At 39.1% G+C, this 144179-nt stretch overlaps 1 long non-coding RNA gene across 1 annotated transcript; it reads left to right on the forward strand.

Annotated features, from left to right (window-relative positions):
* Positions 1–3941: 3941 nt before the first annotated feature.
* On the forward strand, positions 3942–105523 carry LOC118882715. The gene is made up of 3 exons (XR_005016836.1): positions 3942–4211; positions 9391–9456; positions 105441–105523. It is a non-coding gene; the product is annotated as an uncharacterized LOC118882715 (long non-coding RNA).
* The last annotated feature ends 38656 nt before the right edge of the window (positions 105524–144179 follow it).

Below are 144179 nucleotides of genomic sequence, written 5' to 3' on the forward strand. Positions count from 1 at the left end.
ACCCATAGAATGTACAACACCAAGAATGAATTGTATTGTAAACTATGGACTTTGGGTGATTATGATGTGTCAATATAGGTTCATCAACTGTAGCAAATGTACCACTCTGCTGGGGGATGTTGATAATGGGCCAAGCTTGTGCAGGGGCAGGTGCTATATGGGAAATCTCTGTACCTTCCATTCAATTTTGTGATGAACTTAAAACTGCTCTAAAAAATGTCTATTAAAATACTATAAAGAAAACTGAATTATTGAAATAACAAAAGTATAATTATATAAGGAACATCAGTAAAAAGATAGACTCAACTTGTTATGGTCACAAAGGGAGTAGTTAAAGTACAGTACGGACATGCTTGCTTTTGAATATAAAAATTAAGGATATATAAAAACAAATTATTTTCCATCTTCTCCCCCCCCACTGTATCATTGTCTGGTCCTGCTGGGTGTATAATCCCACTTTGTGAATGAATTTTATACAGAAGAAATACAGAGGGAATATCAGAGAAGCAGGGACAGTAGTGTGGAAGCTGCTAGGGTAGACATGGTAAGGAGAAAGAGTTGAGATATATTTTTCATGTTTAGAGTCTTCAGATTTCTTGTAGGAACCACCTATCTATACCCACTGCCTGGCTGCTGACATCAACTCCCCCTCCCCCTCCCCCACCCACTGGAGAGCTCATCCTTCTAGCATCCCATCAATGGGATCTGTTCAAAACTCTTAAGGGAAGGGTGGATTAGAAACCACTTGATTATATTAGTCCACTTCTCTACCTGATTAGGCTATTTCTTTGGTAGTTTTGTTAAAGGAGATGTATTTGGGGAATTTGTGGTGTTTTTTAACCACTTCCTGTTGACAGTGGGCAGAGGGGAGCAGAGATCTATGAATTAAAAGGTAGTGTAACAGTAGTAACCACACACGCACAAAAAAACCCCGAACAGACAACAAACCAACCTTGGAACTAATTTAATCTAGATCTTTCTGATTAAACCCTTCTTCAAATGGAAAACTAAAATTGGAGATGAAAAAAATGATGAAGCCTTAGTGAATTCCTCTCAAATGGATCTCAAACTTCCCCTTTCCAAGGAGCTTTTGGAGGAAGTTAGTTCAGGAAGAAAGGAGGTGTAACCTTTATGGGGAGAAAAATCAGCTGTATTTTCACCAAGTTTCTGCAGGAAGTACTTCAGGCTGGAAAAATAATTTAAGGCAGTAACAGTCCTAAGTTGAAACGTAAGCATATTAAGGCAAATAAGTATTGGCTCATAGCCTTCAAACATTCTGATTTCTTCTCTCCTACCCTCTTTATATATGCTTTTCCCAGTCCTATGTTTGACTAGGGATCTATCTGGGTTCTACTCTTTAATCTGCTTTTCCTCTCTTGGAGGAACTCCAGCATACTTACCCAGGTTGGAAAGGAGGTAAGCTGGGCATGAAGAGAAGGCATTAAGAAAATGATTCTGGGGCTTCCCTGGTGGCGCAGTGGTTAAGAATCTGCCTGCCAATGCAGGGGACGAGGGTTCAAGCCCTGGTCCGGGAGGTTCCCGCACGCCGCTGGGCAATGAAGCCCGTGCGCCACAACTACTGGGCCTGCGCTCTGGAGCCCGCGAGCCACAACTACGGAAGCCCGAGTGCCTAGAGCCCATGTTCCCTAACAAGAGAAGACACCGCAATGAGAAGCCAACGCACCGCAATGAAGAGTAGCCCCCGCTCTCCGCAACTGGAGAAAGCACGCACGCAGCAAGGAAGAGCCAACACAGCCAAAAATAAATAAATAAAATAAACTAATTAATTAAAAAAAAAAAGAAAATGATTCTGCAAAGCTTTCTGAGTAGAAGGGAATGGCTAGCCTGGAGTTCACAAAGAACACTTGTAATCTGGGGTGAGGGAGAATCTCCACTGTCCTGTCTCCTATCTAGAGGCCACAGCCCACCAGATGTCGTTATCTTTATGGAAGGGTACAGAGCGAGGCTCCAAGCTTGAGACATTAGTCAAGGGAAACAAAAGGGAAATTTGGAAGGTAATTCAATACTGTTTTAATGTTAGACACCCCTCCATTAAATATCAACACATTCAACCTCATTGGCTGAGAAGGCTGCTCTCCTTCTATTCCTACTTACCTTGGAGTGATCTTAAGAATTATGACTCAGGGAACTTTGTTATAATCCCGCCTTGGGAGAGTTTGTGCAAGAGAAGTTTTCTTGAACTCTATTGGAAACATCAATGAGGATCTATTCTTATGTTGTCTTCAAGGTAGGCCTGTCATAGACACAGAGGTCAAATTTTTAGTGATGTTACCATGAAAATAGCAATGGAAAACACACACACACACACACACAGGAATTATTATTATTATTTTTGTAATAGGCATTAATTGTCCTGAGAGTCATTAATTTAGTCATGGATATCTATTGTCTAATTCCTATGTACAAATAGCAGTGTTACAAAGTCTACGAGGACTTAGAAATTTGAAGACATTTTAGCCCTATTTTTTTTTTTTGAACATCTTTATTGGAGCGTAATTGCTTTACAATGTTGTGTTAATTTCTGCTGTATAACAAAGTGAATCAGCTGTATGTATACATATATCCTCATATCCCCTCCCTCTTGCATCGCCCTCCCACCCTCCCTATCCCTAGCCCTATTTTTTTTTTTTTTTAATTTATTTTTGGCCGCACTGGGTCTTCGTTGCTGCATGCGGGCTTTCTCTAGCTGCAGCGAGCAGAGGCTACTCTTCGTTGCAGTGCGAGGCCTTCTCATTGTGGTGGCTTCTCTTGTTGCGGAGCACAGGTTCTAGGCGCGCGGGCTTCAGTAGTTATGGCACGTGGGCTCTAGAGCTCAGGCTCAGTAGCTGTGGCCCACGGGCTTAGTTGCTCCGCGGCATGTGGGATCTTCCTGGACCAGGGCTTGAACCCCTGTCTCCTGCATTGGCAGGCAGATTCTTAACCACTGCGCCAGTAGGGAAGCCCCCATCCCTATTTTTTAAAAAGACTGGCTTTTAAATAAAAACTTAGTAATTTAAAACATATTTTTAAAATTCACCCACCAAAGATCTTCATCTGAACCTTTAAACAGCAGTTGAGATTCTGGGCTGATATGATCTTACAATTGAAAACTTTAGATACTGGAGGGGACTTTGCCGTCTACACAACCCCTTCATTTTAAGGCTCAGTTGGCTGAGAGGTGGCTTGAATAAGGATCATGTACAAACGAGCGGCAGAATATCCAGTACTGGAGCTGAAGTTGGCTAACTTCATTTAGGTTCATTCGGAGACACTAAAACGCACATATCACCACCTCTGGGCTCCGCCTAAAGGTGAAAACAAGACCAATGTTGTCTGGTACCTGTGGGGGATATCTGTGTCATCCTTGGCCTTCCGCATATTTCTAAGTAGGGCTGCAAAGGTGAGCAAAATCCAACACAGGGCTTTCTCTCCTGGAACTCGCGGTTTAGTCTTTCTGTCTTCAAGAAGTCTGCAGTATTTTGAGGAAGCCAAAACACACCCCCACAAACCTGCGGAACGTGGCCTGTGGGAAAGTGTTCTTTTAAATAGGATGAGGTGCACAATGAGAGAGGAGCACTTTCGGAAGTCGGGATCCGCAGCACACACAAGATCAGTGATTAACATCATTTTCTGTCCAGGCCAGGAAACACACTCTGTGCTCCAGGTCAGGTCAAGATGCCCCCAGAGAGAAGGAAGCCTCCACCTCACGATATAGTGCCAGCTTTGAGATTGTAAAGTCCGCGGGGTTAGAGCAGCCGGCCGGCGGTGCGCCAGCTAGTGGGTGGGGGTCTTGGCGGCGGCGGGGCACCCAGTGTGTCCACAGCCCATGCCGGCTCACTGTGGGGAGCCTGGCGCCGAGCTGGACCCCTCGCCGCTCCGGCTCTGCGCATGCGCTCTGCAGGCGGCCGCGTCCGGCTTGCCTCGCGAGACCGCAGCTCCAGCCCTCGTGGTGGCGCCTTGCTCCTCGCCGGTGGTCGCCACCTGCCCGCGAAGCCTCGGTCCGTCCCCACCGCTGCCCGACTTGGTTGGAGTTGGGGTTCTGAGTGACTGCCCCCTACAGCCGGCCAGCGGAGAGCCCCGCGCCGCCATCCCTGGTCCGGGATCCCTTCTCCGCTCCTCTCCGCTCCCACGATGGAAAAAGTTGGCGCCGGCGGCGGCTCCCAGCCGGGCTGAGCGCGCTCCTCGCCTGCATGGGGCTCTGGGTTCTCCAGGTACTGGGTGCCTGCGGCGGCGGCTCCTGCTGGGCCCCTCGGGCCTAGGGTCCCCACCCCCAGGGGACTTTCGTCCCTCACCAAGGCCAAGAGGCCGGGCTCCTGCCACTCCTTTGCCTCGCTCCGTGCGCTCCCTAATCTGAGGGGACCAAGGCGAGGTCGCGGACTGCGACCCCCGAGAGCCGGAGCGCAGGACCGGTACCCAGGCGAAGCCACCTGCCTGGAGCTGGAGAGCTAAGGCTAGTCAGTATCGAATTGGCTCTCGACAGGGAGACTCCAAACGCGTCTTAAGACTTGGTGCACTCTTGTGGCCACGAAAGCAGCCCGAGGAGAGGAGAGGTGAAGGGTGGAAAGGGTTAAAGGTGATCTCTTGGAGAATGTGAGTAGGTGGGGCTTCTAAACTCCGGAGTTGCTGCAAACTTAGAGCCTTTGAGACCATCTTCTACAGAAGTGATAGTTCCTTCTGCAAGAACTACCTCCATCCCACCCAATCCCCATGTTCCTTTCCAAAGCCCAACCCTGACAGAAACTTCACAGTGAGCGGACAGTGTGACCTGTCTCCCTGCTCACAGGGGTGTGAAGACCAGGCAAAGAATTGGGAGCAACAAAGTGTCAGGGCTATGGAGATGATAGAGTTAAATTTCAACAGGCTGTCATTCCTTCCAGGGACTTTACTTGCTAGGCTTTCTTGTGGGCTTAAGTTAGACCAAAAACTCTCCTGTTTGTAGGGTAATTTAGATGAGGATTCCCACCCCTTCTGCCTTCTTCCCTCAGAGGGGAGGAGAATGCCAGTGGACAGTCTGCCCTTAGAGATTCCCTTTTTGCGGGAACTCACCACAGGCGTTACAGGGAGGGAACTCTGTGGCATCTTCTCGTGGCATGGAGGGTGTGGTCAGACTGTCCAGCCTGAGCATAAGCCACTGTTTCCCGGTGTGATCGCTCCTAGGAAAAGATATCCCAGTGACAACAACCCCCTCTTGTCCCATTGCCTCACCTCCTGTAATGAAGAGAACAAAATCATAGCCTTCCTTCCAGCTTTAATGGAAGGAGGAAAGGGATTGTTGTATTCCTGCAGGCTGAAACTGGGGAGAGAGGCATGAGTAGGCTTGGGCTAGACACAGAGCAGGTGGAAGCCAGTAATCTTTGATCTTTTCCGGGGAGGTTTTATGTTTTTGAGAAAATTCTTCATCTTTTCAACCTGAAAGAACGGTTACAATTTAAGCTGATCCTAGAAATTTTAACTTCTTGAGAAAAAAAAAAATCTTGGATGCAATAGTTAAAGACTATTTTAAAGTGTTCTCCAGGCATTGAGAACATTAATACCAAATAAATGTATCCTTCATGGTGTTTTCAGTTGTCACATAATTGCCAGAAACATTCCCAGAGGGATGCCACTTTTAGTTGTGACTCATTGTCAGCTGGTAATGAAATTTGTGAACACTTTAGAAGTTTTTATGAATCCCTTTGGTGTCCAGGCACAGATTGCATGAACACAAATCATAATAGCAGTTCTTACACCATCAGTTAATTTTGCCTGCTTTTGAACTTCAAGTAAATATGTACTATTTTGGATCTGGCCTCTTTTGCTCAACATTATGTTTGTGAGATTCATATGCAGCTGTCCTTTTAGCAAGCAAGTATTGCTTGCTAAAGAGTAACATAATCCTATGAATATCTTAGTTTGGTTTTAACTTGGTTTTAACTTGTTGGTGTGGTACAACAGAAATAAAATGTCAAACATATTTTATCAGACTCCTACTGTGTACCCAGACTCTGTGCTGGGCACTAGGGAGACATAGATGACAAAGTTAGGGAAGCTGTTTCCCAAGGGTTATCAGTCTAATATGAGAGTCTTATTAACCCAAGACCATTACATTGTGACAAATGTTGCAGAACATATGTGTAAGAGTGATAGGAACACAGAGCTGACTGGGGGTCACATTCTCTAGGGCATTGTCATTGTCACAGAGGAGGCAAATATCTGCTAGTTCTTGAAGGATGAGTAACAGCTCAGCCAAGTAGAAATTTGAGATGGAAACTTGGAGGTTGTTATAGGAAGATCTGTCTCAGTTTGGCTCTGTCAGCCAGACTTGAGATGTGGTCTCTGAATCCAGATTCCTTCTCTGTCATAGTGAGATGTTCTGCGCTACTCAGCCTCACGGGCTTCTGGGTGAGATCTAAGGAGTTGTTGTTATGATACATTTCTCATGCTAAGAGTGCTGTTTATGTTACCAAACGCAGGTCCGTGTTCCCGACGCACAGTGAGGCCAAACGATACCAAGACATCGGAGTTTGGAAGAGAGACAGTTTTATTGCAGGGCCTTGCAAGGAGACAGGTGTCACATGCCTTAAAAACCCCGAACTCCCGGAAAGCTTTCAGCAAAGCCCTTTTATAAGAAAGGTGAGGGAGGGGTGTGGTTAAGTTGTTGCAAACTTCTTCGTGTCAGATCCTTTGTTCTTGAGGTCAGGTCGCGGTCAGGTCACGATGTTCCTGTAAATTTCCACCAAACAAATGTTATTCTCTGTTCTGACAAGAAAGGGCAAGGTCCCAAGGCACAACTTTCACCCTCCGAGGCCCTGGCTTTGGGGGGGCTGGTTACCCTGCCCAGGAGCATTCATCCAGCACCCAGTCTGCATCCTCCCGCCAGTGCCCAGGCCCAGCTGGGGAGGCAGATCTCAGCTGGTGGCATCCTCCTGGACAGGTCCCTAGACTCTACCCAGCCATCATCACTGAGGGAGCCAGGCCCCCAGGACCCAGCCTCCTCAGGCTGCCCAAACGGCAGGGGCCAGGTCCCAGGGACTGAGACCCATGCAGACTGCCGCTGCCATTAGGTTGCAGAGGCGGGGATGGGGGAGAGGTTCACTGCCACTTTAAGGCCTGAGCCTGGACTGTGGGCAGCCTTGGCGAGGGCTCAGGAGCCCTGAAGTACACAGCCCCAGCCTGTTCCCCAGGCCCCCCCAGCACACCCGCTGGCCTGAGGCTGGAAGGCCTGGAGGGCCCCGGGGAGAAGGCTGCGATGTACCTCTTACCTAACTGTCCCCTGCTGGAGGACAACCACCCACCCGACCTTTGGCCTAACCTGGGCCTTCCACCTGCAGCGCTAGTGGTCTCCTAGTAGCAGTTGCCTGGTAATGGTAGCGCCATCGGGCCTGCTAAGGGCTCTGTACCGCACCTCTTCTATCACACTGTCGTGGTTGCCCAGTAACAGTCACGCGGTAAAGGCTGCCTGCCAATAGCTGCACGCCCACCCCGTCCCTATTACATATAGAGATAGCAATCATCATTAACTATAAATAGATTCATCAATACTTATTGAACACAATCCATGTGCCAGGAACTCCTCTGATGATGGTATCAGGAATGGAAGACGTAGCTCTCCCACCATGGGAGAGCTATTTTTATGTTATGTTATGCATATGTTATGCTTTTTTTTTTAAATTGGGGTATAGTTGTTTTACAATGTTGTGTTAGTTTCTACTGTACAGCGAAGTGGAGTTCCCTACAATATACAGCAGGTTCTCATTAGTTATCTATTTTATGCATATTAGTGTACATATGTCAATCCCAAGCTCCCAATTCATCCCACCCCCTACCCTTTATGTTATGCTTTTTACAAGATGCCTTGAAAACTGGTAGTTTGTGTGAGGAGTAGCTGCAAAAGTGAGGAAACCACCGAGGAAGGGTGGTGAATATAGAACCTGTCAGCCTCAAAAATAAAATAGCCAGTTATTTTACCAGCAAAATAGGTTTACTTGGGAATAGCAGAGAATTGCAATTCGTGACAGGCAAGCTATGATGAATTATAGGCAAATCCAAATAGACAAAGGGAAGGTCAGCTTTTATGAGGGTTTAGGAGGAACTTGGGGAGCGTTGTTTTGGATAAAAGTTCATTGGAGAGGAACAAGAATTTGAGGTTGTGGCAGTTTCTTATTGGCTGCAAGTGGTGGCTAATGCATTGTTGCTGAGGCAGGGAGATGCTTAAAAGTAAGAGATGAAATTTCCATGTGAAAAATGTCCTTTGTACTAGAAGAAAAGTAGTATTCTTATCATCATGGATAAGAAGTTGAGACTGAGAGAATTTTACACAAAGAATTAATTCTATCCAAACAGACCTTGTTAAAATAATTTTTATTGTTCTTCTTCCTGCTGGTTATGCAGGCAGCCACGAGTGGTACATGCATGAGAGCTTTCCCTTCAGGGATTCCTGACTCCATTTTAAATGAAGTTTTCTTTTATTTATTTTCACATTTCCCTATTTTGGTCAAGATCTTTCCTCGAAAGCATGGCTGATCAAGAGTCAGGTTGTCCATATTTAGTGGTTTTTGTCACTTTGGTACCAGGAAGGACCTTTCGTGGTTGTCATGTTTCATGTCAGAGGGAAAGCGCATAGCAATTGGAAACCATTGAAGCCACATTTGAGTAACAAGGAGGGGCATGAGGAAGAACTCTCAGGGATTTCCCATCTAAAGTCTATATCCCATCTAGGTTGTAAGCATTAGAGATCATCTTGAAGCACTGAGCTAACGTCACCCTATTGGGTATGTCGTTTCTAAAGGTTTGACAGGCAACAGGTACAGAGCTTAAAAATAACTATGCAAAAACAGTAATTATGCAAAGCAGAGTTAAAAGTAATTTAAGTCCAGTTTGTATGATGTTAGCCAGCTAAACAGATCAAAAGACCATAGAGTATCAGGGGGAATTTGTTATGATCAGTGCACTTGTTCCCTGATCGTGTGTAATTGAATTTCTGCCTCTCCAGAAGTATTTATCCATGTGCAACAGGTGGTATTTTCTAGCATACAAATACCTCCTTGTTTAGCAAGTAGATAATTAAGGGCCATGCCATTGTCTAAAACTACTTTATCCAAAGAGTCACGTGATCATTGTTGGCCTGCTACTGCTTTGGCCGTGGAATTGTCTTGCTCTCCTAATGTTAGGGAGAAATTTTGGATCATGTGTTCATTGGCACTTATTCTGATCTTAAGGAGAAAGGCTCTTCCTGTGGAGGCAAACCTGGAGTCATGTATGCCCATGGGTAGTTCCTGTTAAAGGTGGCCATGGAGGCTTAATGGGGTGGACTGTGGGAGGCTTCAAAAGTCTTACTTTGTAGCTGATATCAAGGGGATACTGGGTGAAATTAGCAGTAACACTTGTGACAAGTGAAAAAATTTGTTACAGGATGGACTAAATGGTCACCATTGTCAAGAATTGATTGAAATTTCTGGTGGCAAGCCCAACAATTAGGTAAGTTTCCCCCTTTTGTAATAGATGGAGAAATGCAGATAAGGGTGTTTCTTTCCAAGAAAAAGAGGGAGAGGATTAGATAAGAAGTAACTGCGGGAAAAAGGTATACAGGTCTGGTCCTGACACCTTGAGAAAGCTGTCTCCTTCAGCTGTCTTCTGCTTCAATTCCTGCAGGTGAATTTGATTCGGAAGTCTCCAGTGCTTGTATAGGACTAGATGTCAGGTGGAGCCTTCTTTAGCTATAAGATGTGCACCTAAGGCTTGAGTCTCTGAAGTTTGGCTGCCATTTGGGTAAAGTGAGGAGGACCTGGTATAGTCCCTTCCAAGGAAATTTAAGGGCAGTCTTTGTTCTTACTGATTCCAAATCAAAAGGGTGGGAGAAAATTGGAAATAGTTTAGAGAGATTTCTAGTCTGATATTTGAGGAAACCAGAAGAGTTTAGTATCCATTCCAACTTACAGGTGTATAACAGAGCCTTAAAGACAATTAATAGGATAAGAACCTAATATCTACAAAGATGCAAAACTAATTTCTCTCTCCATAATTATCCCCCTTTTTATCAAAGATGATCATAGTAAAACTAATTTGTTTACATTGAAATGGCCTGATTATTTACATTAATGCGGCAAGAATAATGATTGACCATATAAGCTCTTTTTAAGGTTACTTTGCTGGAACTTTACAAGCAAGGTACTAGGCTGATTTTTCCCAGCACTTCCTTAAAATTGTTTGGTCATATCTGAGTCTTTGTATATCTCTCTCCAATATGACATTCTAGTCAAATTCTTGGTATTGTAGCCAGTGTTTCCGATTGTGTCCTGTTACAAGGAGAACAGGTTCTTATTGAACTCATGCAAATGACTATACTGCCATAAAAATAAGAATACTCAATGAGAGTTTCCAAATTCTGGAGAGATCAGGCAGAGAGAAAAAGTAAATGCTTCATTTTTGTTTACAAGGTACTTTTTATCAAATTGCTGTGAATCATAGATAGCCTAAGAGAAAATGTTTCCTTAAATATGGAAAACTAAAATGTTAAAAAATTCAGCAATGTTTCAAATAAAAAAGTCATATTATAATTATTCTCTTCAGTTCATTTAGTCCCATACAATTCTTGTTGGTTTTGATCTTTTTTTTTTTTAAGATTTATTTTTAATTAATTATTTATTTATTTTGGTTGCACTGGGTCTTAGTTGCAACATGCAGGATCTTCGTTGTGCCATGTGGGATCTTTTAGTTGCGGCATGCGGGATCTAGTTCCCGGGCCCCCTGCATTGGGAGCGCTGAGTCTTATCCACTGGACCACCAGGGAAGTCCCGGTCTTCATCTTTTGTTAGAAGTTTTGCGAAGCCATCAGTTTCTTCATTAGAGTTCTGTAAATTCTTACCTAGTTCAGTGGTATGATCTGAAAATTTATCAGAAACCTGTATTCTTCAGTACTTGTCAGAGTCCTTTCCATGAATCTCTTTGAAGATGACACAGTTTTGCAGGAACACTTTTGTAATGTTGTTTTAATATAAATTTGAGGGTGAAACTAACCAGCATGGATTCCTACTGCTTATCAGGAAAATTCTGGCTGGTTTTCCTGTTTTTCAATTTAGCATTGTATCATAAGCATACTCTGCAATGTTACAAATAAGTTGGTCATTTCAAAACAAACCTGCAATGGATATATTTGTGTCTATTACTTGTTTATTCCTTGCATTATCTTTTTAATGTGAAAATTACAAGAAATATGCACACTGGGTCAAAGAGTGTGAATTCTGTATGTCATTGTGCTTTCCTGAAAAGTAGTAACAATTTATGCTGCTGCTGGCAATGTATGAAAGTGCTAATTTTATTACATCTTTATTTACATGGTTGATATTATCAGTGACAAATATTTCTACTATCTTCCTGGGTGAAAAACAGTACTTTCATGTTTTAATTTTCACTTCTCTGATTACTAGTGAGAATAACATTGTTCCCTTATTTTGTTTAAGGGAAATCCCCTATTTAGTTGGGATTTCCAACTGATTTTTCTGTTCACAAGGCAGGAAGGTAAAATAGGCATATATAAACTGTAGAATGTGCTTCTTAACAGGGTTACGAATCCAAAATCGCTACACCTATTTGAGCAGAGTGGGAAAATTGATGAAGTTGTGATGTGGGGCAGGGGATTCAAGAGGTATAGATGCAATAAAGGTTTTCAATCCTGAGATTTTTTTTTTTTTTTTTTTTTTTATTCTTCTTGGGAGGAAGGAAATGTGGAAGCATGCTGTATCTGCAAGTGCTCAATTCAGAGTGGCAGAATTCCCAAGGAAAAATTCTTTCTCTTATAGGTTCTGCTTCAATGTTCTCATTTCTTTTCTTACATATTTTCTTTTTCCCATCCTAGGAAACTAATTCTTGGCAACATTCTAATGGTCACTTTCTGATTAGTACCTTTTAGAACTGACAAGTTTTAGCCTGACATTTTCTTTCCTTCATTTCAAGGGTCTTAAGATCCAGCCTTGTTACTCCAAGATGATTTCTTGCCAGGGGGTGGCAGCCTGTTGCTTTCAAGAGAAGCAGGAAGAAGCTTTTGCGTGTAGAGGGCGGGGTGGGGGTGGAAGGAGTATGGTGGGTAAGAGATAACTGGAATTTGGGGGCAGATAAAAGCTGTTGAATCTACTTGATAGTAGGATCGATTTGGCAGTTTGCTTGAACAATTTTTAATGATGACTGATTTATACAAACATATTGCATAAGCTTTAGGATTACTCTTGGGAAGTTTTGGGGGGCACCCTGCAGAGAAAAACGTTTATTTGATATATTTTTTTTTCTGCTTCCAAACTCTCACAAAGAGATTTGATTTCATCAGAAAATACAGGCACTTGGCCCTCCCCGCTACCTCCCCAGGAGTCCACCACCCTGAGTCAGAGGATAAGTAGCAGTGGGGTAATCTCAAACTCCTCTTGCTAAGGTTAAGGTTTGCATTATGCTTGTGACCATTTCATCCATGTTTGTTTTAAATAGTGGGCCTGAGAGAAAAAGGAGGGTTTTTCCTTAATTCCTGGAGGAGAAGTAATTATGATCATTCTATTAAAAGTTTGGGTGAATCGGGGAAGCAGAACCCCCAGAGCTATAATGGTCCATACACTGGTTAGTGAGGTCTCTCAGTTTGTCTTTGCACCTCCAAATAGCTTTGCCTAAGCCATTTTTCAGGGAGGTAAGGAGCCGGAGAGCATGGAAAGAGCAGCAAATGATGATTAACTAAGCTGGGGTTCTCTCTTTTTTCTTTTTAAAGATTTTTTTGATGTGGACAATTTTTAAAGTCTTTATTGAATTTGTTACAATATTGCTTCTTTTTTTTATGATTTGGTTTTTTGGCCGAGAGGCGTGTGGGATCTTAGCTCTCCGACCAGGGATCGAACCCACACCACCTGCATTGGAAGGCGAAGTCTTAACTACTGGACCACCGGGGAAGTCCCTAAACTGGGGTTCTTGATCACAGTCCACCACCAGTTGGCTGAGGGACTAGATGGGCACTTTCACGTCTCTCTGGCACCAGACTTTCAACTACAACAAGAGAGGACTGTGCTGGACAGTCTCCAGGGCCAACTCCTGCTCTAAAATTCTGTGAGGCTTCCATCTTTCCTGTCTTAAACTTCTTCAGGCAATCCAATCCCATCTTTTAAAATTAATATTTCCTTAAAATGGGCTCTGGATACATAATGGGTTGTATATTTTCTTTACATTTCCCTCACTGGGGACAGTAGCATATTTCTTACTTCTCTGTGAGTATTTTGCTCCACAGGAAGGTTCTCCTGGTGAGAAAGTTAGTGAGCTCAGAAGGTATTCTTGTCAACTTTTTGTGCTTCCTTTAGTTGGCTGAGAGAGCCCTCTGCATTGCCTGTTCAGGTCCATTAGATCGCTAAAGAGCAGTTCATTCATTCATTCAATCATGCATTATTCATATTCTCACAAATATTCAGTGAGATCTACTGAGTTGCAGGTACTCTGCCAGCTTCAGTAGTGCTTCCTAAGGACTGTTTGAGAGTCTACTACCTTTCTCTTGCCTAAAAACGAGTCTGTCTACATGGGTGGAAGATCCTCAGAGTCTCAGAACTTCTCTAGAGGCAGGAGTTGCAAGTGAGGGAATAGCCAGTCCCTCCATAGAACCTTCCCTACAGGCTCCCACCCTTATGATTTAAATCATAAGGCACGCTGCTCTGAAGGTGAGTGGGACAATCCTGGGCAAAGGGAGCCTTTTTCTAATTTGTACAAAAGCATCTTACGGAATGTGGTGGCTCTGCTTCCAGGGTCTAAACATCTGAGATTTTATTCCTTCCCTCCCCCTTCTTGGATTCTTTCTCATATTCATCTTTAGATCTCCACTCCCACAAATGAGAGATTTTGACCCATGATGGACCCTTCCTTTTTTTTTTTTAATAAATAAATAAATTTATTTATTTTTGGCTGCATTGGGTCTTCGTTGTTGCGTGTGGGCTTTCTCTAGTTGCAGCAAGTGGGGGCTACTCTTTGTTGTGGTGACTTCTCTTGTCGTGGAGCACTGGCTCTAGGTGTGCGAACTCAGTAGTTGTGGCGCACAGGCTCAGTAGTTGTGGCTCGTGGGCTCTAGGTGCACAGACTCAGTAGTTGTGGCGCACGGGCTTAGTTGCTCTGCAGCATGTGGGATCTTCCCGGACCAGGGCTCGAACTCGTGTCCCCTGCATTGGCAGGCGAATTCTTAACCACTGCACCACCAGGGAAGCCCCATGGACCCTTCCTCTTTTAACACTTTTCCTTGGTAAAAAATGCTCAAAAATGCATTTAAATTTTTATGAAGTACTTGGTTTATTATATTAATAAATCCTCTTTTGGTTTGTGAAAGATTTTTAGTAAACACAATGAGTTTATATAGAAATTAAGGTAGTTCTACATCTTTTAATTAGACAGACATATATGTAAAACGAAACAAATGTCTACTGGAATGGAAGAAGGATTGGGCTTGAAGGAGAGTTTCTCCTCAGTTATTTTCATAGGTTAATTTGCAGACTGTTGACTCACAGGGTCCTTTGTGGTAGCGCCTCCTCCTTAGAAAGAGGGAAGGTCTGTTTTTTTTTGCCTCCTTCTCCCCCTGATATTAGTGATGTCACAGGCAAGGAAAGCAGTGTGCATCTTTCTAGGGAGAATGGAAGAGGCCTGTCCATTTCCCTGATATAGTCTTTCTCAACCATGGCTGCACATTAGAATTGCCCGGGTGCTTCACAAAGATCTCATATTTGGACTCCACTGCAGAGTAATAAATGGCAATTATAATCTCTGCGAGTGGAGTTTGGGCATCAGTGTTTCTTTAAAAGCTCCCCAGAACCTGTGCAGATAGATTGAGAACCAGTGGCCTGTGTTTTCCAAGAGTTTGACAATAGCACAGAGTAATTAAGGAGCACTGATTGAAGTTGAACAATTTGAAGGCCAAATTGAAGTTGTTCAGTTCTGTCTTTTGTCACAGAGACACATGCTTGTGGCCCCTTTGGTAAGGGATATAGACAAGGAGTTTCACTGACAGACACAACACAGAGAGAACATAGATACGTATACAACCCTGATGGGAGACTCACACATCACAGACAGAGGCACATGCACACACACACCCATGGTTCATGGTTAGAGACTATGGCTCCTGACACACATATACACATGTATCCTGGCACAGAGGGACAATCCTAGAACTTCATAAAAAAGAACACAGGTGCAGACACATACCCACACACATTCATAACATAGACTCTGGATACATATCCAGAGAAACATGCACACAAGAAGAGGTAGACATAGAGTTTCATGGAGAGACTCACAGTTATACACAGAAAGAGACACATACACAAGAGTTCACGTGTATAGACGTAGCCAAGGATACACACAGAGACACAAAGAGACCTACATTCACAGAGATATGGAAGGCAACATAGAGGCCCATTTAGACACCCTGAAGTGAAGACACATGCTCATAAAAGCACTCTCAGGCAATGTTAGGACATTTTGTGTGTAAGATCTTGAAGCATAGAAGTGCCTTTGCCTAGATCTATTTCCAAGGGGGCGTGAAACATGCCAATTGTGTAGCCTCAGAGAAGTGAACACACTAGCTTTCAGTGGAAATAGATTCTGCTGAGAAGTTCTCCTTCGCAGGACCCTGCAATCTTAGGGAAGGAACAACAGCACAACAACAACGAGATGACCCCTGTGGGGTGCTGGCAGCTCTGGAGACTAGAACAAAAGATCCTGTAATAGTAATTCCTTACAGTGCACCAATTTCCCTCCCACCTTTGAACTCAAACTTATCACTTGTAGCAAACTTTACGGGTATAATGTCATTTGATCTTTAGAACAACTTAGTGGGCTAAGTTCTATTTTTTGCCTTCATTTTGTAGGTATGGAAACTCAGGCACAAAGAGGTTAGTTAAGTAACTTTCCCTGGGTCACTCAGCTAACAGGCTCAAATTCGTGTCTGACTTGAGGCTGTGCTCCTCACCACTCCTGACACTGCTACTTACTCCACTGAGAGGTAGTTGCAAGCTGACTGTTCTTACTCTTCCGCTGAGAAGACAGAGGGTCAGAGAGGCTAGGCACCTTAGCCAGGGCTCTTGAGGGATAAACTAAAGCTCTGAATCTGAGTGTCTGGTTCCTTGGTTTGAACTTGCCTTTACTACAGAGATGGACCTTTGGTTCATTCCTTGGGCTTTTTGTGAACTTGGTGGTGTGGAGTTGGTGATTCTGAGGGTAAGGACCCAGAACTATGAATGAACAACAATGGCCATGCCACAACTTTACTAAGAGTCAGGATTTTATTCTCCTAAAAGACAGAGGGGTTGGAAGCCTTTTCTGTTTCTCTCTACAACTCTGTTTGCCTCTCTGAGAACTGGGCATCTTCTCTTTGTACTACACAGACCACTGGAATTTAAAAGCTCTTGAATTTGAATTTGTCCTGGCAGAGTGTCCAGAATGTGACCTGGCATCCCATCCCTTGGGGACAGATGACGTTGACTTTGGGAGGATCTATTTTCTGTGCACGTGTGTCTCACTGGAATGACACTCACTGAATAGGCAGCATCTTGGTCATAGTGTCCCATTGTGGGATCCCCTCCAGACCTCTCCCTAGCACTCCGTCATGGAGAGGACTGTGCCTCAGGGTATGCATATGATGTCCCCTGTCCATCAACAGTCAATCAACGGTTTATCGAGCATTTATCATATGCTTTTCTGTCATGGTTACAAAGTGGGTGTTCCTGTATTCAAGGGGTTTATGATTTAATTGAAGAGAAAATTAAACTAATCAACTGATTAGTTGATCAGTTAACAATTAAACCAGAGGATAGAGATTGGAAGTGGGATGATTGAATCTGACCAGGAGCTAACTCCCCTCACCCCGCCGAACACACACATGTAATGCTTTAAAAATGTGTTTAAGTGAGTTGGCAATATTTAAAGGTCAAAATATTTCACATAAAAAATTTGGATTCCTAGGTTCTGTTGAAAAAAAAAAAATTAGATCTGGCAACTCTGAGCCTTGGTACCACATAGAAATCATTGGCTAGAGCTGAGTAGCAGCTGCCCTTGAGATAAGACATGTGCTATTCCATTCCCCACTCTCTTTATAGTCTTTAATTCTGGCCCTCTTTTATTCATTAAGATGATCTGCCTGAATCCTGCATCTACCTCATTCACTGTCATGCATAGGCATCAATTACTATCAAAGTTCAGTGATAAATACCTTAGAAAGTTGAGGAGGGAAAGTCATTGAGGGCTGGGGCAGTCAAGGAAGACTTCATGAAGGAAGTGGTAACTAAGCTGGACTAAAAAAAGTTAGAACTTAGGGAAGGGGATGGAGAACTGGAATGTACTTGTGTGTAAGATGCATGAAAAGAGGGACAAAAGGTGAATATAAAGTTAAATCCTGAATGGATGAAAAGCCTAAATAGGAAAAGCAAAATTTTTGGACGTTAGGAAGAAAATACAGGAGACTATTTTATCAGAACTGGGGAGAATTTATTTTAGTGACATAAAAAACTCAAGCCACAAAGGAAAACATTCAGAGGTTTGACTTCACTAAATTTTAAAAAAAGCAGAAAAAAACCTCTGTTTATCTAAAAATGCAGAAAACAAAGTCAAAAGGCAAGCTGAAGATAGGAAGAATATTTGCAATGCATAAAATAGAGGATAAATATCCAAAATTCATTAAACAAAAACTCCCACAAATCAACAAGACAAACAACTCAATGGAAAAATATGTATAAATCATATGAACATTCCATTGACAGAAAGGAAACACAATAGCCAATAGATAATGAAAAGATGCTCTACCTCAAACATTTTATCTGGGAAATGAAAACTAAAACAATCATGATATATCATTTCATAAATATCACATTGGCACAAATTTTTAAATGTGACAATTCCAACGGGTTGGTCAGGATGCTGAAAACTGGCACCTTTACGTACTGATTATAGAAGAGGGACTTGGTATAAAAGCTGTGGAGAATATGGCTTATGTTAAGTTGTTAAAATGTATAACAACAACAGCATGAAGGACTAAGGAAGAAATGGAGGCTTACTGTTCCAAGGTTCTTATGTTATACATGAAGGGGTATAATATTATTTGAAGATAGACTGTGATAAGTTAAAGGTGCATGTTTTAAGCCCAGAGCAACCACTAACAAAACAGAACAAGGATGTATAATTAAGGAGCCAAAGAATGAACTTATTTACAAAACAGAAGTAGAGTCACAGATTTAGAAAGCAAACTTATGGTTACCAGGGTATAAGGTGGGGGAGGGATAAATTGGGAGATTGGGATTGACATATACGCACTACTATATATAAAATAGATAACTAATAAGAACCTACTGTGTAGCACAGGGAACTCTACTAAATACTCTGTAATGGCCTATGTGGGAAAAGAATCTAAAAAAGGAGTGGATATACGTATATGTATAACTGATTCACTTTGTTCTATGCCTGAAGCTAACACAACACTGTAAATCAACTATACTCCAATAAAAGTTTAAAAAAAAAAGGAGCTAAAGTGGAGCTAGAATGAAATAATGTTCTTTTAATCCAGAATGAGGTAAGAAAAAGGAACTAAGGAAAGATGGGCTGCATAGAAAATAAAAAGCTAGATAGTAGATTTAAACATAACACTGTTGATAACCAAATGACCTAAAAACACAATTAAAAGTGAAGATTGTAAAACTGGATTTAAAAAGAAGATCCAGTTATAGTGACTTTATAAGAAACACATAAATAGAAAGACAGAGAGGTTTAATGAAAAGGACTAAAAATACATTTAAAGTATATTTAATACAATGAATAATCATGAGAGAGCTAGAGTAGCTGTGCAATATCAGAAAAAATAGTCTTCATAACAAGGAAGATTTGCAGGTGTAAAGAAGAAAATTTCATGATGAAAGGGTTAATTCATCAAAAAACATAACAATCCTAAATGTGTAAGCACAACAACATAGTTTCAAAATGCATAAAGCAAAATCTGGCATTACTGAAAGGAGAAATACATAAACCTATAATTATGATTGGATATTTCAAAACATTACTCTAAAATTTGATTTAATAATTGCCACGGAAAAACAGTAATGATGTAGAAGACTTGAATAGCACCATTAACCAGCTCGAGCTAATTGATGTTTATAGAGCACAGCACTCAATAAGAGCAGAAAACCATCCTTTCACATGGGACATTCAAGACGGACCACATACTGAGCCACAAAACAATTTTCAGTAAATTATGAAGATTGAACTCACACAGAGTATGTTCTGTGACCACAACAGAAGCAAATTAGAAACCAATAACAGGAAGATATCTTGGAAATCCATGAAACTTGGAATTAAATAACATACTTCTAAATAATTGACAGATCCAAGAGGAAATCACAAGGGAAAATAGTTCTAACTGAATGAAAATGAAACAAAACTTCAAAATTGTGGCATGCAGCTGAAGCAGTGATTGTGGGAAATATATATATATTTATATAAATATATATATTTATATAAATATATATATATTTATATATATATAAATAAATATATATATATATAATTTATAAGAATTATATCACAGTGTTAACCTTCAGGCCCAGGGGATTAGATTACAGGGCAATTACAATGTATGCCTTGAAACTTCCCATAGTTTTCAGTTTTCCACAAAGACCTTTCATTATCTTAACATTCAGAGAAAATGATATTAATAAAAAAACTGAGATTCAAAGATATTTTGTAACTTTCCCAGTCTCAAACAGCTGATCAAGGAGTGGGTCATTTCAGATTTGAATCCAACTGTGTCTCAGTTAGAAAACCCACGTCCTTATCACTATGTTGTGCTGTTTCCCTGTAATAATCTCTGGGCAAACCCTTGTCTTAGTTAAGCACACCCATAGTACACAGTTCTTTTTGTCTTGGAGCACTCCAATATGTTATCTCTTGTCCATCCACAATGAGTGGGGCAAGTGAAAGGAAACTGAGAGTAAAACTCTTCTGTCTTAGGACTAGTATTCATGTTCCACATCTTCTGGACGTTTGTGAACGTTTTAGTACTTCTGGATGTGTGAGCCTCAACTGATACTTATCAATAAAACCCATCCAAGTTAACATGCCTTTATTAGAAGAGTTCAGAGTGTGGATATATGAACTTCACTGAATCTTTCAGTAGAAACCACGTTGCTGTGATGGCAGAGACCAAGAGGAAAGATCTACCAAGTTTATTTGAGGAGGTCCTTGGAGTTGCCCTCGTTCTCACTCTTCCTATAACCTGGTTATTCAACTATTTACTGGATTTAGTAAGATACCCTGGTATCTTTTCCTATTTGCTTAAGTTGGTTTTTGTTACTCCAGATCAAAAGAACCCAATATTCCTAATTAAGCTCACTCAGATATTAAATAGCTATCGGGGATTTAAATACAGACTGGTTGAACTCCAGGACAAGCAACTGTTTGTATTCATGTTCAAATGGAGTAGATGATAACTGATGTCCAACAATAAATTGTAATCTATACACACTTGTTTTGAAGAATAAAATCGACATTTGTGTAACGTTTCCCTTATTCATGTTTGATTGATTTAAATGCTTTCTTTTTCCTAGATCACATTTAGCTTATTTTTAATGAAAAAAAAAAAAAAGAAACATGTTACTTATGCAGGAATGTTTCCTGCTCTCCTTCTCCACTCCCCAAATGCACATTTCCTGGTTCAAAAATCTTTCTGGAGTTTTCTTGACAAGATTTCCAGTTTTCAGAAGTTTTCTAGTAAGATCGAAGTACAGATAACAGGACAAGAAGGCAATGTGCTGTTTCCTCACTCCTCCCTCATAAGGAATGGAGTTGGTTCTCACGCCCAAATAGTTCTGCGGTGTGGTGTTCAGAGGTGACTGACAACAGTGGGCTTTTTTTATACATTCCAGAATCTCATGTTACTCTGGAAATTCAAACAGCAGATCCCAGCTCGCCTGCAAACATCTGCTGTTCATTGATAGCACTGCCAGTCTCTTATTTCAGCTCTTCACTCAGTTGTGAAAGCACCTGTGTAGCTGCCTTCCTGAAGTTGTTTATTCTGAAATGGCATGCTAGAGGCATAGGCCGAATAGAGTAAGTTTGCTGAAAGCTACAAGTTAATTTGATGGTTTTCCTGCTCTTGAATGAACTTTCTGATGCCTTCACTTTGTCACAGTCTGAAGCATGTCAGTTCATTACATTTGGGAAAATACATATTAATGTGTTCAGTAAGTAACTTGGGAAGAAATGTGTTTTATCTCATTCCACCAGAAGCTGATGGGCATGCATTTCCTAATCTGAATAATTTACTTAGAGGAGGGTGATTATGATCATACACCTTGGATTGCTGGATTGCATTTGTCACAGGTACTTTTGCAGTGCTTCCTGAAGAAGTGATTATTTTTAGTACATCCATACCCTTTGCCTTATTCAATTAGTAGCTCCTTGAATTATTGATTTCATAGTTTAATTTGCCGTGGCGTCATCAAGGCCAGCTTCATGGGCATGCCACCTGTGCAGTTACTTAGAAGGGCCCCATGCTGCTTTAGTACCCTGCAGTTGCTGTTTTGAAATTCCTAATACACTTTGAAATTCTTAATACACTTTGAACTCTGATTTTCATTTTGCATTGGGCCCCACAGATAGGTATCCTGTCCTGGGTGTCATCAAGCTGCAGGGACATGGGGGTGGGCTAGTCAGAGTCGAGTAATGAAGTGAGCACAGAGCTTGGTAACTGGGTAGCTGTATGACCTGCAGCAAGTTTGATCCTTGGTTTTCTCAATAGGAAAGAAAGAAAGAAAATAACTACCCCTACTTGCTCCCAAATTCTTGTGATACTTAAAATGAAATGATGCTTGTGAAGATACAGTGTAAGCTTTCGTGAATAATATGTATATATTAGTATTATCCATTCATTTACTTTTTCTTAGACCTGAAGTCAAGCTATGACTATGGAACAAGTTGATTAACATTTAAGTCCCAGGTGGCTGGGAAACACCTGTTATAGGGCACATTGTTTCTTCCCAGCATACCTGCTAGAAATTTTCCCTTACTAAAAGCTTTTCATATGTATATTCTTTAGCACTTGGGCCATGCAATGAATTATCGTTTTAGTTCAATTCTACTCCTTGGCCGTACAGTACACCACGTGACATCCTAAAAAAACTATTAAATGCCAGACTGCAACTGAATAAGAATCTTAAGAGGAACTCAGGATCTTGCATTTGTTTTGTTTTGCTTGGTTTTGTTTTAGGTGGAAAGAACATCAACTTTGGTATCAGATAGACTTGGCACTGCCCATTTTGCTGTGAAAATAAGTGAGAACTTTCAGAATTGTTGTGAGGCTGCAAAATCACTCTTTAAAGTGACTAGTTCCATAGATTCTCAAAATGTGGCAACTATTATTATTTATTTTTGTCTTTTATTGTGTACTCTTGTTTCATGAATGGTGTGTGTGTGTGTGTGTGTGTGTGTGTATCCACAACTGGATTGTAAAGTCTTTGAGGTCATAAACTGTGGTTTACGTTTCTTTTTAATCCCCTACAGCTTCTAGTATAGTGCTGAGCATTTAACAAATAAGTTCATAAAAACCATTTTTTGATTGATTTTTTTTGACAGAACTGAAATTAAAAATCAACTCAGCTTTGTCAAATGCATTTATAAACACCAAAATTGCATTCTGGCAGACTAACCACAGATTTCAATAAGATCCTAAGAGCATTTGCTCATCTGTGTCTAGGCTACAGAGACATTTTTTAATAATCAGTCTGTGAAGTCCATCAGTTTAGAAATTCCATTTGGAGAACTGATAAATTGTCCTGAGTCATTCCAGGCTATCCTGGACTTCAAGAAGCAAGTTGTGCGTAAGTTTTGAGGATGGTGCCTGTATATCATTTCTGAAAGGACTAACGCATATGCCATGTTTTACAAACTGGAGATACTGAGGGAGTATGGTAGAAAGTGTCAGGAGAGTGTGTCTGAGCACAGAGAACAGGACTGTGACACAGCTGGGGAACCAGAAGTCATTCAATAGTATCAGAATAACAAGGAATGTGGCTGGGGAGTGACGATGTCTAATGGTCAGCACTGAACCTTACCTTTCTGGAAATCCCAAAGAAGAATGCTTTGGCCTTAGTTCAGGTTCACTGGATTTGGGGAGGAGAGTAAGGGGAAAGGATGAAAATACACAAGTGTTTTGTGCTCTAAGCCTGGACTTATCTTAGGAGTAGAGCAGAACTGAACCTGTAGATGGGAGGCCAGTGGCCTCAATGGCAGTGCACGAGATGTGTTCTTCAAGAGATGAAGAACAAGGGAGGTCAGGCAGAGGGGCTGGACTCCTGTCCCCACTGAGCTTTCTGCACTACTGGATGAGCTCCCCTGCTGTTATCTCCACTGAGATGGAAAGCAGGCAGAAGTCAGGGCAGACTGGAGGCTCATAGGCATGTTTTATCTCATTTTTAAAATAGCACACACAGTGTTTGTGCCAGATAGATCCTAGGGTAGCCTCATGGTTTCTATCCCCTAATATTCATGTCCTGTGTACTCTCTTCCCCTTGAGCGTGAGCATGAATTGTAATTTGCTTCTAGCCAGTAGAACATGCCAAAGTGACAAGGGATTTTGCAGATGTATTTAAGGATCCAAATCAGTTGATTTTTATTTAAACAGAGTGATTTATTCTGATCTATCCTGGGTGGGTCTGGAGTGAAGGCCCTTAAAAGAGAAACTGGGTCCTTCCCTAGGTGAGAAGCTGTCCTCATGGGTTTGACAAAGTAAGTGATCATGTTGGAGAGCCCATGTGGCGAAGAGGTGGTCAGCCTTGAAGATCTGAGGCAAGCTTCCAGCCAAAGCCAGTAAAAAGCTGGCTTATACAGTTGCAAGGAAATGAATCTGAGTGAGCAGATTTTTCCCCAGTTAATCCTGCACATGAGAATTCAGCCTTGCTGATGTCTCTCCTGAAGCCTTATGAGACTCTGAGCAGACGACCCAAATAAGCCATGCTCAGACTCCTGACCCACCAACACTGTGACATAATATGTGTGTGTTGTTTTAAGATACTAAATTTGTGGTAGTTTGTTATGTAAAGACAGAATACTAAGGCAGTGTTTTAAATAGCAATACAATCAGGCAGGAATCACTCCAGGTCTTTGTTTTCATTTTATTTTACTTTATTTTTTTCTGGCTTTATTGAGGTATAATTGACCAAGTAAAATTGTACATATTTAAGGTGTACGACATGATGATTTGATATACATGTACATTGTGAAATGATTACCCCAATCAAGCTAATTATCAGCTTATCCATCAACTCTCATAGTTACCTTTGTGTGTGTGTGTGTGTGTGTGTGTGTGTGTGATTAGAACACTTAAGATTTACTCTCTTAGGACATTTCAAATATACAATACAGTACTATTAACTATAGTCATCGTACTGTATATTACATCCCCCAAACCTATTCATCTTAGAAGTGATAGTTTGTACCCTTTGGCCAACATCTCCCCATTTTCCCTGCTCTCTGCCCCCTGGAAACCACAGTTCTACTTTCAGTTTTACGAGTTCAACTATTTTAGATTCCACATATAAGTGAGATCATGTGTTATTTGTCTTTGTCTGGCTTATTTCACTTAGCACAATATCCTCCAGGTTCAACCATATTGTCACAAAGTGACATATATATCACATTTTCTATATCCATTCATCCATCATTAGACATTTATGTTGTTTCTATGTCTTGGCTATTGTAAATAATGATGCAATGAACATGGGGGTACAGATATATATACCCAGAAGTGGGACTGCTGGGTCATATGGTATTTCTAGTTTTAATTTTTTGAGGAACCTCCATACTGTTTTCCATAATGGGTGTACCAATTTACATTCCCACCAACAATGTACAAGGATTTTCTTTTCTCTATAAATTAGCCAATACTTGTCTCTTATATTTTTGATAATAGCCATACTAACAGGTGTGAAGTAATATCTCATTGTGGTTTTGATTTTTATTTCCCTGATTAGTGATATTGAGCACCTTTTCATATACAAATTGGCCATTTGTATGTCTTCTTTGGAAAAATGTCTATTCAGGTCTTTTGCTCATTTTTAAATTGAGGTTTTTTTTTTTTGTTTTTTTTTTTTTTGCTGGAGTTAATATGAGTTCCTTATGTACCTGGGATACTAATGCCTTATCAAATATATAGTTTGCAAATATTTTCTCACATTCTATAGATTATCTTTTCATTTTGTTCATTATTTTCTTTGTTGTGCATAAGCTTTTTAGTTTAATGTAGTTCTACTGTTTATTTTTATTTTGTTGCCTATGTTTTTGGTGTCATATCCAAAAAGTTGTGGCCAAGACCAATGTAAAGGTGCTTTTTCCCTATGTTTTCTTCTAGAAGTTTTATGGTTTTGGGTCTCATATGTAAGTCGTTAATCGATTTTCAAGTTAATTTTTGTGTATGGTGTGAAATAAAGGTCAAATTTCATTCTTTTGAATGTGGATATCTAGTTTTCCCAACACCATTTATTGATAAGACTATCCTTTCTCTATGTTATATTCTTGGTGCCCTTGCCAAATATTGGTTGACCATATATATAGGTGGATTAATTTCTGGCATCTCTATTCTGTTCCATTGGTTTTTGTGTATGTTTTTATGCCAGTACTATACTGTTTTGATTACTATAGTTTTGTAATATAGTTCGAAATCAGGCAGTATAATGCCACCCCCCTCAAGATTGCTTAGTCTATTCAGGGTCTTTTATGGTTCCATATGAATTTTAGAATGTTTTTTTTCTATTTTTGTTAAAAGTACCATTGGAATTTTGATAGGGATTGTATTGAATCTGTAGATTGCTTTCGGTAGTATGGACATTTTAGCAATATTAATTATTCCAATTTATATACACAAGATATTGCATTTATTTGTATTTTTTTCAATTTATTTCATCAAAGTCTTATAGTTTTCAGTGTACAGATTGTTTATCAACTTGGTTAAATTTATTCCTATTTTATTCTTTTTGAAACTATTGTAAATGGGATTGTTTTAATACAAGGACCTTGGGAGCTTCAACCCCTTTCTCCTGCTGATATTTACATGCCTGATAGGCACGTACATTTGCAAACACTTAGTTGAAGCCTTTGGATGGCTACAGGGGTTTATTGTTGTGTCCTTCAGACATTAGAATTGTTCTTCCTCATTTTATTGCATATTCCATGACTCAGACTTTTTAATCTTTGGGATTTCCTCTGCAGAGGTAATGGGAAGTCAGACCGAGAAGAAAGCAAAGGTTGAGTTTGTATTTCCAATCATTAGCTATAAGGCACCCAAGTAATTTTGACTTGTGTGTCTTAGGTATGCATGGAGTTTGGGGAGGCAGAGAGTTGTGTGAAGGTGTATAGTTGTAAGAGATCAAAGCAAAAGTGTTCCAATGCTCAGGCAAGCAAAGCAGCCTGAATTTTCAGGGAATCCAAATCAGAGGTCAAGGAATGAAGGTTCCAAAATCTTGGCAGACAATAAATAAAACCTAGACATCTGTCATCTGAACTCCTTGTTCAATTCAATTTAGAAGAAAGGTCTGTTTTTGCCTGGAATATCTTTCCACCAGGGCAGTGGTGGTCCCAAGCATGAGACTGCTTGAGCCAGAGCTCTGATACGTGTTTGTTCCTGGCTGAGCAGGTCTGCTAACAGCTCATATTTAAACATATTTCTAGCTTAAGGAAGTTGCCTCCTTTTCCTGCTTACAAGGCTCAGGAAAATTACCTTTGTCAAGTAAATAATAGAATAACTGAATCTGATATGGACACAAACACAGAGTCACTGTGAAAGGGATGACTGCATGAGTGAATGTCTTCCTACTTACTGGAATTCAGTGAGGCTGATTTCCATTCAGCTTACTACCATCCATACCTTACTACCACATAACAATTTATCATTTTCTGAATCCAACAACACATAAAAAGGATCATACACCATGATCAAGTTGGATTCATTCCAGGGTCACAAAGATGGTTCTACATATGCAACTCAATCAGTGTGATACACCACATCAACAAAAGAAAATACAAAAACCAAATGATCATCTCAATAGATGCAGAAAAAGCATTTGATAAAATTCAACATCTATTCATGATAAAAACTCTTGCCAAAGTGGGTATAGAGGGAACATATCTCAACATAATAAAAGCCATTTATGACAAACCCACAGCCAATATAATACTAAATGGTGGAAAGCTGAAACCCTTCCTGCTAAATTCTGGAACAAGACAAGGATGCCCACTCTCACCACTTCTATTTAACATAGTATTGGAAATCTTGGCCATAGCAATCAGACAAGATAAAGAAATAAAAGGTATACAAATCAGAAGTGAAGAGGTAAAATTGTCATTATATGCAGATGACATGATACTATATATAAAAAACCCTGAAGGCTCCACACAAAGCTATTAGAACTGATAAATGAATTCAGCAAGGTAGCAGGATGCAAGATTAATATAGAGAAACATGTTTCATTTCTTAACAGTGAAATATCAGAAAGAGAAAGTAAAAAAAAGTCCCATTTAAAATCACATCCAAAAAAAAAAAAACCTAGGAATAAACCTAATCAAGGAGGTGTAAGACTTATACACCAAGAACTATAAAACATTGGTAAAGGAAATTGAAGATGATTCAAATAAATAGAAATATATCCCATGCTCTTGGATTGGAAGAATTAATATAGTTAAAATGGCTATATTACCCAAAGAAATCTATAGTTTTAATGTGATCCCTATCAAATTATCCATGACATTTTTCACAGAGCCAGAACAAATAATCCTAATATTTACATGGAACCACAAAGGACCCAGAATTGCCAAAGCAATCCTGAGGAAAAAGAACAAAGCCAGAAGCATAACCCTTCCAGACTTCAGACAATACTACAAAGCTACAGTAATCAAAACAGCATGGTATTGGCACAAAAAATGACATATGGATCAATGGAACAGAATAGAGAATCTAGAAATAAACCCACACATGGTCAATTAATCTTTGACAAAGGAGGCAAGAATATACAATGGAGAAAAGACAGTCTCTTCAGCAAGTGGTGTTGGGAAAGCCAGACAGCTGCATGTTAATCAATGAAGTTGGACTACTTCCTCACATGATACACAAAAATAAACTCAAAATGGCTTAAAGACTTAAATATAAGACTTGACATTGTAAAACTCCTAGAAGAGAACATAGGCAAAACATTCTCTGACATAAATTGTAGCAATATTTTCTTAGGTCAGTCTCCCAAGGCAAAAGAAATATAAGCAAAAATAAACAAATGGAACTTAAACTCAAAAACTTTTGTACAGCAAAGGAAACCAGAAACAAAACAAAAGGGAAGCTTATGGAATGGGAGAAAATATTTGCAAACAACGTGACTGACAAGGGATTAATTTCCAAAATATACAAACAGTTCATACAGCTCAATATCAAAAAAACAAACAACCCAATCAAGAAATGGGCAAAAACCTAAACAGACGTTTCTCCAGAGGTGACATACAGATGGTCAACAGCCACATGGAAGGATGCTCAGCATTGCTAATTATTAGAGAAAGGCAAATCAAAACTACAATGAAGTACCACCTCACACCAGTCAGAATGACCAACATCAAAAAGTCTACAAATAATAAATGCTGGAGAGGGTGTGGAGAAAAGGGAACCCTCCTACACTGTTTACAGGAATGTAAATTGGTGCAGCCACTCTGGAAAACAGTATGGAGGTTCCTTAAAAAACTAAAAATAGAGTTACCATATGATCCAGCAATCCCATTCCTGGGCATATATCTGGAAAAGATGAAAACTCTGATTTGAAAAGGTAATGCACCCCAGTGTTCATAGCAGCACTATATACAATACCAAGACATGGCAGCAGCCTAAGCGTTCATCAACAAAGGAATGGATAAAGAAGATGCAGTACATGTATAAAATGGAATATTAACCATAAAGAAGAATTAAATGATGCTATTTTTAGCAATATGGATGGACCTAGAGATTATCATACTAAATATGTAAGTCAGACAGAGATAGATAAATATTATATGATATTACTTATATGTGGAATCTAAAAAATAGTGCAAATGAACTTATTTACAAAACAGAAACAGACTCACAGACAGAAAACAAACTTATGGTTACCAAAGGGGAAGGTAGGGAGAGGGATAAACTAGGAGTATTGGATTAAGAGATACACACTACCATATATAAAATATATGAACAACAAGGATTTACTGTATAGCACAGGGAACTATATTAAATATCTTATAATACCCTATAATGGAAAAGAATCCAAAAAAGAATATATATATATATATATATATATATATATATATATATATAACCAAATCACTTTGCTGTATACCTGAAACTAACACACTATTGTAAATCAACTATACTTCAATTAAAAATAAAAAACCTATTTACCATTTTCCAAATATATTTTGAATATTTAGTTTTTATTTGTTATGATTTTTATAGAAAAAAATCCCAAGACTTTAACACAATTGGCTCATTTTTTTTGCATTTCTTTATCATTTTTGTTCAAATGCACCATAATTTTTGCATTATTATACTTTATAATAAAGTATTTTCTACCAAGTTTCTACTTATTATTTTGTCATTAACATCTCTCACAGAGAAGCATAGTCTATGTGAAATAATCTTTAATCATAGCATTCAATTGCACACTTACTTAAAAAAGTAAATTTACTAGCATAATTTACTTAAAAAACGACTAAGTAAAATAAAGATCATATCAGTGGTTTCCTATTGTTTGATATTATTAAGAGGTTTCTTTTCTTTTTTGAATTATTTCTTCATTAATTATATTACTATATCACTGGTTAAAAATATGAAAAAGTCATAAATTTTTATGTTTTAGGTTTTAATACAACTTCAATGATGTGAGCAAATTACATGTTATTTCCCCCATTTATAGCTGAGAAGCAGGCTAAGAAAGTTAAGTGATTTAAAACAGAAAGTTAAGTGATTTAAAACAGTCATTAACTGGCAGAACCATTCTTATAACAAGTGATCTCTGATTCTTGATTTTTTCCTTTTAAACAAGGGATATCAAAAGCCTTTGCTTGTTCAGCTTTGTTCTGTTGCGCATTTAAAATTTTCTTTATTATTTCCCCAATTCATAGTTTTTCCATATTTGGTTACAAGATTTTGGAGAAAGGGTTTCAAGGGAAGAGAGAAGAAAAATTTGGTGGATTTAATATATTTAGATGGCTATCATTATATGATAGTGAACTAAGATAATAATAAATATTAATAATGACTTGCACTTATTAAATGCTTCAATATGCCAGGCACTGTGCTAAAGGCTGTTAATCAGTTATCATAATTAATCTTTTCTTCAAGCCCATGAGGTTTTTGGTATAGAAATTCCTATTTACACATGAAGAAACTAAGGCCCAGAGAAGTTAAATACTTTTTGCCTACCATGTGTAAGGTACCATCAATCAGTTTGTGTTGTTTTGGTTTTATTTCTTACATAAATGAATTCACTGGTGAAGCCATCTAGGCTCAGATTTTCTTAGTGGAAAGGTTTAATTGAACATTTTAAAAATAATTACAGGGCTAGTAACAATTTCTATTTTGTCTTGTGTTTGTAATTTGTGTAGTCCAAAGACTTTTCCATATGATCTGTTGTCAAATTGATAAGAAAAAATTATTCATATTATTTGTAGTATCTGTAATTATGTCCCTCTTTCATTCCTGATATTGATAACTTATTTCTTCCCTCTTGTTTTCTTTTTGACCAGTCTACCTAGAAATTTATCAATTTTACTGATCTTTTCAAAGTACCAGCTTTTGGTTTCATTGACTTTTCTGTTTATTTTTAATTTTATTGATTTCCACTCATATTTATTTCCTTCTTTTTACTTAGTTTTGACTTAATTTGCTCTTCTTTTTCTTAGTTTCTTAACGTGCAATATTAGAGCATTGACTTTAGAATTTTCTTTTTTTCTAATATGAACATTGCATCAGTAAATTTCTTTCTAATCATGTCATTAGTTGCATCCACCACTTTTGATACTTTAGGTTTTCATTATCATTTTCATTCCAAGTATTTTCTATTTCCTTTGTGATTTCTTCTCTGACCCAAGGGTTGTTTACAAGTATTGCTTTATTTTTGCTAATTATAGTTTAGTTCTGTTGTGATCAGATAATACCTGTCTTTCACACTTTTTGGGGCTTGAAATTACAAATAACTACTAACAAGTCCCATTTCACTCAGGGCACTTCATGTTTATGCTCTTTTAGCATCCCATCCACTCTCTCAAACATGTCCCCATTTGGATGATAAAATGTAAGGCTCTACTATACATAACCCACAAACTGTCAGCCCATTCTCCCCTACAATTCCAAAGAATCTAAAGCAAATAAGATGCTTGAGTTCTTCCAGAAAGAGATTTGGCTAGTAAGGGAAAGTCACTGAAACTTTGTAAGCCTTGGTTTCCTAATTTGAAAATAGGGGATAATAATTTACCGTGCCTCACCACATTTTCTGAGGAATAAAATAGAAAATGCTTTGAATATAGTAATTTCTTAATAAAAGGTGGCCAATATCAATATTTCAGTGCATTTTCTATCCTAGAAACTATGCCAGCACTTGCGTACACTACCTTATTTAATATTCCTGACATCATGGTAAGTCTAATTATCTCCATTTTACAGATGAGGAAACTGAAGATTCATAGAAATTGTGCTTGTTCAAGGTCACATACTGAGTAAATAACAGAAATTAATTACATGGTCTGTCTGATTCCAAAACCTATTTTGTTTGTTTTATTTATTTATTTTTCCATTGTATGTTATATTGCATCTAAAATAAAATAAATATCTGTATTATATTTATAACTCAAATTATGCCTACTTTATAAACAGAAACTGGTATATTATAGAAATCTGAATATCTAGGAGTAACAAGGTAAGCATGTGGCAGTTGAATAGATTTAACTCAGTCTCCAAATGTGACATCACGTGCGAGCGCGCACGCACACACACACACACACACACACACACACACACACACACACACATTCAGGAAGACCGAACTTTCCAACAGATTTTATAGAGGAAGAGTCTAATATTCACTTCTCTTCCAATTGTCCTTCCTTTTAAGATGCCACAGAGATGCTGATGATTCTTGGATTTTGCTTTTGCCTTGACATTGACTGTCTAAGCCATTTGGGATAGTTTTCCCACCTTTTTGCCACAGGTGGCTATGCCCATCTAGAAGCTGGACCATTCCTCTCCAAACATTTTAGACACCTGAGAGTAAGGATGGTGACTTGTCACTGTCATGTCTTTAGTACTTGGCATAGCACTGGAGAAGGTAGGTGTTACATGCCATTTGAAAACGTGGTGCCTGAGGATTTCTGCTGACTCAGACGTTGTTAAACTCCTATGATGATCCTTTCCTTCTTTTCTCCTTTACTTTCCAAAGAGCCCCACAAACGTTTGGCTGATGCTAAGGATATCCTGCACTTTCTTTTCTGTAATATTTGCTAACTAACTCAAAGGGTTTATGAAACCTCCTTGGACATTCTTTTCAATATTTGTTCACTCTAAATGCTATGGAGTACTTCCTTATTTCCAGCCTGAAGTTACTACTGCTCCTCACCTTTTTCTGGCTTTAATTCTAGCATTTACTTCTATTTACATGATGTTGGTTTCATAGGAATATACTTTATTTCAGAACTATTGTTCTTCCCTCTCCTACTTTTTCAAGATTGGAGGTATTGGGACCGCCTTCTCCCAAGCCTTCTGGGGAGTAGGTTTGGGTTGTAGCAGAAACTTAAGTTTATTTAGGAGAGAAACTAAGGTTTGCTTCTGGAGGGCTGGCTGAAATACACCCACACTGGGCAGTGTCCCTGTGGCTGCCAGGTCATTGGAATAGTATACTTGCTTACATGATCTGCTCTTTCATTCATGTATAGGGCTTGTCAATGCTTTCCTCCTAGAGAAGTTTGTCACAGGAGGGAAATAATAACAGAGAATGGAAAGAAAGAATCAAGTTACATAGCAGTGCCCCCCTGCCCCCCATAAACACACTTTTACTTTACAAGATAAACTTTCATTTAACTTGTATAAATATGAAGATTTCACCCTAAAACTATACTCACTCCATCAGCCTATTCCCATTCTCCTTGCAGTTCCCCATCAGAACTTTTTCTGCATGGGCATTTTCTGACTCTCTCCTCACCCTTGCCTATAGGTAAGTGTGGAGGAGAATATTTACGCTGATAAGACGATAACTTTGTGAAGATGATTTGTCACCAAGGGCTTCATAACATCTCATCATGACTGTGGAGATTTACTGACTATTGTCTGAGTCTCTGCTGTAGTTTCTGCCCATAAAATAATTTCATGCTATTATTAGCTGAATAAAATGGTGCATATGTAATGATCTTGAAAGGTCTCGAAGGTGAACAGCCTTTGAAAAAAGGGAAAAAGTCATTTTGAGTTAATATGGAGTATTAAGTACATCATTGCTGAATATACCAAAAGAAAATTATTTTAGTCAAAGACAGACATTGAAGACAGCTTGGTTAAAAAGGCAGGTCACGTCGTGTACTGCAAGCTCCTGCTAACAAGGTTAGAGTTAATAGATTATTGATCCATTTAATGTTTAGTAGCAAGCTAATTTTTTTCATCAGCTATGGCGATTGGGAATTTGTCTGTTTTAGAGTCCAATTCAGTAAAAATCTTTCATTTGATATTACTTTCTAATGTCGAGTAGCATATGCCTTTGATGCACTAAACCCTGTTTATTGCTACAGTCACCCTGGGGCATTCGTATTCCTGCCATTGTGAGCACTTTTCTTTCTGAGGTTTACTTTGCTTTGTCCCTCAAGAGACTGGTAAACCCTTTCTGGTGTAGAAAGTCTTGGGCTTACAGGCACCAAGATAAGGGTGGAATCTGATCATATCATCCAGTGCTAACACCTGCTCCACTTCACTGAAGTTCCTATTATGTGGGACTTTATTCAATATTGTTATGAGGAACTTGAAATAATGTGTTGCTAGTTATCTCCCTGGTGTCCAAGAAATAATGAAATAATGTGTTGCTAGTTATCTCCCTGGTGTCCAAGAAGTTCTAGTCTTTATATAATAACAAAAGGAAAATTGTGATAGCACTGAACTCCCGTAGTCCCTGAGTTAAGAAGATGCTAGACTTGAGAAAGAACAGATATCAAACTCCAAATTACACGTGGGGTGTGTGTGTGTGTGTGTGTGTGTTTACTTTTCCAGGCTTTAGTGAAATTGGAGCTGTGTGATATTTTCTGATTTATTTAACAAAGAACTGAAAATCTTTTTTAGTAAACACAGTAAAGATGTGTAGTCTGCTTCACCTCCTATGGAGATTCAACACATCTGTGAAGCAGCAAAGAGCAGAGGTTGAGAGTCTAAACCCTGCAGCCAGGAGGTCTGGGTTCAAATCCCCTTTACCAAGGGGAAACCTTGTAAAAAGATGCCAGATAACTTTGGTTCTGCGCTCTTTTCTGAAAAAAAAAAAAAAAAAAGGATATTAATAGCACTTTCTTCATGGAGTTTTTAGAGAATTAAATGAGGTAAAACATGTAAAATGTTTAAAACAGTGTCTGGATAAACAGTGTTTTGGAAAATGCCTGGCTTTGCTTCTAGAACTACATGTTTTTATTGTTTTATTGTTTCCAGCCTGACATTTACTTTTTAAAAATTAATAAACTTTACTTTTAGAGCAGATTTAGTTTTGCAGCAATATGTAGTAGAAAGTACAGAGAGTTCCCATATACCCCCTGTCCCCACGCATGCACAACCTCCTCCAACATTGACGGCCAGCACCACGGTGGTACACCTGTTACAATCCATGAACTTACGTTGGCATATTATTATAACCCAGAGACAATTACTTCTTTTAAACATATCCTCTTTGACTGAAATGATTTTACCTTTTTTGCGTTCCAAACTTACTATTTTCTTGCCTGAATTCAGCGAGCATTGGGAACAGGTGATTGTTACCCTTAGAACGTAGCAGAAAAGAATGAAGACACAGTTACAAGTGGAGACTGTCCTAGTTTCTACGATAGGTAGGTGTGCATTTTTAAATATTCATTCAGTATTTAGATATTCATCTACTCAACTAATATTTTCTTTAGGTTCAGGGATATAATAATGAATGACACACTGTTTAAATTCAGAGTTTATACTCTAGTTTGAGAGATAGTGACTGATTTGTTACCATTCACAAGAGGCTTTGGGGACAAATGAGGCCACACTAATGTTTAATGTTGAAATCACAATGATGGCAAATACACACTTTCTTGCTAGCTTTCAGCCCTCACTTCCTGGCCCTAAAACCTCTTCAGTTAAGTTTAGAAGTCCAAATGGGGTCTATCACATGTGTATCTACATATTTCTGCATTTCTAACTACACTCTCCACTGAACCACAGCACCATTCCAGACAATGCTTTCTTGTTTTATCTAAACAATTTACACTCAGAATGTAGGATACATTGTTTGTAAATAAGGATACCCATAATGGATGCCGTCTAACCTGTTTATGACAAAGACTCCTAACGCTTCTGCCCAGATCTCACTACTTTCAAATTTGTTTCTGTTTTCCTTAAGTGTCTGATGAAGTGCTGAGGAGGGCAGGGTCTGCTTATCTTATACAGAGGGTGGTGGTCCCTGGAGGTTTGGGAAAGCAAGAGTGTAAAATCAACAGGCTTCCATGGAATCAAGGGAACCCAGCTGATCTTCCCTGGAGGTGGCAACACCAAGTGTTAAATAACATAAAAATGTCAAGGAAAATGCCTTGACCATTGCTGGTCCTGTTGCATTACTGCTGGAAGACATTGTTATCAGGCCTCAATGATTTTTTCATAGTGCCATCTGAGTTTTATTTTCCCCGTGACTTAATTGCCATGCAGTAGTAAAACAATTAGGATATGATTTATGACACTGAATATCGACTGATTAATTTGACATCTGGAATTCATGGTGTAGAACATCGATGTCTATTTCCTGCTCAAGGAGCAGTAGTCTTCGCTACAGATGAGACTTAAGGAGAGAGGTACATATCTCTGCAATTCAAGGTACCTTCATCCCCCTTGAAACAGCCCATGCAATTCACTTGCATGTTCTTCAGGCTCCTCTTTTTCTCAGGCTCTCTGTGGGATAAAGCTTATTCTACCAAATGCCAGATGAGCTGGGGCTTAAAAAGCACATGATGTAACCTCAGCTCCCCCCTTTTTATCACCAAGGTCCTGTGAGCAACTCTCCCTCATGCCTGGTGGTTGCAAAATACTGTTTTCATTTACATCTTTAATGGAAGATGAATGGGTAGGCCGGCTAGTCATTAGGAAATAGGCTTTCAAGCTGAAAATAAAAGAGGGGGATTATCAGAACTGTGCATTTTTCTGAGTATCCATTTCAGACTAGTCCAGATAAAGCGCTGCAGACATTACTGTATGGAACAATTTCATATTATCTCTAGGGCTGAATCAGGTGACCTGTCTGTAATGGGACCTTTTTTCCCTCTGCAGTCACTTCAAAAATCCTATTGTGATGGAAATGGCCTGGCCAAATCTGCTTCAATTGCATCCAGACTTCAAAAGTCATTTCCTAACTGCTTTTAATATAGCTATTTAAAGGTATAACCTCCAGATGAATTTCTCCATCTATCTCCCTTAAAGAAATAGCAATTTTTAATAAGAAAGAGATAATTATTTCGATATATCTCTTATCACTTGGCATTTTGAAATTATACCTACCTTGGGTTTTTCAAATACATTGTGCATGTTTCCATAATTACAAATACACTCCTGTCTCTTTTCTTCCTGCTAAGAAAAAAATCTTTTGGAAAGGACTTATTGATGGCTTACAATCAAATGTGCAAATAATGTGCTTAGATAACATTAGAACATCTCTGATAGGGTGAAAATTTATTTCCTTTTTAATGCGTATGATGAAAAACTTCAAAAGCACATGTACTTAATGATTTCACCATGAAGAATGGAATTCCACACTGATGTAATTCTAAAATTTAGTATTGCTTGTACATCGCATAGGAAGGATGGACAGAAGAGCAGTAGCTTAGGAGAGGGCCTGGGCTCAGTAAGACATGAGCGATTAGACTATCAGCTCTTATGAAATTTCTTTTGGAGTTTGCGGAGACCAAGATCCTGCATCTCTCCTAGAATTAATATATATTTTTTCTGTAAAATAGTGAGTCTGAAAATATCACTCAACAGCTACCTCCATTGAAGTGTCTGTGGGACTCTTGATTTTGGATAGAGCCATATCCCTTTGACCATCTGGGTCACCATGTCAAGTTTTAATGGTCTTAGAAATGTGTTGAGCCAGGTAGTGAGGTCTCTGGAGTCCTGGAAGCAATAAATTTGGTTCTGGCTCTTTCTCAACTGGGCATGGTCTTCCATGTTGGCAGCATCCAAACTAGCCCTGGTATCATGTAGGGTAGCATGTAGTAGCATGTAGAGTACCATGTAGAGTCCTCCCTTTTGAAGAAGTGAGGGCTATTATCGTACAGAATAATGAGAACAGGGCAAAATAGCACTGGGTTCCATCTCTTTGATGAAAGCAATAGAGGAGTCCAGGGAATATTTAGCAAATCCTTATCATGTTTACTCTTGAAACTGTAGTTTGATTATCTCTACTGCTTTTCTTAGATGGGAGAGTTTTGTTACACTATGCAATATTGCTGCTAATGAGCATTTTAGATGAATAATGCTAAATAAGAAAAGGTCCTACCCTCTCTTAAGAAATCCTTTAAGGCCCAGGCTCATACTTTGGTAATTAAACCTTATATCAAGTATGCATAATAGTGACAATTTCTTCATTACATTTGCCAATGACTCTATGAATTATCTGTTGATACCCAGGGGTTGGATTATTCTAGTTAATTATTGTGATTTTATGCTAACATAACACCTTGGGAATCCCAAGGAATTATGTTAGGATGGTGAAAACTTCATCCTCATCAGTAATTATGAATCTCTTGTTAAGTGAGAAGGCAGCCTGAGATAAATTACCCTGGGTAATTTTAATAAAGAGCTTAATTTTAATGATCACCTGCTGCACAAATAAAATAAGAGAAGCAATGAAACCATCATTATCAAGGTAAGTCATATGTGTCTCTGAGGGATGTTATTTGTAGCAATGTTCATTAAGTATTTCTGTAAACTCTGAATAGGCTAACAGGATGGTAGAACAAAACCACAAAGATAGCATAAATATGTAACTAAGTAATAGAAAGTATCTTATTTTGCACTTGTTGATGATTGCTTTGGGAATGTCCTTTAGTTTAACAGCTACATGTCTTGTTCTACAACCAGGTTGAATATTTCTCTGAGACAGTGTCCACACTGTCCTAACAATTTGAATTTCTCCATGAATGACCAGAACCTAATACAAGTTCAAAACCAGCTCTTCTCTAACTAGACATTTAAGGGAACAAACAGATAAAAGTAGTTTGGACAAGTGAGAAGAGTCAGAAGGGAATGAAATGTGAAAAGATAATGATGACTTATTGGTACATCCTTTCCCAAAAAACTGATTTTGGCTTTCTGTGTTAGATAGAAGAGCATAGGCTGCCGTGTCTTAGGACAAAGAAAATAATGCATTTCAAAAAACTGTATCCATGTATTTTTCTCCTTACTTAGTTTTTCTGAGTGTCTGTTGTGCTGAGTTTCATGGCAAAGTTACAGGATGCAGGATCAATGAGACTTCTCTGTCAAATAAGGTCCTTCACCCGAGGCAACTCAGTCTTAGCAGATTGGTCCCTCCCCTGATGTAGAATTTGCTAGGTCTCCAAAGGCTTCTCAGAGTTGAGGAATTTGCCTGACATACAGGAAACTTCAGGGTGTTTCTCTGCAGGGAGCACTGACTTTACCAAGTGAACACGGTGCTACCAAACTCAGGTTCCGCTGCTTGCCCACGGGAAAGCCATTACTCTAGAGACGAGTGCTGGTAGGAATGGAAAGCTTGCTTTATTCAAGAGGTTGGCAACCTGGTGAGAAGGCAGACTCATGTCCCAGAACCAACTCTGAAGATTCTGCTGGCCATGAGAGTTTTTAAAGGGAAAAAGAGGAAGTAATCTCAGTTAATCATCGAGGTAGGGAGTAGGATTCTTTGCCATCTCCCACTGTGTGCAGGCTTGTCAAATTCTTGTGATTTTTCTTTAGATGCTATTCTCATTCACACAATTTGCTTGTGAGAAGGGTAAGTGGGGGAAAAGATATATTCATCTGTTAATTACTTATTCTTCATTTCTACTTCTTTAATCTAAGAAAAGAATCAACAGGTTAGGCGAGGCATTCTGTGATCAAAAGATTTTGAAGTGTGCTTAGGCAGGACTTTAGTTAAAATATAGCTTTGCTAAAGTGACAAGACAAAAGGGCCCCCTGCAAAGAGCTGCTTCCTGCAAAGGTCTGTTTCCTGCAAAGAGCTGCTTACAATTCCCCACTGTCAGACATTATTTCATTTCTATGGAATTATGGACAAAGATAACTTCTTCATGTTGTTACAGGGCACCCTATTCTTAGGGTGGGAGATGTCGACGCGGGTCTGTAGCATCTTTTTGCTGACAATTTTAGTTGCTCACTTACATATATGGGCAAGCAAGTTACAGTTAGTTTTCCTCACAGAGAGACAGATTATTGTGAGCAGTAGTGTTAATCCCATTCTCTTGAGGCTAGTTCTTAGAATTGGGCTAGCCATAGATTCAATACTGCTCCAGATGGAGCAGCTTATGTGGTGGCTACAGTCTGGTCATCATGCAGTTAGCTTTTTCCCTCTGGTGGCAGTTATAGTATCTGCAAAATAACTCAGGAATGTGTATCAAACACTGAAAGATTCTGTGACTCTATTGTCCTATTCATTAACTGCTTGAACCTGCTCTTTTGTAACTCAGGGAGGCCTGGGAGACTTCAACTTTTCTATTACAAACAAGAGGCAGGGGACATGGAGGAGCCTTTGTACTTGGGAGGGGGCTCAGGGTTCTGCTCAGTTTCAGTAGGGTTCTACCATTTCCTCAGTAGCTCTGTTGGGTCAGACTATAAGCAGAGTTAGAGATCTGCAGGATGAGGCTCCCCAGGGCTTTGTGTAGGAGACACAAAAATGAATATGATGTGGCATCTGATTTCAAGGAGCTTATAGATATCCTATCAGATAGGTATTCATCCTGACATGAATCAGAATTTCACAAGGCAATAAGCACAGGAGAATAACGATTCTGAATGTTAGTCTTCAGACCCATGTTTCAAAGTGGGGCACTTTGTAAACCCATTCAAGATGATGAAGTTTTGTATCCTGGCTCTGCAATTCACCAGCTATGTGATAATAGTCATTTAAACCTCTCTAAACCTTGGTATTCTCATCTGTAAAATGAGAAAAATAATAGTATACCCTCACAGGGTTATTGTGAGATGATGAGATTAAATATGTCAAGTGCTTATCACATTGTCTGATCTGATGGGTATTCAATAAATGACAGCTATTATTTTTAACCTTTAATGACCTTATTCTGTAGCCCTTGTGCTTTCAAGTGCTACCAAGTGCTACACTTTGGGATCCCAACGGTACACCAAGGTAATTAGATTGTTGGTTTTAGTCCAAAAAATGACTTATTCTTGCAACTGATTAGTAAGTTTATTGGATTGCTAAATCAAGAGTATATTAAAACCCACTGTGATTTTCCTTAGCTTTGCCAAAGCACTTGGACTATATAGAATAAGGTGTTTAAGGTCACAAAAAGTTAAAATATTCTTATTAAAGGTTAAAAATTATTATTAGAGGAAATCAATTGACAACCTCTGGTAAATATGACAGGGGGTTTTAAAAGGATTTTTTCCAAGATTGTGAGGGAGGAGGTTAAATAGTAAACACAAAAACACCTCCAAATATTTATGGGATGAAATCTCAGATAGTTTTCAAACTTGTCTGATGATTCCCAATTTTGAGTACTAGAGAGTATCCATTTCTGTTAATGATTTTATGGCTAGTTTATTCAGTAACTTTCCTTCCCTTCCATTGTGGTGCTTTGAAATGAAAGCTGATATCATGAATAAAGGCCAGTTGCTTTTTAGTATATTTTCTTATAACTTTGTTTCTGTAATTTCTACTGCCCTCTGAAGTAAAAAAGTTAAAAACTGTGAAGATTGAATAATGGGAGGCTGTTAAAATCTGTGTACTTTATGTTACCATTATCTAGATAATAAGAGAGGACAGCATGAGCATATAATTAATGAATAAGAAAGGCCAATATCCTTCATGACTGGGTAAACCTAGAACTATTTGCCTCTCCAAAAACGAGACTGCTTTTTGTTCTCGCTCCCCTCCCACAAAAAAAGTCTAAGTGAAGTCCATTGAAAAACTTCTCTTCTTCAACAGAAACTCTGCTTCAGTTGTTAAAATGTTAAACAGTGTCACCCCTTTTGAAGGTGACTGCTGGGTGATTAAGAGCCCAAGGGTAGGTACACCAGGCTAATTAGGCTGTTGGTTTTAGTCCAAAAAAATGACTTATTCTTGCAACTTACTAGTAAGTTTATTGTATTGCTAAATTAAGAATATATTAAAACAAACTGTGATTTCCCTCAGCTTTGCTAAAGTAATTGAGCTATAGAATAGGTGCTTAAGGTCATTAAAGGTTAAAAAATTCATAGGCATAATGCTTATTAAGCAAAGCTAATTTTGTTTAAAAGTAGCAAAGCATTTGCTTCATACCTGGAACTCTTAGCAAATTAACTCTCATTCTGTATGAAAAGGAATCCTGGGTTTGAAAAGAAATTCAGGTCTTGAATTAGGGTGAGAAGACGGAAAATGTGAGGAAATAATTTTGTATCTAAGTGGCATAGAGGGGACTTCCCTGGCAGTCCAGTGGTTAAGACTCCACGCTCCCAATGCAGGGGGCACGGGTTCAATCCCTGGTCGGGGAACTAAGGTCCCACATGCCACACAGCGTGCCCTCCCATGCCCCCCAAAAGGCATAGATGACATAGAAAGGGATAGGTTCTTGTATCCTAGACCCTGGCCCTTTAAGAAATCTCTGTCGACATCTGTCATGGGGAAGCTTTTTTCCCCCTTGTTTCCTTGGGTTTACAATGACTTAAATACTTTCTGAAACTCATCATTGCTAATGAGAAACAAACATCAAAATCTGAATCACACCATGTGTCTTTCAAATGTGAAAATTTCTCTTCCCTCACTCTTGAAAACCCACCACTCCTCTTACCTATTCAAATTCTATGCATCCCTGAAGAGGATGATCAGTTTCCTTGGCCTCTGTGCTGTCTTCCAGGATCACCCAAGTCCCAGTCAGTTCCCAAAGCAGTACTCGACTGATTGCTTGATTCTGTGCTATTCCAGGGTGTTTGCTTATTCTCTCATGAGTGAAAATTCATCCTCCCCAGAGAATTTCAAACTCTTCAAAAGCAGAGGCAGTGATGCCTCCAGATGGCTTGACTAGGTTTCTATGAAAAAGTCAAGTATCCTTGGCACTGTTCAGGGAATCCTTTTCTGGCTTCCCTTTTCACCAGTGGGTACACTATAATACTGAGGCTGGATTATTGGTATTACCTAGGCCTAGGGGCCATGGCCTGACTGGGCTGAACCATTTGACAAATGAATTCAAGACTTTAACCTCATTAGTGTCCCATGGTAATTAAATGAGCTAACTAGCCCCAGATTTAAGATAGCAAAGATAGAGTTAATTGGATGAAACAGCAAGGAAAATACAATTGCTGTTTCATTTTATAGTTGGGAATGGGGATAGTAGAGAGCAGAGGATGGAACAAGCTTACTTGTGAGTGGGAGCCATGTGGCATGCCCTGTCAAGAGTTTATTTGCTTGGGGCCTGAAGCAGTGCCTGAGAGAGAACCCTAAGGGAAGAATCCTCTGGGGATGAAGAAAGCTTCCATTGTTGGAGGTGAGTGACAATTCTATATACAGGTGGAATTCATTACTTAGCTTTGTCTCTTGAGCCAGCCCCTGAAGGAGTTATTTATATGATTAGTATAGCACACTGGTGTAAAACAGAAATAAACTCTGCAAGGGCTTTGTGCATAGGAACATTCTTTGGGTGTCCCTATGACAAAGCATCCCCCAAGGGGACATAGGAATCCTTCTATGTATCACAGTAATAGCTACCACATTGCCACTTGGCTCTAGTGCCTCTGCTAAGGAGGAAATAGAAAACCTGGTGTTTCCTAGTGGACACTCAGCTAGAAAGAGAAACATCTGAAGGGCCTAGAGAAAAATGAGGGACTTCTTCAGCTTTTCTGTTCACAGTTACCCTTTGAAATACATCTGCAACTGCTAGCTAGGATGTATTGTCTGTCACCCCCGTCACCCCCTGTCATGTTTTTGTGGGAGCACTCAAGATACCTGCAAAAACTAAGCGCATTATCATTCACTTATAATTCTCTCCAATTACTATAAAAACAAAAGACTTAAGTTTTAGACAAATAACCAAAGAGAGTTAGCAAGGGAAACGTAAACAGAATGTGAATAATAAATGTTTTTTTCTGTTCAATTCTTTCCCATTTATTCACTCTAACTTCTTGTCTTTAAAGATATTTATGAAATAAGAGGCAATGCTGTTCCTTCTCTCAGGAATATATATTTTACAGTTAAAATAGAGGATTGAGTTTTCCTGAGGCCATCTGCAGTTTACTCTAGTGGGACTTAGCCAGCTGTAAGAGAAGTGGGATTCTTAAAATATCATGAGCTTGTACCTTTAGATGAACCATGTGTTGTTCCCTTATGGGAAGCTGCCTCTGGTGGAAGGGAGGAATTTCTTTTGTTGTAAATAGAATGAAAAGAGAGGCTGATACTTGAAATGTTTGAATGAGGGCTAAACATTGTTTCTGAATAGGGAATTATCCATTATAAGGCTGAAAATTTAAAAAGTCAAACGGGAAAAGAATTCAGGAATAAAAATGAAGACCTTGCATGTTAGTTAAAGAGCAAGGAGACGTGTGCTTTCTGAGTATGGTGTTTTCTCCCTGCTTTATCAAAAGAAATTCAGACCTGTGACTTAGTGATAGGGAGATAATTGTGAAATGGGGCACTTGCTGAATTTACATGATGAAGAGGGGGAAATCACCCCCAGTAAATAAATGGATATGCTGGTTGGGCTGAATTCTGAGCAGTGTGAGTTGGGAGGGTGTGGGTGGGTGGAAGGAGCTCAGTAAGGGGCAGTCACAGAGCAAAAAATGAGATTCTTTAGGCACTCAATGGTTTCTAGTGACCCTCAGGGAAGGCTGTCAAAGAAAAACCAGAGCTGAGCAGTAGTTAAAGTGGTAAAAACAGATTTTATTCAGGACGACTGCAATAGGAGAAATGAGACGTCAGTATAGAACCGGCTCAAGTCCAAATATAGCATGGGCAAGTGGGAATTTATAGCCACGGAGCAAACTGATGGTCAGTGAATGGAAAATTACTAAAAGGAAACATCAGGGGTAAGGAGAATTCTGGCTAAAATGACCTAATAGCATTCTTGCTGAAGACAGACCAGGGTGATCAGATATCGCCTGGGGGATGCTGGAGGATGATGAACCTAATTAGATATCAAGAGTGATCAGAAAATATGAACCAAGATGGCGGAGTAGAAGGATGTGCTCTCACTCCCTCTTGTGAGAATGCCAGAGTCGCGGCTAGCTGCTGGAGAATCATCGACAGGAGGACACTGGAGCCCCCAAGAAAGGGTACCCCACATCCAAAGACAAAGGAGAAGCCACAATGAGATGGTAGGAGAGGCACAATCACAGTAAACTCAGATCCCATAACTGCTGGTTGGGTGAATCACAGACTAGAGAACACTTATACCACAGAAGTCCACCCACTGGAGTGAAGGTTCTGAGCCCCATGTCAGGCTTCCCAACCTGGGGGTCCGGCAACGGGAGGAGGAATTCCTAGAGAATCAGACTTTGAAGCCTAGTGGGATTTGACTGCAGGACTTCGACAGGCCTGGGGGAAACAGACTCCACTCTTGGAGGGCACACACAAAGCAGTGTGCACATCAGGACCCAGGGGAAGGAGCAGTGACCCCAGGGGAGACTGAGCCGGACCTACCTGCTAGTGTTGGAGGGTCTCCTGCGGAGGCAGTGGGTGGCTGTGGCTCACTGTGGGGACGAGGACACTGGCAGTGGAGGTTCTGGGGGGTGCTCCGTGGCATGAGCCCTCCTGGAGTCTGTCATTGGCCCCACCAAAAGAGCCCAGGTAAGCGCCAGTATTGGGTTGCCTCAGGCCAAACAACCAACAGGGAGGAAACCCAGCCCCACCCATCAGCAGTCAAATGGATTAAAGTTTTACTGAGCTCTGCCCACCAGAGCAACAGTCAGGTCTACCCACCACCAGTCCCTCCCATTAGGAAACTTACACAAGCCTCTGAGATAGCCTCATCCACCAGAGGGCAGACAGCAGAAGCAAGAAGAACTACAGTCCTGCAGCCTGTGGAACAAAAACCACATTCACAGAAAGAGAGACAAGATGAAAAGGCAGAGGGCTATGTACCAGATGAAGGAACAAGATAAAACCCCAGAAAAACAACGAAATGAAGTGGAGATAGGCAACCTTCCAGAAAAAGAATTCAGAATAATGATAGTGAAGATGATCCAGGACCTCAGAAAAAGAATGGAGGCAAAGATCGAGAAGGTGCAAGAAATGTTGAACAAAGACCTAGAAGAATTAAAGAACAAACAAACAGAGATGACCAATACAATAACTGAAATGAAAACTACACTAGAAGAAATCAATAGCAGAATAACTGAGGCAGAAGAATGGATAAGTGACCTGGAAGACAGAATGGTAGAATTCACTGCTGCAGAAAAGAATAAAGAAAAAAGAATGAAAAGAAATGAAGACAGCCTAAGAGACCACTGGGACAACATTAAATGCAACAACATTCGCATTATAGGGGTCCCAGAAGCAGAAGAGAGAGAGAAAGGACCAGAGAAAATATTTGAAGACATTATAGTTGAAAACTTCCCTAACATGGGAAAGGAAATAGCCACCCAAGTCCAGGAAGTGCAGCGAGTCCCATACAGGATAAATCCAAGGAGAAACACGCCGAGGCACATAGTAATCAAATTGAAAAAAATTAAAGACAAAGAAAAATTATTGAAAGCAGCAAGGGAAAAACGACAAATAACATACAAGGGAACTCCCATAAGGTTAACAGCTGATTTCTCAGCAGAAACTCTATAAGCCAGAAGGGAGTGGCATGATATACTTAAAGTGATGAAAGGGAAGAACCTACAACCAAGATTACTCTAACCAGCAAGGATCTTATTCAGATTTGATGGAGAAATCAATATCTTTACAGAGAAGCAAAAGCTAAGAAAATTTAGCACCACCAAACCAGCTCTACAACAAATGCTAAAGGAACTTCTCTAAGTGGGAAACACAAGAGAAGAAAAGGACCTACAAAAGCAAACCCAAAACAATTAAGAAAATGGCCATAGGAACATACATATCGATAATTACCTTAAACATGAATGGATTAAATGCTCCAACCAAAAGACCCAGGCTTGCAGAATGGATACAAAAGCAAGACCCATATATATGCTTTCTACAAGAGACCCACTTCAGACCTAGGGACACATACAGACTGAAAGTGAGGGGATGGAAAAAGATATTCCATGCAAATGGAAATCAAAAGAAAGCTGGAGTAGCAATACTCATATCAGATAAAATAGACTTTAAAATAAAGAATGTTACAAGAGACAAGGAAGGGCACTACATAATGATCAAGGGATCAATCCAAGAAGAAGATATAACAATTATAAATATATATGCACCCAACATAGGAGCACCTCAATAGATAAGGCAACTGCTAACAGCTATAAAAGAGGAAATTGACAGTAACACAATAATAGTGGCGGACTTTAACACCCCATTTACACCAATGGACAGATCATCCAAAATGAAAATAAATAAGGAAACAGAAGCTTTAAATGACACAATAGACCAGAGAGATTTAATTGATATTTATGGGACATGCCATCCAAAAACAGCAGATTACACTTTCTTCTCAAGTGCGCACAGAACATTCTCCAGGATAGATCATATCTTGGGTCACAAATCAAGCCTCAGTAAATTTAAGAAAAGTGAAATCATATCAAGCATCTTTTCTGACCACAACGCTATGAGATTAGAAATGAATTACAGGGAAAAAAACGTAAAAAACACAAACACATGGAGGCTAAACAATATATTACTAAATAACGAAGAAATCACTGAAGAAATCAAAGAGGAAATCAAAAAATACCTGGAGACAAATGACAATGAAAACACGATGGTCCAAAACCTATGGGATGCAACAAAAGCAGTTCTAAGAGGGAAGTTTATAGCTATACAAGCCTACCTCAAGAAACAAGAAAAATCTCAAATAAACAATCTAACCTTACACCTAAAGGAACTAGAGAAAGAAGAACAAACAAAACCCAAAGTTAGCAGAAGGAATGAAATCATAAATATCAGTGCAGAAATAAATGAAATAGAAACAAAGAAGATGATAGCAAAGATCAATAAAACTAAAAGCTGGTTCTTTGAGAAGATAAACAAAATTGATAAACCATTAGCCAGACTCATCAAGAAAAAGAGGGAGAGGACTTAAATCAATAAAATTAGAAATGAAAAAGGAGAAGTTACAACAGACACTGCAGAAATAGAAAGCATCCTAAGAGACTACTACAAGCAACTCTACACCAATAAAATAGACAACCTGGAAGAAATGGACAAATTCTTAGAAAGGTATAACCTTCCAAGGCTGAACCAGGAAGAAACAGAAAATATGAACAAACCAATCACAAGTAATGAAATTGAAACTGTGATTAAAAATCTTCCAACAAACAAAAGTCCAGGACCAGATGGCTCCACAGGTGAATTCTATCAAACATTTAGAGAAGAGCTGACACCCATCCTTCTCAAACTCTTCCAAAAAATTGCAGAGGAAGGAACACTCCCAAACTCATTATGTGAAGCCACCATCACCCTGATACCAAAACCAGATAAAGATACTAGAAAAAAAGAAAATTAGAGAACCATTTCATTGATGAATATAGATGCAAAAATCCTCAACAAAATACTAGCAAACAGAATCCAACAACAAATTAAATGGATCATACAGCAGGATCAAGTGAGATTTATCCCAGGGATGCAAGGATTCTTCAATATACACAAATCAATCAATGTGATACACCATATTAACAAATTGAAGAATAAAAACCATATGATCATCTCAATAGATGCAGAAAAAGCTTTTGAGAGAATTCAACACCGATTTATGATAAAAACTCTCCAGAAAGTGGGCATAGAGGGAACCTACCTCAACATAATAAAGGCCATATACGACAAACCCACAGCAAACATCATTCTCAGTGGTGAAAAACTGAAAGTATTTCCTCTAAGATCAGGTACAAGACAAGGATGTCCACTCTCACCACTATTATTCAACATAGTTTTGGAAGTCCTAGCCATGGCAATCAGAGAAGAAAAAGAAAAAAAAGGAATACAAATTGGAAAAGAAGAAGTAAAACTGTCACTGTTTGCACATGACGTGATACTATATAGAGAGAATCCTAAAAATGCCACCAGAAAACTACTAGAGCTTATCAATGAATTTGGTAAAGTTGCAGGATACAAAATTAATGCACAGAAATCTCTTGCATTCCTATACACTAATGATGAAAAGTCTGAAAGAGAAATTAAGGAAACACTCCCATTTACCATTGCAACAAAAAGAATAAAATACCTAGGAAAAAACCTACCAGGGAGACAAAAGACCTGTATGCAGAAAACTATAAGACACTGATGAAAGAAATTAAAGATGATACCAACAGATGGAGGGATATACCATGTTCTTGGATTGGAAGAATCAATATTGTGAAAATGACTCTATTACCCAAAGCAATCTACAGATTCAATGCAATCCCTATCAAATTATCAATGGCATTTTTTTATGGAACTAGAACAAAAAATCTTAAAATTTGTATGGAGACACAAAAGATCCCGAATAGCCAAAGCAGTCTTGAGGAAAAAAAAATGGAGCTGGAGGAATCAGACTCCCTGACTTCAGGCTATACTACAAAGCTACAGTAATCAAGACAATATGGTACTGGCACAAAAACAGAAACATAGATCAATGGAACAGGATAGAAAGCCCAGAGATAAACCCACGCACCTATGGTCAACTAATCTATGACAAAGGAGGCAAGGATATACAATGGAGAAAAGACAGCCTCTTCAATAAGTGGTGCTGGGAAAACTGGACAGCTACATATAAAAGAATGAAATTAGAACACTCCCTAACACCAAACACAAAAATAAACTCAAAATGGATTTGAGAGCTACATGTAAGACCGGACACTATAAAACTCTTAGAGGAAAACATAGGAAGAACACCCTTTGACATAAATCACAGCAAGATCTTTTTTGATCCACCTCCTAGAGTAATGGAAATAAAAACAAAAATAAATAAATGGGACCTAATGAGACTTCAAATCTTTTGGACAGCAAAGGAAACCATAAATAAGATGCAAAGATGACCCTCAGAATGAGAGAAAATATTTGCAAATGAATCAACGGACAAAGGATTAATCTCCAAAATATATAAACAGCTCATTCAGCTCAATATTAAAGAAACAAACACCCCAATCCAAAAATGAGCAGAAGACCTAAGTAGACATTTCTCCAAAGAGATATACAGATGGACAAGAAACACATGAAAAGCTGCTCAACATCACTAATTATTAGAGAAATGCAAATCCAAACTACAATGAGGTACCACCTCACACCAGTTAGAATGGGCATCATCAGAAAATCTACAAACAACAAATGCTGGAGAGGGTATGGAGAAAAGGGAACCCTCTTGCACTGTTGGTGGGAATGTAAATTGATACAGCCACTATGGAGAACAGTATGGAGATTCCTTAAAAAACTAAAAATAGAATTACCATATGACCCAGCAATCCCACTACTGGGCATGTACCCTGAGAAAACCATAATTCAAAAAGAGTCATGTACCAAAATGTTTATTGCAGCTCTATTTACAATAGCCAGGCCATGGAAGCAACCTAAATGCCCATTGACAGACGAATGGATAAAGAAGATGTGGTACATATATACAATGGAATATTACTCAGCCATAAAAAGGAACGAAATTGGGTCATTTGTTGAGACGGGGATGGATCTAGAGTCTGTCATACAGAGTGAAGTAAGTCAGAAAGAGAAAAACAAATATCGTATATTAACGCATGTATGTGGAACCTAGAAAAATGGTACAGGTGAACCGGTTTTCAGGGCAGAACTTGAGACAGATGTAGAGAACAGACGTATGGACACCAAGGGGGGAAAGCCGTGGTGGGGTGGGGATGGTGGTTTGATGAATTGGGCGATTGGGATTGATATGTATACACTGATGTGTATAAAATTGATGACTAATAAGAACCTACTGTATAAAAAAGTAAATAAAATAAAATTCAAAAATTCAAAAAAAGAAAAACAAACAAAAACTAATACTAAACTTTCTTTGGGTTATTTGTATGGAAGTATGTTAATATAAATGTTTTAGACATTACATGAAATTCCTAAAAACCTTATATGTTCTGGTATAATGTTATAAGTCATAATTCTAGTTATTTTAAAAGTTATATCTCAGAAATAACTAAATTTCTTTGTCAATTACATTATTATGAACTTTCATCAAATCTTTAAAAAAAAAGAGTGATCAGATAGGATTAGGGATTCTTACTAAACTAACTTAGCAGGGTTATTGCTAAAACTGAATTTTATGAGGAAGTGTACAGATGGGTTGGGAGATGGTTCAGGAGGCTGATTAAAGTTTGGTCAAGCAAAGAACCTTTGTCACAGCTTCATATAAGTGAGTACCTGCGTATGGGTCGCTGGGCTAGGAGAATGGTACTGGGTGTCACCATCTTCATTGTTGGAATTGAAAGATTGAGTTAAAAGGGAGTGAAGAACTTAAGTGCTGGTTTGTCATGGCCAAAATTTGTTATTGCTGATATTCAACCAAGAGGAGAGTTGAGGAATTTCTTTAGCTGAATACTCCATAGAGAACTTCTGCTTCTCTCCTTTAAACATACCTCACCAGGAGCTGCCACCTCACAAATGCTTCTTAAATATTTTCCGAGGATCTCTAAGAACAAGAGCAGGGTTGGTGTTGGAGACTGAGAAGAGTTGCCCTGTGGCGGCAGAGGTGGATTGCTCTTTGGCATAAAAGTTGTGCTTGACAACCGTGCATTCTTCAATATGCTGCTTCCAAATTGGTTCATGAAATCTAGGTACTAGTCTGACAATATGGTTTAAAAATCCTGCAATCCATTAATATGTGTACTTGACACAGCATATTCACTGTGTTCCTTGAATAACCATGTGCAAGTTGAATCATATTTTAAAGTTTTCTAATGAGTCTCACTTTTTAAAAGCCTTATGATGATTATATTTGAATAATCTGAATATTGGTTAGCTTTAGCTAAAGGAAGAAACATGATATTATATGGAAATAATCATAACCACAATTATTATATTGTCAATAATAAGAGTTTATGTAGTAAGCATCCAGAAGTCATTGTGCTGGATAATAAAGTCACATTCATTTTCTCACTATATTATTTGGAGTTCCAGGATAATATACTTGTGTAGGTACTGCATCAAACAAGTGTCACCTTGTAAAGAGATTTTATTTTGTCACTAAACTGTCCCCTAAGTTAGTTGAAAATTGTAGGTCCTAAGATATAAATAACCTCATGATACCTTGTTATGATGCAGTAATTTGAATTTTGGTGCAGGTGATGAGTTTGAAAAATGTGTGTGCGGCTTCTTGCAATATAATTTAGAGAAATGGCTAGGCTAATTGTGTGTAGGTAAATAGACCTTGCATGCTAGCCACTCTTGAGAGTCAAGACTGTATCAAGCTTTTCCCATAGGAGAGAAAGCTTCTTGGCCCTTTATATAGGGCAGTCTGAGGCATGCATACATGCCTTCTGGTCTGTTTTGATGTCGCAAACCTATGCGTGAATTGTTGACCCTCTTTGATCACATGAGGCTGACCAAGTCGCCTTTGATTCCCAGAAGCTTGGAACCTCTCTCTTTTGTCTGCCATCCCTCATGCTCAGCAATTTGCCAAAGTAACATCTTTCTCTGAGGTCCATTGCATTTCTAAGTACATTTTAGAATCAGCTCACCAATTTAAAAAAAAGCAAAGTTTTTTTTTGTTGTTGCAGTTACTTTGCTTTTATAGATCAATTTGAAATTTGGGAAGCATTGATAATGTAATGATATCATGTCTTGAAATTCATGAACTTAGAATCTCACTCTATCTAGATATTTTAAAATTTCTCTAAGCAATAATTCATAGTAATTTTTTTGTGCCATGGTCTTTCACATCTTTTGTTAGATTGATTGCTATATATATTAATACTTTTTGATGCTGTTGTAAATCATATTGCTTTTCTAATTTTATTTTCAAATTGTTTATTGCAATGTGATTTCAGAGAAAACACAGTGCTGATAGCTGTTTGACTCTGAGCCTAGCCAGAGTGAAAAGACCTTTTTAACACGCCAAACATTCACTTGGGACTCAAGAAAAAGCACGAAGAGTAAAGTAATCGATTATGGAATATTCATCTTGTATCTAGCACCTTTCTAAATTCACTTACTAATTTCAGATTTTCTATATCCAACATCATGTTATCTGTGGTAAAGACTATGTCACTTCTTTCCTTCTAATTATTATGCTCTTCATTTCTTTATCTTGCTTTATTGTGCAGGCTAGAAGTTCCAGTAAAATATTGAATGGCAGTGATTATAGTGGACATCTTTGTCTTATTCCTGACATTAGGGAAAAATGATAACAATAGTTTACCTTTAAGTCTGATGTTAATTATAGTCTGTTTTAGATACTTTTATCAGGTTAAATATTTCTACCTTTTTCTAGTGTGCTGAAAGCTTTTATCATAAATATATAATAAAACTTATCAAATTCCCTTTCAACAATAAATGTTCTTGTTCATCTCTTGTAATATTTCTTACCTTAGAGTCTAGTTTACTGATATTAATAGAGGCAGAATATTTTATGTAGCATTTATATGGTATAATTTATTCTATCATTTTACTTTCAACCTATCCGTGTCTTTATATTAATGTGTATTTCTTATAAATAGTAAAGTTGGATCTGATTGATACTAGTCTGACAATCTCTGTCTTTAAATTGGACTGTTTCATTTGTACTTAACATATTTGGAGTTAATTGCACCATCTTGCTATTTGTTTTTTATTGGTCTCATTGGTTATTTGATCTTTCTTTCCTAACTTCTTTTATGTTGATCATTATTTTTATTAATCCATTTTATTTCTTTTATAATCTTTCCCTCATTTATTTAATAATATTATTTTGTTGGTTACCCTAGAAGTGAAAAATAAGTGCATCCTAAACTACTGTGTAATGTTAAATAGTACTGTTGAGTTCTTAGTCTCTGTGGTATCTAGATCATTATTTCTATATATTATTCCTCACTAAAATAAATTAAGTCTCTTTGGAGTGGCTTACTACGGGTTTGAGTCGGGGGTAGAAAACGAGCCTGGAACGTCCTGTTGAAACAGAAAACAAGGATGTACTCAAAAAAATTAATGGGGGGTGGGAGTTCATATCAAATGGATTAAGAATTGGCTTGATCCTCAGCAAAATGCTAGCAAACCAACTCCAACAATACATTATAAGGATCGTACACCATGATCAAGTGGGATTTATTCCAGGAATGCAAGGATTTTCAATATCTGCAAATCAATCAATGTGATACACAACATTAACAAATTGAAGAATAAAAACGATATAATCATCTCAACAGATGTAGAAAAAGCTTTTGATAAAATTCAACATCCACTTATGATAAATACTCTTCAGAAGGTGGGCAAAGAGGGAACATACCTCAACATAATAAAGGCCATGTATGACATACCCACAGCTAACATCATACTCAACAGTGAAAAACTGAAAGCATTTCCTTTAAGATCAAGAACAAGACAAGGATGCCCACTCTTGCCACTTTTGATTTTTTAGGCCGCACCACGTGGCATGCAGGATCTTATTTCCCCAACCAGGGATCGAACCTGTGCCCCCTGTTTTGGGAGCTCGGAGTCTTAACTACTGGACTGCCAGGGAAGTCCCTCTTGCCACTTTTATTCAACATAGTTTTGGAAGTCCTAGCCACAGCAATCAGAGAAGAAAAAGAAATACCAGAAAGAGAAATTAAGGAAGTGACCCCACCTTTAATATTCATAGCAGCATTATTTACAATAGCCAAGACGTGGAAGCAACCTAAATGTCCTTGAACAGATGAATGGATAAAGGAGGTGTGGTATATATACACAATGGAATATTACTCAGCTATAAAAAAATAATAAAATAATGCTATTTGCAGCAACATGGATGGACCTAGAATTTATCATATTAAGTGAAGTAAGCCAGACAAAGACAGATATCATATGATATCACTTATATATGGAATCTAAAAAAAAAATGATACAAAGGAACTTATTTACAAAACAGAAATAGACTCACAGACATAGAAAACAAACATGGGTACCAAAGAGGGTAGCAGGGGTGGGGCAGAGGGGAGAGATAATTTAGGAATTTGGGATTGACATATACACACTACTGTATATAAAGGTAAACAAGGACCTGCTGTATAACATGGGGAACTATATTCAAAATCTTGTAATAACGTATAATGGAAAAGAATCTGAAAAAGTATATATATATATATATATATATATATATATGCATATACATATACATATAATATATGTATATACATATGTATATATATATATAATTTTGTTGTGAGCATGAGCAATTTCAATAGTATCTTATTGTTTGTATCACTAATCAGGGCATATAATTCTGTACATCTTACCTTCCAGGTCTTTTATATATATATATATATATATATATTCTTTAGGGCACCACAACAGTCCCCATTCCATAAAATTTAAATCATAAAGAAAATGTACCTGCAGGCAATAGGAAGAACTGGCGCTATGACAGAAGCTGTTCTTTAAGATTATGCCCAATTGTGAAAGCAGAAATTTTCTAAAAAATATGAAATTTCAAAATGACAGAAACAATTTTCTTTCAAAGATCTCTCTGACATCATTGCAAAATGCTTAGTGTATGTTTTCCTTGTGGTTTCAGAATAGGAACATTTCCTGCTCTATTTACAAAGAGAAAAAAGATTTTCTATAATGAAAATTGGCCCCCATATGGGACTAATGCTGATGAGTTACTAGACTAAAACTATACCAGCCATAATCCCTGAAGTTTAACTTTCCAATTCTCCAGGACTTTCAAAGAAAAAATTAATTTTATCTGAAGACAAATGTGTTACTATTTAATAAAACTAAGCCAGATGACTGTGTCAGTGAAAAATGAGGAATTTATATAGAGCCCTTCTCTATTTGAATAGAACCACTGAATTGAATAGTGCTAACTCCCAGACCTGAAAGATGAGGTGAATGAGAGACAAAATTTTTGACTGAAGAAATATGTGGCTACTAAACTATAAAATATCCAGTGAATTTGAGTTAGCAAGAGAACAAACTTGTGTTCTTAGAATGATTGTCCTTGCAGCTGCTGATGAACTGTGGACATGTGTTATACCAAATAATCCAGGAATTTGGCAACATTATATTATAATTTATTTACCAAAATGTCACTAAGGCCGTGGAACATATAATGCAACCAATTGGTTTTTCCTGTGTTGGTCCTCTTGGGGAGTAGTTCTGTAGTAGGTACATGACTCAAACCAGTAGAATTAGGATTAGGCCTGAGATGTGTGCTAAAAAATGGGAAAGTAGTGTTTTTAGCAATCAGAATAGACTGGACTCTGCTGCAGAAAAAAATACTCCCTGGCAGCTTAATTTCTTGCTCATATCAAGTCTAATTCAGGATGGGCAGCCCTCTGCTATATTGTAGATCTTCTTTATGAAACATGGGGCCTCTAACAGGATGCAGGCCTTTTTGTATTTTATGAACACCCTTCAAACAAGATGATTTATTGAGCTGTTTTGCAGGATTTTGCCAGTTACCAACACCCCCGCCAGCTGCAGCATCTTTTTTGACAAGTTCAGTCTGTTCTCTCTTATTGCAGCAAACTCTCAATCCTGATATTTTCATACAGATTAGTCTTGTCGTATCAACTAGATTGCACATTAGTTGAAATAGAGTCCTGTATCCCCCTGGTCATAAGTATAGTTTAGAGGACATAATAGTATTTCAAATAAGATTTCTTGGTTTTTTGATTCATCAGTTCTCAGAGGTATCTGACATTGCAGCTCTTTTCACTTTATGTACTCAGACATTTTATACAAGGGGAACAACAAAAATCTTGAATTGTGTCTATAAATCTTGCTATTCTTTTCATCTTTGTTACTAGCCAGTAAAGGAGCAAGGGGCTGAGATGTAATGTTTCAAGTCATGGACCTTCTTTGACCCCACAATCAATCTCTCCCTAGGTATCTTCAGAGTTGAACATTTGTAACTGATGGATGCTTCCCATCTTGCCTGTTTACATTACTGCTGGTAACACAAGTTGTGTTGAATATTTTATACTTTTCTACATTTCCACTCACTGCTTTGACACCGTTGTAGGTTGAGTGCTGGTGTGCCTAAATGAGTAACAGAATGGTTTATTGTTCTAGCGCCATCTCTTGTTCTAGCACCATCATCTAAGGTCTAAGGCTTTTGGGAGATATCAAACTGTTACCTGGTACATAATCTGCTAATTAAGGAGCATCAGTTAGCAAATGAATAGCAATGAGCTATCATGTAAAAACCAATTTTAGTCTACTTAGCATACCTCCTAGAACCATCTTTCAGCAAGAAATTTCTAATCTATATTAAATTTGCATTTAAAAAATGAAAATGGAGGCCCATGGATCAATATAAACAAGAGAAGAACTGACTCAAAATCATTTTCACTTTTTAACCTGAAATGTGCTCTCAGATTCAGTATGTTATTGGTATTTACTTCATCTTCAAGGAATTTTATCATTAGACATCTTGATAGCATGAGAAAAGTGCCAAAGGCCAATATTTTTCCTGCTGAGTCATCTAGGTACCTCTTTGGAGGCCTTTTTATTACATTCTGGGCAAAGAAAAACCTGGTTCTGAGAAGCTGTTATGTGGAGCTGGGGTCTGTTTTGCTTGGCACGAATGATGTCCTAAAGTGGCAGTCAACAAAGTGGTCAAATGGAGCAGGCTTGCCTTTCCAAAGAAAAATACATGAGGAGCAGCCTAGGAGGCAGGGCTACTGAGAAGCAGGTCTCTTTAAAAGGTCAAGATTTCTAGGTGAGTGAAAACTTGTCTGCTAAAAAGCCTCTGAGTAACGGTTCTCCTTAAACTCACCCTAGATTTTATCTTTTTATCTTACCCAAATAAAAAATGAATTTACCCAACTGAGACATATGGAATCACATCTTAAAGTTCTCAGGACTTGCCAAGTCCTTTGTCCTTTGCCTGAGCCCAGCAGTCCTGTTCTGCAGCCAGTCCGTTGCTTTCCTTCACTAAGGCCCTATTGCTGCAGCCCTGTTGCTGCCAGGAGTCCTTGTCAGCACTGCTTCTTGGCAGGTCTTCCTGGGAGCTAGTGGTACTCTGATAAATTTGCGGATGCAGATACCTGACGCAATCCATTAGTTTTGGAGTCACACATTCTCCTGGCTTGGCCAATACTGTCTGAGTCATCGGCCTCTAAAGTCAAGGTGAAGAGGAACTCAGGCATGAGGGTCAGAAAATGAGGAGGGAGGAAAGGAGGAAGATGAAGGAGAGGAAAAGGACATTCTCTATAGTTGAAAAGCAGAGCAGAGAGTTGAATATTTTAAGACTAGAAGAGGTTAGAATTTAGGTGTAAAGAAGTGTCAAGAAATCCAGACTTACCATGCTATTTAAAACAAAGGACAATTCTGGCCCAGGAAAGTATGATGATTTTGATGATGATGATGATGGTGATGGTAACAATAATTGACATTTATTAAGTGGTCACTGTAGTCAAGGCGTAGTTTGAAATTGTTTTGCATATATTTCTAATCTGCATCTTCTAACAAACTTAGAAAGTATATGCTCTTAACGTGTCACATGTAATGAAGCTGAGGCTCAGGAATGAGAAATAGCTTGCCTAGGGCAGCACAGGTAAAGGGCACAGCGCTGAGATTCTGACTTAATTCTAACTGATCCATGGTATGTGTCTTTTTTTTTTCAACTATTTTAAATATTGTAGTAGATACTGTAGGTACACTGCTCAGATACCCCTGATCACTTTTACCTGCTGTGGGTGCGTAGCTACTAACTTCTGTGTGCCTCTCCTAAGAACTCACATCCACAACTTTCTTTTGAGGACTATCCTTGGGCTACTGGAGCCTCTTTGACCAGAGCAGGAAGTGTTTAGTAATTTACAGCCCCCTGCATGACCCCAAACCAGTGACTGACTGGTGTAGCGTCCTGAAAGCCTAGCAACTTTGCATCAGGTTGGGACAGACAACTGTGATAAACTACAGAGGAGTTGATCTCCAGAGCTCCTTATTGGATCAGGCAGAAATGCGACTTCACCTGATATCATACCTTTGTTTGGCCTCATCCCCCTATGCATCTTGCAACTCCCACTCCTTTACTGGTTTCTCCTGGTGGCATTTATTAATAAATCACTGGGACACTAATCTTTGCCTCAGTGTCTGCTTCTGGGGAATCTGAACTAAGACAAATATGGTTTGCTCTTGCTCCAAATTTGACCTTGGAAAAAGAAATAATTTTAATAATGGGGTTTATATAATAATAATGTCTACATCTAATGAAGAAACCTTAGAAATTATCTCAGTATTTAAAATTTTTTTTAATTTATTAAGGTACAGTTGACATACAATATTAGTTTCAGGTGTACAACACAGTGATTTGACATTTATATACATTACAAATTGATGACAATGATAAGTCTAGTGATCATCTGTCACCATAAAAAAGTTATGACAATATTATTGACTATATTCTCTACTCAGTACATTACATCCCCATGACTTTATTTATTTTATAACTGAAAGATTGTATCTCTTAATCCCCTTCACCTATTTTGCCCAAACACTTACCCCCTTCCCCTCTGGTGACCACCGGTTTGTTCTCTGTATCTATGAGTTTGTTTCTCTTCTCTTTTATTTGTTCATTTGTTTTGTATTTTTAGATTTCACATATAAATGAAATTATACAATATTTGTCTTTCTCTGTATGACTTATTTCACTTAGCATAATACCCTCTAAGTACATCCATGCTGTTGCAAATGGCAAGATTTCGGTGTGTTGTTTTTTTTTTAACTTATTTAATTTATTTATTTTTGGCTGCATTGGGTCTTTGCTGCTGCACGTGGGCTTTCTCTAGTTGCGGCGAGCGGGGGCTGCTCTTCGTTGTGGTGCGCGGGCTTCTCATTTCAGTGGCTTCTCTTGTTGCAGAGCACGGGCTCTAGGCACGTGGGCTTCAGTAGTTTTGGCACCCAGGCTTCAGTAGTTGTGGCTCATGGGCTCTAGGGCGCAGGCTCAGTAGCTGTGGCGCACGGGCCCAGTTGCTCCGCGGCATGTGGGATCTTCCCAGACCAGGGCCTTGAACCCGTGTCTCCTGCATTGGCAGGCGGATTCTTAACCACTGCGCCACCAGGGAAGCCCAAGATTTCATTTTTTTAATAGTTACATTCCATTATGTGTATCACATCTTCTTTATCCGTTCACCTATCAATGAGCACTTAGGTTGCTTTCATATCTTGGCTATTATAGATAATGCTGCAATGAAAAGTTAGAGTGCATATATCTTTTCAAATTAGTGCCTTCATTTTCTTTGGATAAATACCTAGAAATAGAGTTGCTGGATCATATGATAGTTCTATTTTTAATTTTTTGAAGAACCTCCATACTTTTTCCAAGGTGGCTGCACCAATTTACATTCTCTACCAACAGTGCACAAGGGTCCCCTTCACCATATCCTCACCAACACTTGTTATTTCCTGTCTTTTTGGTGATGGTCATTTTGACAGGCATGAGGTAATATCTCACTGTGGTTTTGATATGTATGTCCCTGATGATTTGTGATGTTGAGCATGTTTTCATTGTCTGTTGGCCATCTGTAGGTTTTCCTTGGAAAAATGTCTCTTCAGGTCCTCTGTCCATTTTTTAATTAGATTGTTTGGTTTTTGATATTGAGTTGGGTGAGTTCTTCATATATTCTGGATATTAACCCCTTACCTGATATATGATTTGTGAATATCTTTTCCTATTCAGTAGGTTGCCTTTTTATTTTGTTAATGTTTTCTTTGCTGTGAAAAAGCTTCTTAGTTTGATGCAGTCCTATTTGTTTATTTTTGCTTTTGTTGCCCTTGCCTGAGGAGACAGGTCCAAAGAAATGTTGCTCAGACTGATGTCAAAGAATGTACTGTCTCTTTTTATTGTCTGATTGCTGTGGCTAGAACTTCCAGCACAATGTTGAATAAAAGTGGCAGTAGTGGTTATCCTTGCCTTGTTCCTGATCTTAGAGGAAGTGCTTTCAGCTTACCACCATTGAGTATGTTGTTGGCTGTAGGTTTGTCATATGTGACCTTTATTATGTTGAGGTGTGTGGATGTTGAATTTTGTCAAATGCTTTTTCTGTTTTTATTGAGATGACCATGTGATTTTTATCCTTCATTTTGTTAATTTGGTGTATGATGTTGATTGATTTGCAGATATCAAAGCATCCTTGCATCCGACTTGATCATGGTGTATAATCGTCTTAATGTATAATTGAATTTGGTTTGCTAATATTTTGTTGATGATATTTTCATCTATGTTCATTGGTGATATTGGCCTGTAATTTTTTTTGTGTGGTGTCTTTTTCTGGTTTTGGTATCAGTGTGATGCTGGCTTCATGGAATAAGTTCAGAAGCATTCTTTCCTCTTCAATTTTTGGGAATAGTTTGAGAAGTGCAGGTGTTAACTCTTCTTTAAATGTTTGCTAGAATTCATTTGAGAATCCATCTGGTCTTAGACTTTGTTTATTGGAAGGTTTTTGATTACTGATCCAATTTCATTACTGGTAATCAGTCTGTCCAGATTTTCTACTTCTTTTTAATATCGATTAACACCCCAGTTACCCCTGATTCATTCATTCATAATTCATTCATTTATTCATTGGTCAGGCATATATATCTATCAAGTACATGGCATCTTTCCAGATGCTCACAAATGCCCTTCATGTAGAGGGGAAAAGAGCAACCTCCACTGCATGTGCTAACTGAATATACCTGCTGAGAGAAGGGAAAACAGGTAAAGAAGATTTAGTGAAATGAACTTCTTTAAGCCCCTGTGAAACCTTTCTATTATGCCCAGTCTAATTTTTCCCAGGATCTGCATCCAGAGGTTAGAGCTCTTTTTCATGGCTGAATTTGTATATAAGTTATAGAGTCTGGGGCTGGGAGTGGTGGTGGCAGGATTCAGGGTAGAAACTGACATCAGTGAAGTTTTGTTACGTGTGTTACATATAATAGGTACACTGGCCTCTGTAATCCTCATGAGGTGATCATGGGATGGAGGGAAAATCAGAGAAGCGAAATATCGTGGGATGAAACTAAGAAGGTTAAATGTGGGAATGAGATTTAATCTGTGTTGGAATACCTCCATGAGATAGAATTCTTGGAGTAAAGTGCATGATGAGCCCAAGATTTCGAACTTAGGTCTCTTCAAGCCCATAAACATTGCTTCTATCCATTTATTATTATTTTTTTACTCATTTTTTACTTTGTTTACCTCACTTGTCTCATTTTCTCCTTATACAAGAATTGTGTGTTATCTGCATATTCTATCATCTCTCTCTCTCATTCATACAGTACAGTCTCTCTCATTCAGTAACCCTTGGCTGTTTTCCAGAGTCAGAGAGGTAGTACCTATTTTAGCTTTAATATGCTGTTCTTTTTTCCTAATGACATTCTCCATCTTCTAATCCAGAATATGAACATACGCAGTATTTCATGAGGAATATAAAAATGAAATTCCAGACAATGGCATCACTATGTTGATTTAAATATAGTATCAAATATGGTTTTGAGATTTATATATATATATTTAAAGGAACCAATGTATAAAAGAGAAACTCAAATTTTGTGTCTGTGTAAGACAGCAAATATTTTAACTTTTATAGAAATATTGAATTTAGAAATACTACACAAAATATCTGGCATGAATCCTGGCACCCAGGGCAGAATGGAAGTTAGTATAGAAGACCCTTCAGCTGAGAAGACTCACAAACTCAGATCCCCTGAACTGAGTCAAATAGATTTGCTCTGTTTTTTTTCTGGTAGAAAATCTGGGTTAGTAGGAATTTTTATTTTTTCTTTTTCTCCCTTTTTATTTCAGTGGCTAAAATAAGACTAACTTTTGCAAATAAGTGTAGACTGTCAAAAATATGTTAAATCTAGCTGCATCTGTTATGAAGTAGCAATTGTCATGGTTCTATTTGTTGTGTGATTGTGTAGAAAATCATAAACTGAATAGCATAACTATAAATATGAATCAAGGCTATGAATGCCGTCTCATGGAGAAACCATACCAAAGTACATACTCCGCATTGAATTGAATATAAATCACATACTATACAATTTATCTACTTAAAGTATAAAATTTAGTGCTTTTTGGTATATTCACAGGATTGTGTAACCATCACAAAAATGTAAGTTTAGACATTTTTGTCCCCTTTAAAATAAACATTGTACCCATTAGCAAGCAATCCCCATTCTCCTCTACAACAGCCTCCCAGACCCTAAGCAGTTACTGATATAATTTGTGTCTCTAAAATATGCCTATTCAAGTTTCATATAAATGGAATCACAGAAAATGTCTTCTGTTATTGGCTTCTTTTACTTTCACTTAGCATAATGTTTTCAAGGTTCATCAATGTTGTAGCATATATCAGTATTCCATTCCTTTTTATTGCCAAATAGTATTATATTACATGGTTATGCCATATTTTGTTTATCTATTCCTCAGTTGATGGACATTTGGATTTTTCTACTCTTTGGAAATTATGAATAATGCTGCTGTGAACATTCATGTACAGGTTTCTGTGTGGACAAGTTTTCATTTCTTATGAGTATATACATAGGAGTAGAGTTGCTGGGCCATATGTAACTCTATGTTTAACATTTTTTTTTTTTTAAACATCTTTATTGAAGTATAATTGCCTTACAATAGTGTGTTAGCTTCTGCTTTATAACAAAGTGAATCAGTTATACATATACAATATGTTCCCATTTCTCTTCCCTCTTGCATCTCCCTCCCTCCCACCCTCCCCATCCCACCCCTCTAGGTGGTCACAAAGCACCGAGCTGATCTCCCTGTGCTATGCGGCTGCTTCCCACTAGCTATCTATTTTACATTTGGTAGTGTATATATGTCCATGACACTCTCTTACCCTGTCACATCTCACCCCACCCCCTCCCCATATCCTCAAGTCCATTCTCTAGTAGGTCTGTGTCTTTATTCCCGTCTTGCCACTAGGTTCTTCATGGCCTTTTTTTTTTTTCTCCTTAGATTCCGTATATATGTGTTAGCATACTGTATTTGTTTTTCTCTTTCTGACTTACTTCACTCTGTATGACAGACTCTAACTCCATCCACCTCATTACAAATACCTCCATTTCATTTCTTTTTATGGCTGAGTAATATTCCATTGTATATATGTGCCACATCTTCTTTATCCATTCATCTGTCGATGGACATTTAGGTTGCTTCCAGGTCCTGGCTATTGTAAATAGAGCTGCAATGAACATTGTGGTACATGACACTTTTTGACCTATGGTTTTCTCAGGGTATATGCCCAGTAGTGGGATTGGTGGGTCGTATGGTAGTTCTATTTGTAGTTTTTTAAGGAACCTCCATACTGTTCTCCATAGTGGCTGTATCAATTTACATTCCCACCAACAGTGCAAGAGTGTTCCCTTTCCTCCACACCCTCTCCAGCATTTATTGTTTCTAGATTTTTTGATGATGGCCATTCTGACCGGTGTGAGATGATATCTCATTGTAGTTTTGATTTGCATTTCTCTAATGATTAATGATGTTGAGCATTCTTTCATGTGTCTGTAGGCCATCTGTATATCTTCCTTGGAGAAATGTCTATTTAGGTCTTCTGCCCATTTTTGGATTGGGTTGTTCGTTTTTTTGTTATTGAGCTGCATAAGCTGCTTGTAAATCTTGGAGATTAATCCTTTGTCAGTTGCTTCATTTGCAAATATTTTCTCCCATTCTGAGGGTTGTCTTTTGGTCTTGTTTATGGTTTCCTTTGCTGTGCAAAAGCTTTTAAGTTTCATTAGGTCCCATTTGTTTATTTGTGTTCTTATTTCCATTTCTCTGGGAGCTGGGTCAAAAAGAATCTTGCTGTGATGTATGTCATGGAGTGTTCTGCCTATGTTTTCCTCTAAGAGTTTGATAGTGTCTGCCCTTACACTTAGGTCTTTAATCCATTTGGAGTTTATTTTTGTGCATGGTGTCAGGGAGTGTTCTAATTTCATACTTTTACATGTACCTGTCCAATTTTCCCAGCACCACTTATTGAAGAGGCTGTCTTTTCTCCACTGTATATGCTTGCCTCCTTTATCAAAGATAAGGTGACCATATGTGTGTGGGTTTATCCCAGGGCTTTCTATCCTGTTCCATTGATCTATATTTCTGTTTTTGTGCCAGTACCAAACTGTCTTGATTACTGAAGCTTTGTAGTATAGTCTGAAGTCAGGGAGCCTGATTCCCCCAGCTCCATTTTTCGTTCTCAAGATTGCTTTGGCTATTCGGGGTCTTTTGTGTTTCCATATAAATTGTGAAATTTTTTGTTCTAGTTCTGTGAAAAATGCCAGTGGTAGTTTGATAGGGATTGCATTGAATCTGTAGATTGCTTTGGGTAGTAGAGTCATTTTCACAATGTTGATTCTTCCAATCCAGGAACATGGTATATCTCTCCATCTATTTGTATCATCTTTAATTTCTTTCATCAGTGTCTTATAATTTTCTGCATACAGGTCTTTTGTCTCCTTAGGTAGGTTTATTCCTAGATATCTTATTCTTTTTGTTGCAATGGTAAACGGGAGTGTTTTCTTAATTTCACTTTCAGATTTTTCGTCATTAGTGTATAGAAATGCAAGCGATTTCTGTGCATTAATTTTGTATCCTGCTACTTTACCAAATTCATTGATTAGCTCTAGGAGTTTTCTGGTAGCATCTTTAGGATTCTCTATGTATAGTATCATGTCATCTGCAAATAGTGACAGCTTTACTTCTTCTTTTCCGATTTGGATTCCTTTTATTTCTTTGTCTTCTCTGATTGCTGTGGCTAACACTTCCAAAACTATGTTGAATAATAGTGGTGAGAGTGGGCAACCTTGTCTTGTTCCTGATCTTAGTGGAAATGGTTTCAGTTTTTCACCATTGAGGACAATGTTGGCTGTGGGTTTGTCATATATGGCCTTTATTATGTTGAGGAAAATTCCCTCTATGCCTACTTTCTGCAGGGCTTTTATCATAAATGGGTGTTGAATTTTGTCGAAAGCTTTCTCTGCATCTATTGAGATGATCATATGGTTTTTCTCCTTCAATTTGTTAATATGGTGTATCACATTGATTGATTTGCATATATTGAAGAATCCTTGCATTCCTGGGATAAACCCCACTTGATCATGGTGTATGATCCTTTTAATGTGCTGTTGGATTCTGTTTGCGAGTATTTTGTTGAGGATTTTTGCATCTATGTTCATCAGTGATATTGGCCTGTAGTTTTCTTTCTTTGTGACATCTTTGTCTGGTTTTGGTATCAGGGTGATGGTGGCCTCGTAGAATGAGTTTGGGAGTGTTCCTCCCTCTGCAATATTTTGGAAGAGTTTGAGAAGGATAGGTGTTAGCTCTTCTCTAAATGTTTGATAGAATTCACCTGTGAAACCATCTGGTCCTGGGCTTTTGTTTGTTGGAAGGTTTTTAATCACAGTTTCAATTTCAGTGCTTGTGATTGGTCTGTTCATATTTTCTATTTCTTCCTGGTTCAGTCTCGGCAGTTTGTGCATTTCTAAGAATCTGTCCATTTCTTCCAGGTTGTCCATTTTATTGGCATAGAGTTGCTTGTAGTAATCTCTCATGATCTTTTGTATTTCTGCAGTGTCAGTGGTTATTTCTCCTTTTTCATTTCTAATTCTATTGATCTGAGTCTTCTCCCTTTTTCTCTTGATGAGTCTGGCTAATGGTTTATCAATTTTGTTTATCTTCTCAAAGAACCAGCTTTTAGTTTCATTGATTTTTGCTATTGTTTCCTTCATTTCTTTTTCATTTATTTCTGACCTGATCTTTATAATTTCTTTCCTTCTGCTGGCTTTGGGGTTTTTTGTTCTTCTTTCTCTAATTGCTTTAGGTGCAAGGTTAGGTTGTTTATTCGAGATGTTTCCTGTTTCTTGAGGTAGGCTTGTATTGCTATAAACTTCCCTCTTAGCACTGCTTTTGCTGCGTCCCATAGGTTTTGGGTCGTCGTATCTCCATTGTCATTTATTTCTAGGTATTTTTTGATTTCCCCTTTGATTTCTTCAGTAATCACTTCATTATTAAGTAATGTATTGTGTAGCCTCCATGTGTTTGTATTTTTTACAGATCTTTTCCTGTAATTGATATCTAGTCTCATAGCGTTGTGGTCGGAAAAGATACTTGATACGATTTCAATTTTCTTAAATTTACCAAGGCTTGATTTGTGACCCAAGATATGATCTATCTTGGAGAATGTTCCATGAGCACTTGAGAAAAATGTGTATTCTGTTGTTTTTGGGTGGAATGTCCTATAAATATCAATTAAGTCCATCTTGTTTAATGTATCATTTAAAGCTTGTGTTTCCTTATTTATTTTCATTTTGGATGATCTGTCCATTGGTGAAAGTGGGGTGTTAAAGTCCCCTACTATGATTGTGTTGCTGTCGATTTCCCCTTTTATGGCTGTTAGTACTTGCCTTATGTATTGAGGTGCTCCTAGTTGGGTGCATAAATATTTACCATTGTTATACCTTCCTCTTGGATCGATCCCTTGATCATTATATAGTGTCCTTCTTTGTCTCTTGTAATAGTCTTTATTTTAAAGTCTATTTTGTCTGATATGAGGATTGCTACTCCAGCTTTCTTTTGATTTCCATTTGCATGGAATATCTTTTTCCATCCCCTCACTTTCAGTCTGTATGTGTCTCTAGGTCTGAAGTGGGTCTCTTGTAGACAGCATATATATGGGTCTTGTTTTTGTATCCATTCAGCCAGCCTGTGTCTTTTGGTGGGAGCATTTAATCCATTTACATTCAAGGTAATTATTGATATGTATGTTCCTATTCCCATTTTCTTAAATGTTTTGGGTTTGTTATTGTAGGTGTTTTCCTTCTCTTGTGTTTCTTGCCTAGAGAAGTTCCTTTAGCATTTGTTGTAAAGCTGGTTTGGTGGTGCTGAACTCTCTCAGCTTTTGCTTGTCTGTAAAGGTTTTAATTTCTCCATCAAATTTGAATGAGATCCTTGCTGGGTAGAGTAATCTTGGTTGTAGGTTCTTCTCCTTCATCACGTTAAGTATATCCTGCCACTCCCTTCTGGCTTGCAGAGTTTCTGCTGAAAGATCAGATGTTAACCTTATGGGGATTCCCTTGTGTGTTATTTGTTTTTTTTCCCTTGCTGCCTTTAATATGTTTTCCTTATATTTAATTTTTGACAGTTTGATTAATATGTGTCTTGGCGTGTTTCTCCTTGGGTTTATCCTGTATGGGACTCTCTGTGCTTCCAGGACTTGATTAACTATTTCCTTTCCCATATTAGGGAAGTTTTCAACTATAATCTCTTCAAATATTTTCTCAGTCCCTTTCTTTTTCTCTTCTTCTTCTGGGACCCCTATAATTCGAATGTTGGTGCGTTTAATGTTGTCCCAGAGGTCTCTGAGACTGTCCTCAGTTCTTTTCATTCTTTTTTCTTTATCCTGCTCTGCAGTAGTTATTTCCACCATTTTATCTTCCAGGTCACTTATCCTTTCTTCTGCCTCAGTTATTCTGCTATTGATCCCATCTAGAGTATTTTTAATTTCATTTATTGTGTTTTTCATCATTGCTTGATTCCTCTTTAGTTCTTCTACGTCCTTGTTAAATGTTTCTTGCATTTTGTCTATTCTATTTCCAAGATTTTGGATCATCCTTACTATCATTATTCTGAATTCTTTTTCAGGTAGACTACCTATTTCCTCTTCATTTGTTAAGTCTAGTGTGTTTTGACCCTGCTCCTTCATCTGCTGTGTGTTTTTCTGTCGTCTCATTTTGCTTATCTTACTGTGTTTGGGGTCTCCTTATCACAGGTTGCAGGTTTGTAGTTCCCGTTGTTTTTGGTATCTGTCCCCAGTGGCTAAGGTTGGTTCAGTGGGTTGTGTAGGCTTCCTGGTGGAGGGAACTAGTGCCTGAGCTCTGGTGGATGAGGCTGGATCTTGTCTTTCTGGTGGGCACGTCCACGTCTGGTGGTGTATTTTGGGGTGTCTGTGGCCTTATTATGATTTTAGGCAGCCTCTCTGCTAATGGATGGGGCTGTGTTCCTGTCTTGCTAGTTGTTTGGCATAGGGTGTTCAGCACTGTAGCTTGCTGGTCATTGAGTGATGCTGGGTCTTGATGTTGAGATGGAGATCTCTGAGAGATTTTTGCCGTTTGGTATTACGTGGAGCTGGGAGGTCTCTTGTGGACCAGTGTCCTGAAGTTGGCTCTCCCACCTCCGAGGTACGGCCCTGATGCCTGGCTGAAGCACCAAGTGCCTTTCGTCCACACGGCTTAGAGTAAAAGGGAGAAAAAATAGAAAGAAAGAGAGGAAGGAAGGAAGGAAGGAAAGGAAGGAAGGAAGGAAGGAAGGAAGGAAGGAAGGAAGAAAGAAAGAAAGAAAGAAAGAAAGAAAGAAAGAAAGAAAGAAAGAAAGAAAGAAAGAAGCTATAATATAGTGAAGTAAAATAAAGCTATTATAAAGCAAAGCTATACAGACAAAATCTCCCCCAGAAGCATATGCATATACACTCACAAAAAAAAAAAAAAAACAAAGGAAAAGGGGAAAAATTAATATATCCTGCTCCCAAAGTCCACCTCCTGAATTTGGGATGATTCGTTGTCTATTCAGGTATTCAACAGATGCAGGCACATCAAGTTGTTTGTGGAGTTTTAATCCGCTTCTTCTGAGGCTGCTGGGAGAGATTTCCCCTCCTCTTCTCTGTTCGCACAGCTCCTGGGGATCAGCTTTGGATTTGGACCCGCCTCTGCGTGTAGGTCGCCTGAGGGCGTCTGTTCCCCGCCCAGACAGGACGGGGTTAAAGGAGCAGCTGCTTCGGGGACTCTGGCTCACCCAGGCCGCGGGGAGGGAGGGGTACAGATGAGGCGGGGCGAGCCTGCGGCGGCAGAGGCCGGCGTGAGGTTGCACCAGCCTGAGGCGCGCAGTGCGTTCTCCTGGGGAAGTTGTCCCTGGATCACGGGACGCTGGCAGTGGCGGGCTGCACGGGCTTCCGGGAGGGGCGGCGCGGAGAGTGACCTGTGCTTGCACACAGGCTTTCTGGAGGCGGCAGCAGCAGCCCCAGCGTCTCACGCCCGTCTCTGGGGTCCGCGCTGACCGCCGCGGCTCGCGCCAGTCTCTGGAGTTCGTTTCGGCGGCGCTCTGAATCCCCTCTCCCTGCCCGCCGCGAAACAAAGAGGCAAGAAAAAGTCTCTTGCCTCTTCGTCAGCTGCAGACTTTTTCCCGGTCTCCCTCCCAGCCAGCTGTGGTGCGCCAACCCCTTCAGGCTGTGTTCACGCCGCCAACCCCAGTCCTCTCCCTGCGATCCAACCGAAGCCCGAGCGTCCGCTCCCAGCCCCGCCCGCCCCGGCGGGGGAGCAGACAAGCCTCTCGGGCTGGTGAGCGCTGCTCGGCGCCGAGCCTCTGTGCGGGAATCTCTCCGTTTTTCCCTCCGCACCCCTGTTGCTGTGGGATCCGCGCTGTTAGCCGCGGCTCGCGCCCGTCTCTGAAGTTCGTTTAGGCGGCGCTCTGAATCCCCTCTCCTCGCGCACCAGGAAACAGAGAAGAAAAAGTCTCTTGCCTCTTCGGCAGCTGCAGACTTTTTCCCGGACTCCCTCCCGGCTAGCTGTGGTGCACTAACCCCTTCAGGCTGTGTTCACGCCGCCAACCCCAGTCCTCTCCCTGCGACCGAAGCCCGAGCCTCAGCTCCCAGCCCCGCCCGCCCCGGCGGCTGAGCAGACAAGCCTCTCGGGCTGGTGAGTGCTGGTCAGCGCCGAGCCTCCGTGCGGGAAGTGCGGGAATCTCTCCGCTTTGCCCTCCACACCCCTGTGGCTGCGCTCTCCTCCGTGGCTCCGAAGCTTCCCCCCTCTGCCACCCGCAGTCTCTGCCCGCGAAGGGGCTCCTAGTGCGTGGAAATCTTTCCTCCTTCACAGCTCCCTCCCACTGGTGCAGGTGCCGTCCCTATTCTTTTGTCTCTGTTATTTCTTTTTTCTTTTGCCCTACCCAAGTACCGGGGGAGTTTCTTGCCTTTTGGGAGGTCTGACGTCTTCTGCCAGCGTTCAGTGGGTGTTCTGTAGGAGCAGTTCCACGTGTAGATGTATTTCTACTGTATCTGTGGGAAAGAAGGTGATCTCCGCGTCTTACTCTTCCGCCATCTTCTCTCCTCCCCTATGTTTAACATTTTGAGGAACTGTCAAACTGTTTTCCAAAATGGCTGTACCATTTTGCATTTCCACAAGTAATGCGTGAAAGTGCTAATTTCTCTGTATCCTCACCAGCACTTGCTATTGTCTCTCTTTTTTATTACAGTTTCCTAGTGGTTGTAAACTGGTATTGTGTTGTGGTTTTGATTTGTATTTCTCTAATGATTAATGATGTTTAATTTCTTTTCATGTACTTACTAGCCATTTGTATATCTTCTTGGGAGAAATATCTATTGAAATTCCTTGCTCACTTTTTAAATGGGTTTTGTGCCTCCTTATTATTGAGTTGTGAGATTCTGGAAACAAGTCTCTATCAGATATATAATTTGAAAATATTTTCTCCTATTCTGTGGATTATACTTTCACTTTGTTGATGATAGATTTCAGTACAAAATATTTAACTTTTGATGTAATCCAGTATATTTTTTCTTTTGTTGCTTATGCTATTTGTATTGTATCTAAGAAATTATTACCCAAGCAAGGTCAAGAAAATTTATGTCTGCTTTCTTCTAAGTGTTTTTCAGTTTTAGCTCTTACATTTAGGCCTCAGAACTATTATGAGCTCATTTTTGAATATGTTGTGAGGTAGAGGTCCACCTTTGTTCTTTTAATGGGGCTACCAGTTGTACCAGCACCATTTGTTGAAAAGACTATTCATTCTCCATTGAATTGTTTTGGCAGCCTTGTAAAAAAAATCAGTTGACCATAAATGCATGGGTTTATATCTGGACTCTAAATTCTATTCCATTGATCTGTCTATTTTATGCCAGTATTACACTATCTTGATTACTGTAGTTTTGTAGTAGGTTTTGAAATCAAGAAATGTGAGTCATCCAACTTTATTCTTTTTTCAAGATGGATTTGGCTCTTCTGTATTTTTTTTTTGTATTTCTGTATGAATGTTTTGATCAGCTTGTCAATTTTTGCAAACTTGGCAGCTGAAATTTTGATAGAATTGTGTTGAATCTGTAGATCAATTTGGGGAGTATTGACGTTTTAACAATACTTTCTTCCAATTCATGAACATGGAATGTCTTTCCATTTATTTAAACCTTTTTAAATTACTTTCAACAATGTTTTGTAGTATTTGGTGTACAAGTCTTGCACTTCTTTTGTTGAATTTGTACCTGAGTATTTTATTCTTTTTGATTCTATTGTAAATGGAATTGTTTTCTTAAATTCATTTTCAAAATGTTCATTGCTAGTGTGTAGAAATACAGTAGATTTTTATATATTGAACTTGTATCCTGAAGCCTTTCTGGACCTATTAGTTTATTAGTATTACTTAGCTTATATTATTAATTATTTTACTATTATTAGTATTAATTTTTAGTTGATTTAAAAATATATGTTTATACATACATACATATATGATCATATCATATGCAAACAGAGATGGTTTTACTTCGGTCTTCTTGTTTTTCATTGCCTAATTTCCCTGGTAGAACCTCTAGCACAATATTAAATAAAAATGGTAAAAGTTGACATCCTTGAATAGTTTCTGATCTTAGGGAGAAAGTATTAAGTCATTAACCATTAAATACTATAGTCATTGTTTTACACAGGTGTTCCTTTGCCATGTTGAAGAAGTTCCTTTATATTCCTAGTTCACTGAATATTATTGTCAAATGGTGTTAGATATTATAAAAAATTTTTTGCATCAATTAATATGGTCATGTAGTTTTTGTCATTTATACTATCAATAAGGTGTCTTACATTATTTGATTTATACATGTTAAGCCAACTATGCATTACTGGGATAAATCCCATTTAGTCATGGTGGATAATCCTTTTTTTTTTTATATAGTCTATCTATAACACAAAATTAATTTATTCTATTAGAGAGTTGTTTTTTTTTAATTCTTGAATTTTATTTTATTTATTTTTTTATACAGCAGGTCCTTATTAGTCATCAATTTTATACACATCAGTGTATACATGTCAATCCCAATCGCCCAATTCAGCACACCACCACCCCCATCCCCCCGCCGCTTCCACCGCTTGGTGTCCATACGTTGTTCTCTACATCTGTGTCTCAACTTCTGCCCTGCAAACTGGTTCATCTGTACCCTTTTTCTAGGTTCCACATACATGCGTTAATATACGATATTTGTTTTTCTCTTTCTGACTTACTTCAGTCTGTATGACAGACTCTAGATCCATCCCCGTCTCAACAAATGACCCAATTTCGTTCCTTTTTATGGCTGAGTAATATTCCATTGTATATATGTACCACATCTTCTTTATCCATTCATCTGTCGATGGGCATTTAGGTTGCTTCCATGTCCTGGCTATTGTAAATAGTGCTGCAATGAACATTCGGGTGCATGTGTCTTTTTGAATTATGGTTTTCTCTGAGTATATGCACAGTAGTGGGATTGCTGGGTCATATGGTAATTCTATTTTTAGTTCTTTAAGGAACCTCCATACTGTTCTCCATAGTGGCTGTATCAATTTACATTCCTACCAACAGTGCAAGAGGGTTCCCTTTTCTCCACACCCTCTCCAGCATTTGTTGTTTGTAGATTTGCTGATGATGCCCATTCTAACTGGTGTGGGGTGATACCTCATTGCAGTTTTGATTTGCATTTCTCTAATAATTAGTGATGTTGAGCAGCTTTTCATGTGCTTCGTGGCTGTTTGTATATCTTCTTTGGAGAAATGTCTACTTAGGTCTTCTGCCCATTTTTGGATTGGGTTGTTTGTTTCTTTAATATTGAGCTGCATGAGCTGTTTATATATTTTGGAGATTAATCCTTTGTCTGTTGATTCGTTTGCAAATATTTTCTCCCATTCTGAGGGTTGTCTTTTCGTCTTGTTTATGGCTTCCTTTGCTGTGCAAAAGCTTTGAAGTTTCATTAGGTCCCATTTGTTTGTTTTTATTTCCATTACTCTAGGAGGTGGATCAAAAAAGATCTTGCTGTGATTTATGTCAAGGGGTGTTCTTCCTATGTTTTCCTCTAAGAGTTTTGTAGTGTCCGGTCTTACATTTAGGTCTCTAATCCATTTTGAGTTTATTTTTATGTATGGTGTTAGGGAATGTTCTAATTTCATTCTTTTACATGTAGCTGTCCAGTTTTCCCAGCACCACTTATTGAAGAGACTGTCTTTTCTCCATTGTATATCCTTGCCTCCTTTGTCATGGATTAGTTGACCATAGGTGCGTGGGTTTATCTCTGGGCTTTCTATCTTGTTCCATTGATCTATGTTTCTGTTTTTGTGCCAGTACCATATTCTCTTGATTACTGTAGCTTTGTAGTATAGTCTGAAGTCAGGGAGCCTGATTCCTCCAGCTCCGTTTTTTTCCCTCAAGACTGCTTTGGCTATTCGGGATCTTTTGTGTCTCCATACAAATTTTAAGATTTTTTTGTTCTAGTTCTGTAAAAATTGCCATTGGTAATTTGATAGGGATTGCATCGAATCTGTAGATTGCTTTGGGTAGTAGAGTCATTTTCACAATATTGATTTTTCCAATCCAAGAACATGGTATATCTCTCCATGTGTTGGTATCATCTTTAATTTCTTTCATCAGTGTCTTATAGTTTTCTGCATACAGGTCTTTTGTCTCCCTAGGTAGGTTTATTCCTAGGTATTTTATTCTTTTTGTTGCAATGGGAAATGGGAGTGTTTCCTTAATTTCTCTTTCATATTTTTCATCATTAGTGCATAGGAACGCAAGAGATTTCTGTGCATTAATTTTGTATCCTGCAACTTTACCAAATTCATTGATTAGCTCTAGTAGTTTTCTGGTAGCATTTTTAGGATTCTCTATGTATAGTATCATGTCATCTGCAAACAATGACAGTTTTACTTCTTCTTTTCCAATTTGTATTCCTTTTTTTTCTTTTTCTTCTCTGATTGCCATGGCTAGGGCTTCCAAAATTATGCTGAATAATAGTGGTGAGGGTGGATATCCTTGTTTTGTTCCTGATCTTAGAGGAAATGCTTTGAGTTTTTCACCATTGAGAATGATATTTGCTGTGGGTTTGTCATATATGGCCTTTATTATGTTGAGGTAGGTTCCCTCTATGCCCACTTTCTGGAGAGTTTTTATCATAAATGGGTGTTGAATTTTGTCAAAAGCTTTTTCTGCATCTATTGAGATGATCATATGGTTTTTATTCTTCAGTTTGTTAACATGGTGTATCACACTGATTGACTGCATATATCGAAGAATCCTTGCATCCCTGGGATAAATCCCACTTGATCCTGGTGTATGATCCTTTTAATGTGTTGTTGGATTCTGTTTGCTAGTATTTTGTTGAGGATTTTTGCATGTATATTCATCAATGATATTGTTCTCTAATTTTCTTTGTTTGTAGTATCTTTGTCTGGTTTTGGTATCAGGGTGATGGTGGCCTTGTATAATGAGTTTGGGAGTGTTCCTTCCTCTGCAGTTTTCTTGAAGAGTTTGAGAAGGATGGGTGTTAGCTCTTCTCTAAATGTTTGATAGAATTCACCTGTGAAGCCATCTGGTCCTGGACTTTTGTTTGTTGGAAGATTTTTAATCACAGTTTCAATTTCATTACTTGTGATTGGTTTGTTCATATTTTCTATTTCTTCCTGGTTCAGCCTTGGAAAGTTATACCTTTCTAAGAATTTGTCCATTTCTTCCAGGTTGTCCATTTTATTGGTGTAGAGTTGCTTGTAGTAGTCTCTTAGGATGCTTTGTATTTCTGCGGTGTCTGTTGTAACTTCTCCTTTTTCATTTCTAATTTTATTCATTTGAGTCCTCTCCCTCTTTTTCTTGATGAGTCTGGCTAATGGTTTATCAATTTTGTTTATCTTCTCAAAGAACCAGCTTTTAGTTTTATTGATCTTTTCTATCATCTTCTTTGTTTCTATTTCTTTATTTCTGCTCTGATCTTTATGATTTCTTTCCTTCTGCTAACTTTGGGTTTTATTTGTTCTTCTTTCTCTAGTTCCTTTAGGTGTAAGGTTAGATTGTTTATTTGAGATTTTTCTTGTTTCTTGAGGTAGGCTTGTATAGCTATAAACTTCCCTCTTAGAACCCATAGGTTTTGGGTCGTCGTGTTTTCATTGTCATTTGTCTCTAGGTAATTTTTGATTTCCTCTTTGATTTCTTCAGTGATCTCTTGGTTATTTAGTAAAGTATTGTTTAGCCTCCATGTGTTTGTGTTTTTTACATTTTTTTCCCTGTAATTCATTTCTAATCTCATAGCGTTGTGGTCAGAAAAGATGCTTGATATGATTTCAATTTTCTTAAATTTACCGAGGCTTGATTTGTGGCCCAAGATGTGATCTATCCTCGAGAATGTTCCGTGCGCACTTGAGAAGAACGTGTAATCTGCTGTTTTTGGATGGAATGTCCTATAAATATCAATTAAATCTATCTGGTCTATTGTGTCATTTAAAGCTTCTGTTTCCTTATTTATTTTCATTTTGGATAATCTGTCCATTAGTGTAAGTGAGGTGTTAAAGTCCCCCACTATTATTGTGTTACTGTCGATTTCCTCTTTTATAGCTGTTAGTAGTTGCCTTATGTATTGAGGTGCTCCTATGTTGGGTGCATATATATTTATAATTGCCATATCTTCTTCTTGGATTGATCCTTTGATCATTATGTAGTGTCCTTCCTTGTCTCTTGTAACATTCTTTATTTTAAAGTCTATTTTATCTGATATGAGTATTGTTACTCCAGCTTTCTTTTGATTTCCATTTGCATGGGATATCTTTTTCCATCCCCTCGCTTTCAGTCTCTATATGTCCCTAGGTCTGAAGTGGGTCTCCTGTAGAAAGCATGTATATGGGTCTCGTTTTTGTATCCGTTCAGCAAGCCTGGGTCTTTTGGTTGGAGTATTTAATCCATTCACGTTTAAGGTAATTATCGATACGTATGTTTCTATGACCATTTTCTTAATTGTTTTGGGTTTGTTTTTGTAGGTCCTTTGCTTCTCTTGTGTTTCCCACTTAGAGAAGTTCCTTTAGCATTTGTTGTAAAGCTGGTTTGGTGGTGCTGAATTCTCTTAGCTTTTGCTTGTCTGTAAAACTTTTGATTTCTCCATCGAATCTGAATGAGATCCTTGCCGCGTAGAGTAATCTTGGTTATAGGTTCTTCCCTTTCATCACTTTAAGTATATCATGCCACTCCCTTCTGGCTTGTAGAGTTTCTGCTGAGAAATCAGCTGTTAACCTTATGGGAGTTCCCTTGTATGTTATTTGTCGTTTTTCCCTTGCTGCTTTCAATAATTTTTATTTGTCTTTAATTTTTGCCAATTTGATTACTATGTGTCTCGGCGTGTTTCTCCTTGGGTTTATCCTGTATGGGACTCACTGCACTTCCTGGACTTGGGTGGCTATTTCCTTTCCCATGTTAGGGAAGTTTTCGACTATAATCTCTTCAATTATTTTCTCAGGTCCTTGCTCTCTCTCTTGTCCTTCTGGGACCCCTGTAATGCGAATGTTGTTGCATTTAATGTTGTCCCAGTGGTCTCTTAGGCTGTCTTCATTTCTTTTCATTCTTTTTTCTTTAGTCTGTTCCACAGCAGTGAATTCCACCCTTCTGTCTTCCAGGTCACTTTTCCGTTCTTCTGCCTCAGTTATTCTGCTATTTATTCCTTCTAGTGTAGTTTTCATTTCAGTTATTGTATTGTTCATTTCTGTTTGTTTGTTCTTTAATTCTTCTAGGTCTTTGTTCAACATTTCTTGCATCTTCTCGATCTTTGCCTCCATTGTTTTTCTGAGGTGCTGGATCATCTTCACTATCATTCTGAATTCTTTTTCTGGAAGGTTGCCTATCTCCACTTCATTTGGTTGTTTTTCTGGGGTTTTATTTTTTTTCTTCATCTGGTACATAGCCCTCTGCCTTTTCATCTTGTCTATCTTCCTGTGAATGTGGTTTTTGTTCCACAGGCTTATAGGACTGTAGTTCTTCTTGCTTCTGCTATCTGCCCTCTGTTGGATGAGTCTATCTAAGAGACTTGTGTAAGTTTTCTGATCGATAATCCTTTTTATATCTTGCTAGATTTGGTTTTCTAGTACTTTGCTGAGAATTTTTGATTCTGTATTTGTAGGGTATATTGGTTTGTATATTTTTTCTTCTTGTGCTATGTTTGTCTGGTGTTGGTATCAAGATAATTCTGGCCTCATAGAATGAGTTGGGAAGTGTTTCTTCCTGTTTTCTTTTTTTGGGAACAATCTGTGAAGTATTGGCATCAATTCTTCTGTGAACCTCTGATGTAATTCATCAGTGAAGCCATGTAGGCCTGGACTTTCTTTGTGATAAGTTCTTAAATTACTAAGTTGATCTCTTTGCTTTTATAGATCAATTCAGATTGTCTAATTCTTCTTGAGCCAGTTTCAGTAATTTGTGTCAAGAATTTATCAGTTTTGTCTAAGTTACCTAATTTATTAACATACTGTTGTTCATAGTATTCCCTTATTATATATTTTACTTCTGTGTACTCAGTTGTGATGTCCTCTCTTGATTCCTGAATTTTGTAGTTTGACTTGTCTCTCTCTGTCTCTCTCTCTCCAGTCTACCTTAAAGGGTTGTCAATTTTGTTATCTCTTCAATGAACCAGTTTTTGGCTTTGTTGATTTTTCTCTGTCATTTTTCTACTCTCTATTTTGTTTGTTTCTGTTCTAGTTTTCATTATTTATTTCCTTTTGCATTCTTTGGGTTTAGTCTACTTTGAATCAGGGATGGTTTAGATCTCCCTTCCCCTCAACTTGACTTCTTTCTTTGAGTTTTTGATTCCCTTTGATTTAGGTCTTCTGATGAATTCCATGAGATCAAGTCTGTAAGAAACAAGTGTGTTGGACTGGGCATCAGATTCCAGCACTGACAGATATTTCCAATTAACTTTGCCACAGTGGGATTTCATTATTCAATATGTTCTTGTATATCTTTTAAAAATAATATTAAGATTAATAGCTGAATGGGATTGCTAAACTCAAAAATGTTTGAGAATAATGAAGGATAAAAAGAAATCAATTTATAGAGATATGGTTCACTGTGCTAAGAAATGAGACTCATGTAATACATGATTTCATGGCTCCTTCTTTCAACATTTGCTTTTTGAAAGTTTGATAAAGTGTCAGGCACTGAGTTGGGTGCTATAGGAGCTAGGAAGAAGAATGAGATTAAATGCCATTTAGGTCAAGAGAAAGGACACATTATAATAATTACAATAACAGTGGGTGTATGTTAAGAAGGTGATGTACAATATTCAGAAAGAAGGAAACCTGTAGCTGTCTGGAGAATTCAGGAAGCTTTTTTCTTGTAAATACATCTTGAAGAATGACTCGGGACTCCCCTGGTGGCACAGTGGTTAAGAATCCACCTGCCAATGCAGGGGACACCGGTTTGATCCCTGGTTGGGGAAGATCCCACAGGCTGTGGAGCAAGTAGCCCCCGCTCACTGCAACTAGAGAAAGGCTGTGCACAGCAACAAAGACCCAACACAGCCAAAAATAAATAAAAGATAAATAAATAAATAAAAATAAAAATAAAAACAGAATTTATAAAAAAAAAAAATGACTGGGAATTTAGAGAAAGAGATTTGAAATTTCAGGCAGAGGCAATAACATTTCCAAGGATGCATAATGAACTTTCATCGGTTGAGAACTTGGAGTACCTTTTGGGAACAAGTTATGGTATCTGGTATAGTTTGTTATAATTTGGCTATCTTAAGAAGACATCATAAGAGGAAGAATTCTGCAGATGGTTGTGATCAAGAAGTAAGCTCTCAGACTGGAGTTCAGTTTCCTGGTACAGAGATCTCATTGGTGGCTCTCCAGATATGTTCTTTATTATGTTTATTCAGCTTCCTATCTGATTTGCTGTTTCAGTTTAGAGGCTTTTTCCCATTCCTTCCCAGGTTTAATTTTGGTATTTATTTCCTGTTTTGGCTTTAATCTTCTCTTCTTCTGGAATAGAAGTTTCTCAGGTGCAAAACAACTAACTGAGGCCTGAGTCCAGCACCCAGTGTACCAACATTGCACCCCTAAGGACAGCTCAATGAGAGTCAATTTAAAATATGATCAGTGAAGCTGAGAAGGTAGCTATGTGTGATTTGGGGAAGGATTGGGGGAAAGAGTATACTGGATTTTTCTGCAAGGTGTAAAATATTTATTTGATTTTATGTTTTGAAATTGTATTCTTTAGAGAACCAGGGATCCTTAGAGGTATCTCTGGGCTCACTACCTGGGACATGGGGAAGTTGAGTGAGTGCAGTTTTACTGCCCTCTTTTCTCTTGCCTTCTTCTTTCTCTCTTTCTACATTCATTTATATGCCTTGAGATTTCCATAATATTTTGGTTTTATACACTGAAGGTCTACATAATATTTGATTTGAAAAAATTTAAAAGATCCCTGCTGGAGAAAGAGATAAAATTATAACTATCAGCAATGAAGATCCCTAAGTATTTTTGAGGGAAACAAATAATTTAATTTGGGTTTTAGAAGATAATACTGGTGACAGGATGGAGGATACCCTGGAGGAGAAAGAAAGAACTAGATGTGGGGGTGGGGAGGGGGAAGTTGTTGAAAGAGTCTGGGCAGGGAGGACACAGACCTGAACTAAGGCTTTAGAAGTTAGAATGGAGAGTAATGTGACACCGTCAAGAGGCATTTGAGAGGTAGTACAGATAGGATTTTATAACAAATTGACTAGATTTAGGGCCAGCAATGGAAGGCTGTCATTTTTACCTTTGGCTGTCATAACTGGGAAGTCCAATGGGTGGATTTGTCTTCAGGTGCAGCTATTTTAGATAATGCCTTTAGGTTCTTATCTTCATCTCTTGAATTTTCATCCTTCTAAGCTGGTTTCCTTCTTGAGAAGGCTTCCTACTATGCAGTGAGATGATCCCTAGAATATATAGGCTTACAAGTTTATTATTTCAGTGGAAGAGTACAACTCTTTTGCCATCCAGAATCCATGTCAATCCAAATAAGAGACTCTTATTGACCCTGCTTGGGTCATGTGCCCACCAGTACCAATTACTGAATCAGAAAGATTTATATTTCCCATTAACTTTGGATGTTTTAGAAGGGTGTTTAAACTTTTACATTGCTAGTTACCTTAAGACACTGGTGGGATGTAATGGCTCTATTTTATACTCCCCGCTTTCCCTCATTTTCACATAGTCCCTGTAAGGATAGAGAATGATGTAAATAAGTGCCAATGGAGAGCTCTTGAATTTAGGCAGTACTGAACATTTCTAAGTTTCAGAGGAAAATTAGAATCTATTCCCCTTTGGGCATTTCTACATGAGAGCTGAAGTGATGACCAGACCTGTACTGGGCTGTGGGTGAGGGGAGGGACAGGCTGGAACCCCACAAAGGGGTTGGCCTCATGGATGCCTTCTTACTCCTTGCAGCCTTAAGTCTCACCAAAACAGGCTCTTATCTGGACAGATAGGAGACATGGAGTTTATACTAGTGGTTAAATCCTGGGCAGCCACAGACTAATGAGAACGGAGAGAAGAAAGGAAGGAAATCACAATAGGCAGGAGAGAAGGAAAGAACTTGTCCTTACTTTTCTTCAAGAGGTTTTCCATATTGTAGGATATTATAGGTCAGGACTTTCACAGTGGGCTTTCACTCTTTTAAGGCACTTTCCAAAAATGGGTGTGAGGTAGAAAGATGGAAGTGAGCAATGGTGAGCCCTGAATATAGATACTAGATCACAGGAAAAGATTCAATATAGGCAAAAAAATATGCAAACAGCAAATAAAAATAAAGAAATGATTTTGTAGAATATTTTAAAAAATCCTTCAATTTATTTCTGTGCTGGTCTTTTGAGACCATCTAGTCCAATGGATCCAAGTCCTGGCTGTCCTTTAGAGTCGTCTGTGGAACTTGATAAAGATACAGAAGCCTGGATCCTTTCTGGACCTACTGAATTGGAATTTTTGGAGTTGGGTATTAGACATTTGCTGTTTTACAAACACTGCTAAAGACATTCTGTGTCTCAGGGTGTTGGAATCTACCTTGCATGCAGCCCAGGCTCCCCTGAAACTGTACCAGCCTACAGGTTGAGTTGGGTTAAAACCACACATATCACTGTCTCTCATCCCTGCTTCTCCCATAAGACTTAAGTTTGCTGAAAGTTCCCTAAAATATTTTGGTGTCCCTAGGGGGAGTCTTATATGAGCTTATGAACAGGTCTGGGCAGATGCCATGTAATGTTCACTGAGCCCTGATGCTCCAGCAATCACTACTACGGCTTCCTCAGAAGGATCCAGTCTTGCCCCAGTGCTCAAAATCTCCCTCTGGGCATCTTCCCTGGTACCTTGGATCCTCAGAGATTTGTGGATTGCCTATACTGGGCCATTGTGAGTCCTCTTCCAGGAGTTCTCTTTCTAGCCCATCTTTCACAAGACCTATAAAATAACTGTGGTTCTCATCAGCGGACCAAGGCACTTATAAAAGAAGAAACTGAGTATCAGAGAGCTTGTGGGACTGGCGCAAATGAGCCAGGGTGTGAGGAACACAGCTGAATCAGCACCAAGGGGCTCAGGTCCAGCTCTAAGCCCCATCCACAGCATGGTTGATTAGATCTGTAATGAGCTTGCTTTGCTTCCATGTCATGTGTCTCTCTGGTCCAGGCTGGTTAAAAATTTGGAAACTTGGATAAAAGATGCAAAATATCAAATGCTCGGATTATCAGAGTGAAAATTATGCATCTTCCAGAGAAAGAAATTATGCTTCATTCAGGTGTGAACTAAGTTTTATTTTAGCCCCAGAGATATTGCTCATTTTCCAGATGTCAGGGACAATTCAAGTTAGGACAAAGAAAGAATTAGGTTTATTCTAGATATGGATAAGGAGCACAGCTGGGCAGCAGCAAGAGAGGAGAGGTTAATGCAGAGTTTAATGCTTGAAAACGTGCTGATCACTTTCCAGGAGAAACCTGTCAGACCAGGGCCACATAGGCAGATAACAAATTCGCTTACCTTTGTTGTTCTGAGAGCTAGTAGAAAAATCAAACGGAGTGTACAGGACACAGCATGAAGTTTTGACCTCGGTCCAAGTCAAGGAAGCTGGAATTACGTTACCTATTTTTTAAAGTTTACTCTGGATGTTATATGTCGAGCTGGGAGACCATAGTACTCATTGCTCTGAGAGCGCCCTGCCACCATGGACCTTTGGAACCCAGGGGTGTGCATGTGTATATCTAGGTATTTGGGGTAGAAAGTCTATTTAATGAAAGCACTCACCCCAGCTCCTGGAAAGAACTGGACTCTAATAGTGTTGTAGCATTAAAGAATCAGCAGTTGGTGGCTTTGGTTTTTAAAATTTGATTTAATCCCTCACATGATAAGGCAACACCATGCCAGAGGCATTGAGCTTCCACTGTCCCATCAGGCATGGTTGCAAGGGGTAGTCGAGGTGACCACCATCAGCAGCATACTCCCAAGTGGCTTACTTAAGTGACTGTGGTTAGGAAGAGAGGATGGAGGACTGTGACATAATCACCCTACTCAGCACTCACATGGCTTCCTCCTTTCCTCCACCAGGCTCAGATTTATAAATATGCATCCTTTATCCATGAGGGCTGCTTTGACTTCTGAAGATCAGCAGAGACACCATATACATTTCCTTTTATTTACTATGAACAAAATAGCATTCCCAGAGGAAATGGGGCTTGCAGTAACAGAGACCCTTTCGGGACAAATAGAATTTGGGCTACGTTTAGAGTAATGTAGCTAAAGCTCCAACCTCTTCTCCCTTCAGTGAAAGAGGGAGCCACATTTGAAGTTTTGCCGTGTTATGTACTAGCTCATGATCTGAGAGATAGCAAGATGTAAAAATAGAAGTGAAGGGCTACATCTTTTGGAATAAAGAAACCCTAGAGAGAAAGCAAGCGATTTAAAGAGAACTAACACTGGAAAATCACGAAATCACACTGGGGCTAGAGATTTATGGATTTAGAACAAGAGAGCAATGAATATGTGAGTGGTTTTATATTTTGAACTCTTCGAGATGCACATATAGTAAATTTCCAACCTCTTTTTGGTGTCATGCAAATCCAAGGGCTTCTTGACAGAGTGGACAAAAAAGTGATAGGGAAGAAACAAAGAGAGCAAAAGAGGATAAGTGATGCTGGACACATTTTTATGCACAAGAGGATGACTTTTCCTGGGTAATGTTGATTATCAGATAGAGAAGACTTGTTGTCATAATAATGTCACAGAACCTCAGAAGCTAGTAACCATGGGACATCCTGATGCTGGTGATTGAAATCTGATAAGTTGCGTTTCACATTGCCTTTCAGACAAAACTTATCCCAGGCTACATGGACATGTTAATGTTCACAAGGGACATGATTATTGGAATAGTTTGTGGACTGTCGTGTGGAGAGAGTGGGCTGGCTTAACTCATATCCAAAAGCCCTGTCCAATGATTTTTACAATTAGGTATTATTATGGCAATATATTTTAAAAATATAGTATTTTCTCAATGTTATAATTAATATGTACAGCCCTCTCCAAGTGAAATCAGAGGAGGTTTTATGCAGAGACACTTTTATAGATCCTGTAAGTCACACCATCATATAGGTAGTAAATGTTTATATTTTTATAGAAATATTGATCAATATACTGCCATCATTTTTATATTCACAGTCCCTTCTTATTCCATCATCCTCCAAACAAATTTCTTACTGCTTTCCCTTGATGGTATGATTTTTGCTCCTTTGGCCATTGGAAAAGACTGTTTAATTTTTCTTCAGTGTTATCAAATAGATCAGTACTCCTAGGTTGGTGACTGAAGTTTCTTTGTATTGTGCAGTCTTACACTTTTTGTGTAGTGAGGAATTTTAAAACACTTTTATTTTCTGAATGGGCTTTTTTCATGGGGATCACAGAGTAATAGAAATAAAGAAAGATTAATTAGAAAGCAAATGCATATGCCCATTGGATGGAGGTGTGAGATGAAGAGGCTCCAGGAACATCAGGAGGCTGGTTACGAGCCAGAGGGAGAGTCTCAGGTGGAGACCGCATTAGTCAAACAGCAGGATTCCTCTGTTTTGATTGGGTTTGCCTCTAGAGCTAAAGGCATTTCTTTGCTTACACAGTGACAAGAGGCAGGGATGAGGAGGAGAGCAAGAAAACATCCACACATCTGTAACCACCATTTACAGAGCACGTGGTGTGTCCCAGGCCCCTGCTAAGCCTTGTACAAGCCCAGTGTTATTTAATATTCCCACTGCCCTAGGAGGTGGGTACTGTTGTCACTTACATCCTATGGATGAAGAAACTGAAGCTTAGAGAAACTAAGTCAGTTCCTCAATTTCACATCTCTAGAATGGCAGGGGTGGGATTTGGTTTTATGTGATTAGAAAGACCTTAATCCTTATGATGTATATCTAAGAGATTATTATTATTATTGAGCTAACTTCTTAGAGTTGGAGCGCCTCAGTGCCTTTTGGCCTTTACAGGGTGAAGACTTTCTGCAGGGAGCAGACAGCAAAGTTTCAGCCTTTGAGAGCCTCTGCTTGCCATCAGCTGTGAGTGCCCACACAATAAACCAAGCATCCTCCAGGTGGACCCTGGCTTTGAAATTTAGAGCTGTGTGCAATAGTGAGAGAACCAGGGATTTAAAAAAATCAGCAGTTTTGAAACAGAAAGGGAGAAAAAGGTGCATAAAGATAACTCTATTAAAGACATCAAAATGTCTCTTGTTTAAGGTTGAAAAACTTATAGCATGCCAGAACACTATAATATTACAAATGACTGTCAGTAGTCATCCTTTTTCTTTCTTTGTCATGTTTATGCCTGGGGATAAAATATTTGATCATTTTTCTTTTAACGGTCTTAAATAAATGGACAAGCTTTGAGAGCCACGATACCTGCAGATGTAAAATTTTAAAAAGAGAGAGAGGTAAGTTTAGGGTCTAGAGATTTTTTTCTTTTTTCCCATGCATACTACATCATCTAAGTCAATCTGGCAGAAAAGAGATTTATCGTTGAGGACGGAAATCTGTCAAGAAGGTAATTGTGCCCGTGAATCCATCTTGGAAGAAGAAAGGCAAAAAGGAGGAGAAGTTTCCAAAGGGAAGCCCCTCTCCAGGGTGCATACTTGTGAGTCAGGAGAGTTTTGGGTTCAGGTTTATCCAGCACACACTTAATTGGGCTGACAGAGATACCTTCTTCAAAGATAATCGTGTGTAAATCTTTGGGTGGTGGGAGAAGGATTATGGATCATATTTGCTTTTCTCCTTTCCTTTTCTGAGATTCTTATCATCAGTCAACTCCAATAACTAGATCGTTGAGTCTCAGAATCCTCCAGGTGATTCTGATGGATGGTCTTTGAACCATATTTTGAGGACACTGAAATCAAATCACATCATTTTGATCCCCCCCACTTCCTCCTTAATCTCAGAGCAGCAGTTAGAATTTAATTTGCCCATCTAGGAAAACTCTATGCTCAGCAGAGTGGCTTCTGCTAGGTGACTTGGAGAGGTGTCACTTTCCTTCACAGAGGGAATGATTTGAGACTGTCACTAAGTCTGTTATTAGAGGTTGGAAACCGTAAGAATATTTGGGGAAGTCTCTGTAACCCCAAGATACAGGGATAGGTCCTTTCTTATTGGTCTGAGAGCTCAACCAAACCAAAGTAGAGACAAGGTCCTCTGTCCCTGTGGGGCACAGGAGGAAGGAGTTGAGGGGGCAAATGGCAGGGGGCCTAGAACCAGAGCTCAGAAAGGCCAGTCGCAGCATAGTGTCAATTATTATTGGGCTCTCATTAGAGCTGCACAGCTTTGGATAAGCCCGAGAGCTGTTTGAAAGAGACTGCTCTTTCATGTATTTCTAGGTCTTACAATTTAAATAATGTTCTTTATATAAATTGTAAGCACTTCTTCAGTAAATTATAGTTACTCACTTGACAGGTTCTGCATATATGAGCAAATGCATGAATAAGTTGCATTTTCTTACATTAAACATATATTGATCAAGACTTCAGTCTGCACCAGGTACTGCATTAGGCAAGCTCACGTGCATCATTTCACTTATTATTCATAGAAATGCTAGGAGGTGCGCCCTCTTTTTATCACTATTTTACAGATGAAGGAAATGAGAATCAGAGAAGTTAGCTATGTGTTCACATTCACACAACTGTTAATTGAGGGCATTCAGACCTTTAGGTGGCCTCCATGGTCGGTTTGAGAGTCTGGGGACGCTCAGACCACGGGCCTCAGGATGACAACTCTTGACTCTGAGATTTTGGATCTGGGAATTATCTGAGCTTCCTACAGGTTTCTGCAGGTTATATTAGCTAAGAAGGAGATGGTAAACAGAAGGTGAGCACCTGAAGATCCTTTTCTTCCTGCTTATTTGAGAGCTGGATGTTTCTTAGAGACAAGGCCCCACATTCAGCCTTTTTGGTCTGGGCTTCAGCAGTGGAGGGGAGCTGGGCGGTGTAGACTCTTAGTGAGTCACTAGTACCCTTGGATGGTAAGAACTGGAGTATGTCCACTTTATTCATTAATATATCTCCAGCTACTAAAACAGTGCCTGGCGCACACTACATGTTCAGTAAATACATATTGACTGAATGTTTCCCTGATTTTAGCACTTAATGGTTCTCTGTCGTCTACTGTGGGCTCATTTTTCAGTGTATTAGCTTTGTCCCTACAGCTATACTATAAACTTTTCAAAGGCAGGGACAGATAAAAATATTAATAATAGGAGTTACGATTATTGAGTACATGGTAACAGGTCTTGTGAGAGACATACCATACACACAATCTCATTTACTTCTCCCCACAGCTCCATGAAACTGATCCTTATCACCATTTGGTAGATGAAGAATCAGGCTCAAAGAGGTTAAGTAACTTGCACGTGGTCACACAGCTCATCCAAGGCAGAACTTGCATTCATATCTGTGGATGACTGAGTTCAAAGTGCAGGTTCATAACTTCCAAGCCACACTGATGCATCTTCTCCAGCACATGTAGTGGTTTGCAGAGAGTTAAGCACATTGTAAAAATCAGACATTAGCCATGCTTAGCAAGGCTGGCTTAGGTAAAGGCGTGACTTGGAGGAATTTGCTTCCCTCTTCCCACAGTTTCCATTTCAGGTATCCATAGTGCTACTCTAGGGCAGCCCTGTTTCCCCACTCCCAAACCCCATTCAGGTATGTCCATTCCAGGAAATGTCCCATCCTTCGATTTCCCCAGACCTCATCATATAAACCTACTTGTTTTAGTTTATTTTGTTAGTTGGCATTTTTGAATGCTTTTGAGGAGCCAGGTGACATGCTGAGCTCTTTTTATGGGCTGTCTCATAATCCTGACAGTGACCCTGTGAGTTAGCTCCTATTAATATCCTCATTTTAAAGATGTGGAAACTGAGCCTCAGAAAGGTTAAGTGACAAGTAGCATGGCCAAGGTCATGGAATGTGACCTATCCCACTGGTTCATCCACTTGCTCTATGCTCATCAGGCAGTGACTAGACGGGCTACTGTCCCACCAGACCTTCCTGTCATCACTTTCAAAGCCACCCCTGCCCCCTCACCACCACTGAGTCTCTCACGGTTCCTCATATCAACTATTTGCTGAAAGCAGACCTAAGGCTCAAAAAGCTCCAGTGACAACTTTCTGATGCAGGCCTGGATGAAGGCCTGATTCCTAACTGCATGCTCTCTTTCTGCTACAACAGACCAACCTCTCCAGGCAACATATTTACTCTACAGGAGCCTTTCAGCAGCCGAGTGAATAAAGGTGGAAGTGGAAGACCCCACTGTAGGATCTTAAGGGGCTTCTTTAGGGCAGAGGGACCATCTTTGTATTCCCCAGGCTCACGGCCAAGGCTGTGTTCTTTTCTTAGCTGGAAACTAGCTTCTCTTTAATCCACGTTATTTCTCTAGGGGATTGGAGTCATGTCAGAAGGAGGTTAAGTGTGCAGTGTTGTAGGGACCTGGGAAGTTTGGATATAGCATCGTTCTTGTAACAGAGAAGTATTTGTGTGAGGTTCAACATTTTCCTTAGTTTCATTTCACTTTCCGTTTTTGTGTTCTGTGTAAAATTCAACTCCTTTTATTAAAAGTATCTAGTGTAGTATGATTCCTTTTTCATAAAATTATTTTGTCTTTCTACCCATCCTTTCATTTATTTATTTATTCTTCACCTATGGAAATGTGGAAAAAATGATTTTCACCAAATGATGATACTCTCTCCCTCTCCCCACTACACTTGTGGTATTTTCAGTATTTTCTTTTTGTCCTTTTCTGTTTTGCTTACTTTTATATTAATAGTTTTAATATATTTTATTTTAAAATGTTACCATTATTTTTATTTATTTATTTGTTTATTGGAAGGGGGAAAACAATTTAGATAGTTTTCAGAGGGAGAAGGCTAACCAGCACGAAGGCTTCCTCCTTCTTGAGAGGGTTCCTGCGGTGTGAAGCCTAACTAGAATCACTTAGGATGATCTCATATCCTTGTTTGCTTAGAACAGTCCCAGTTTATGCCTCTTGTCTCACTGGTAATTATTACCAGTGCTTTCTTTCACTCTCAACAATGTGTTGTCTTGGACAATAAATCACATGGTCGTTCTACTTATAACAAAGCATGTGGCCATGAAGCAAGGGCTCAGGACTCCTATTTTATGTTTAAGGACACAGGGAGCCTGGGGCCTGAGAGCCTCTCTGTGGATAAGGTGTGGTCCTCCTGTTCACACACTGGGTGCAAAATAGGGAGAGAAGCTGCCTCTAAATGCACTTGCCTATTGATGCTGAGAAGGAATCCTGCAGCGCTTTCCCTGGAGGTTACGTGTGGGCAGAATGGCTAATGACTGCCACTCAGCTCCGTTAGCACTTTGCTGTAACCTCCCCCCTATAATAAGGATTGTAACTGCAGAGCAAGGATGCAGTGGTTCAGCAGAGCTGTTCTCTGTTGGGAGTATGGCAATAAGACAGACTCAACATCTCCCTCTCTTCGTGTTCTTTAAACATGCTCACAGCACATACGCCGCCACACAAATCAGAAAGTAAGAGTTGTCACTGCTGCTAGAAGAGCTCTCAGGTCTGGCTCCTGGAAGGAGCTTGGTTCAGGTTCACAGCTTTCCTGCTCCTGAACTTTTCAGTGACAGAGAACAAGGGCAGATTCTGGGAGGAGAGACCCTGGATTTTGGGGAGGGTCCCTCTAGCCTGTTCTCTCACAGGTCTCTCGAGTGAAGCTGTGACTCTTCAGGGAGTCCTCTCTGCCTGCCTTCCTCCCTCCCTCCCTTCCTTCCTCCCTTTCCTCCTTCCTTCCTTCTTTACAGTCACTTATTACTAATATTAATAAGCAATTGTCCAAATAATCTTAAGAGTACTCCTTCCTTCCCCACTCACTTTAGAGACAGGGAAAACTAGCCTAAAAGATGTAAACTGACCCGGGAACTTCAGATGCTGATAGAGCTGTGATATAAACCAGGTCTGTCTGACACTGGAGTGCACTAAATCATGTAACTGTTATGTACTACTATTTCTTATGTGGAGAGAGTCACAGACTAAAACTGCATCACCTTGCAGAGTTTGGGGCGAACATGCATGGCATGGGAGTCTCTGTCCTAGTTCACTGGCACACTGTAAAAGCTGACTCTGCTTTTGTAGACTGATGGGAATATGGATACGCTAAGGGAGAGACATAGTAAAGGACCAGGGTTGCTGTATGTTCCTAGCAATGTTGGGTTGACCAGCTGGAAAACTATTGATGTGGGTGTATTAACTATTTCTTTCCTGGGTAGATTATTCAGTATTCAAAGTAAAGTTCATGAGCAAAAAAGTGCTATTTGGCAAAGCAACCTTATAGCTGTAGAGAAAAATGATTCCCCTTTGTCATTAATTCCAGTACTTTTCTTCAGGACCTTAGTTTGGACTCAGAGCTTCCCTGTTAGCTGTATAAATGGGATTAATGACTTGGTTCCGGCAGAGAACATAAGGTACTTAAGGAACTGTTTCAGCCAGGTGATGCATTATTATTGCTAGGAAAAGGTGGGAATATTAGCAGTTATATGGCCCTTTATTTGCAGAAATTATCCCAATGGCTTATTCACACATATTATAATCCTAATGGTCATTTGATTCTCCCCCATTTGTCATGCTTGTACATATTTGAACATTGAAACTTTGTGATACTAAGGACAAATAATGTCCGCAGAAGCCTGCAACTACCTGTCCTGTGTGTTGCATAGACCACTTGCCTCCTCTGCTGAGGATGCTGACCGAGTCTCCCCCTCCAAAGGCTTCTGGAGGGATGTCTGGGTTCAGGGACCATAGGATCAATTGTATTCTGTTGGTGGAGAGTTTAATATGCATTTTCTGGCTAACTAAGGGGCCTTCTATGTAGACAGCTTCCCTACCAGGCAGTGGAGAATGAGAGAGCTCAAGTGGTGGTGACCTTTATTTCTAGTTACAAAATTTTAAATACTATTTTTGCCCTATTTCTATAGGCTTTTAATGCATTAAAATAGGCTGAGACTATTTTTTTGAGTATTTGATTTTTTAAAATTTATTTTATTGAAGTATAGTTGATTTACAATGTGTTAATTTCTACTGTACAGCAAAGTGATTCAGTTATACATAGGTATATAATTATTTTTCATATTCTTTTCCATTATGGTTTGTCACAGGATATTGAATATAATTCCCTGTGCTATTCAGTAGGACCCTGTTTATCCATTCTATGCATAGTAGTTTGCATCTGCTAATCCCAAACTCCCAGTCCATCCCTCCCCCAACCCTCTACAAGTCTGTTCTCTGTGTCTGTGAATCTGTTTCTGTTTTGTATATAGGTTCATTTGTGTCATATTTTAGATTCCACATATAAGTGATATCATGATATTTGTCTTTCTCTGACTTCACTTAGTATGACAATCTCTAGGTCCATCCATGTTGCTGCAAATGGCATTATTTCACTCTTTTTTATGGCTGAGTAATATTCGTGTGTGTGTGTGTGTGTGTGTGTGTGTGTGTGTGTGTGTACCACATTTTATCATCTGTCGATGAACATTAAGTTGTTTCTATGTCTTGACTATTGTAAATAGTGCTGCTATGAACATAGGGCTATGTGTATCTTTTTGAATTATACTTTTGTCCAGATATATGTCCAGGAGTAGGATTGCTGGATCATATGAATATTTGATATTTAACTGACCACAGTAGTAGAGTTCAGCTGGGGCAGCTTGAGGTAGATGCTGGCTTTTGTTGATGATGTTTCCCACCCCTTGTCATTGTAATGTCATTTCAAGATATCTGTTTCCTGCTTAACAAGTTAGAGGACAATGGTAGCAAGAACAACAATAATAAGATATTTATGGAGTACTTAAATATCAAAAACGTAAATATCAAATGTCAAAAACTTAAATATTAGCTAAATATCTTAAATGCATTATCATATTTACCCCTCACAACAATGCTATGGAATAGATCCTATTTTTATTCTCATCTTACAGAGGATGGAGCTGAGACTTAAGAGTATTAAAGGGCTGGGCTTCCCTGGTGGCGTAGTGGTTAAGAATCCACCTGCCAATGCAGGGAACACAGGTTGGATCCCTGGTCCGAGAAGATCCCACATGCCGCAGAGCAACTAAGCCCATGCACCACAACTGCTGAGCCTGCGCTCTAGAGCCTGCGAGCCACAACTACTGAGCCCACGTACCACAACTACTGAAGCCCGCGCGCCTAGAGCCTGTGCTCTGCAACAAGAGAAACCACCGCAATGAGAAGCCCGCGCACCGCGACGAAGAGTAGCCCCCGCTCACGACGACTAAAAGAAAGCCCGTGCACAGCAACGAAGACCCAAAGCAGCCAAAAATAAAATAAATAAATAAAAAACCCCACAAAAAACAGTACAGTAGATGGTAAATGTACTGACTAAGCTTGAAAGGAGTTCCAGCCACCAATGTGACAGGATACTTTGCTTTTGGAGATAAAGAGAAGCCCCTGCTTTGTTTGGGCATGTAGATTATCTGAAGCATTAAAATGCTTCTTGACAAAGATACAGAATAGTCAAGCTTCGTCTCCAGATTTACCTTTTTTTTTTTTTATTAATTAATTAATTTATTTATTTATTTTTGGCTGTGTTGGGTCTTCGTTTCTGTGCGAGGGCTTTCTCTAATTGCGGCAAGTGGGAGCCACTCTTCATCGCGGTGCGCGGGCCTCTTACTATCGCGGCCTCTCTTGTTGCAGAGTACAGGCTCCAGACACGCAGGCTCAGTAGTTGTGGCTCACGGGCCTAGTTGCTCCGCGGCATGTGGGATCTTCCCAGACCAGGGCTCGAACCCGTGTCCCCTGCATTAGCAGGCAGATTCTCAACCACTGCGCCACCAGGGAAGCCCCCAGATTTACTTTTAAAACATATTCTAGTTGCTGGACAATTTGACTTATTCAGCAAAGCTTGATTCAAGAGCAAATTATCCTGTTCAGTGTTAGTCTTGTGCTTGCAAAATGTTGTAGCTAAAGATGAAATTCTGTCTATAGGAAGGAATGGCATTCAGTAAACGAAGAGTAGCCCCCTATCTCTGCAACTAGAGAAAGCCCGCGTGCAGCAACGAAGACCTAACGCAGCCAAAAATTAAATAAATAAATAAATAAATAAATAAATAAATAAATAAATAAATAAATAAAGAGTATTAAAGGGCTTACCCAGCCAGCACTCAACCCAGCACTCAAAACTAGCTGTCTGACTCCACTGGTAGCCACACTGCACCTTAAATCTATTGAATCTCACAGCCTAGGACTAATTCTGTGCTGGATTTGAAAACAGTTGCCTATAGTTTAGTTCAGCTTATGGGTTGTTTAGGGACCTTCTGTGCACTCAAATTGCCTACATGAACAGAGCTAAGATCCAGAGAATGTCCTCAGCGCTAAATGCTCCTTTGTCTTCAGTTTTGCTTTCTCTGTACCTATTTTTTCTTTTTTTTTTCACTTCTAGAATGATGGTCTGAGCCCTGATTTTTGTTTTTTTGCTTGGTTTAGACACCTGAGTTTTCTTCATTTTTGACATTCATGCAAAGTCAATCCCTCACATGACAATGGGTTTTGGGGTATTGCTTCTTTACCGCTCATTTGCGTTAATGAGGTAATATACGGCAGTGGCCTCCAATTTTCCTTCTTATGGAATAGGAATGCTTTGAGGTTTAGGAAATCCTGCAAAATTTCACAAAGGCTGTCTTTGGAAATTCCAGCCTCATCTTTATTTGTTCATTTGTTTCTTCTGTCTTCTCCTTCCTGGCCTCTCCTGCATCCCAGACCTCTTCTCTCATGCAGGAAAGTGACACAGGAGTTGGTACCTTAACATCCTACCTCTTTCAGGAGGCAATAAAATATATGGCCTGCTAGTGGGCAGGGTCGGGGTCCTACTGATCCCAGGGTAGGCTGTGGGTTTGTGGTTTTCTTGCGTCTGGTGTCTGCCCCCTGGTGGGTGAGGCTGGCCTAGAGGCTAGGGCAGGATTCCTGGAGGGCAGGGCTGGTGCCTGACCACTCTTGGGTGGAGCTGGGTCTTGGCCCTCTGCTGGGCAGGGCCATGTCTAGGGGCATGTCTAGAGGAACTTGTGGGCTCAGGAAATCTTTAGGCAGCCTGTCTTCTGATGGGTGGGTCTGTGTCCTCTCCAGTTAGTTGTTTGTCCTGAAGTGTCCCAGCACTGGCAACTGCAGGCTATTGGGTGGGGTCAGGACTTGGCACTAAAGAGCTAGAGGGAGGGTTCCAAGATGGTGCCCAGTGTGCATGTGATGGAAAGCTCCCAAATATGGCTGCTGCCAGTATCTACGTCCCCAGGAGAGCCTCAGCCACCCCCAAACCCATCCCCAAACCCCTCCCCACCTTCTCCCGGAGACTCTCCAAGACCAGAGGTAGGTCTGGCCAGGCTCCTATGAAATTAGTGCTTTTGCCCTGGGTCCTGGTTGTGTGTGAGATTTTGTGTGCACCCTTTAAGAGTGAAGTCTATTTCCCCTATACCTGTGGGGCTCCTGAGTTTAAGCCCTGCCGGCCTTCAAAACCAAATGTCTAGGGGCTTGTGTTCCTGGTGCAGGACCCCTGGGCTGGGGAGCCTGACGTGGGGCTCAGAACTCTCACTCCTGTGGGAGAACCTCTGCAATATAATTATTCTCCAGTTTGTGGGTTGCCCACCCAGGGGTATGGGACTTGATTATATCACGAGTCTACCCATCTTGCTGTGGTTCCTTCTTTATATCTTTAGTTATAGATCTTTTCTGATAGGTTCCGGTCTTTTTCATCGATGGTTGTTTTGAAAATAATTGTGATTTTGGTGGGCTCGTGAGAGGAGGTGAGCTTAAGGTCTTTCTACTCCACCATCTTGGCCGATCTCTAGTTCTGAATCTTAAGATTCATGCAGCTGCATGTAATTGGCTGAATCGATAAATCTGCCTTGAAGTATACTTGTCAGCCACAAAGAGGAAGCACTTTCTGTGCCTAGTGTGCTGTTGTTCCAGTTGTGATCTATGCCTAAGGTTGGCCTCCCCACCTCAGCTACCCAGGGGTATCCATCTCTTGAGTCTTTCAGACTCAAGCCTAGTTGGGAGCGCAAAGGCAATTCTTGAGCATTATTCTCTGGACCTTCGTTGTATGCCATTTCTCAGCCACATCAAAGACAAGCTGAAATTTTGTGTTTTTTCCCCCCTCTGAGCTCCAGATTGGTTTCCAAGAAAAAGAAGGTTTGGTGTTTTTCTTCTGTACTCTAGACCCCTAAATTTCTACTGAAAATGACGGGCAACATGATATGCCTAACATAAATTCTGAAGCAACTGGCCCCATTAGAAGAGTAAAATATAACTATATGGCCCATGTAAATCAACTATACTCCAATAAAAATTAATTAAAAAAATAACTATATGGCCCACTGGTCTTTTCTGGCAATCAATTTGCTTGAGGAAATCTGGTAAGAATTTAAAATATAATTGACTTGGCTGACATCTCTGCTTTCCTGTATTCATACCTCCCACCCTCCTTAGCCAAAACAGCACTAGATAGTGAGAAAAAAAATGGCATCTTCCGTTTGCCAGATTACAAACCCTGCTCTATTAAAGTCTTTCAATGGAAAAAAGCCCTCAGGAATAGATTTTAATAATTTTGGCTGGCTGAATCATATGAACTCCCTTCTTTATTTCTGACTACTTCTCTCCCTTCCTCCCCCCTCAAGTCAGTCAGTCTGTTCCATGGCTGCCAAGATAGATGACATGGGGAAAATAGAGATGGCTGATCCCCATTCTGAATTCCGGCAGCTTCTCTGTCCCTACACCCATGTGCCATGACCTGGGCCTGGGCGGGAGCGTGAGGCTCATCTACCTCTCTCACCTACCACGTTCACACAGCTGTGTGCATGCATGCACAGATGTTTGCACTCTTGAAAATTCCAAATATTTTCTCAGCATCTGAGTATAAGAAGGAAATGGCTCAGAGAGAAAGCGATCAATGTTTTCTGTTTTCCCCAACCTATTGTCTTTAACGTGTCTCTTTCTGCCTATTTCCTTTAAGGTATGTGGAAAAAGCATTTGGTACAGGTGCCAGATCTGGCTCTGCTAACTACCAGCTAAGACCTCAGGTAATTTATTTTCCTTCTTAACCTCAATTTCTTTGTTTGTAAAATGGACATAATAATGCCAGCCTGACCTTTCTGTGTGTTACTCAAAAGAATTTTAGGTCCTACTGTATAGCACAGGGAACTCTGCTCAATGTTATGTGGCAGCGTTGATGGGAGGGGAGTCTGGGAGAGAATGGATACATGTATATGTATGGCTGAGTTGCTTTGCTGTGCACCTGAAACTATCACAACATTTGTTAATTGGCTGTTCTCCAATATAAAATAAAAACTTAAGAAAAGAGAATAAGGAGAAATAAAAGCTGGACAAGTGAATGAAATAGGGCAGGGGCATGTTACTCACAAAAAAAAAAAAAAAAAAAAAGAATCTTAGGTCCATGTCAAATATGTGGGAATGATTTTGGACCAGTGAACTCTTGGTGCTCCTATGCATGTAATGGGATGGTCATTCAACAAAGAACCCAGGTTTTCTGACACAAGCTCCCTGGACTCTATTAAACTTGCACCGGTAGATTGATATAAGGGTACATTAACACACACCAGGTGTGTGGGCTTTAGGTTCAGACAATCCTGGTTCTTAGCACCATTGCCATATGGCCTTGAACAAATAATTTTACCACTGTGAGCCTCAGTTTCTTCACCTGTAAGAGGGTAATGTAGAATAATAATATCACTCCCCAAAGCTGTTAGGAAATTTTAAATAGGATAGAACAATGAACACCATGCTTGACATATAGTATGTACCCCAAACTGTAGTTATTATACCAGTACTGCTATCACTAGGACAATTTCTGAACTAAATTGTTACAAAAAGTCTTTGCGTAGAACACTCAGGTGATGCCAATCTTTCAGGCAGTTCCTCATGATCCTTCTCTGCTTTAGTTTCTCCCCGGGCTCTGGGATTAAATATAGTCATCAAAGTCCAGATAAGATTTCCCCAGGGGGCACTTTCTCTGCAGCGAGTCAGACTGAGCACAGGTGATTGTGGTGGCATTGGATGGAAGCCTGGATGAGTAAGCGTGAATCTGATCACAGAATAACTTAGAAAGCCTGACCAACAGAGGCATAGCCTGGCTAAGCTCTGCCAGAACATGGCCCATCTCTTTTTCTTCAAACAGTTTTATCATAAATGATAAAATTAAAGAACACCTCCAAAATCTGCCACTTTAATAAAGTGACATGTGGTATCTGAACTGGCTAATTGTGTCAAGGCCTCTCATTTGGGGCAAGCTAATTTCTTCTGAGCATAAAAGACCACTCAAAATGAAAAGAACATCTTTCCATGGGCTTCCCTGGTGGCGCAGTGGTTGAGAATCTGCCTGCTAATGCAGGGGACACGGGTTCGAGCCCTGGTCTGGGAGGATCCCACATGCCGCGGAGCAACTAGGCCCATGAGCCACAACTACTGAGCCTGTGCGTCTGGAGCCTGTGCTCCACAACAAGAGGCCACGATAGTGAGAGGCCCGCGCACCGCGATGAAGAGTGGCCCCCTCTTGCCGCAACTAGGGAAAGCCCTAGCACAGAAACGAAGACCCAACATAACAATCAATCAATCAATCAATCAATTAAAAAAAAAAAAAAAAAGAACATCTTTCCCTACCTGGTTCATGCAGAAAATGGTACCACAATTAATCAAAGCAGTCAGATGATGACATTTTAAGTGCTAACCTGCCCAGAAAAGATTCCCAGGGAAGCCTCTGCAAAAAGAAATACAGGCGGCTATCAAAGCTTGTGTCTCGCCTCCTTGTTGGAAACCACATCTTCCTACTCTCTTCAAACTGAATGTCTGGTTAAGCGTGAACAGGGAAGGGTGGAGTTGTTTACCTGCAGCTGACAGACCTGGGGAGAGGTAAAGTATTATTTATTTAAGAAACCTGGGACAAGACCTGGGATTGTAAGGCTTTATATGTCATCTCTGATGGGATGGAGGTTTCTTGTTGGCCAGTTCTCCTGACCAATACAATTTTGGGAATCACTTAAAGAAATGGATTTTATATCACTGAGAAACCATTAGAAATTGTACCCGGCACACTCAATATCTCCCTTAGATTTTTCTTTGCATTAAATCAAAAGAAAATTTCTTCTATAAATATATTATTACTCTTGAAACTAGTATGCAGCTAGAATCTTAATTTAGTGATTTATAGTAATAGTACCAGTAACAATAAATAATTAATAAGATTTTATGTATCAGTGTTCATGATTTTGTTAGTTCCCCGCAAGCAGACCTCTAAGTTGGTGTTGTGTTTTAATAGTGTGGTCTACAGACCTACTGCAATAGGTTCTGCAGATTGGGGATGGGACAGGGTAGTGCATGCATGTTTTAAATACAGATCATGGGTCTCTCTCAGAATCCACTGTGTTTGGACTGGGAAGCCACATTTTTAGCAAGCTTTACAAATGATTGTTGTGTGCCACTTGTGATGACAGAGTATTGCTGATGATTCTGTCCCTGGGAAAGAGAGCTCATTTGGTATGGGTCCTGGCTTTTCTCCACCATTTTACTGACTGCAGCCCAAGAGAGGTGGAGTAATATTTCTGATTGGTAAATTTGTAAAGAATAATCTGGGCTTGATGAGCTTAGCTCGATTATCTTATCTCTAGAGAGGTAACTGCCTGCCGAAAGGAGGCTCTTTACTCCTTCCTGCAATGTGGGGAGGTAATTACCCCACCTCATTCACTCCGGTTAGAGAAACAACTATTTTTTGAAACAGACTCTTGTTTTTATTTTTGTTTTCTTTTTCAATGATAAAGTACAAGCTGACATATTTTTTGCTTTCCTCTGTCTATTCTTCCTACCTACCTATTTTCTGCCTACTCTCTGTCAAATCTTCTGGACTCCTCAAGGTCAATTTTTTTTTTCTAGCAGATATGAATATATGTGGTAAGCATGAAGAATGCTTGCTTTTGCTGCTAAACCTTACTTTCCAACGAATGTTAATTCATTTATTACAATTAAGGATGTGGCCATGTGCATCAACCTCCAGGTGACTCATTAAAACTCTCCTGCCAATCACTCTTTTCTTTGCCCACTTCCCTTTGGCCAGTCATTAATTCTTTCTTTCACCCAGCTACCAACATCTGTTACTTGCAACTTAATTGAAAGGTAATTTCATTCTGCCATAAATAGGTAGTTGTTTGCATTGTTTTCTACTCTTACTCAATTGTAAGCTCCTTAAGGAAGAGGCAACATGTTATTTTCTATTTTGTACAACTCTAGATTCTATCACTATGCTAAGCACAGAATGTGTTCCAGATAAATGTTTATGTTAAACTGAACTGCATTGAAATTATTTTTTAATTATGTAGGTAATACCTACTGTTGTAAAAAATAGGAAAATTTTGAAGTATGTAAAAAATAGGAAAATTTTGAAGTAGGTAAATGAAAAGAATTTGTAATACATCCGCCAAAAGCCACCAGTTTTAATCTTTAAAAAAATAGCTTTATTAAGCTAACTTACAGTAAAAGAGTATGCAATAACTTACATACAGTAAAAAGATTATGTGCAGAGTTCAATGAATTTTATTAAATTTACACAGTTTTGCAACAATCACCGCAATTCAGTTTTAGGACACATCCATCATCCCCAAAAGTTCCTTTGTACTTATTTGAATCATATTGCAATAAATACATTTAAGATACATAGCTGGCTATCAAATTCTACGTAGAATTTTACACTTAAAGAAATAAAAAGAACTAATTTCATTAAGATAATGACTATATTTTGGCTGGTAAAAAAATTCTAATATAAACTATTTCCTCCATGGAATTAGGAACGTTAGATGTAAACATTTGAATCTCTGTTTTACAATCTACTAATGATGTGCCCCAAATTACCATATGGATTCTAATTTTGTTTCAATATAAACTATAATTGAAACATATTTGTGTATTATTCTGAAGTAAAAACAATCTTTAATACTGATTACCAGAGTCAGCATAACTGAATTTTGACTTATTACATATCATGTGATTGTTTTACAAACATTTTCCAACTTTTCCCCAAATAGCATGAGTGATTATTGTCACCTTTAAGTAATTACTTATGGTAATTAAGTAATGGTTTTTGTGCTTATATAAGCTTTTGTAAATTTGAAGGGTGATTCCAGAGAATGTGGCTGTGTATTGGGAATGGGGCTGGTATGTACAGTTTTGAGTAGTTTGTGTGATCCTTCTGGAGAGATGCTTGGGACTGAGATCAGTCTGTGTCGATCAGCCAAGCTCTACACATAGGGCTGCATCTACCCAGGACCCTCCTCTAAATCAGGGAAAGGCACGCTCTCCTCACCAAGCCACGTACTTATCTGTTGAGGGCACTTTTGCCTAGTTAGTTCAAAGGCTCCCTGTAGGCCAGCTGGGGCTTTGATTGGGGTCTTAGAACAACTGGAGTCTTTGCTTGCTCTTTAAATACTGCTTTCTGGAAGCAGCAATGCTCAACTGTGGAGACTAGCTTGTAGAGGAGGCCAGGCAAACAGAGCCGTCAGTTTGGGGAGGTTGGAAGGATTTAAACTCCGTAGTCAAAATTCTCCACAATTGACCTGTCCATCCTTATATCTCACTGCCATTCTTCTGGGTTCTTCCCTCCTGTCACCCCACACCTACTGCCATCTTCATGCTGCGTTTTCTCACTCTACTTCCATCATCTTCTCTTCTGTCCATAAAAATATTCCTCATCCTTTAAGGTTTGGCTCATCATATTCTTATGATTGGAACCTTCTCTTACCACTCCAATTCTTAACTACCCCTTGTGTATTATTTTGCTAATTAATTATCCTGCCTTTCCCTTCTTTGAACACATAGGACTTTTTGTCATTATATGATATGGTAGCTAAGTGCTCATGCTGAGGTTGACTGGGTTTGAAACCTCACTGTTACTTAAGCAACAGAGAGGTCTTCTAATATTTCTGAATTACTCTGTGCCTCAGTTTTCTTGTGTGTAAAATAGAAATAATAATAATAATGCCTACCTCTTTGGGTTGTTATGAAGCTCAACCAGATGATACTGATTTTGGAGAAGTTCCTAGCAAGTGGTTATTTTTATCTTTTTGTGAATTACTTTGTTTTGCCAAATGTATTAGAAACTCTTTGAGAGCAGCAATTGTATCTTATATTTTGTTGTATTCTCAGAGGCAGAAACTAAATGAGTGTTGTTTCTCTTTCCAGACAAGGAAAAAAGTAAGTTCAGAAAGATTGTGACTCACTAGGGACAGAGCTGACCTTAGTATACAGGTCTGCTGGTTCTCAGCTTTGTGCTCCTTCAACTTTTACTATTTTGTCTGACATCAATGATATTTTTCACAATACAATAGTAATGATATTGATTGACATATTAAAGATGTCTTCAAAGTGTGTTATGTGCAATATTTTAAAAAATTTGTGCAAATAAGCCTTCTCTTTATGGTTATACATAAATGAGAGGTCATGCATTTCATATCATGACTTAGATATTTTTCTTCCCTTTTCCCCCCAGGCATCCTCTCCCATCCCATGAAATACGTTTCAGTGCCATGTGTTCTTACTTTAAATAAGATACAGGAGGGAGTGTTTAATCAAAACAATTCTAAGTGGCTACAAACATAACCCTAACCTCATTTCACCCATATTGTTAGAAGAGTTAATTGGACCTGCAGAGCCACCAGCTAAATACATTGGTTTATGCAAACAGTGAATCTAATTTCCTCCAAAATCATCCTTCTTCAGGAGCAGTTGAAGGAGAGAAGATTCTGGCTGGAAATTCAAAAGACCAATTTGGTGTCAATTATCTGCTCTTGCTAGATAAACTTGAAAAAAAGTCATCGCTCTACTTAAGTGAAAAAATATAATAAATATGTACACACACATAATTCTTTTCAAATTGGAAGAACAAAAACAACAAAAGAAATAATAAATTTTACGTTGCATTCGAGCTCAACCAATATTAACACGGATGGACTCCCTCCCCCTCTGCCTTTTCCCCCTGTTCCTTCATAAATACAGTCTTTAAGAGTTTAGAGAATTAATCCAGAAGTGAAAAGATTGTTTTTCTTTTTTCCTTTCTTTTTCTCCTCTGTAATTTTTGCCATATGGGAATACATGTCTCTCAGGAATAAAACAAAAACAAAGTAAAGTCATACTTATTTAGACTTCACTGATTTAGAATTTCTACAGTTCAGACTAGTTACCTGATCTACCTTTGGCAAGTCGGCAAACATTTTAAGACTCGTTTTTTTTTTTTTTTTAACCCCATGAAGGGATAAAAAGTCATGTAAATGTTGAGTGAGAATGTGCTGCTAAACTGTTAAGTATTGCACAAATGTGAGAAAAAAATGTGGGAAATTAAATTTCAGAAACAATAATTTAGACAAGTATGAAAGGGGAAATTTGCCTTACTCTTTAATGAAAGGCTGTTTTCAGCCAGTCTGGGAGCATTGTTTACAACCTAACAATAAATATGCTAATATACAATTTTCATAATGAGTTCACTAAATAGGTGCTCTCTGTGGAGTATTTTCCTTTAATATTTAGTTCATCAGATTCCAGTTATTGTGCCTTTCAAATATACCTCATAATTTTTACTTTTCATAATGTCTAAATGATGGCATTTAGTTATGCAAATTCGTGAGCCCTGCTTATCACTTTCATCGCCTGAGTTAACGAGTTTCAGATTTTTGAATCTGGGAAAAATTATAAACTTCTATTGCCTTATAGACAGAATGTTCCTTTCTGTATATCTTCTGAACTCCCTTTTTATTTGGGGTTTCTTTAAGCAGAGAAAAACAAAGGTGGGGTAATTGTGTCCTCACTCCTAGCTCATTATTGGTATAGCATTTTATAGGGTACCGAGTACTACCACATATTTTACAAATACTTGAGATCTTTCCTTTGCATATTATTTGGTGGCTTGAGAGTTTTTCTTGGTATATTATCTAGTACATGTCTCAGGAAAGAAACTCACCTTGCCTCTCGTCTGATATGCTTGCTGTGGCGCTATTGGTGTGCTTTGTGTAAGTAATGCTAAATCCCATCTTCCCAAGGTCTGTACCCAATACTGAGTGCAGGAAAAAAATTGTTAATTTTTTTTTGCCTGAGTACTTGTAGGATGACATTTTTTTGACTACTCCATTTTCAGGAGGCACATTCAATTCAATATAAATGATATAGGGCCTTCCCTTTTTATGTAATTTTAATAGGCGTTACTGTTGTATTTGACTATCAGTTTGCCTTCCTTTGGGAAAAGGCATTTCTTTCCATCTGAAAGGCTTTCTTTCCCCATACCCCCAGCTGGCCACTTCATATATATGCCTTCTAAATAGTTATCTTTTTTTCATATGATCCTGCCCTCTGACCGCATTTGATTTGTCCAGGAGTAGCAACATGGTTTTCTGACCCAGGCTGGACCAATAAGTCTCCTGCCCAGGAATTTGGACACGGAAACAGGAAGAATGTCAGACTTTGTAATTATTCAGGGTATCTTGGGATGCTTGCCAAGTTAACATACCTTTGAATCAAGCTTTTTGGTTCTCAGGAAATGGTTTTTGATCACTTCTGTTCATGATAGCTTTTGTAATAACCCACATATGTGTGAACTCTTGTGAGGCATGGGGGTAAATGGGAAGGGGTAAAAATTGTTTTACAGGGATAAAATATATTGGGCAAGAAGGGAAAGTGTCTGTTTTACACTTTGCCTTGTGATTTGAACAGGAATTTCTAAAAGAACATTTAATAAGTAGAGTACAAAAAGAGAAAACTGTAAATCAATGTTATTTATGAATATTGATGAAAAAGTACTAAATAAAATATTAGCAAACAGAATCTTATAGCACAGTAAGAAATAACAAACCTGATCAGCAGAGATTTATTCAATGAATGCATGATTTGCTTAATATTAGAAATAGTGTTAATAAACTACCCCTTATAAGTAGATCTAAGGGAAAAAAAATCATGTGATTGTCTCCCTGAAAAAAACCTCCAATAGTTACACAATACCCTTTCTGATTAAAAAACTTTAATGGATACTTTCTTAATGTGATAAAAAGTATATATATTTAGTACCAAAGCTAGCATCTTACTTAAGATCTAATAGATACTAGAGGAATTTCCACTAAGATAGGAACATGGCAAAGGTGTCCGTTATCTCTATTCATCATTGTTTTAGAAGTATTAACTAATTTAATTAAACATCAAAATTCAATTAGAAGCTTAAGAAATGGCCAAGAAAGAGGAAGAAAAATTAAAGAAGAGCTAAATAAATGGAGGAGCATACCATTTTCATGAACTGAAAGATGATATTGTTGATGTCAGTTCTTCCCAAATTGACCTAATGAGTCAATGCAATCCCAATTAAAATCCCAGCAGTTGTTTGCTGTAAGTCAGAACTGTTTCTAAAATTATATGGAAACAAACAGGACTTTGAATAGCTAAATAATTTTTACAAATAAGAAAACTAGAGAACCTAAACTACTTAATTTCTAGTCTTATTTTAAAGCTATAGTAATCAAGAGAGTGTGTTATTGGCTTAGGTATAAACATATATAGATCCATGGAATTGAATTGGGAGTCTGGAAGTAGACCCTCACATGTATGGCAATTTTGTTTTTTACAAAGTTGTCCAGGTAATTTATTTTGTCTTTATTTTATTGTGGTAAGATCGCTTAACATGAAATCTATCCTCTTAAATGTTAAGTGTATAATACATTACTGTTGACTATATGTACAGTGTTGTACAGCAGATCTCTAAAGCTTATTCATCTTACTCAACTGAAACTTTATGCTTAGAGGTTAATAACTCCCATGCTCACCTCCCCCTAGGCCCTGGTAAACACCTTTTCATTCTCCTGGTAACTATGATTCCAGTTTCCTGGTAACCACCATTCCAGTCTTCAGGTAATTATTTTCAGCAAATTGTGCTGAAAATGTCAGTGTATAAGTGACCTCTTAGCCCCCTCATGCCTTGTGGGGATAACTCTCAAAAAATAATTTTTACTTTGGCTCCAGTGCTTTTCTGTGGCGTTAACCACCAGTTACACATGGTGGGAGCTTGCCTGAAGAGTCACCCTTTATCAGCCTCCTTCCCTTCCCTGCCTCATTTTCCTACCTCTCTCTTTGTGTTTTCTGGGGTCACCCCCAAACAACTATGTTCACTAGTTCATTCTCTTTTCAGGGTCTGTTTCTGGGGGAGCCTGTAGCTTCTAAGATGGAAAAGCATGTACAGGGCCTGGAAGAAGCGAGGAGGTGCCTCTCACTGGGAAGGGAAGTTCTCCAAGTGGTGAGGGTTAAAACTGCTTTTGGATTATTTTCCATTATAGGTTATTACAAGATATTGAATATTGTTCCTTGTATTATACAGTAAATCCTTGTTGCTTATCTATTTTATATGTAGTAGTGTATATCAATTAATCCCATGCTCCTAATTTATCCCTCCTGCCCTTCTCCCTTTCCCCTTTGGTAACCATTAAAGTTTGATTGCAAATCAGCTATACTTCAATTAAAAAAAAAACTGCTTTTGGAAATGCCTTAGGAAGACACCCCAGTGGAGGCCAACGTGCCTTCTCTAATTATTTCATCACAGCCAGATTTTCTTCTTAGGTTGGAATTGATGGCTTTATTTATTTGTTTTAGAATCCACTAACATGACGTAATTTTAGGAACTGTGTTGTCTGAAAAAATTACATCTTCGAACACTGATCCAGAGTTACATCTTCGGTGCTCCTACTGCGAGGACGGGAATAGCACTGCCAGGTCCCTTCTCTTGCTTCCTCCAGGACACATGACCACTGAGCAGAATAGCAGGGAGCAGTCCTTTCACTGTTTGAATAGTTATCTGGTCTCTTCTCTTTCTCTCTCTCCCCTGCCCCTGCCTCTGCCCCTTTCTCACCATACCCAAATTTCTCAAATGAGTGCGGTTTGAAAATGAGGATCAGAATAACTCATACTCTATGTATAAGGGTGAACAATCACAATGATTGCACTTGTATTTAGACATTATGACTTATTTGCCACCTAATCAAGCTACTTAAACTCTAAGCTTCAGTTTACTCATATGTCAAAAGGGAATCATGTTAGTGAACATCTCATATGTTTATTATAAGAATTAAGTAACAGGGCTTCCCTGGTGGTGCGGTGGTTGGGAGTCTGCCTGCCAATGCAGAGGACACGGGTTCGAGCCCTGGTCTGGGAGGATCCCACATGCCGTGGAGCAACTGGGCCCATGAGCCACAACTACTGAGCCTGCGCGTCTGGAGCCTGTGCTCCGCAACAGGAGAGGCTGCGATAATGAGAGGCCCGCGCACTGCGATGAAGAGTGGCCCCCACTTGCCGCAACTAGAGAAAGCCCTCGCACAGAAACGAAGACTCAACACATCCAAAAATAAATAAATAAAAATAAATAAATTTATAAAAAAAAAAAAGAATTAAGTAACAAATGTCAACTAATTAGCAAGTGCCCTAGCATTTACTTAACACCTGATAAAGGCATTTATCACTAATATTTTCTCACGATTGGTGCCCTAGCACCCTTTCCCTGGACTTTTCTCCAGTATTTTCTCTTCTTTCTTACATCACCTTAGATATTTAATTCGATTATTCACTTTGGCTACCAACACCTTAGAGTTGGCAGTCTGTGTAATGAATAATTTTCTTTCATTTAGCTTGGATTGTTGACAGAGTATTTCATTAACTTTTGCTACAGTGTCTACAGTCTGGGATTTCAAGTAAATCATTTGTAGTCTGTGCTGGGATTTACTTTTTAGGTGGACATACTTCTTTCTAAACTGGAAACTTGTGGTAAAAATAAGGCGTGTGCTAGGAGAAAGGAAAGTCTTAAAGATGGCCTGGAGGACCTTTACCTTGCCAAGAGCCTCCCTCTCTCTCAATGCATTTTGACTCAGTTAAGGAGATTTACTTTTCTCTTGTCCCTAAAAAGAAATACAACTCCAGGAAGAGTGAAGGTGACATAATACAGTAGATGGGGCTTCCCTGGTGGTACAGTGGTTAAGAATCTGCCTGCCAATGTGCGGGACACGGGTTCGAGCCCTGGTCTGTGAAGATCCCACATGCCGTGTGGGATCTCCCAACTGAGCCCGTGCGCCACAACTACTGAGCCTGCACTCTAGAGCCTGTGTGCCACAACTACTGAGCCCACATGCTGCAACTACTGAAGCCCACGCGCCTGGAGCCCATGCTCCACAACAAGAGAAGCCACCGCAATGAGAAGCCTGTGCACCACGACGAAGAGTAGCCCCCGCTCGCTGCAACTAAAAGAAAGCCCTGCACAGCAACGAGGACCCAACGCAGCCAAAAATAAAATAAATAAATAAATTTTTTTAAAAACCCCAAAACAATACAGTAGATGGTAAATGTACTGACTAAGCTTGAAAGGTGTTCCAGCCACCAATGTGACAGGATACTTTGCTTTTGGAGATAAGCAAAGAGAAGCCCCTGCTTTGTTTGGGCATGTAGATTATCTGAAGCATGAAAATGCTACTTGACAAAGATACAGAATAGTCAAGCTTCTTCTCCAGATTTACTTTTAAAACATATTCTAGTTGCTGGACAATTTGACTTGTTCAGCAAAGTTTGATTCAAGAGCAAATTATCCTGTTCAGTGTTAGTCTGGTGCTTGCAAAATGTTGTAGCTAAAGATGAAATTCTGTCTATAGGAAGAAATGTCATTCAGTAAATTAATGAGTTGAGGGAGATAAAAATGTATTAATGAATTAGATTCTGCTTTGACTTATGTTGTGAAAGGTAATTAATTCATCATTGTTTTGGATTACTTATAGAAACATAACCTAGGTGGACTCCTATTGTGAAATATAAAATGTATGGAGTTAAAGGACAAATGGGGAAAATCAACATTTTTAATTTAATATTTACACTTAAGATTTAATTAATACAGACTATGCACTGATATCAATGGCTGGCTTTGACCGATTGTACTGTGACTAATGCATTTACTTATAGTTTTCTCTGCTCCAGACTTAAGAGAGTCACGGGATTCTTGCTGTGACACATATTTGTGATGCGTTTGTCACCATTCCTTGTGTTTGAGGATGAAGCTGTTGAGGATGTGTGTAGGTGTGTGAGTTTGCTGGTGGATGTCATGCATTTTTTCCATATCATTGTCATGTGACTATCCATTTCTGTGGTCAAAGATTTTAGGGTCTATGATTATAGCTGACATTGATGCTTAGATTCATGATTGGCATATGATTGTTTAGACTCGGTAGCTTCAAACATCTTTGCCAGCTCATTGGTCAGCTCATTGCTGTGCACTGCCACACCTGTCTTCCCTCATGCTTCTATATTGGCATGTTGCATCAAGGTATTTTTAAGGTATTCTTTCTTATTTGGCTCCTGTCCACAACACAGCTGTTTGGATTTAAATGAAATGAGAGAAGAAAGCACGGCTCATACCATGGTGACTTATGTCACCCAAAAAGTGTTTCCCCTTCACTGTTTGGAAGAAGGCTAAAATCAAACTGTAGCCCACCTCTCAAGAGTGTGTGTTATAAGGATGAAAATTCTTTATGGAATAAAGATGAGTATTAAGAATAAATAAATAGATAAGTTCCATGGTCCCATGAATTATATCTTCATGTCCTTTATGCCTTTTGGTCATTGCATAGCTCTTTTTTCTTTTCTTTTTTTTTTTTTTGGCCATGCTGTGCAGCATGCGGGGTCTTAGTTCTCTGACCAGGGATCGAACCTGTGCCCCCTGCAGTGGAAGCGCAGAGTCTTAACCACTGGACTGCCAGGGAAGTTCCTGCATGGCTCATTGGTAACACAGCATTCGCCACATTACCCCTGACACACCACAGGTCAATAAGACACATGTGGATCTAGCAAATGGGACTCGTCTGCTTTAGAGAAATCCTCTATCTTAAGTTTGAAATTTTAATCACATACCATCACATACCTACCGAAGTGCTATGCATGCCCAGTAGGCTTTTTGGGAAATCCATAACGTGGTTAACAGCACACAGATGTGGCCAAGGACTGGGGAATCTGACTCCCATTTTCTCTCCTTCCCCAAATTTGTATTATGATCCTTGTTCCCTCATTCTCTTTGGCTTTAAGAGAAGCTGGTCTCTCATGAGGATGTGCTTGTTTCCTAACAAAATCTCTCTGTTCTGACATGTCTTCTGGCCTCCCTCCTAACACCTTAGCCCAGGAGGGTTCAATGCAGACTCAAGACCAGGATACATTTGATTAAGGCAATTAAATGTTCATATTGGGTATGATGCTGATCATAGACATGTATCAGATTGGGACACAGATTCTCTGTGAGGCAAACTTGACATCTGTGACACCCATGTATCTTAGTCTGTTTAGGCTGCCATAACAAAATACCATAGACAGGGTGGCTTAAACAACAGAAATTTATTTCTTACAATTATGGAAGCTGGGAAGTCCAAGATAAAGGTGCCATCAGGGTAGGTTTCATCCTGGGGCCTGTTCTCTTGGCTTGTAGGTGTCCAAGAGAACATTTGTGCTCATTATGACCTCTTCTCGTGCACAGTGAGGAGAGAGTGAACAAGCTCTTGAGTCTCTTCTTATAAGGCCACCAATCTCATCATGAGGGCCCCACCTTTATGACTTCATCTAAAGCTAATTACCTCCCAAAGGCTCCATCTCCAAGTATGATCACATTTTGGGTCAGGGCTTCAACATGTGAATTTTGGAAGGACATTAACATTCAGTTCACAGCACCATTGTTTGTTTAGGAAGACTTCATGGACAACTTCAGGGGCCTACAAGCTAGATTCTGCCCTGGGACTCTGTGGCTTAGATAGGGCAGGGATAGATGAGGAGTGGGAGTGGGACTTGGGTTATTAAAGAAGTGACTCATGTAGCATAAAAACAGTCATCCCAAACTTATTACACTCTTCTGTGAAACCCCGTTAGTCTGAAATACGGAATTCTAGAGAAAATCAGATTCCAATTACAGAAGGTTAATAACTCATTCTGCCTCCAAAAAACAGAGTTCTTACAAATAACTCTTTGAAAACTTCACGACCTGATAGTTGAGAGAGAGGCTTGTGAAAAGTTTAATTGCTTCATTTGTCACTCATGCCTCCCCTTCCTTTCCCTCCACTCTGTCCCCATCCATCTCTTCCTCCTAATTTCTCTTTCAGTGACCCTTCCCCATCTCACTTTACCTGGAAGTCTCCTCATATTCCTCATTCTTGATTTGAATAACATACCTTGCTTTCTAGGAAGCAATGGCTGGTTTGTGGTCTAAAAGGAAACTACGTGGCGTTTCCAATTGCTGCTGCACCTTCAAGTGAAGCTATGGCAGACTGAACATGTCCCACTAAACTCCTCTCTCAAAATTGCTTCTTCTTCCATATTTGTCATTTCAGTGGATGACATCACTTTCTCCATGGTCATTTATGCTAGAGATTTTCTTTCTCATCTCACTCTCCTTATCAGCTCCTGCATCTAACTGCTCATGAGGTAATATCAATTTTAGATTCTAATGACTCTCTCTCCCCTTGTCAAACAACCCCCTCCTCCATTCACTGCATAAGTCCCCCTCCCTCTATTTTTCTTGTCAGAAATAATACAATAGTGTGCTAGCTGGTCTCTCTGCTCTAGCTTTGCCAATTTCCAATCCATCTTCCACAATTTTAGTGATTTTCCTAAAATGCACATGTAATTGTGCCTCTCCTTTAAAAAATCCCTTTAGTAGTTCTTTGACTTTCACAGGATAAAACTCAAACTTCCTAAATTGGCATTCAGTGGTCTCTTAATGATCCAGCCAGATCAAGACTTTCCAAGCAGAAAGTCTGCTTTCTGGCTTCAGATTGTATGCCTTCACTTGTATAATCTTTGCTTTCACTGGCTTGAGCCACTTATATTTTCCCAAAGTATCATGTTTCACGAAGCTCTGTGCCTCTGCATGTGTTGTTCACTTGGCTTGGAATACTTCTTTCTCTTTTCTTTATCCAGCAAACTCATATTCAGGCTTTAATATTTAAACTCATATTCACATCAAGCATCACCTCCTTTTGGAAATGTTTCTCCCTGACTACTCTCTTCCTTTTCTTCCTCCTCTTTCCATTCAAGATGAATTAACTACACCTCCTTTACCTGTTACTTATTACTTTTATAATCTGGAATTTTTTAAACAGCATTTTAATTTAATTTTTAATTGAAGTATAGTACAATATTATATTAGTTTCAGATGTACAGCATAGTGATTCAGTGTTTTTACAGATTATACTCCATTAAAAGTTATTACAAGATAATTGGAATTTTCTTGATATTACCACAGGACTCTGAGATCATCCTTTTTTGACCTATTTTTCCTTGGGGACTAGCTTAGTGCCTGGTACATAGTTGGTGGTAAAATATGTTTATTAAGTGGATGAATAAATTAATTAATGAAGAAAAATAAAGAAAAATATCTTTTAATAAACTGTTACTGAATTGTCAAAGATTTCTTGTTTTCATTTCTTATATTTATTCAGCAACTGATTTCTCCATGAACTTGATGAATTTTATCACTTAAAGGTTTAGAAGAGTCTGGAATTACTTTTTACTCTGAGGCACACAGGACATTAAAAACTAAACACTTGCTTATAGGTAAAGAAGAACAGAATTGGAGGGTCTAACACTGGTTTTAGTATTTTTCCATGGGAAATCATAGTTTCACGTATCACTGTTCAATAAGAAAAATGTGTCCTGTTTCTAGACTTAAGAGGATGGAAGGATGACTGTGCAGATAAGAATCATCCACCTCTGAAATTCACTCTCCTCCACTGAGACTCTTTTCCCCCTCACTGTGAAAACAAGTTTATTATTGTTTCTATTTATATAATCAGCACATGCTCTTTGGAATAATTTGAATAATGCACAGAAGAGTAAGAAAGATCCTAAAAACTCACTTAAAATCCTTCCATCCTGAGATGATCCCAATAGTCATTTGTTGACATTTTTACACCCACTTTAGGTACATATCCATGCACATACATTGTTTGACATATATGAGATTATTTCAGGCATGTTATTTTTCTTTGGGGATATTTTTTTTAAATGCATTCTTTTGTAATCTTACTTCCCTGCTTCTCTTCTGCATGTCCTTTCATCTGCATCAACCCTTCTTTCCAATCCAGATAAACCATGGTAACCACCTTTCGATCTAGGTCCTGTTGTAGGACAGATGGGCAGGAATGAATGAATAAATAAAGTCATATTGTTTCAAAAAATCTCCTAGAAATTTCTCCTAGTTTCCTGATATAGATCTAATTCCTTCTTTTATTAGTTTATTCTTTAGTGATTTGTTGTGTTTTTGTTTGTTTGTTTAGATTTTGGTGGTGATTTTGATTGACCACTTGGACCAACTCTGCCATGAATATCGTTGAAGATCTGACCATTACATTCCCAATAACTGTTGCTTCAATTTCCATTAGATGGATTTCAAGCAGAGGTATTGATGGGTGAAACAGTACGTGGGTTTTTTATTTTAAAAGATAGAGCAAAGTTGATCTGTTTTACTTTTCACATTTCTACGTATAATGAAAGAGAACATATTGAGGGCACCTCACCTCAACATTCTCACCATTAGTAGCTGTTTCCATTCTTTAACTTTGTGCCAGTTTGGTGGATCTAAAATGGTACCTCATAAATTTAAAACTTTGCATTTCTCTGATTATTAGGGGTGCTGGGCATATTTTCACATGTAATTGGCAAACTTGTTCTTTTATAAATTGCCTATTCATAGCTTTTGCCTTTTTCCCCTCTTTCCCTTTTCAAAAACTTGTTATTTTGAAATAATTTTAGACTTATATAAGATAGCTTCATGATTTCACCGGTAATGTTAACCTTTATCACTTGGTTAAGACAGTGTCTGCAGATTTCTTTACTGCAAAGTTACTATTTTTCCCTTTGAAATTAATAAATATTTTGGAGAAAAATACTTTGAGATTACCCAAATATCCTATTTCTTCTTAAACATTTGCTCACTAATTTTAGTATTAGTTGGTGGATCTTGCCTATAGTAATTATTACTGTGGTGTTCTAGTGGTGAGTTTCTATTTCCCTCATTCCTTCTACATTTACTAATTAGAGTTCTTCTGTAAGGAGTTGTCACCTATTTATTTATTCCACAATTATTTATATCAGTATATACTCATGGAAATTTGTTTTCTTCTTTGGATTATAATCTTATAGTAACATTCTCTTTTTGCACAAATTATTACAGACTTGGCCATTGGGAGCTGTCGGATCTTTCTCTGCCTGAAAAACTTCTTTAAGTAATTATTAAAGAGTAGGTCTGCTGGCAGTAAATTCCCACAGTCTTTGCTTGTCTGAGAAAATATTTTTCTTTATTTTTTGAAACGCATTTTTAACATTCAGTTCTCTCATCCCCCCACTCTCTCCTTTTCCCATGGCAACTACTAATCTGTTCTTTATTTCTACAATATTGTTATTTCAAGGATATTCTATACCAGGTAGACAGTAAGTAATCTTTTGAGATTGCTTTATCACTCAAAAAATTTCCCTGGAAATTCATCCAGGTTGTCGTATATGCCAAGAGTTTGTTCCTTTTTATTGCCAAGTAGTATTCCATGATATGGATGCATCACAGATTGTTTAACCATTCACCTGGTGAAGGACATCTGGGTTGTTTCAACATTTTGGCTCTTATGAATAAAGCTTCTGTGAGCATTTGTATATAGGTTCTCATGTGAACATAAGTTTTTCATTTCTCTGAATAAATGACCAGGAATTACAATTGCTAAGCTGAGTGGTATGAAAAACTGCCAAACTTTTCCAGAGTGGCTGTACCATTTTACATTTCCACCAGCAATGTATGAATGGAAACGTACTTCTTTACCAGAACTTGGTGGAGTTACTATTTTTTACATGAGCCATTCTATTAGATGTGTAGTAATATATCACTGTGGTTTGAATGTTCATTTCCCTAATGGCTCATGATGTAAAACATCTTTCCATGTGCTTATTTTCATCTGTGTATCTTCTTCAGTAAAATGTGTCTTCATGTTTTTTGCTTGTTTTTGTAATTGGATTTTTTGTTTTATTACTGTTGAACTTTGAGAGATTTTAATATATGCTACATACTAGTACTTGTTGAATATGTGATTTGAAAATATTTTCTCCCAATCTGTAGCTTATCTTTCATTTTCTTAACAGGATCTTTTACCGTGCAAAAATTTTTAGTTGTGATGAATTCCAATTTGTCAATCTTTCCTTTTGTGGATTGTGCTTTTGGTGTCAACTCTGTAATTTAATTTTTTTTCTTTGAAGTCCCCTCTGTCCCTTTTGACTTCTTTTGGATTATCTGGATATTTTTAAGAATTCCATCCTAATTAGCTATTGGTTTTAACTCTACTTTTTGTATTTTTAGTGGTTCTCTAAGGATAAAACTACTGCCATGTCCTTTATTTTAACAGTCTATTTAGAATTAACATTTTAATACTGCCTATAAAATATAAAAATGTTACCACTTCCACTTAACATACTCCTTGCCATCCTTCAATTAATAGTTGTCAAAGGTATTATATCTACATAGAGTATAAACCCATAAGAAAATATTATAATTTTGTTTTAAACAGTCATATGCATTTTAAAGAAATTAAGAGTAAAAATAATCTAATAGTAACATAGATATTTATCACCTTAAATATTCTCCAGTCCTTCCTGAAGATCTGAGTGTCACTCTATTATCATTTTTTTCAGCTTTAAGAAATTCCTTTAGCATTTCTTGTAGTATTGATCTACTGGTGACAGATTTTCTAAGTTTTACTTATGCAAAACAGTCTTTATTTTGCCTTCATTCTTTGAAGGTATATAGAGTTTTAAGTTGATATTTTATTTTTTTTCCTCATTCAGTACATTAAAGATGCACTTGCAGTGTCTTCTGGTTTCCATGATTTCTGATTTGCTGTTTTCCTTAATATCATGTCTTTTGTTTCTGGCTGTCTTCAAGAATTTCTCATTATTTTTGATTATCAACAGTTTGAATATAGTTTTCCTAGGTGTGGTTTTCATCATATTTATCCTATTTGAAATTTGCTGAGCTTGTTGAATTTGTAAATTTATGTATCTTATCAAATGTGGAGAGTTCTAAACCATTATTTCTTTAAGTATTCTTTATACCCATTTTTTAAAAATTTATTTATTTATTTATTTTTGCTGTGTTGGGTCTTCGTTTCTGTGCGAGGGCTTTCTCTAGTTGCGGCAAGTGGGGGCCACTCTTCATCGCGGTGCACGGGCCTCTCACTATCGTGGCCTCTGTTGTTGCGGAGCACAGGCTCCAGACGCGCAGGCTCAGTAGTTGTGGCTCACGGGCCCAGTTGCTCCGCGGCATGTGGGATCTTCCCAGACCAGGGCTCGAACCCGCGTCCCCTGCATTGGCAGGCAGATTCTCAACCACTGCGCCACCAGGGAAGCCCCTTGCTTTAGTTTTAATCATTGTATGCTTTACCACCCCAAATCACCTCCTGTTTCAGAATTTGATTCAACACGCTGTTGACTGAGAGTCCAAAGGAATAAGATACATGATAATTGGTAGTGCATGGAAGAGAAAAGGTATAGCTTGTAGTTGTGGGGATGCAGTGGGAGCAGGCCCAAGTGGTACCTCTAGCACTGGGTTCCAGGCAACATGAAGATATTGGATTCAGGAATCCCAGGAGGAACAAAGATGGTGATGGAAGGAGTGAGGGTTGACAGTGAAAGGAAAATATATCCCAATTCAGTTCTGCTAAGGTCTGAAACTAGAAAGAAGGTGGCTGATGTGACTGCGTAAATGCAACAGCTTTTTCAACTGAGACAGTGGATTTCTTTCTTTGGCTATGGGGTAGCTGGGATGTGGTCCTAAGGGAAGAGGGAAAGAGAATACACAGAAATTTGAGTTTCAGTTCTCATCACCCTGAAGATCCACAAGCCTGACACAGAGATGCTGCCATTTCCCTAAGGTGATCTGTTCAGGAAATTCCAAAGCCAAAATGTTTTTGGAGACGCCAAGAGGATTATTGGCCTCATCTGTGACAAAGCACTCTTTCCAGCAGCACTGTCTCTGTGACAAAGCATTCTTTCGAGCAGCACTGTCTCAAGATACACCAGACAGGAAGGAGTGAAAGCCTCATCAAATTCACATTCCTTTTTACTGGACAGTCATCTGGGCCACCATTTTTGATCCTTTAGCATTGCTGTGGATCCCATGAGACTGTACAAGATGCTCTTCTCTGTAAATTTGCTGTTGAAATTAAGATCTCTCCTAAAGAATTTGTGTCTCCTCCCTCCCTCCTTGCAGAGTTTACAGTGCTTCATATACAAGAGGAATGGACTTGCCCTTAATAATACCTAGCATTTATTAAGGGTTTTATGGGTACCATGTGTACTATGCATAGTACTTCGCATGCCTTATCACATTTAATTCTCATAATCCCTCTCTCAAATCAGTCTGAGAATGTATTACACAAAACCCAGCTTTTATAAATAATTTCCAAAATCCCAGGTCCCCAAATTCAGCTATTCTCTGCAACCATTTTGTTCCATTTTCCCAAGACAGCCTCTTAGTTCTTCCCAAATTCAAAAGGAAATTTTTTTTCCTGACAGCGTTAGCACATGAATGACACAGTGAAAATTGATTATGACCCAAGTACCCCAGTGAGTAAGGAAAAAGAGGAAGCAGGAGGTTTCAAGACACTCACCCCAACTTTCATATCATATTTTTTCTCTGTGTTACATTTATTAATATGCCTCTCAAAACTGAGGGGTATATGAGAGAGAGGGAAGGAAGACAGAATAATAAGGTAGCTTGTAGACTATACCATTCAAGGTGAAAGAAAAGAGTGGCAAGAGCTGGAACTTGGTTGGCTACCTTCATAAAGCCTTGTTAGTTCCACTTCTGAGGGTTACTCACAAGAAAAGAATCATGCCAGGAATGTTTTTCCCTCAGTGTGTGTGTGTGTATGTGTGTGTCTGTGTTTTGTAAACGCTTAACAACTCTGCGTGTACAAAATCCATTTAGCAAAATGCTATCTTGGGTTTCCAAATTTGTAACACTGAAAAGCAGCGATTAGACCTCCTGTGACTCATAAAATATACAATAAGGGGTTTTGAGTAAGATGGGAAAATAGGAAAATTTAGTGCTTTTTGCAGGGAAAATATTGCTGACATATTTAATAATAATGAAGTATAATACCTACTTGGGGCAAAACTAAAATCCATTGTGCAGTGAAAGAATAGATCCATTTAATTTGTTTAGGTTTCTTTGTTCATTTTGTATTTCTTATTGAATCAGTTCAAGGTTATGACCAGTGTTACTAACGTCTAAATGATTGAGGGGAGTCATGGTACAGAGAACTGACTTTCCCAACCAGATTTTGGAAGGTTAGGTGTTAATGCAAAAAGTGACTTTTCCCTCTTTGCTGTAAGAATTTAATTTAATGTTCACAAGTTCAATAGCAAAATGACTTCCTTTTATAGAATCTATGTTTTTGTAGGTATGCATGAATGTAAAGGTATAGTTCTGTTTCTGGCCTTAATGTTTTAGGGTTATATATTTTGTCACATTTCGGGCCTATTCTCAGGAAAGATGTCACAACACAGATCCCCTAATGTTGAACACTTAATGGTGTCCTCACACATTATTGGTAGGGTTGCTGGTAAAATACAGGATCCCAGTTAAATTTGACTTTCAGATTAGCTACATATAATTTTTTAGTGTAATTATGTTCCTTGCAATAGGTGAGTCATACTAATACTAAAAAATTATTTGCTGCTTATTTGAAATTCAAATTTAACTGGGCATCATATCTTCTCATTAGCTAAATATGGCTATCCTAATTGTTGGTTATTCTTGTGCAGAGAGAGATGGTGAGACAGGGCTGGGGTTTCTAGTGAAGTCACGCTCCACAGGGCAAGCTTTAGACTTGAACTTAAATTGACCTCACAATGATGCAATTTTAATGGTGTTTTTAAAAGCCCTTAAAGTAAAATTTTAAAATTGTGCTACATGTATGGACAGGTAGTGGAGCTGGAAGGGAATAATGATGACAGTGTATTCAGTGCTTGTTGGGGTCTAGAAAAATTTCTTTTAATTATTACTACTTCTGTTAGGCAGAGGGGGAGGAAGATAAAAGCACATTATTTTAAATTTCATTTCCTGGATTGAAAAAATGGTATGAGAAGATATTCCCTCAGCAGCCACCCAGCATTGCATGTTTCCATAGAAGAGCTGCTTTGGTTTAAGGTACAACCTATTGGGGTATTTTAATCTGCTTAGAAGTTGCTGTTCATCATTTTTCCTTAGAGAATCTGCTTGTAACCACTCTAAATCCCATCCACAAGTTGATGGGCTGAAGTGCAATATTTGTTGTTTACACTTATTCTCAATTTAAAAATTTTATTGGCTTTTGGGAGCAAACAGAAAGAACAGTTTATAGAAAATTTTAATTACGCAATGCTAAAATATCTATAGAGATGGGTACATGGAACATGTTAAAACAGGACCTCTAAAAGACAGAATAAACAGAGCACACCCCAAAGCACCCTCACACAACTCTCACAAGCTTCACAGAGGGGGGTGGGGAGCAGAATAATAATAACAGCTCATGATAATACACCCTTATTTAATTTTCATGCTTTTGAAAGAATGCCAGGAGGGAATTATATTATTCCAACTTGATATTTGGGAAACCTGATGTGTAGAGTGGTCAAGTTAATTTCCCCAAAATGTTAGTAGTAACTTAGGCACTGAGCTGAAAGCTGTGGTTCTTCAGCTCTTTTGGGAGGTAGACTCTTTAAAAATAATTTCATAGCTATAGCTCTTCTTCCTGTAGCAGTGGGCATTGCGCAAGTTGGCAAATTTTTTGGGGTTCATTTCGGTGGATTCTCAGATCCCTGAAGTCCTTGGAGTCTGTATTAAGGACCCTTCCTCACCTGATAGTCATTTTCCAAACTCTTCACTTTGTCAAGCTTCGGGGGGTGGTGATTTCAGAACCTACCTATGTGCTATTAAAAGTAAAAGGTTGAGAGGGAATTCAATTCATTTATTTTGTATAGGTGTTTGAAGGGCATTTGTAAAATGGCTTATGAACAACATCCCAACAATGACTGACATGGTTAAGCTCTTGATCTACAATGTCCAGAGTGTAAGTCTGGAGTAAAACTGGAAACCATGTTGCTGATGTCTTGGTCTTGGTCTCCTGGATGCAGGGTGCTGGGTCCAGCAGTAGTTTTTGACAAAACCTTTCCCAGTCTACAGTGAATTAAAAAAAATAAGATTAAGGGAATTCTTTATAAAAATAACTACTCTGAAGTTATGTCCTTGTACTGGTTTTCTCTTCTTTTCTTTTTGGTAATAGACAGATATTTCTTTTTTAATGATATGGTCATGTTGCATAGCATGGCAGTGTCAGGAATCCAAACTCTGGTGCCAGATTCACAGCCTGGTTCTATCACTTACTAAATGATTACACTGGACATTAGCCTCTTTTAATTTGAGGTTCCTTATCTGTAAAATGGGAATGATAATGGCACCCAGGTTAAAGGCTATTGTGCTTATAAAATAAGTTAATATATTTAAGACACTTAGAAAAGTGTCTAAACATATTAAGTACTGAGGAAAAGCTAGCTAATAATTACAGTGTTTGAATATATATGCATATGTTTGTAATCATAAAAAGATATGTAAGTATTCTTTAATGGCAAAATTGTTTGAAAACCTGGGTGGATCCCCCCAGTTCTCTTTTTTTTTTTTTTAACATCTTTATTAGAGTATAATTGCTTTACAATGCTGTGTCAGTTTCTGCTATATAACAAAGTGAATCAGTTATACATATACATATGTCCCCATATCTCTTCCCTCTTGCATATCCCTCCCTCCCACCCTCCCTATCCCACCCCTCTAGGTGGTCACAAAGCACCGAGCTGATCTCCGTGTTCTATGTGGCTGCTTCCCACTAGCTATCTATTTTACGTTTGGTAGTGTATATATGTCCATGCCACTCTCTCACTTTGTCCCAGCTTAACCTTCACCCTCCCCATATCCTCAACTCCATTCTCTAGTAGGTCTGCATCTTTATTCCCGTCTTGCCCCTAGGTTCTTCTGACCATTTTCTTTCTTTCTTTCTTTCTTTCTTTTTTTTTTAAGATTCCATATATATGTGTTAGCATATGGTGTTTGTTTTTCTCTTTCTGACTTACTTCGCTCTGTATGGCAGACTCTAACTCCATCCACCTCACTACAAATAACTCAGTTTCGTTCCTTTTTATGGCTGAGTAATATTCCATTGTATATATGATGTGCCACATCTTCTTTATCCATTCATCCAATGATGGACACTTAGGTTGCTTCCATGTCCTGGCTATTGTAAATAGAGCTGCAATAAACATTTTGGTACATGACTCTTTTTGAATTATGGTTTTCTCAGGGTATATGCCCAGTAGTGGGATTGCTGGGTCGTATGGTAGTTCTATTTTTAGTTTTTTGGTTTTTTTTTTAAAGATTGATTGATTGATTGATTGATTGATTGCTATGTTGGGTCTTCGTTTCTGTGCGAGGGCTTTCTCTAGCTGCGGCAAGTGGGGGCCACTCTTCATCGCGGTGCGCGGGCCTCTCACTATCGCGGCCTCTCTTGTTGCGGAGCACAGGCTCCAGACGCGCAGGCTCAGCAGTTGTGGTTCACGGGCCCAGTTGCTCCACGGCATGTGGGATCCTCCCAGACCAGGGCTCGAACCCGTGTCCCCTGCATTAGCAGGCAGATTCTCAACCACTGCACCACCAGGGAAGCCCCCTTTTTTAGTTTTTTAAGGAACCTCCATACTGTTCTCCATAGTGGCTGTATCAGTTTACATTCCTACCAACAGTGCAAGAGGGTTCCCTTTTCTCCACACCCTCTCCAGCATTTATTGTTTGTAGATTTTTTGATGATGGCCATGCTGACCGGTGTGAGGTGATATCTCACTGTAGTTTTGATTTGCATTTCTCTAATGATTAATGATGTTGAGCATTCTTTCATGTGTTTGTTGGCAATCTGTATATCTTCTTTGGAGAAATGTCTATTTAGGTCTTCTGCCCATTTTTGGATTGGGTTGTTTGTTTTTTTGTTATTGAGCTGCATGAGCTGGTTGTAAATCTTGGAGATTAATCCTTTGTCAGTTGCTTCATTTGCAAATATTTTCTCCCATTCTGAGGGTTGTCTTTTCGTCTTGTTTATGGTTTCTTTGCTGTGCAAAAGCTTTTAAGTTTCATTAGGTCCCATTTGTTTATTTTTTTTTTTATTTCCCTTTCTCTAGGAGGTGGGTCAAAAAGGATCTTGCTGTGATTTATGTCATAGAGTGTTCTGCCTATGTTTTCCTGTAAGGGTTTGATGGTGTCTGGCCTTACATTTAGGTCTTTAATCAATTTTGAGTTTATTTTTGTGTATGGTGTTAGGGAGTGTTCTAATTTCATTCTTTTACATGCAGCTGTCCAGTTTTCCCAGCACCACTTATTGAAGAGGCTGTCTTTTCTACACTGTATATTCTTGCCTCCTTTATCAAAGATAAGGTGACCATATGTGCGTGTGTTTATCTCTGGGCTTTCTATCCTGTTCCATTGATCTATATTTCTGTTTTTGTGCCAGTACCATACTGTCTTGATTACTGTAGCTTTGTAGTGTAGTCTGAAGTCAGGGAGTCTGATTCCTCCAGCTCCGTTTTTCTTTCTCAAGATTGCTTTGGCTATTCGGGGTCTTTTGTGTTTCCATACAAATTGTGAAATTTTTTGTTCTAGTTCTGTGAAAAATGCCAGTGGTAGTTTGATAGGGATTGCATTGAATCTGTAGATTGCTTTGGGTAGTAGGGTCATTTTCACAATGTTGATTCTTCCAATCCAAGAACATGGTATATCTCTCCATCTATTTGTATCATCTTTAATTTCTTTCATCAGTGTCTTATAATATTCTGCATACAGGTCTTTTGTCTCCTTAGGTAGGTTTATTCCTAGGTGTTTTATTCTTTTTGTTGCAGTGGTAAATGGGAGTGTTTTCTTAATTTCACTTTCGTATTTTTCATCATTAGTGTATAGGAATGCAAGAGATTTCTGTGCATTAATTTTGTATCCTGCTCTTTTACCAAATTCATTGATTAGCTCTAGTAGTTTTCTGGTAGCATCTTTAGGATCCTCTATGTATAGTATCATGGCATCTGCAAACAGTGACAACTTTACTTCTTCTTTTCCGAATTTGATTCTTTTTATTTCTTTTTCTTCTCTGATTGCTGTGGCTAAAACTTCCAAAACTATGTTGAATAATAGTGGTGATAGTGGACAACCTTGTCTTTTTCCTTATCTTAGTGGAAATGGTTTCAGTTTTTCACCATTGAGAACAATGTTGACTATGGGTTTGTCATATATGGCCTTTATTATGTTGAGGTAAGTTCCCTCTCTGCCTACTTTCTGGAGGGTTTTTATCATAAATGGATGTTGAATTTTGTTGAAAACTTTTTCTGCGTCTATTGAGATGATCATATGGTTTTTCTCTTTCAGTTTGTTAATATGGTGTATCACATTGATTGATTTGCATATATTGAAGAATTCTTGCATTCCTGGGATAAACCCCCCTTAATCATGATGTATAATCTTTTTAATGTGGTGTTGGATTCTGTTTGCTAGTATTTTGTTGAGGATCTTTGCATCTATGTTCATCAGTGATATTGCCCTGTAGTTTTCTTTTTTTTGTGACATCTTGGTCTGGTTTGAGTATCAGGGTGATGGCGGACTCGTGGAATGAGTTTGGGAGTGTTCCTCCCTCTGCTATATTTTGGAAGAGTTTGAGAAGGATAGGTGTTAGCTCTTCTCTAAATGTTTGATAAAATTCACCTGTGAAGCCATCTGGTCCTGAGCTTTTGTTTGTTGGAAGATTTTTAATCACAGTTTCAATTTCAGTGCTTGTGATTGGTCTATTTATGTTTTCTATTTCTTCCTGGTTCAGTCTCGGAAGGTTGTGCTTTTCTAAGAATTTGTCCATTTCTTCCAGGTTGTCCATTTTATTGGCATATAGCTGTTTGTAGTAATCTCTCATGATCCTTTGTATTTCTGCAATGTCCATTGTAACTTCTCCTTTTTCATTTCTAATTCTATTGATTTGCATCTTCTTCCTTTGTTTCTTGGTGAGTCTGGCTAATGGTTTATCAATTCTGTTTATCTTCTCAAAGAACCAGCTTTTAGTTTTATTGATCTTTGCAATTGTTTCCTTCATTTCTTTTTCATTTATTTCTGATCTGATCTTTAGGATTTCTTTCCTTCTGCTAACTTGGCAGTATTTTTGTTCTTCTTTCTCTAATTGCTTTAAGTGTAAGGTTAGGTTGTTTATTTGAAATGTTTCTTGTTTCCTGAGGTAGGGTTGTATTGCTATAAACTTCCCTCTTAGAACTGCTTTTGCTGCATTCCATAGGTTTTGAGTCATCGTGTTTTCATTGTCATTTGTTTCTAGGTATTTTTTGATTTCCTCTTTGATTTCTTCAGTGATCTCTTGGTTATTAAGTAGTGTATGGTTTAGCCTCCATGTGTTTGTATTTTTTCAGATTTTTTCCTGTAACTGATATCTAGTCTCACAGCGTTGTTGTTGGAAAAGATACTTGATATGATTTCAGTTTTCTTAAATTTACCAAGGCTTGATTTGTGACCCAAGATATGATCTATCCTGGAGAATGTTCCATGAGCACTTGAGAAGAAGGTGTATTCTGTTGTTTTTGGATGGACTGTCCTGTAAATATCAATTAAGTCCACGTTTTTAGTGTATCATTTAAAGCTTGTGTTTCCTTATTTATTTTCATTTTGGATGATCTGTCCATTGGTGAAAGTGGGGTGTTAAAGTCTCCTACTATGACTATGTTACTCTCAATTTCCCCTTTTATGGTTGTTAGCATATGCCTTATGTATTGAGGTGCTCCTATGTTGGGTGCATAAATATTTACAATTGTTACATCTTCTTCTTGGATTGATCCCTTGATCATTATGTAGTGTCCTTCTTTGTCTCTTGTAATAGTGTTTATTTTAAAATCTATTTTGTCTGATATGAGAATTGCTACTCCAGCTTTCTTTTGATTTCCATTTGCATGGAATATCTTTTTCCATCCCCTCACTTTCAGTCTGTATGTGTCCCTAGGTCTGAAGTGGATCTCTTGTAGACAGCATATATACAGGTCTTGTTTTTGTATCCATTCAGCCAGTCTATGTCTTTTGGTTGTAGCATTTAATCCATTTACATTTAAGGTAGTTATTGATATGTATATTCCTATTACCATTTTCTTAATCGTTTTGGGTTTGTTATTGTAGGTCTTTTCCTTCTCTTGTGTTTCCTGCCTAGAGAAGTTCCTTTAGCATTTGTTGTAAAGCTGGTTAGGTGGTGCTGAATTCTCTTAGCTTTTGCTTGTCTGTAAAGGTTTTAATTTCTCCATTGAATTTGAATGAGATCCTTTCTGGGTAGAATAATCTTGGTTGTATATTTTTCCCTTTCATCACTTTAAATATGTCCTGCCACTCTGTTCTGGCTTGCAGAGTTTCTGCTGAAAGATTAGCTGTTAACCTTATTCAAATTCCCTTGTATATAATTTGTTATTTTTCTCTTGCTGCTTTTAATATTTTTTCTTTGTATTTAATTTTTGATAGTTTGACTAATATGTGTCTTGGCGTGTTTCTCCTTGGATTTATCCTGTATGGGACTCTCTGCAGTTCCTGGACTTGATTGACTATTTCCTTTCCCATATTAGGGAAGTTTTCAATATAATCTCTTCAAATATTTTCTCAGTCCCTTTCTTTTTCTCTTCTTCTTCTGGAACCCCTATAATTCGAATGTTGGTGCATTTAATGTTGTCCCAGAGGTCTCTGAGACTGTCCTCAATTCTTTTTATTCTTTTTTCTTTATTCTGCTCTGCAGTAGTTATTTCCACTATTTTATCTTCCAGGTCACTTATCCATTCTTCTGCCTCAGTTAGTCTGCTATTGATTCCTTTTAGAGAATTTTTAATTTCATTTATTGTGTTGTTCATCATTGTTTGTTTGCTCTTTAGTTCGTCTAGGTCCTTGTTAAATGTTTCTTGTGTTTTCGCCATTCTATTTCCAAGATTTTGGATCATCTTTACTATCACTACCCTGAATTCTTTTTCAGGTAGACTGCCTATTTCCTCTTCATTTATTTGGTCTGGTGGGTTTTTACCTTGCTCCTTCTGCTGTGTGTTTCTCTGTCTTCTCATTTTGCTTAACTTACTGTGTTTGGGGTCTCCTTTTCACAGCCTGCAGGTTCATAATTCCCGCTGTTTTTAGTGTCTGTCCCCAGTGGCTAAGGTTGGTTCAGTGGGTTGTGCAGGCTTCCTGGTGGAGGGGACTAGTGCCTGTGTTCTGGTGGTTGAGGATGTATCTTGTCTTTCTGTTGGGCAGGTCCGTGTCTGGTGGTGTGTTTTGGGGTGTCTGTGACCTTATTATGATTTTAGGCAGCCTCTCTGCTAATGGGTGGTATTGTGTTCCTGTCTTGCTAGTTGTTTGGCATAGGGTGTCCAGCACTGTATGTTGCTGGTTGTTGAGTGGAGCTGGGTCTTAGCATTGAGATGGAGATCTCTGGGAGAGCTTTTGCCTTTTGATATTACGTGGAGCCGGGAGGTGTCTGGTGGACCAATGTCCTGAACTTGGCTCTCCCACCTCAGAGGCACAGGCCTGACACCCGGCTGGAGCACCAATACCCTGTCAGCCACACGGCTCAGAAGAAAAGGGAGAAAAAAAGAAAGAAAGAGGGAAAAAAATAAAATAAAGTTATTTAAAAAAATTAAAAATAATTATTAAACTAAAAAAATTAAAAAAGCAATAAAAAAAGAAAAAAAAAGAAAGAAAGAAGAGAGCAACAAAACCTAAAAACAAATCCACCAATGATATTAAGCTCTAAAAACTATACTAAAAAAAAAAATGGGGCTTCCCTGGTGGCGCAGTGGTTGGGAGTCTGACTGCCAATGCCGGGGACATGGGTTCGAGCCCTAGTCTTGGAGGATCCCACGTGCCGCAGAGCGGCTGGGCCCGTGGGCCACAGTTACTGAGCCCGCGCGTCTGGAGCCTGTGCTCCACAACAGGAGAGGCTGCGATAGTGAGGGGCCCGCGCACCGCGATGAGGAGTGGCCCCCGCTTGCTGCGACTGGAGGGGGCCCTCGCACAGAGACGAGGACTCAACATAGCCATAAATAAATAAATAAACAAATACTTAAAAAAAAATGTACAGACAGAACCCTAGGACAAATGGTAAAAGCAAAGCTATACAGACAAAATCACACAAAGACGCATACACATACACACTCACAAAAAGAGAAAAAGGAAAAAAAAATTATATTGTTGCTCCCAAAGGCCACCACCTCAATTTTGGGATGATTCATTGTCTATTCAGGTATTCCACAGATGCAGGGTACATCAAGTTGGTTGTGAAGATTTAATCTGCTGTTCCTGAGACTGGAGGGAGAGATTTCCCTTTCTCTTCTTTGTTTGCCCAGCTCCTGGGGTTCAGCTCTGGATTTGGCCCTAACTCTGCATGTAGGTCACCTGAGGGCATCTTTTCCCCGCCCAGACAGGACAGGGTTAAAGGAGCAGCTGATTCGGGGACTCTGGCTCACTCAGGCCGGGGGGAGGGAGGGGTATGGAATGCGGGGCGAGCCTGCGGCGGCAGAGGCCAGCATGATGTTGCAACAACCTGAGCCTCGCCGTGTGTTTTCCCTGGGAAGTTGTTCCTGGATCACGGGACCCTGGCAGTGGCGGGCTGCACAGGCTCCCGGGAGGGCAGGTGTGGATAGTGACCTGTGCTTGCACACAGGCTGCTTGGTGGCTGCGGCAGCAGCCTTAGCATTTCATGCCCGTCTCTGGGGTCTGTGCTGATAGCCGCAGCTCACGCCCATCTCTGGAGCTCGTTTAGGCTGTGCTCTGAATCCCGTCTCCTCGCGCACCCTGAAACAATGGTCTCTTGCCTCTTAGGCAGGTCCAGACTCCCTCCCGGCTAGCTGTGGCTCACTAGCCCCCTTCAGGCTGTGTTCACGCAGCCAACCCCAGTCCTCTCCCTGGGGTCTGACCTCTGAAGCCCAAGCCTCAGCTCCCAGCCCCCGCCTGCCCCAGCGGGCGAGCAGACAAGCGTCTCAGGCTGGTGAGTGCTGGTCGGCACCGATCCTCTGTGCGGGAATCTCTCCGCTTTGCCCTCTGCACCCCTGTGGCTGCGCTCTCCTTCATGGCTCTGAAGCTTCCCCCCTGTCACCCCCGCCCCTCTCCGCCAGTGAAGAGTGAAGGGGCTTCCTAGCGTGTGCAAACTTTTCCTCCTTCACACTCCCTCCCAGTGGTGCAGGTCCCGTCCCTATTCTTTTGTCTCTGTTTTTTCTTTTTTCTTTTGCCCTACCCAGGTACATGGGGAGTTTCTTGCCCTTTGGGAAGTCTGATGTCTTCTGCCAGCGTTTAGTAGATGTTCTGTAGGAGTTGTTCCACGTGTAGATGTATTTCTGATGTATTTGTGGGGAGGAAGGTGATCTCCACCTCTTACTTCTCTGCCATCTTGATGGTCTCCCCCCTCCCCAAATATTTTTAAATATTTTTTTGACCTGATACATGGATGGGCCAGGAGGTTTTTTAAAAAAAAAAAAAAAAGAAAGACGAAGTTTCAGAGTAGGGAAGGAGTAAAACTAAAATATTTGAAAACACAAATGAAATTATTGTGACTTTTCCCTGTATTGACATATGCTATATCATTTTAGGATTATTATAACATGTGTTGGGGAAAAACAAATTGGAACAGTTATGTTCAAATGGTTCCAGCGTCTGTTGGTTATTTCAGCCTTTACCTCTGAAAACTATTAGCAGGAAAAATTAGTCTTGTGGTATAATTTACATGAAATAGTCCCTCACACACACCTGGGAATCACCACTTAGAACATAGATTAGATTATTTCCCTTAGTATATGATGTATCTCTTTCATCATTGCCTCTAGGACCCTAATAGAGAGAAGTCTAAATAGTATCAACATGGTAAAGGAAAACCTGTTAATATGTAGATATAGTTCTGTTTAGTCATTAGATTTGAGTTCATTGGAAGAGCCACAATATGTTAAGTGTTGTCAAAATTGTATTACAAGGCTGATCAACATCCATATGGAGTTTTGTGATTCTGTAATTAAGTAAGTAATGCCGACTGCTCTTGAATACCATAAGTACACAAGAAGATTGAGGAAAAGATGATGGGAGAAGATGGATTGTTCAATTTATTTCTCAATTAAAGCTGACACTTTGGGTAGAGAAATCTGTAGCTCACAGGTTTTTTTATGGTTCATTTTTCAGCTGTGTTTATTGTTTTTATAAGTAAATATATTATCTCATTAAGGCAGCATTTTCATGACTATAACAACACAAGTTTCTCATATCCACTCACAACACGTATGCCCCAAATGGAACCCCAAGAAAAAGATTTATTAAATCCAATAGAGTTGAAAGATAGGCCTTGTGGGGTGGAGTCTGTAGGTGTCATTGAGGTCACAGCAAAAAGCAAAGTGTCTTTTATGCAGGAGCTAAAATTGTTGCAAAGATTTTTTAATTTTGTTTTCCTGAGTCCTTCTAATAATAAAGCTATTTAGAAATGTGTGGTGGTTTCCCAGCAACAAATGTGCATGACAAACTACCTTTCAGACTGTAGATGAATAATATGTTTAGTACATCCCATTTGGACACTCTGTACAACTCATAGTGCCATAGCAGCTGAGGAGGAGAGATCTGAGCCAACCTCTTGTGCTGTAATCAAAGTCTTAAAAGCTCCAGCCTCTGGATTAGAGAAACGTGGCCCTGATTCTCAAGCAAACAGCTACCCTGGTTAAGTTCTAACAACAGCTCCATTAGTATGGGTGCTGGTGGACACAGATTGGGTCAGTCAATCAATTAGCATGTATTTATTGAACACCTACTATTTCCCCTAGCTTGTTAGCTGTATGGCGTTGGTGAAGAGTCCAAAATGAAAAGGATATTGATTCTAAGCAAAATAGGAAGGAAAGAAGTGTCACTGTCCACATATAACAGGCTGCCAATAGAAAATTTGAATCTGTTCTGTTTAAAAGTATTTCAAAGAAAGCAAGAAAGACTTACTTTAGTTAAATGATAGGATTTTGGGTGCTAGATTTTAAAGCTGCTTTGCTTGCAAGTGAGGAACTGTGTGTGAGGTAAGAGTGCACAGAAGGTTTCAGTGTATGTACTGGCTCATTTTCCATGTGACTTCTCTTTGTGACAACTGCCATTTATTGAACACTTACTAAATTCATTGTCTTACTTTGAACCTGTGTGATGAGACACGTTAGCCTCATTGTTTAAAGAAGTAGGAAGAATTAAGCCATTTACTTGAGGATACTTAGCAAGTAAACAAATAATTGGAAATTGCACCCAGATCTGACTCCAAAACTTATGTCAGATTTAGATATTTGGATAATCTTAATTGCTGGATTTCAATGGTTTGAACACGGCTTTCCGCTCATTTGTGTCTGTTCCAGGAATGTCTGTTCTACTCCGTCTGTGCACGGCCTGTTTTCACACATCCCTATTGTCTCTCAGCGTTTGAAGAAAAGCAGCCAGTTACTGCAATGTGTGACCATTTACCACTAATGACGCTGGTGGCTCTTTGAATGGAAGGTAGGCGCTGCCATTGATTTATGAGACTCTAAAGTTGCAGTTCCTCATGCACTAAGATCAGGTCCCGGCTGCCGTGTGATGAGGCAATAGCACAACTCGGGACTTGCTTGCCTCTGCTGCGGCAAGTCCTTCCTTCAGTCAGGGGTGAGGCAAGGTGGCAAATCCAGTTTGGAGTCATCACAGGGGCTGTGAGGTGGCTCCTAACCCCCTCTCTGCAGCAATGCTGGAGTAAAACGTGGGGGAACATGTTTTATTCTAACAGGAACCAGGATTCCATTTAGGGAGGGAAAGACATACATGGAAAATCAAGTGTTTGGTGCCAAGTGTGGGACCCAGGGTCTTCAGAAATAAGGTCCAAGTGCTGCTGCTTTGACATAGAGAGGACCTGGAGGCTCTAGGCAGGAACAAAAGAAGAAATAGGAGAGATTAGAGGGGTGAATGGATTTTGGATGGGGTCCTGAGTGATGAGATTGCCAAAAAGTTCTTTTTTTTTTTTTTTAATCCAAGAATGGGTGAAGCTAGAAAAGAAGAAAGATTGAAAAATGGAAAGTGCATTCAAATTAGAGATGGAAGGCCCATATTTACAAAGCAACCATTCTTTCCCACCTCCCCAGCCTCAAGCTTTCTTGTTGGTAAAGCTAAGTTTTGTTTGGGTGTTTACCATCTCTTGGACTCTAGGGACATGAACTCCAAAATGTTCTTTAGAGAGGAAAAATAGACCATTTTGTTCACTCTGTGATGTGGGATGTGATATTCACTCTTATGAAGTCATGCATATTTCATGAGAGTTGGGAATATGGGTGGAAGGTGGATGAGAAATCAATGAAGGGATTGAATTTTAAGTCTGGGTCAATGTGATGAGCAACAAGAACCCTGAATGAGGAATCTGGAGCCCAAGAGGCAGAGGAGGCCACAGGAGCAGCAGTGTCTAGGTATTCTCAGAAATATCAAGGAGGGCTTTAGACTCCTGAAAGTCTCAATTTTTGGACTCCTGCAAGTGCCAGTTGATGTGCAGGGAGAATATCCTCTTACTCCAAGATCCTCAGAAGTACAGCCTGTATAAGCCCTGGGCTCAGAGCTCAACTTGTTGGTGAGTTTGCCTAGTCCATCACTGCCTGGATCTCCGCTCAGTGAGCGATTGGGTGAGTGATAGTGGCAGAAGGCAGGACTGGTTGGAGGACAGTGAAGGGCTGCATAGGTTCCTTTGAAGATGCCCTGGTGGTATTGGTAGGGCAATACCACCCTTTGTAGGCAGTGTCTTAGTCGATTCAGGCTGCTCTGACAAAGTATCATTGACCGGGGTGGCTTATAAATAGCAGAACTTTATTTCTCACAGTCTTGGAGGCTGAAAGTCCAAGATCAGAGTGCCAGCATTGTCGAGCTCTGGTGAGAGCCCTTTTCCACCTGGCAGACTGCTGACGTCTCATTCTATCCTCACATATCAGAGATCAGAGGAAGCAAGCTATCTTGTGACTATTATAAGGGCACTAATTCCATTCATGAGGGCTATACCCGCATGACTTAATCTAATCCTAGTTACCTCCCCAAGACCCAAACTCCTAATACCATCACATTGGGGAGTAGGGTTTCAATACATGCATTTTGGGGGACACAAATATTCAGTCCATAACACGCACTAATTCACAAGATAAATGAGGAAACAGTCTCAGGAATTTGCATTCCTAGCTTAGGTCACAGGCTTAAGTCACACAGATTGCAACAGAGAATGGATTTCACGCTGTTGTTATTTCCCTGCAATGGTTGCATTTCATAAAAATGTTTGTGTCTGAGACATCTGCTGGCATAAAACGACCCACCTCAACCAAGAACAGGAGGTCCAGACCCAGTTTCCCTGCTATATCCCACCTCTACTTATCCATCATAGCACTTGTCAGAATCTAGAAAGCTGTGGTGTTTCCGTAGTTATTTGTTAATGTCTATTTTTCCTGTTAGATTTCCATGTTCCATAAAGGCAACGCTGGGTCTGCATTTATCTCTATTATATTCCAAATGCTGTTCTTGTCACTTAATGACTATGTGCTGGATGACTGAAATGAAGGGAACTCCATAATCTGAATGAGTGGCTGATGGAAATGACATGAATTATTTCTAAGGGTAGCAGGGTCATGCTTTACAGTTTACAATGTGCTTGACTACACTTGATCATCTCATGCTCTCTCTTGACTTTGGCAGAAAAGATTGGAATGATGACATGTTGGTTCAGAAAGGGAATATCATTACAGGTTTAACCTGCAAATCAAATGATATGTAAACCTGCCTGAACTAATTAATTGAGATGTGAGGAGTGTCGTTAGTTAAGGAGTGGGATTAAGATCTGAGGGCTGGAGATGATGAAGAAACTGTTTTACTAAGCGTAAGGTACAATGCCAAGACCCACAAACATGAAGATTTGCAAGAATAGTAAAATTAGCTCATTTTGTAAATCTGTCCACTTGAATCAGGTAACAGCCAGTCTACTGAGCCCTAGACCTGTGAATCAGTGAACCAGTTCCAATGAAGAGACCAAAACAAAAGGAACTTAAAAACTACATACAGGGCCATGAGCTGCAGTAGTCCCACCCTCCTTTTTTACTCTTCAAAGGACTGTCGGCACCTCCCACAAATTTTCCCACTTATTGTCTTAGATCAGTGAAATGGACATACTATCTGCTTCCTGTGGTTGCTGGGAGAATCTCTTCTCATTTAATCAATTCTCTCTGCATAATTGTATCAATACCCATTGTGTCTTCTACCATAGCTATGCAGATACTCCAAGATACCAGTATCTTTCTGGAAAGTACAAGGAGATCATTATGTTGCACATTTTCACTTACAGTTTTGTGACCAGCAGGTATGAGTATTAAAAACAAAGAAATAAAGTGGCCACCAGGCATGCTGTAATACTTCTCACTTTTTCCAAGCCTTGGGTTTTCAAGTGCTGGGAGTCTGTGAATTCAACCTAGTTTTTATTTCTGCAAGTCACACAATTGAATTTTTTTTTTTAAATTTTAAGTTATTTCATTTTCTTTCTTTTTTTTTTTTTAAAGACAGTGAAATAGAGAGAAAGTCTTTTTATTTATTTATTTATTTATTTATGGCTGTGTTGGGTCTTCGTTTCTGTGCGAGGGCCCTCTCCAGCTGTGGCAAGTGGGGGCGACTCTTCATCGCGGTGCACGGGCCTCTCACCATCGCGGCCTCTCTTGTTGCGGAGCACAGGCTCCAGACGCGCAGGCTCAGTAATTGTGGCTCACAGGCCTAGTTGCTCCGCGGCATGTGGGATCCTCCCAGACCAGGGGCTCGAACCGGTGTCCCCTGCATTGGCAGGCAGATTCTCAACCACTGCGCCACCAGGGAAGCCCCCACACAATTGAATTTTGAGTGTGATTTTTAGTGAAATAGGATTCTTTTAGGGATGTATATAGATTAAAGATCTTTTCTTTTTCCATCAATCGAGCTAAGGGTTTAAAGCCTTGAGCTGGTCACTTGTTTCTACATGCTCTCCAGCACAGAAGATATCCTACCCCATATGCATCAAGAGCAGACACTTGGTTCCAAAAGTGTGTTTAGATACTTTATCACGATTAACCACAGGTGACAATTTAATTAATCATGATGCATGGAATGCCAAAATTTACTGATTTCTTATTTCCCATTGATAAGGAGCTCAGCACATTTTTTGAGGTCGAGGATACAACTAACCAATTCATGAATCTTATTTATGAGGTTTTTTCCCTGGGAATATACTTGGTACCAATATAGTATCAAACTCAGGGTCCAGTTAGGAAGAGATAAATCATTCTAAATATGGCAACAGAAAGAATTTAGTATATTGAATTGGATAAAGAGGTGTTGGAAAATAGAAAGATCAAAAAAGAACACTAAGGTACAACAGAGTTACACCCCTAAGGCTTAAGGCACAAAGGGAAGATCATGGAGCTTTCAGAATATGGAAACTTAGAGAAGATGCCCTAGAGAGTTGAGACTCAGATCTCTAAGAAGTGGGTGTCATACAGATGCAGCTAATAGCACAGGAGCTTAGAGATGGGGGTTTTCAGAGCTAGGCTCCAAACTTTGAAGAGGAGGCACTGCTTGGCTACTCTTAGTACCTCAGGAGATCACAGGTTGGACCCCAAAGAGTTTGGGTCCAGACCTCTAGGAATGGCCAACTCCCAGTAAGTGTTAGTCCCTCTGAAGGAACACAGTGATGTTGGTTCCTAGAGGACCAAAATTATTGGAGACTGGGGCTAACTGCGACCCATTGCTGGAGTGAAATTGGAGTGATGCTGGCAGGAAGAGCAGGAAAACAGGAAGGGACCAGCCTTTTCCTTTTCTTCCTGCCTTCCAGTTTCAATCTAGCACCCCATATTGGTGGAACTTAACAGGAAGCTATCTGAAAAGATGAGAAATAGAGTTTTCACGATTCCAACCACATCATTGCAAAGAAGAGTATAGATGGGTTGATTTAGATATGAGTGATATAGCTTAAAATAAACTTAATGTAGCTGTTAAGTAATATTTGCATATAAAATTAAAAAGTATTCAGTTCAAGCTCAGGAAAAGGCATAAAGAATGAGTAAGGTTCGGGTGTAGGAAAGAGAAAGAATGACCATAAAATATTAATATACTATATTTATCTGTAAGATACAGGCAAATGTTATATGTCAGAAAATGTTTAATACTCTATGAACCTAATTAAGGAAAATCTGTGTGTGTGTATGTCTGTGTGTCTAGGCTTTTACCTCTTTCAATAATTAGGACTTGAGTTTAAATAGAGAATTCATCCTGTGGTTACCTTAAATGACTTATATCCCTGATTTTTTGAAAATCACTTTTATTGAGTTAAGTGCACTCTACTGTAATACAGCAAATCATCATATAAAGAAGATATCAAATCCAACAGACATAAAGCATAAAACATAAACTATGAGGTAATGAGAGCTTATTGAGAAATCCTTATGACAGCTTTTCCTTTTTTAGAAGGATTCATTATTTATAATAAAACGGTGTATTAGAACCCAAATGTAATAAGCCTTTCAATTTGTCTTTGCAAGAATAAGAGAGGAGAGGTATTTGAAATTTCTAGCATGAAGTGTTTTTCCATTTAGAGTGTAGGAGCATCAAAAAAATCCTGATAAAGGTAAAAGTTTTTTGCATAATCAGTGGTTCCATTCTCTCTGTACAGAAAATGGAAGGAAACAGAGAAGTCTTGCTTGAGCTAAGTGTTGTATATCATCAGTGTCTCTGAAATCAAGTGAAAGGTGGTAGAGGGTCATTTTGGACATGATTTAAGGAAGATGAATGGAAGCAAGGAATGAGGAAAGCTAGGCTTGAGGGTTTTTTTAAAAAAAATAATTAATTTATTTATTTTTGGCTGTGTTGGGTCTTCGTTTCTGTGCGAGGGCTTTCTCTAGTTGCGGCAAGCGGGGCCACTGTTCATCGCGGTGCGTGGGGCTCTCACTATCGCGGCCTCTCTTGTTGCGGAGCACAGGCTCCAGACGCGCATGCTCAGCAGTTGTGGCTCACGGGCCCAGTTGCTCCGCGGCATGTGGGATCTTCCCAGACCAGGGCTCGAACCGGTGTCCCCTGCATTGGTAGGCAGGCTCTCAACCACTGAGCCACCAGGGAAGCCCTAGGCTTGAGTTTTAACTGAAAACTGACAGAACCAATTCTGAGTATTGCTCAAGTTGTGGAGTCTGGTGATAAATAGCTGCTCCTATTATTGCCACGTAATCCTGAGTAGTCAGGAGAAAGGGCCATTGAAGTTGTCTGGATGTAAAAGCGAAGCATTTTGCAAATGATCTTTTGTAGACTGAAAGTTTTCTGCTAGAACATTTGGAGGCTATGCATATCTTTTAAAATTCAGCCCGTCAAGAGAATTCTCTGAATGATGATAAAGGTCAGGGCATCCTGACAAGACATAACAGAGAAAGCAAAACAAGCTTCTCTTTAAGAGAACTGAACTTTAAAACTGCAGTAGTTTTTTGAGGTTAAATAGCATATTCTTAATCCTGGAGATAGTGATCTTTCTAGAAAGAGCAAAGTGGCCAAAATAGTGAGAATCTCTTCTGAAATTCTAGATGGAAAGATGGGAAATGAGCCCCACTTTGTGTTTGTCATTCTTGGAAAGTTGGAAAAATTGGCAGATTCAAAAACAAACAAACAAGCAAAAGGGAGTCCTTCATATTTTTATCTTGACTTTAGTGTAAGTACTTCTCAGATTGGCCCTAAATGCCAGTTTCTTGGTGGCAAGATTTTTTTAAAGTTAATTTTAATTGGACTATAGTTAATTTACAATGTTGTGTTAGTTTCTACTGTACAGCAAAGTAAAATCAGTTACATATATATATATATCCACTCTTTTTAAAATCCTATTCCCATATAGGTCATTACAGAGTATTGAGTAGAATTCCCTGTGCTATACAGTAGGTTCTTATTAGTTATCTATTTTATTATAGTAGTGTGTATATGTCATGCACACTACTATATATAAGATTTTCTTTAAACAAACAAATCAGCAGTTGGCACTTTTCTGCCCATTTACGATTCATTGAGAAAGAATGGATGTGAAACCACACAAAGGAGCTAAAATCAAGGTCACCTGCTGATGGTGTGAGTTGGGGCTTGGATGCATCACACACATCACACTTATTTGGATCCAGAGTCCTCAGTGGGTGCCTGGTTTATGAGCTGTCATGTTGATCAGAGCTCAGCTGCCAAAATATAACTTCCAACTACTGATTTGGAAGTCAGTTGAGTGAGTAACCTCCATCAAGCCAAAAAACGCCAATGCCCCGGCAACCTTCCTGTCTATGAATGCACATCTTCTGGATGCTGACATTCTGTAGCCTCCCATGAGCAGCTCACAGGCACTGAAAGCTGGCAGTGGACAAGACTCTGACTCTGTGGATTCTGAATCAGTGAGGCACAACCCCTGCCCTCAAGATGTTCATGGTCTTCTGAGAGGAGGCAGAAGACTGTATAATGAAGGAAGAGCTAATATGAAGGTGTCCTCAGGTGATGGGGGAGCACAGTGGAAGACTGAGGAGGGGGTGGGATGGCGGAAGGCAAGTCAGAGTATTCTTGAAGGGTGTGGTCTGAGTCTTGAAATATGAATAGGGGCTTATGAGGCAGACAAATGGGGAAGGAATAAGATTAATATGAAGAGTCATCACGTGTGAGTGCTTATTATATTCCAGGCACCTGCAAAGTGATTTGAGAACAGTACTGTATTTAAAATCTTAACTTCATTATGAGATAGACCTTATTATCCCCATTTTATGGATTAAAAAAATGGAAATTCAGGGTGTAAGTGGCAAGCAGATCATTTAAACTTTTTCTGTGAAAAGCCAGGTGATAAATATTTTTAGCTTTGGGGGTCATATGGCCTCTGACAATTACTTAGTTCTGCCATTGTGGCATGAAAGCAGTCCTGGAACAATATGTAAATGAGTGAATGGTGTTGTGCTCAAATAAAACTTTATTTACAAAAACAGGCAGGAGACCAGATTTGGCAGGGCTACAAGTAGAAGTGCCCAACAGAATATGTGGGTCTGGGATTCTGATGAGAGATAAAATGGAGTTTGCTAGAGATAGTGCCGTCTTTGACTTTAGCTATGTTTCTTTATTGGAGATACTGGGGAGGGAATCTAATCACTAGTTGGATTTCCAGCTTAGATACCATAAATATTTCCTGTGTATTTTCTAAAGGCTCAGTAATGTGCTATGATAATAGAGCTTATTATTATTTTATATTATGATAGTGATGATACATGAGAAAGTGAACAATGGATACTTCTTCAATATTCAAGCTGTGTTGAGAGTGCCACAAGAATTCAGAGGAAAAAAATCACAAGAAAATAAGATGTGAGACATTTTTAGGATTTTAAATTATATATGAATTTATAAGCCCATGAAGTTTTATGTATTATTATGCATATAAATATTTTTGAAGTACATATTCATTATTCTGGGTTTGAGTTAGTCCATGAAGAGAAAGAATGGCATTTGTAGTTTGTCTAATTAGGGGTAATTAGGAAGCTGTTTGCTGGAATTTAAAACTATCGTCACTTAGCAAGAGCAATAACCATTCAGAGTCCTGTTGGCACCGCTTGTTTCCAGAATTTGCTTTCACATCTCTGGGCCTGGTTGATGAGAGTCATGAAGGTAAATGAAACATACATAGTCCCTGCAGTCCTGGGGCTTATAGACTAGTGATGGAGGTAGAATTAGCAAATTACCATGGCATTAAATGTACACTCATAAATTGTTATGTATATTACAAAGGGAAATGGTTTTATGAGAGCTTGTAAAGTGGGGATTTCACCCAGTGAAAGGTTAGGGAGTATGGAAGGCTCACATCAATCGGAGAAGCAGGGACATTCAGTGGAGCCAGCTCAGTAATCACCTGTGCCTCAAAGAAAGACTCTTCAAGGTGTCATCCTTCCCTTGCAGCTGATGATGCAAACCATGAATGGGGGAGAGGAAGGTACGTTACCAGGGGTTCATCTGCAACCAACTCTAACGCCAACTGCCTGATCTTCTCTTCTTGTGTTAGCAATGGTAGGAATTCATTGTATCTTTGGGATACAATGATAGTATATCAGACCATATAATATAATCAGACCATATAATATAATCAGATAATATATCAGACCATATATTAGTTTTTAGAAATAGGCAGTATTTTCTGCTTTGCTTAGCCTACACTGACTAACAGAAACCTTAATAGCTTCAGAACATTTCCTCAAAGTGAAAACCCAGGAAAATTCATATTACATGAGTTGACTATGAGAACTCTCCTCATAGTCAACTCATGTAATATAGACATATTAGACATAGACATAGACATTATGTCTATTATGTCACATGTCTATTAGACATAGACATAGACATTAAAGTTACTAGACATTTTTCATAATGGGCCCTTCATTTCCCTCAGTGTGAGCTGCAGAAATCAGGCCCATTTTAGTATAAATCCTATCAGTATGGCAACAATGTTGTAAAACGAAAATTATAGAAAGAAAAAAATTTTTTCTCTGTTTTGAAATTTGCTCTGTAAGTATGTTTGAGTTTTAGACATATGTGCAGTAAATCGGAAGAGACAGTTTCTCTAACTGTACTTTTCTTTTCTTATGTTTACTATTCTTTCATTTTATGGGTTGAGTTACATCCCCCCAAATTCACATGTTGAAATCCTAACCCCTAGTACCTCAGATTTGGAGACAGGATCTTTAATGAGGTAATTAACTTAAAATGAGGTCATAAGGGTGGGTCCTAATCCAGTATGACTGGTGCCCTTATAAGAAGAGGAAATCTGGACACGGAGAGTTACAGAGAGAAGACCACGTGAAGACGTAGGGAGAGACAGCCATCTACAAGCTAAGAGAGAGAAGCCTCAGAAGAAACCAACCCTGCCAATGCCTTGATCTCAGACTTCTAGCCTCCAGAACTGTGAGAAAAGTAATTTCTGTTGTCACCCAGACTATGGTACTTTGTTATGACATCTCTAGCAAACTAATGCATTCCATAAGAAACAAACAATTTAAGACTAACCCCAAATTAGAAGGAAAATGAATTTAGAAGCTCACTTTGCCTAGTGTGTAGTTTTGCACTCGTGTCTTTCCTGGGCGCAAACACCCTTTCTTCTGCATATAGTGAACAGAAACATTTCTCATAAAATGATTGTTTTTGCTTTGCTCTCAGTATGTGACACTTTGTAATTGGATTTATTTATCCCTCCATTTACTCTGGACATAACCTAGAATAGGACATTTATCACATCCTATATTTATAATATTGGAGAAGTCAACCTAAAGGGCTGCATTTCAGGAAAGAAACATGGTGACCACAAAACAAACTAATACTTTCCATATAAAATAAAGAATCACATGTGTAAGAATGAGCAGAACTGCTCTGAGGAGAAACCGTAGGCATCTCCAATTCAGTATGCCAATCTACACTTATGCTGGTTATTCAACATCTTTCTGAAAGCTGAGGCTATTTCAGAATAGGGGAGTCTGGGTTCCCAGAGGATTACCTCAGGCGTCCCTCAAATACTGAATTGCCCCGTGTTAAAAGTAGAATTCAGTTTATGAACACTAAATGGTCTCTGACTTTGCAGAAATGTGACTGATAACTCTTGTGTAAAGTGAAGCCCCACACTGTGAGGATTGGGTGGTTGTAGCGGCCGAATAGGGTCTCATCTCCAAGAAAATTGCCATAAATTTGTAAGCACAATTTTACCTACAGCCCTTTCTGGTGTGAGGATGCTACGATGTAGCCTTGGAGGGTTTCTTCCAATCACCCCCCTGGGGTCATCCTTTTAAAGCTGGTGCTCCACCTGTAATGGCTCTGGACAGCAGTAGAATCAGTGTGCCTGGCCAATATAGTCAAAGGTAGCCCTGGGGTCCAGAAAGACCCTGACACCAACAAGAATGTGTTTGAGACTTTTAGTGCTTAAATTTTTCCTTGTCTGTCATTCCCTGAAAATGATGAAGGAAGCTGCTCATCAAACGTTGGGCCATCTTCAGATGGGGTCATTGTCCCTCTGCAGAGGTCAGGGGTGAGGGAGGTACCCTCACAGTCTGGCCTGCCATTGCTTAAAAGGGTTAAATTTGAGGTTAAATCCTGTGTAACTGACACTTCATCTTATTTCTAATAGTATGAAAGAAGTACCAAAAAACGTTCCTTTTGAGTCTCCAGGGGAAGTCTGACTTCATTTAATACTGTGATTTAAAAAACACATCTTGCCTTTTCTGCTTTATCGGCAGTCTCTCCAGTTTGATTCAATACCATATTTATTTAAGGCTGCCACATGCTGTTCTTATGGGTCATGCAGAATGTAAGGACTCTGGGTGGTCCAGGAGCCTCTGACTTTGCCCTAGTTTCATTAATACGTGTGACCCGGGGCAGGGCTGGCTTCTGGACTGTGCACAGGGCTCCACACTCAGAGAGGAGCCCTCAGTCTTGGAGTTTAATGCTCTGCAATTGCTGTATGAAATTTTTAATAATTTTATCTTTAACTCTATGTTTTGTAAGTGAAATCTGATGGGACAATGGAGCATACACTGGGGTCTGGGAGCCTTGTTCATAGGCTGTGCTGTCTGTGTCTCCTCGACATGTTGTCAGCCCTCTCCCTTGTCCCTCTGCAGTGACAGCTGACACCCTCCATCCCCAGCAGAGGCCTGGGCATGGGCACAGGTCTGCATTCAACCTGCAAATATCCACATGTCCAACATTAAGCAGCAAATAAAAAATACCACAACAGGTGGAGAAAAAGACCATGGAAGGAAGGAGAAATATTTTCTCCTGCTTTTTGAACAAGGGACCCACATTTTTATTTTGCACAGGGCCCTGCAAATTATATAGCTGGTCCTGACCCAAGGCCATTCCCTCCAGCAATAAATAAATTACATGTGTCCCTTTGATGTTTTCTTCAAACTAAAGCCTCAGTAGTTGTCTCTACTCTGACATAATGGGCTTTGTGTCTGCAGCCTTCTCTGTTCCTTCTACATTCCTTGACCCAGTTCAGCAAAACTGCTTTGTGTCTGACTTGAGAGCCACAGTCCACTGTTGTTGTCCCCAAGGAATTTGTAGTGCATGTGGGAAGAAGAAACACAAATTTAGGAATTAGAGAAAAATAGGGTAAGCTGGGATGAAGTGAGAGAGTGGCATGGACATATATACATTACCAAATGTAAAATAGATAGCTAGTGGGAAGCAGCTGCATAGCACAGGGAGATCAGCTCGGTGCTCTGTGACCACCTAGAGGGGTGGGATAGGGAGGGTGGGAGGGAGACACAAGAGGGAGGAGATATGGGGATATATGTATATGTATAGCTGATTCACTTTGTTATACAGCAGAAACTAACACACCATTGTAAAGCAATTATACTCCAATAAAAAAAAAAAGAAAGTTTAAATTAAGGTAATGAGAAAAAAAGTGAGAAGTCTTAGAATAAAAGCAGCTGAGTTGAAACCAGGCTCACCACAGGGATAATACACTCTGGGCCATTTGGTGTCTCTAATCCTCAGTTTCCTAACCTGAAAAAAAATTAGAACAAAGACAAGATTGCCTTATAGGGTTTAATGAAGGTAAAATGCTTCTATGGTTGTGAAACTGTTGTGTATTCTTAGCATCCCACAATTATAGAAAAATATGCGAACTGTTTCTAAAGTGCATGGTATAAGAGTAACATATTCAGTAGAGGAAAGCAGTAGAGTTGCCAGTGAAGTTGAAATTTGGGCAGATACTAACCAGAGGTTCATTTTTTTCTCTCTCATTGTTGGGGGTCAACAATTTTCCCACATTTTCGTCCATTAATGCTGTGCCTTCAAGTTTTCCAAACCATAGACCAACTAGGGTAAGCACTGAGCATCCTCAAATGAGAATCAGCTGTGCACTTTCTACACTCTGAATCCCCAGAAAGATGCAGTTATAAGGCTCAGTTATAGGAAACTGTACCTTGGGCACTTGCAGAACTAATCAAGTTAGTTTGGAAATTTGGGAGTTAGATGAAATGGAAAGTAGTATTGATTTCCTCTATCCAAGCTTCTTGAGTGTGAAAACATGCTTAAATGATTAATCAGCAAATGGATTGGGTCCTTCCAGTGGGCAGGATTTGTACAGGGTGTTAATATCCTTCAATGACAAGGATAGACATCTCTTCGATTTAGCCAGCAGTCTTTTATGCTGGAAGTCATTCAGCTCAGCAAAGATAGAGCTAGGACAGGGACCCAGGACTCTTGGTTTACAATTATTCAATAAATCCAACAAATTTTACTGATCAACGCTGTTAATTCTAAGGAGGCACTGGAGAGCTTGGCAGGATTTGGCCCTGCCATCATGGATCTCTCACTGGGGAGGAGGTTTACGTTAATCAAGAAATTATACATATAAATTAAATTATACCACTCGGAGGTATATTGCCTCATGAGATCACAAAGCAGAAGATAATAACTTTGGGAGGTTGGGTGACTCTGAGCGGTGACATGGGAGCCGGGATCTGGAGGCTGGAGACAAAAACAGTGGCTAGATTATTCAGCCACTGAATAATGATGAATCATGTTAGTTTTTACTTTAAGCCGGGAAAATGAGAATAACATCAGTTTTTCATTTTTAAAAAATTCTTTCGTTTTAATATTGACCTGGACATGATAAGTATGGAATTCCTTTGAGACATCATGTGGGGATGTCAGTGGGACACCTGGGTAAGGGAGCCCACAGCTTAGAGGGGAGGCAGGTGAGTCACCTGCATATAGATGGCAGTTGAAGGCATGGGAGTGATGTCTTCCTTCAGGGAGAGTGCAAAGCATGAGGAAAGAAGAACACTTAGGGATGATCATCACCGCATTTAATTATTGAATTTAGAGGCAGACAGATCTAAAATGGAATCTGATAAAGAGTGCCAAGAGAAAAAAAAAAAAAAAAGAAAAGATAGAAAATGCAATGTGGGTCTTGGAAACCACGGAACAGATATTCTGAGAAGTAGAGTTGGTCATACTGGAATATTCTTTTGATGGGTCAGGTTAGAGGATGATGAAAATATATCCCCTTTTTTAATTTAAAAATATTTTATTGTAAAAAATGCTAAAACAATGATGGTAATGACATCAAAGATCACTGATCACAGATCACCATAACAAATATAATAATAATGGAAAATTTTGAAATATTGTGAGAGTTACCAAAATGTGACACAGAGACACCAAGTGAGCAAACGATGTTGGAAAAATGGTGCCTATAGTCTTGCTCAACACAGGGTTGCCACAAACCTTCTAATTTGTAAAAAAACATAGTATCTGCTAAGCACAATGAAGGGAAGCACAGTAAAATGAAGTATGCCTGTGTCTTCTAATTGTTATATATCCCTTGGTTTAGTGACATGGAGATTGTTGATGACTTTGGGGAGGGAGTTAGGGTGCAGTGATAGAGTGCTATCGTGAGTGATCTGAGAAGTGATGAAGAGGTGTGGAAGGGAAAAACTCTCTTGAAAAGTTTTGACCGTGAAGAGATGGGGTGAGAGAGGGGGTAGCCGGATGAATTTCCCACTATGGTAAGCATCTTCACTTCTGACTCTGAGATTCTAGATTTCTACTCCTGTATTCGCTGCTTCACAAAAACACACAGGGTTAGACTTCAGGTTGTTAGAGACATCTAGGGGTTCAGCTCAGAGCATCATCTCTGGTCCTAAAAAGCCAGTGAAATCCCATATATACCATCTCATGAAATAAGCCCCCCCATGTCCTTATGTGTCACAGTTA

The sequence above is a fragment of the Balaenoptera musculus genome, chromosome 16 (genome assembly GCF_009873245.2).
Source record: "Balaenoptera musculus isolate JJ_BM4_2016_0621 chromosome 16, mBalMus1.pri.v3, whole genome shotgun sequence".
In the NCBI taxonomy this organism is placed as follows: domain Eukaryota; kingdom Metazoa; phylum Chordata; class Mammalia; order Artiodactyla; family Balaenopteridae; genus Balaenoptera; species Balaenoptera musculus.